The sequence below is a fragment of the Alosa alosa genome, chromosome 13 (assembly GCF_017589495.1).
Source record: "Alosa alosa isolate M-15738 ecotype Scorff River chromosome 13, AALO_Geno_1.1, whole genome shotgun sequence".
NCBI classification, from domain to species: Eukaryota; Metazoa; Chordata; class Actinopteri; order Clupeiformes; family Clupeidae; genus Alosa; species Alosa alosa.
Genome location: NC_063201.1, coordinates 31228442 through 31363768, shown reverse-complemented (window position 1 = coordinate 31363768; position 135327 = coordinate 31228442). Strand labels below are relative to the sequence as shown.

Genomic DNA, 135327 nt, shown 5'->3' with positions numbered 1-135327 from the left:
TGTGCACTCAGTGCAAGGTGTCAGAGCCATGTAATGAATCCTGAAGACACATCTGAGTGTAATGGCCCAGGTCCCTCAGAGAAGCCGCTCTATGTTTAGGTGTTCTTCCCTCTGCTACTGAGACCAGTTGACTGCTCTACTGGGGGGGGTACTAGGAGCAGATGTGGGGTGCAGGACGTCAACCATGGTGTCTTTATTCCAGCTTATTCAGTGTTCATGTGGTTTCTGTTAACTTTACTCACACCCTTACTGGTTTAAGATTGCTCTCTGTGAATGTGAGTCAATTGACTGTTTTGGAGAAAAATATTAGACCAATAAAGCAATGTATGCCAGTAACTGTACTGAATGTTGTCCAGTTTTTCCTGAATATAATTACATGATTTGTGCTCAAATTATACAGTAACCGCACAAAGTGTAAATGAAACTCATATTTCAGCAGCCACAGAGTGCATATATTATTTTTATTCAACCATACTAACAGTCTGTTCATTGAAACAGTCTGCAGAGTTAAATGAAGAGTGCAGGCTTTCATTACACAAATGATTCCTTGTCTGCGTTGCTTCTAAATGGCTAAAAGGTGGCTGTTCAACTCTACAAAAAAAGATAACTCATCGGGAGTTGACACAATTTGGATGGTTGAAAATAAGAGTGTTTCAGATACTGTAAAAGGTATTTACTCACAGAGAGATTGGATGTGTATTGCTTTGATGATAGTACCAACATCAACCATTTTCACAATATCACCTTCCATGACCTCTGTGCAGAGTAAAAACGCAACCTAAAATGCTTTGCCTTGTAACAGAGGTCAGGTTAGTTTTCCAAAGGGACAGTCATCTCAATCATGTCCATTGGCATACACTATGATGTGGAGAGTTGTGACAATAATTGACTATGAATGAAAAGAGTACATTTCTCTTTACTCTACAATTAAACATTTTAAAATTATTTCCTATACCAAAAAGGCAGCCTTTACATATGCCATCCAATATTCTGTTTTCTCTTCTGGGTGTTTTTTTTGGACTTTCTAAAGAATTATGGCTGGCGGTCCAAAACGGCTAGTCACTACATCTACTCCCACATTGGCTCCTGAGTCTGGAATTCAAACAGCATTTCACAGAATCCAGTGCTGCTTCGGCATGGTCCCCACATAGCGCTGATGAATGCACTATTTGTTTGTACATCTACATACAGTCGGAACGTTTCAAGGCCGACACTAAAGGGGATGAAGTGGATATATTACATTCCAGACCGTCTTGCTCTGTTAGCCATTCAAAATGCCTGTGTTGAAATCTGTGGGACTGCTACGAGTTTTGCAAGACTGCTTAAATGGGACATTCATTTTTGCGGTTGCTCTTGGACCACAGAATTGGACTCTTGAGGCACTTTCCACAATCACCCCTCAAGTCCCAGTTATGTCCAGGAGTGCAATTGGTCTTGTTTATATGCAAAATAATAACCATTTAAAGCAATTTTGTTGAACGTTGTAGATTTATTTTTCTTCTTGTCATCCTCTCTGCAGGAATCCAAAGAGGTTCTCTTTCAAAAACAACACCAAGCTTAGTGTTCTTGTCAGGAACCCTGACATAACGTGTGCTAATATATTTGACCACTTTGTCCCACATTAAGCAATTCAGAAATTGATTTTTTATCTTTATGTATAAATATTTTCCTTTTTTTGTTTTTAGAGATTAAACAAGCTTGTACTTGAATTTTACCTGACCTATTGTTGCCATTTGTGTGTGTGACTTGCTACTTTACGATGGCTAATATTTCAGACCTGGGAAGGCCAGGAAAATATTTGTTTGGCCTCCATTTGAGAATAAATAACAAGCCTTTATGTGGGGGTGGGTTTAGGCCAAGACAATAAAAGCAGATAGTAGTGCCAGGATGACTTTTTAAAACATCTGTCCCTGCAGGCTTCCCCTCTGTGTCCACATCATGCAGGTCTGGTTAGAGAGTGCAGGAGTTGGGCTGCTTTTTGCTCTTTTGTTGCTGGTGGCCAGTCTCTTCAAACAGAGAGGATATCAGAACAATGACCAGACTAACCACGAGCCCAAAGGTAAGCTTTTTGCATCGACCGTTGAAATCATTAGGCCCTTACCATATTCCAAGAATTTGTTTCAGATTGCTCCCCAGTGTTGTCCATACTTTCATTTATTTGATCTCATTAGTCTTGGAACTATCTGCAATGACAGTGTGCTGTTGCGTGAGCGTGTGTGTCAGCTGCCTAGCCTCCTTTAAAACTCAGACTTGTTCCGTAAGTTTATTGTAGCTCTAAAATCCATACAAAGCATTCATAATAATATCCTGTGTTACTATGATTGTATGGATAAAGTGGATGGATGGATAAATAAATTGTGTCACACTGTGTGTGTATGTCACTCTGCCGCTACTGAGCCGAGACCTCTCCTCTCTTTGTGCCCCAGGCTGTTTACAATCTCCCCCTCTATCTGCAACTCTACCTGGCCCTCCTTCTCTCCCTCTCCTTGGCAACATGTTGGAGCTCATGCAAGAGCACCTACCTAGTCATCTGACAACTTTGGCACGTCGCTATGGAAACATCTACCGTCTCAAATTTGGCAACAACAGTAAAGATTTAATCACTTTTATCTTTCTAAGCATATGATATATGACTCACTTCAGAATTGAGAGCAATCTTTGTTTTTGATGCAGCCATGGTGGTCCTAAGTGGAAGTGACATCATTAGAGAAGCTCTGGTAAAGAAATGGACAGACTTTGCTGGGAGACCACACTCTTTCACAGGTGTTGTGCTTCTTGTCAACATTCATTTGGTAATATATCAACATATGAGCACCGGCAAAAGTACCACAGTGGCTAATGGATGGTTCCTTTTTGACGAAGCACTTACCTGGTCTCTCCCTAACGTCCTCTCAGGTGACATTGTTTCTGGAGGAGGCTGCTCCATCTCCCTGGGCGACTACAGTGATGAGTGGAAGCTGCACCGGCGCCTGGTCCACAGTGCCCTGCAGCGCTGCACAGCTGAGTCTCTTCACTCCCTCATTCAGCAGCAGGCTCTCAAACTGAGAAAAGTACATCACACACAAAAATAACACAAAGACAGTATCCTAGAGGCTAACTGCCAGAGGCGATTCAATTATACACACAGCCTAGCGGGAGCTACAAAACCAGCCGAACAGGAGTTCAAGTCAAAGTCAAATGTAGTGAAAAAGTCGTTTTTTCTCATGAACTGTCTTCTTTGACATCCAGGTGCTGCTAGAATATAATGAAACTGCAGTTGATCTCTCTGAGGATTTCACTGTTGCTGCCAGTAATGTTATTACTACTCTTGCCTTTGGGAAACAGGTTAGTGCATGATACACCCTCACAGATACGACACAACACACTGAACAAAGTAAAAATATAGCCAGAATGTACATAAACATATGGACATAATAATTTGAGGTACATGTGTGTTGCACATTCTCAGTGCTGTTCTAATGCTGTTCTTTTATGCTAGTACAACAAGACTTCCCCCGAGCTGCAGTGCCTCCACGGCTGTCTGAATGAGATCGTGGCACTGTGGGGCTCTTCTTGGATCTCAGCACTGGATTCCTTTCCCATTCTTCGAGTCTGTAACTCACCCATTCCATCCTTATATCAGAGTCCATATTTTGCGTCACCGCTCTTCACTGACTGCATGCTCTCTTCTTATTCCATGTTGCTCTGTAGACTCAGTCATCCCATTTAGGAGGTAGCTTACTGTGGAGTTTTAGTATAAACACAGCAGGTTTGTCTGCTTGCTTCAGCATTATCATCTTTACCGTAATCATTTGATCTTTGTGGTCAATCAGAAACTGCCAAATCCTCCTTTCTCTCGTCTCCTGAAAGAAGTGTCAAGGAGAGATGACATCATTCGGACATACTTGAAAGAACTAAAGGTTGCAACAGAGAGATTGATTAACTGTACTATAACTATTTGTGTATAAAATGTGTCAGATACTAGTGTGTGTCTGTGTGTTTGTGTATATACATATGTGTGTGTGTGTGTGTGTGTGTGTGTGTGTGTGTGTTTGTGTGTGCATGTTTGTGTGCTATCAGGTGGAAGATGATGCCATAAAAGAAAGGGGTGCTCTTACAGCCTTTCTGAAGAAACAGGAGAAGACAGAGGGAGAGTCTCAGAGGTCGGTAAGTCGTCATGCCACCACTGGTGGAACTGTGGAACCAGCACTCCCCAGAAATGGGCACTTCTTCTCTAAAGTCTGTTGCTATTTAGATAAGTAAGCTCTAAATAGGTCTGTTGTGAGATTTAGGCCACACAATTATGGTCTAATGCTCTTACCATTAATGGGTTAGTGTCAGTGGCTTTGTTCATTTTCCACAGACACTGACGGACACTCATGTGCACATGACCACAGTGGATCTGTTAATTGGTGGGACGGAGACCACAGCGGCCTGGCTGAGCTGGACTGTGGCTTTCCTCCTCCACAGACCAGAGGTACTGCATGATTAACAGACAACACATCACCAATACATACAACACATCACCAATACATACAACACATCACCAATACATAATACATCACCAATACGTACAACACGTCACCAATACATACAACACATCACCATCACCAACCTACAATATACCAATTTAAAAAGAGTATGTGGTTCTATGATGTGCAGCTTACATATAGATATTACAGTTAATGGGCTAAACCAAAGCACAGAATTGTGGAGGCATCCTTTGTTTTATGGTTGTGTGGCCTATGGAGACAGGTCATTACCTTCACTATAGCTGGGGTGTGTCTGCCACCTTTTGCCAGATCCAACACAAAGTGCATGAGGAGATGTGCTCGGTGCTGGAGGCCCGCTACCCAGACTACAAGGACCGGCACCGGCTGCCTCACCTGTCTGCTCTCATCAGTGAGGTGCTCAGACTGAGACCTGTAGCCCCACTGGCTGTGCCTCACAGAGCCATCAGGAATAGCAGGTGAGTCTACGGTCACTCATCTCCCTGTATATAGGGCACTACAGGCAGAGGGGAATAGAAATAGAAAAAGATAGTTACAGATGCTACATTAATTATAGAGAGCCATAGAGGAACTGGGGAAAGATAAGGAACTTAACTTGCACATGTCTATATTGCCTTTCTGTGTGTACTATTCCACACTTGTTGCTGTTAGAATTAAGAGATGTGTCGTTATTATACAATGACCTCTGTATGTTTACAGCATTGCAGGGTATTTCATACCAAAAGACACAGTGATCATTCCTAACCTTTTTGGAGCCCACCATGATCCTACAGTATGGAGAGACCCTTACAGCTTCAAACCAGGTTTTATTACAAATTATGTGTGTAACTACCTAGATAAGCCTTTGGCACTTAGATACGCCTTTGGCAGTCATGGTAATAGCCTTCTCTGTTTCAGAGCGCTTTTTAAAAGCAGATGGAGCGTTGCTTCGTTCCCTTCTGCCGTTCAGTGGAGGAGCTCGGTTGTGTCTGGGAGAGTCTGTTGCAAAGATGGAGATTTTCCTGTTTACAGCTTACCTGCTGCGAGATTTTGAACTTCTTCATCCTGGCGATAAGGAATGTCTGCCCGATCTAAAAGGAGTGGCCAGTGTGGTGCTGAAGACCAAGCCATTCAAAGTTATTGTCCGCCCAAGGGCATAGAGTTCAATTTCCATTTATTTAAATATCACTGTATCCTTGGGTTATGGCAATAGTACATAACTGTTTTGGGGTGGGAGACAGATGTTATTTTCGATAGGTTTTTAAGTGAACACTACATCATGCATTTATGTCTTGGACTTAGTTGCTCCACAGTCATGTGCTGCTGGATCGAATGTGTCTGCATGACTACAATGAACAGAAACAGGTTGTAAATAAACTCTGACTGTAAGCTTATAGTATGTGCAGTTTTTTTCTCATTTTGACAATAATGGTCGATATAAATAATATCCTAATAAATAATGTCCTATAAGGAGAATGTAATGGGGTTATGTAAAAGTGTTTATGATTATGATATTTAATTATGATTAAATGTCCTTACATGAACAGAAGTTTCGCTGAATTTTCTATACATAGGCTACATTTTGAGGAATACTCTCTGTAGGCCTAGTACTTTTGTAATGTTTATAGCCAATAGCCTCTAGATGGCGCAAAACCTCCAAGATTCTTGATGCGAACCGTTATCAGAGACGTTGACGTTATCCAATTGCAGCTCAGAAGTCATACTACTTCTACCTGTATGTTGTAGTTGCGGGACAACGTTGTCTCTCCCCTCCTCCGCTTCACTTGTTTATGTGGACTTATTTTCATTTTTAAAGTTTTTTAGTTTGTGTCCTTAATAAGTAGGTCACAGACGACCAGCGTGTATGACGTATGCGTGTAATGTTTAAGGATAGGCTAACCAGAGAGGGTTAAAGCGGAGCGAGAGGCGCAAACGTTCGACAATTTCCGCGTTCGATTATTGCAAGGGGGAGGGGGGGAAATCCCCCTTTATGCAGACCAGAGTAAGCCCTCGCTGCACTAATGTCAATGGAGACTTGTGGAATTTTACCAATAAATTGGTCATTATGTCTTTCTGGATTTGTTGAGGGTTTTTTGGAATTTTTTGTCATAATCTGTAAGTGTTTGGGATCATTTCAAGCCTAAAAGTGTAATTTTTTAGCGTTCGGATTTTATCACGAAGTTATTCGTGATAAAATAACTTAATATCAGACCATGCTGCTGCCAGTTAGTGTCCGGTTGTTAGCATGCTAGCTATCCTCTTAGCTAAGGTAAAATTTTAAACGGAGAAGTGTAATTTCTTTGAAATGACAACTAGCTGAATAACATTACTTACATTAGTTAAAGTGGATAGTTTATACTCAAGTGAATTTGCAACAGTATATTAAGTTTAAGCGAAGTCCTTCAACTACTAGTCACTTGTTAGCGCATAGCTGTATTGCCATAGCTTCTCCCATCCACTTGTATAGCATTTTAAGCTAGCGTTAGCTAGCTAGCTAGCTCGGTTCACATGACTAATTAAATTATTCATATCATGTCCTAAAGAATGATTCATTGGTATCATACATGATTATAGACAATAATACTGTGAACACAATTAGGTTTATCTGTTCTTATTGCTTATTAAGAGAGAAAGTTTATTTAGTGACGTAAGGTGACACTCCCACTTATGCAGACCGGAACTGTCCAGTTTTGCTCCCATAGTAACGAATTACGTTGCTCTATCTTGCTAGTAATCAAGGATCTTTGGGCTAACTTCAGGTGTTCAGGACGTCAACGTTATAACATGTTGATTTTTATATGTAGGGACGTATTTTCGTTATGTTAAGATAGGATTTCCATACAAAGATAATGAATGACCACTTCATAACTGTTGGGAACATCGCCCTATGTCTCGTCGCCCTGCTCAACGCTCAAAGGCTATTTAAGGTAACTAGAAACTCTACAAACTTTAAACCGTTTGCAATGTTAGCTACTCCATAAAAACCAACTATCATCACTTTAATTCATCTTCTGTGCATTATCTAGTTGTGAACGATTTCCCCTTATCTCTGATTGACGCCACTTGGCAGCATTTGCTACCATCTATCATTTAGCTTCTCCTATGCTTAAGACTTTTTTGATAACATTCAGGGCAGGCCTATAGGCCTAGACCTACATGAGATCAAATAAGATATGAGATTTGCTCATGTATCACACATGTATGGTATTTCAAAACAAAATGACATTTCTGCAGGTTCACAGAGCTCCAGCTGTTGGATTTTTCCTTGTGGCCTGTTCAGCTGGACTGTCTGCACTTCCTAGCAGTCCACTGTTAGGGTCTGTGCGGGAGGACCTTCAGTGGGTTGCAGAGGTACTGGGCCCAGCCATGGTCTCCTTTGGCTTCCTCTGGCTAAGTGATGACCACTCCACAGCATACGTGCTTCTGACTGGCTTGGCACTTCTCTCCACACTCACTGACTGGCTCTCTCGAGATGGCTTGACTGTGATGTCCCGCTGCATGGCCCTGTCATCCCTCTCTTGCTCACTCACCGTGTGTCTCTTTGCGGGGAACATCTTAGGGGTGTTAGGAAGTGTGGCCTTAAGTTTGCCCGCCATTGTGGCTCTCAATAGCACCAGTCCTCTCGTACCTCCTGAAGCTGCTGGGGGCGTGCTGAAGTCTGTTTTGATTGGCACTACCGCTCTAGGCTGCTGGTCCATCAGGCAGTCACTAGAAAAATACTTTCAGGACCTGCAGGGCTGGGACAGAAATAACATACTTACTTGAATAACCCATTTGAAGTGCACGTGTTTACCAGTTACCAATTACCAGTGTAAAGTGAGAATGGATTGTTGGCTGATAATACCATTTTATTCATATTTATAATATGTAAAAATCTAACTTGACTCATAGGATGCACTGTTTTACCCCAGTAACTTCCTTTTTTTGCACATATCAATATGTATTATCTTTGTATGTAATGTCTATTTATAATGGCACTTAATAAAGCAGATTGAAGTTGTGAAAACAAACATCCTCACACAAAATGAGACAATGGCACGGTATCTTGTCATTGAATTTGCAATCGAAAAGTAGAGCAAAAGCCATTCATTCTTGTAGGGACCGGTATGGAACACATAACTTGCCTTTGTTTCTGGTAGTGGTACTATGACTATGTTTTGTCAGCCTTATTACACACAACACATTTGTTCTTCATTGCTGTAGTGTTAGTTCAAATTATTTAGATAACAGGCTCCTACAGTAAGCTTAAGCCTGTGTCTATTTCAGTAAAGTCCTGATATTAGCAACAGTGCTGCAATATTCAATTATTTTGTTATTGTTCATGTACGAAATTTCGATCTCTTTGTATGTCTTGACATGTGAATAAATTGACAATAAAGCAGACTTTGACTTTGACTTTGATATGAAACAATTATTTAAAAAAGGGATTATCTTAACTACAGTAATTATTGACAACACATATTTTGGAGAACTAATCTTTTGACAGGCTTTGTGTCACTGATGCACAAGTTCCAAATGTCAGTGTCTCTGACAACTTTTACAGGCTGTAGCAGTGTGCGTTGCTCCACCTCTAAATAGGGGAAATAAATAAATAAAGTGCAAATGTAGGCTACTGTAGCCTACATTGGAAGTAGCCTGGCTGTCCACTTCCCTAAACTACTAGCATGGCAGGTGCACCAGCAGCAGATGAAGTGTAACTGTCAAATGTCTTCACATAGAAATCGATCCTTGTAAATATTGTTGCCATTCACATCCGAACTCTGCTTTCCCTCCAAATTTTTAAATAGTAAAAATTTCCGTCTTGAAAGTCCTTTCATTCATAAACGGCATCCATAAAGATATCCTGCATGGACCCATTTCAATAGTTTATTTGTGAGTTTACTTGTAAACAACAAACACTTGTGTGACAGCGTTATAGTGTAGGTAGGCCACATATTCTAGGCTTGAGTAGGCTACCCTACCATCCATGTTACAAAGTTACTAACCTGTTGACCGTCTACGGCAACTCCAATTTGCAAGTTCTTAATTAGATATAATTATAGGCTACTCTTAGCCTACTGGATTAAGACGCGTTTTTGGGGAATGAACTGGAGAAATATACTCTTTTCAGTTGTGAGGAAGACATCTCAGAAAATGTGATGCCACTTGCATGAAGGGTCTCACTGATGTAGTGGGTATTACAGCTGTTAACAGGAAGGACAGAACGCACCTAGCACTGCAGGATAAAGGAAAGAAGCCACTGAGTTAATTTGATGAGAAATTCGATTCAGACATGACATTTTGTTAGAATGGTTGTAACATTGGCCATGTAGGCTATACCCGCACACCTAACCCCCATACACACACACACACAGGTACACCCCCTCCCCCACACACTCCATTAATCCCCCCCAACATATACACTAGGCTATCCCCCCTTTCCCCCAACACACACACCATTACACCCCACAGCACACACTCTCATTACACCATACACCCCAAACACAAACACCATCACCCCCCCACACACACACACACACACACAATTTCATCATCCCCCACACACAAACACACAACATACCCCCACCATTTCATCATCCCCCTCCCACACACCCTATTACCCAACACACACACACCAACCCCACACACACACACACACACGCACACACAATATACATTTTTAATTGCTACTTTTAATTTATTCTTTAAAGTTGAGCTGGCTCTTGAGCAAAATAATTGCATTACTTATAATTCCTTTTTGAGTAGACTGAGTACATGACAATAAACTACTTGAACTTGAACTAGGCCTAGCCTACTGTAGAAAACGCAACCATAGAGTGGCGTTTGATCGCTGGTTATGCTAGGCTAGTCTACTATAATTGACTGACACCAGATCACACCAGTTCTTCATAGCTGAAGCGGTGTGTTGTTGCAATGGCTCTTTAGTTGGATGGGATAATGCGGTGTGTTGTGGAAAGTCACAATCGAGATAAATTCTAGGATAGGCCTACAGCAGAAGATGTAAAGAAGAGAAAAGTGTTTACATTTGGTTCATAATATGTGTTTGTGAAAAGCCTGCAGCAGAACATTGCTGGCACTGCATTTCAAATAACGTGTCATTAATCTATTCAGGCCACAACAGTAGGCTAAATGTCATTGTTTTTGAATTAGAATTAAGCACTTACTCTTTCAAGAATTAATTATTACAAGGGAAGTTTGCAAAGCATATGGGATGTCCTCGATGTTGGTGTTGATTGATATGGAACCATAATTAGGCAGGCATCCCACCAGCTAAGCCATGGTCTGCTTTCATCATCTGGCCCACTGTGACCTAGTTCAACCCATGTGTCATGATGCCTCTCTTGAGAGCTAGCACTCAGCTGGGAGGCAGGAAGGTGTGAACCCAACCCGGGCTCATCAGCAGGGCAGGAAAGGGCTTAGGGAGGGAAGGGCTTCCTCCTACCTGTGGAGCTCACCGTGCTGTTCCGACCAGCCCATGGGACCAGCCCCCCATCCCTGAGCGTGGAGAAGAATGGAATGTCAGAAGAGTTGTTCTTGGCACAGGCTGTCGTAGGGAAACATCTGACGTAAGCGGCCACTGTGGGGCATGAGGGTGCCTTCCTCTGCTGCTCTTTAGCAACTCCCCCTTTTATGAGGAAAAAGTGAGCTGCACAGCGTGAGGCTCCACAATAAACACACAACGCTGGAAAAAGCAGCGAGCACGAGCGATTTTGGAAGATGCGGGGATGCCTGGAACCATAGCAAACACCTGGAGCTTAGTATGTAGCCTAGCCAGTGTAGCCTTGTTTTTTTTTTTCTACTTGCTAAACAATAGCCTATTTTTCCCAATGTGAATGTGTGCGCTCTGTGATGACTGGACAGCTTCAGAGATGATTGACAGTTTTCTTCTTAAGGTGTTGTGTTCATCATGAGAATACACTCTGTCTCCAACAGAGTTATGACGGGAAAACTCGTTTGGACCTCTCGGGTTACCTTGGCAAGTAATGTGTATTACTTAGCCTACTATTCATTTGAGACAAATGATTCTATCCATAACAGCATTATTTCCGAGACCCATAAGTAGAGTTGAATAGCCAACATTGTTTCTCAAAGGATTCCACTGTAGTTCCAGCAATTAAAACATACTGTGGAAACTGGGATCCCTCTTCTGTGGGATTTATGGGGAAGAGAATGGGAGGGATAAGCAGAGATGGGTCTTGTGTTGAAACCAAAGAAATGGTTGTGTTAGGATTACACTGGGAGCAGGCCCCCTGTTTTAAACTGACACTAAAATGCCTAATTGGATACAGACACCATTGCACATGGGTTTTCTCTGACTAAACCCCCTCCCCTCTCTTTTTCTCACTTGCACACATATGTCCGGCAGGAAGCACATTGTTTAAAAAGGGAAACTTTTTCTTGATGTGCGAATAGATTGCTGGCTCATTTGAACTGATGTGCTCCCTGAGGTAAGAGCTCTCTCTGGTCATGCATGCAGGTGTCTTTTATAATGACCCAAATCACAAATATCTGTAGCGTGTTTTGGGGTAACAATGTGTCAGCTAAGAAAGCTTGCCAGTATATTAAGTTAGCATAAGATGTTCAACTATGAAGTTATTTATGAATACAGCTTTTTCATTACTTTACACAAAATCCCTCTGGATTTATTGTGATTTGAAGTATGCTCTGGATGAGTGGGTTTGCAATTATGAAACTGATAGACAGAATTATTTGTACAGATATGTAAATAGCTCAAGAACTAACCAAACACCCTGGCTCTGTGCTTAAGGATTTTTTATTTTTTTATTATTGTAAAGACCAACACTGAGTTATGTATTGATTGATTGATTGATTTCTGGATCAAAGATCATAAAACAGTAATCCAAAGGATGACATGCTAAAGTAACATACTTATTTCCAGCATGGTCCTAGGCTAGGCTATATATCTGTGTAGGCATAAATGGTTACCACTAATGCTAGACTTCACAGTGCACTCTAAACTATGTATCCTGAAATTGACTGTGAAATAGTTTCTATATACGGTACATTTCAATCAGAAATGCATATGAATATGTATGAATATGCATATTCAATCAGAAATATACATTTCAATCTAAGATAACTGTGAAATGAGTGGTCACACTTCTCAGTAAGAGGTCAGATTGTCGTCCAATGCTTTCGAGCAGCTTGTGTGCAGCCCCTTAAACTTGCCATAAACTTAACCTAAAATCTACAGTGTATCAATGCTACTAATTACAGGCCCATCTCCGGTTCTCAGTCTTCTGGAGAAAATGTGTTGGAGCAGCTGTCTGGATCACGTTGGGCTTCCAGCAGCAGAATCATATTTAGTTATGGTGATTTTGATATAGTCCTAATTTCTGGCAGTGGGCTTTTCTATTTCTAGACAGTAGAACAGGCAGTGAGTTGTTTTTTTCTGAGATGGCATTGAAGGGATTTGTCACAGCTGTTTATACTGTTTTGCTGATTTCATGTAATCTCTAGCTTATGTGCGGTGTGCTTCAAGTCTCTATTCTTTGGCTATTTTTTACTGTATGTTCATTAACCCTCCTTCACAAAGTATGACACCTGGTTACAGTGCTCCCATCTCTCCACTGAGTCGTTGGGATTCATTGAGGACTCATGTTGAGTGCAGTCCACTGACCCCAGAACATCTCCTGGGAAGTCACTGGTACTCATTTTTTATTCTCACTCACTCACTCACTCACTCACTCACTCACTCACTCACTCTCTCTTTCTCTCTCTCTCTCTCTCTCTCTTTCTCTCTCTCTCTCACTCATATGCTGTACACACCTGCATATAATCACATCTCCCTCCCTCTCTCACGCATATGTGTGCAGGGATGGATCAAGTGGTCCGTTACATGTTTTTTTGAGTGTTTTTTTTTAGTGTAGACTTAGTGTGAAGTTTTTGCAAACTCCCTCTAGTTCAGTTATTTTATGAGGATGATCTGAAGTTCAACTAGAACTTGTAATGAATGAATGAAATGTAATTTCAAGTGATCAGGATAAAATAATTACTACATTAAGAATTCACAAAATAGTTATTAGTTGCTGTTCTGATGTGTAGTGTGATACATTGTGAACTGCAAGTGTAAACTGATCCCAGCCGAGATTATTTTAGCACATGGTTCACAGCAAGGGAATTCATATCACTCACTTTTTATGATTGTCAAGCTTGCTGTGGTCTCATCCAAGCCATGCACCTGCCACCTTCCTGTATGATTTTTCTGGTGGATGGTGTGCATAACTCTGGAAATACACACTACCGTCTTTGATTAAGTTAATTCCACCTAATCGTCTGTCCTTAAGCATACTTGGGAGAGCCCAGGATTGTGTGATTGTATGTCCTTAAACATACAGTACTCGGGAGAGCCCGGGATGGTGTGATCATCTGTCCTTAAGCATACTTGGGAGAGTCCGGGATGGTGTGACGAGAGGTAACGAGGTCAGAGGTGGAGGTGGAGAGATGGGAGAGGAAGAAGAGTGTTGCTGTGCTCTGGGACTTCCCCACACGCTGCAGCATGCAAAGCACAATTAAAGGAAGCCCTTGGGATGGGGGATTCCGTTGAGTTCCGCTGCCCAGCGCTTTAGTATGTGTTCACTCAGTTAAATTTTCATTTCCTAATTTGCTAATTGAGAGTTAAATATGGTGCAGGCGTCAGGTGTGGGATTAGGAAGAGCAATCCAGCTCATACAGGGGGAAGATGTGTTTGTCTTTGAGCGGTGAGGCTGGTTTCTCTCAAATGACTCAGAGGAAATGTCTTTGTCTAATGGAAGGTGGAAGTGTCTTTGTTAAGTGATTTTACAGCTGAGTTAGTCCTCACATACCCTACAGTGGCAGTGATGCTGAAGTATTTAGGAGAGTCTGTTCCCCAAAATAAGATCCACACTTGCAGCGCACTGCTCTTGATGTGCCCAAGTCATAAAACTGAATTCTGCCTTTATGAGAATAAAGGTGCAGGGTTGTCTGTTTATGGATGTTGGGTAGGGAAAGGGTTATTTATAGGGGAAAGGCTAGCTTACACTGGAGTACAATTTACACCTCATGAATGGCACTTGGCTTTAGACAACATACACTCAAGCAGATTGACCTTGACACACTGTTGCTAAATGCTCACTTTATGGGATGGATCACATCTAACCAGCTGCCAGTTACCTGGACACAAGAATGCGTTTGTGTCCTTTACAGTGTTGTTTGAAGTTTAATGTCTTCATCGTACTAATCATCATTACATTTGTTCTGATGAAACTGCTGTGAGTGTGCGTAAATTCGCTAATACTTCCATATTTGAGCTTTGGGCAGATGTGTCCCTACCTGGTGCCAAAAGTGAGCCAAGCGAAGCTGCTTCAGCTCTCTGGCCACCTTGTTCTGCTTTACAAGGCGAACGCAGCCAAGCTTGTGGCTTCTCCTTAGTTCAGCTCAATTAAGCAGCCTGTCGCACTCACTGCAGTCTCTGGCAGGCCTCCTGCTACATTCCATTTCTCCTCCATACATCTGGTCTCGTCTAATGAAAGCACAATGTGTAGGGGATCTCTCCCTCCTTCCAGTGACAAGATTATCAAATCCGATTCCTGAACACTGAACACACACACTGGACCTCTCACCATTATTTAGTTTACTCAGTATTCATCTCATGGCCAGATAAGATAACGCAGATTATCTTACCCACATTAGATTCAGCCAGACAGGAAACAATAGGATGCACAGGACTCGCTGGACCCAAACTCAATCTCTTGTAGTAATGGCAGCTATGACACAAATACTGTATTCATGCATACAAACAAACAAACACATTATGGACTACCTATGGCATGTGCACAGACATTTTAAAATGTAATCAAAGGAAGTTGTGATGGTCTGATTTTTATGGTCCATAAAAAAGATTTCATAAGTGTGTCCTGTAATTTCACCATAATAAACAGGATATGCACAAGATTCAAACTGATTCAAACTGTCACATGTGCTATTGTTTTTGTGGTTAAACTCTATGGAACTGTTCTCTCTTCCTGTTTTATGAGGGCCATTGGGATCGTTTGTGTGAACATTTTGTCTATGCCCCATTGTATGATGACATCATCTCAGAACCTGTCCAAGTTATGAAGGGTATGGATCAACTATGCAGCATGTGACTTGGTGGGGAAACGATGAGCTCATCTCTCTCGTGGAGCTTAGATTACTCATGTTCCTATTCGGCCAGATTAAAGTCAGGTCAAAGTGATGGGCAGGAAAGCGTGACCAGGAAGGTTGAGAAGATTCCCCTTTCCATTTGACCCTCACAGGTACTTTACAATTTAGAGATTGAGATTTTCTATGTTTTTGTGATCTTTTCTAGAGGATTGAGGTCTGGACCTATAGAATGGGTCTGATGAGGCAAAAAAAAAGCCTTGGACATATTTGGTCTTAAAGCACAACATTTATCTATATGGTCTGATTGGACTAGAGGAAGGTCAACTTCTCCCGCCCTATCTATTTCAGTTCGTCAGCAGCTGGTTTAATGGACAGCTGTCTACATCCCACCAGCAGGGGTCAGTAAAGAGCCATGATGCCAGTTTGACCAGGAAGTGTAGGCCTCTGTGTAGACACTGACTGTAGTTTGACTTTTCTTAAGTGGGTGACTCGGTTCACCATGAATCACATGTCTTGTGCTCACCATTTTGCTAGTGCAATACATAAGAATGTTTAAGATGTCATTCTCTAACCATTGCAGTAAAGGACAACATTTACATCTGATATCATACATTACTTGCTCATGCAAAAAAAAATGAAAGGGCAGCAGTCAGTAGTTTATTATATTATATTTTGTATTAACTTCATAAATTGTAGCATAACAAGGTGAATGGTAGTGCTGTATGATCAAGGCCTCTTCACTCCCTGCAGATCTATGATCCATGTCTTTGCTGTTGTGTAACATGTCTTCAAGTTATCAGATGCCTCTAGGGTTTCTCCTTCCACATTTCCATGTTTGTTTTTGTCCCTGTGACCTTCTTGCTGATCATAACACCTTGTGCATTCAGTGGCTGTCCTTATCAGTCATCTTTATGGGGTCAGTCTCTCCTTAGCGTTCTTTATATATTTATTTTTATATACTAATATACTTATTTTTATACATCTAATCAGTATGGTTGTTAAGAAAATTATGCTTGCAGATTTTTCTAAGAGGCATTATACCATATCAACTTAGTAACATGTAACAAATTGTGTTCTGTAGAACTTCCCAGCACTATTGATTAAAAAATCAGACCAATGAACTTTTCTTTTACTCCTCAGTTGAACTTGGAGAGGTAGCATGTATTAAAATGAAATGAAAAACAGGTATGAACCTTTTTACTGTCAGTCAGCAAAACATATCTGTGCACAAGTCTCTAATTAATGGCAAATTATCAGTTTGAAGTTTGAATGACCACACATCTCCATTGAAGAGCCTTTAGTATTTACTGCAGGTGAATTTTTGAACTTGTTCCAGTCATATATAGACAGCCAAATATCTTTTATATCAACCTCATGTCAGGGACCTGTTGCTAGAAAGTGTAGTTTATTCCATTAAATTCACTGAACATCAAAATTTTAGAGGATTAATATGAACATAATTTATTATACTCTGGCTGATTGCTTTTATCTTGTTTGTAGGAAGACATTCAATTCTGCGTGACTTTTACTTTTTAAGAGGGTCCTCCTCTAGTTTTAAAACAACTGCCCCCAGCTCAGCCTGTCCTCAGATCCTTGGAGGGTGGCGATGGCCCTCTGCATGGTAGCGCTAGCTAAATTTATTGCGTGGCAGCTGCAGCGGTTAAATATAGCTCACAGGTGGCCCTGAGAGGCCTGCCTCCCTGGCCGACGCACAGTCAAGTGGCACGAGTGCCAGGCCAAAACAATGCAGGCCAGACCAGCACAGCTCTGCAGACTTTAAATTCAGGTTCAACCTTGGGGGGCGGAACGGGGACACACAGACCGTTGTGCTTAGCAACCATTAATCTTTTTGATTTAGAGAAGGATAGGATGAAATGGAGAAATACTGATTTTCATATCTACCATTACATAAGTAAAGAGGATAAATTAAATGTTATCTTTTTTAGTATATGCAAATACAAATGTGAAGATGGGGGAGTGAATACAGGCTTGTATTCAGACTTGATATGTAATAGATTCAGGCTTGATCATTTTCAGGACTATTCCTCCTAAAAGTGTAATGAACTACTGTACTTCAGTTACTTCAGTGTTATGTACTTCATGAAGTTCAGATCTCAACAATCAGTCTTACTTTAGCAGGTGTAATCATATAACTTAACTTGCATTTATATTAAATACTTTACAAACACACTTCAGGAGAGATTGCAATTTGCAGTTGCCTCTTAATGGGGCTAGTATTTGAAAGCATGAATCATTTGGGATTGTTAGAAAGCAGTTCATCCATAACATTTGCATTGTGATTAGAGTGTGTTTACAGCAGGAACATTGCAGTTATCATTTCCACAGTGCCTCTCTCAACCTGCAACCTTCCGCTAAGCTACTATGTGGCGGTTTACTCCAGCAGCCCCTGGGCCCACCTCCTAAAAATGGATCTTCTTACTGGCTCTAGTACCTAAAGCCACGGGCCAGTGGCCTTCTTACCCACTTTCCCTTGAGAGCTCACCACCTGGCTGGTGCAAATTTGGGAAGCAGCTTGTTTTTGTTTGGGTTGTTGGCTCTTTGAGTAGTAGTGGACAGTGAACAGTGCAAGTGAAGATTACATTCAGTGACTATGTTTACATGCACTCTGTGTGGTTAAGCTTATTGTAAAAACAATCAAGAGGCCAATCAGCCAAGGTCATAGTATGTTGCTGTAAGCATGTGATGCCATTCGTGGGCTGGAGTGCCATTGCGTGATGTTTACAGGGCTCCCTCGTAAACATATTCCAGTCTCGTCTCTCGCTCACTCCCGCTGCCTGCTGCTCAGTGATGTCACCCTTTGTGTAATCTCCCAATTAAGACTCCTGTTTGATGGCAATGGCTGCGCGACTTTTCCAGGAATGCAGGCCCAGGCACGTTGTCTATTAACCTGGCAGCATCCATCCGTGGGTTCTTCAGATTGCTCAGGGATTCATTGAGGTGATTTACCTTTAAATACTGCTGCACAGATCAGATCTCTATAAATGTATTTTATTCAGTATCCACATTGTGACACTTCGTAATAATAATCAAAGGGGGATCATTTTGTATAATGTGGGTTTTAGATCAAAGCGCTATGACGGACACCTGAGAAACATGGGAATAAATTGTACAGCCCAAAAAAACCCCAGGTTGGGTCCCATTTAGAAGGCAGTGCCACTATATTTACAAGCTGGCAGAGGTTTAGTCACACATGGCTGACTCTCCTTTCACTTCACCAATGTGTAAAAGGATTACGCCACTCAGGAGAGGTGACCGCCAGCCAGAGGGGGAGGCCATTAGACTTGGGTGCAAGGCCTCAAGGTTTTAGCCGGCAGTTGTAGAGTTGTAGAGTGAAGCCGAATCTATTGGGTGTTGTTTTAACATCAACATCTTTGATGTTGCATTGTTTCTGGCTTAGTACTGCTCACTAATAATAGATAGATAGATAGATAGATAGATTAGATACTTTGTTGATCCCCAAGGGGAAATTCAAGGTCTCAGTAGCATACAGACATCACACACAACATGCACTTAGAGCAGAAAGGGTAAATATAAGTATATATAACAAAACTCCACTGTACAATAGAGACAGTAGAAGATAAGAAAAACTAACAAAACTAAATACTAAATATACTATATAAATTAAATTTAAAAAATTTAAAAAATCCACAGTGTGCTTGAGGGTGATCAAGCATGAGACGCTTGCAGTGACAGGGCCGGGGCTGGCCTGTAGTTCTGTGTGCATGGTAAGGTGCTCAAGAGAGTGAGTGTCATGTAATACATGCAGTGTTGTAATGTAACGGAGTACAAATACTTCGTTACTGTACTTAAGTAGAAATGTTACGTATCTGTACTTTACTTCGCTATTTAAATTTATGCAAACTTTCACTTTTACTCCAATACATTTCCTAGATAAAATGTATACTTTTACTCCGTTATATTTCCACTAAGCATCTTCGTTACTCGTTACTAATACATAAAATTAGAAGAAATGTGTTCGACTGCAATAAGGGAGGTTTGGCGAATCACTGCTCCTAGATTGCATTACCCACGCTCCGCACGCTGCGCGCTCTATTTCAGCACTTGTTTGTTGCTAAAGGAGGAGGACGCACAACTGAAACCGCCATTGAAGCACAAGCACCTACTGGAGGACCCGTTATCATAGACGACCACCCCGACGATAGTGGTGAACTCGGTGAACAGGGTAGTGGTGAAGATAACGTCATACACCCGTGGCCGTATTTGCAAGAAATGTTTCTGTACATTGGGAGCTTTATGGGCAGCTGTGGCCCACTGGTTAGCACTCTGGACTTGTAACCGGAGGGTTGCCGGTTTGAGCCCCGACCAGTGGGCCGCGGCTGAAGTGCCCTTGTGCAAGGCACCTAACCCCTCACTGCTCCCCGAGCGCTGCTGTTGTTGCAGGCAGCTCACTGCCCCGGGATTAGTGTGTGCTTCACCTCACTGTGTGTTCACTGTGTGCTGTTTGTGTTTCACTAATTCACCGATTGGGTTAAACGCAGAGACCAAATTTCCCTCACGGGATCAAAAAAGTATATATATATACTTCTGTGAAGCTGAACATTCTGCTACCTGCCTCAGCAGCCTGTGAAAGGCTATTTAGCATCTCAGGACTTGTCTTCAGTCCAAGAAGATTAAGACTGAATCAGGCCCGGGGTGGGCAATCGGGAGAATTCCCGGTGGGCCGCTTCACTTTTGGGCCAGTCGAGGGAAAAAATATTGACATTTGTCACGTTAGTCTATCTTTTCTTAAAGTAGGACACTCTGTGCATGACACCAATGCAATGCCTCTGCATGGGTTGTATGTGAGGGAGTTCTCCCCTCCCAAAAAGAGTTGGTTGGGTCCATATAGCCCGTCTTTTCCAAAAAGTTTTCTCAGATACGGATAGCCGAGCCGGCCCTACAGTAAACACAAGCGTAAGGAAGGATGGATGGTAGAAAGAGGCCAGGAGAGACTGAGCAGCAGATCAACCAGTCGACCACTGAAAATGATGAGCCTCATAGTGATGATGGTGAGATGATGAGCCTCATAGTGATGATGATGAGATGATGAGACTCATAGTGATGAGGAGGCCATGACTACAGGGACAAGTAAAGAGGATAAATTAAAGTTATTTAATGTAAGAAAGAGCAATTACCCTACATGATAAACCTATATGCCTTGTTTGCTCAGAAGAGGGTGTAGTAAAGGAGTAGCTAAATCACCAAACAACAATATAGCCTACCCATGCAAAAAACATGTAGCCTAAACATTAGTTCAATATGCCTCTTTGTGGAAGCGTGGGATAAGCTACATTTTAAAGGCTTTCTTTCTTTCTTTCTTTCTTTCTTTCTTTCTTTCTTTCTTTATGTTTTTGTTAACTTGTGGAATAGTGGAATATTCTTTGTGAACTTCTCAGTTGAAGTGAATTATTATATAACCTTTACACATTTGTTGAACCATGGTACTAATAAAAACTACAGGATAGTAAGAGCTGAAATGTTGCTTCATTTATCCAATTTCCACCACTATGGAAAACGTGGGCCGGTCTTGGGCCTGAAACTACCGGGCACTGAATTCTGGCAACTTTCTAAACCAGCTTCTTTTAAAGATGAACAGACACCTTTTCAGTTTCAACTAATGACTGGCATATTAGAAGCTGCTGGACATAGGTGGCCTGTGTGTGTGTGTGTGTGTGTGTGTGTGAGAGAGTGAGATAGTGACCTGGGGAGTAAGTAAGCCCTAGAAATGCTCATACCACATGACCATACTGTTCTCCCTACAAGCAGGTCATTTATTTTTTTGAAAGAAATAAGTTATTTATTTTTACCTGAAGTTCATACAAAAGTGACATTTCTGTTTCTGTTTTTTTCTTTGATGTCAGCTCTAAAAATATGCTGTTTGTTCTTTGAACTTAAGAGAATTGTGCCTGAAAAGTCCTAGAAAAGAATGTGATTTTGATTTGATGAGTGAGATTAAGAAGATATGGGAACCCTGAGTATGCTTTATGCTTTACTATAAGAAAGCCAAAATAAAGTTCACAATAAAAGTTCAAAATAAAACTGCTTGCTTTTTACTTTTACTTCAAATACTTAAGTACATTAAATATCAGAAAATTACTTTTGATACTTAAGTAGTATATGTCAGATACTTTAAGACTTTTACTTAAGTAATATTCTAAAAGGTAACTTTCACTTCTACCAAAGTCTTTTTCTAGTACGATACTTGTACTTTTACTCAAGTATTGCTTTCTAGTACTTTATACAACACTGAATACATGAGCATAAACAATATTTAGCTTAATTCTAGTTTTGATAGAATATGTGTTATTGTTGACGTCCTGAAATTTGTGATTTAGGGCAAATGATGAAGCTGTTCCTTGATGGGCAAGTGTTAGTTTTGTTAAAGCCTTTTCTTGACTTTGACTCACTGCTCTTTCTTGACTCAATGCTCAGGATTAAACTTGCATGACCTTAAATAACTATCACCTTGGTTGTATGTTTATGTGCATGGCAATGCTGGAGATTGCTATAGAACCAGGTTTAGCTCAAATGCTTCCAAGCGCTGATTAATACGCATTATTGATTCTTATTTGTGGCAATACTTTCCCCCTTCCAAAGTCATCCACACATGATGAGAATAGACTTGTTAGTATGACCTAGATTTTATGGATTATTAGGTAAGCATATTGATGAACTAGTAGAGCACTGGAAAGGAAAGTAATCTAATCCTTTCAGGTGACTGGTGAACCAACCAAAAGAGTTTTACTAACATTGCCTAGTGAGTATGTAAATAAATATTTGCCTGTTGGCAGCTTTTAATTTTGGTTTGAGGCTTTGATTAAATCTGTTTCAGATTACCAATAAATTACAGAGCCCGGGAGGTGACATTTTTGTACATTGACAGAATGTTACTCATTTGAGTAAATTTGTGCTCATTTTACTAAATTGTGGTCTCATTTTACTAGATTGTGTGCACAATTAAGTATATTGTGCTTGTTTCACTACATAGTGCCCTCGTTTTACTATATTGTGCGCACGACTGACTAAATCGTGCACACGTTTTACTAAATTGTGCGCTCATTTTACAAAAACTAAAATGAGAGCACAATTTAGTAAAATGATCGCACTATTTAGTAGGCTAACACGTGTGCACGTTTTAGTAAATTCAATTGTGCGCGAGATTTACTTAGTAAAATGAGCGCACTGTAGTAAAACACACAATTTAGTAAAATGAGTAGGCTACACAATTTAATCAAATGAGAGCACGTTTTCTGGATACTGTATACACCAAAAAATCTTGCAAGGACCCCTCTAGGGTTCTGTAAACAATGGCCAAGGGCTCTCTTTTTTGTGGGCAAATGACACATGATTGTATTATGAATGAAGCATGTTCATCTGGTACAACCCTCTCATGATATTTTGCCACAAAGATAAGATTACCTAAGTGACAAGCCATTAATACACCTGTCACTAGAGCACATTTTATGAAGAATGCATACTTTCCTTTTACTCTTATCCTTGTCATTTTGCATGCAAATGTCTTTAGAGTATTTGTGATAAACTGTATGTGGAAAGTCAAGGTTACACATAGGTCTAGCTGCATCCTTCCTCTGTGTGCAGGAGCCTATGGTATTAAACGTAAACTATTTATTCATCACATGACATTTACGTTCTGAATTAGAGTGGAGTACATTATTGGCGTTACCAAAGAATGACTTCTCTTCACGGTAGCTTACAACGTTACCTATTTGGCTCAGTTGCTGGTCTATTTTTATAGTGGGGCCGGGAGAGAGGGAGGGGCTGCTCTACTCGCAGCCTAAGAGCATTAAGTGTGCATTTGTTTGTGACATTAGCGGTTGAGTGCTGTCAGTGTCATATGGCAAGCCAAGGCAGCTTCAACTGGTTCAGAGCAGAGACAGTTATTAGTATTAACCATAGCGTCCGTTTACTGGGCGTTATTCCTTCTAGAGACTTGTGCGTAATACTGAACGGAGCTCAGCCCAACACCGAGGTAAGAGTCGCACGAGTTCGAGGAGCACTCAATGACCAGTGGTTGTTGGGAGGATTTGTGGATATTATGGTTCCGTTAGATATGTCGGTGCTCAGATAAATGTGCGGACATTTGACGCGGAGCACATTTAGCGTTTGGCAAGTGACTCGTTGGCTCGACTATGGAATATAAGTAGGCTATACGTCGCGGTTGAGTTCGTTTAGAACTTGATGTCACGCTGATTTTTTCCACCTGAGAACATGTGTCTGAGAAGTTTGCACAGGTGAGCGGTAGGTAGCCTACTCTCAGCTTGCGTTTAGGCTGCTTCGGGAACGTTTCATGTTATTGGAGACCTCTCATTACTGACTGATTCCAGGGGCGGACTGACACTGGACGTTCTGGAAAAGTCTGCTAGCTTTCATATGCCATTGTGCAGGCCAAATTTTAAAATGTCCAAATTTCAGTTGGTGGGCAGGAACTAGTAATACTGAACAATGAGTGACCCCATGTGAGGACTAATAGGCGTGATAACAGAAATTGTTGTATTTCAGTAATAAGGAGTTACATGTCATGGATTCAAGAGAAGTTGAATTTTCAGAATATGTGTGTTAAAATTTGTATCATCCCAAATGATTGTTGAACTTGTTTTTGTGATTGCTACTGCTACTGCTTGTCTAGGCTACTGATTATGTATGTCATAATAAATAATAGCAATCACACATTTTAGTTTTGTCCCAAGAGGCATCACACAAAATGTCATGTTCCTGCCTCTGAAATAAAGAAAGTAGTCCTTTTCCTTAACATATTGTCTTTAGTCACATATTAGTTAAAACATTAACGATACCACCATAGCCCAGACATACATAGTAGCTTATACAAAAATAAATAGCATATGTAAAAGATTGTTTAGGATTGGAATCTGTTGTATGCATACTCATCTCCAACTGGATTTTCTCTCTCTGCTTTTCACAGTATTGTATCCCAGCCTTGTTGATGGAGTTCTTGCAAAGGAGTGGAGATTACTGCCACGCCCAACATCTCATCGCTTAGGTCGCAGGGCAGTATGCCCATCTCTGCCCTTTGAATGCCCAAAGTGATCGCAGCCTGCCGTCCACACCGCTGTCTTTCTGACTGGCGATCACAAAGCAGACCAATGGGTTAAGGAGAGACGGGGGATCCAGGACAGTGTCACTCAACTGCAAGCACTCTACTCCCCACCGACCCTCCGCTCAGTCTCCCACGGCTGGACGCTGCACCACAGAGACCAGCCGAAGTCTGGTCCTACTCAGGCTGTTGACTGCTGGGGGGGTGATGGTCTGAGGGCTTTCTCTGTTGGCTCTCCGAGGCTGCTGACGGGAGAACATTGCATAGCGTGGAGGAGTACTCGGCTGTTTGCTTGCACACGGAGGGGTCTCGTTGGGTTCCGTGGAGGCTGGCCCGGCCTGGGTGTGCGTTTCTCCAGGAAGTGAGCTCCAGGGCATGGCCAGGATGAACCGGCCGGACCCCGTTGAGCTCTGCTACAAAAACATGCGCTTTCTCATCACGCACAACCCCACCAATGCCACTCTCAGCACGTTCATTGAGGTGAGATGCTCATTCACATGCATGCAGGCCAGCAATGTCAGTCCTAACCATATACTCAGAACTGATGTGTTGTGACTTTAATACTTTAATACTTTGTCATGACATGAAAAGCATGTTCACCATATTGTTGTAGTCATCTTAAAGTCTAACATTCACATGCAACATGACATGCATACACTACTTCTGGAACGGCTGAATGACCTTCAGTGACCTAAGAAAATCTGTTTACTTTCTGCTTTCTGTTTTGCAGGACTTGAAGAAGTATGGTGCAACGACAGTTGTGCGAGTGTGTGAGGTCACCTATGACAAAACACCCCTGGAGAAGGATGGGATTACAGTGATGGTAAAGGACTGCCCACCCACAAGCTCATCATACACATGATGTGTGTTTTTTGACTGGACACTTTTAACAGTTGCTAAGGTGTTGAGATCTGATCTGCTTTAGTAAAACTCTGGCGACCTCCTAAATATGGAGAGATTTGGAATTGAATTTGTTTTGGTTGATGATGTGACTTCTGTATCCCATCCTCTCTGCTCTGAGGAAGTGCATGCATGTGTTTGTGGCTGTCTCTCAAAACTGCACATAGACGGTTATTTCTTGGAAGCATGTGATAATAATTTTGCTGCATCTGAAATGGCCCTCCTGTTATTGTCCAGGGAACCTCATAGGTGGCTGCTTCACAAGCATGAGCACATTTCTCTATGATACGGGCTCTTTCATCAGAATGATGTCGTTTCCATGGTGAGGGATTGTGATTGCTCTTTGGTTTCCAGGATTTGTCTGCAACAATTGAAGCTCTGACATGGCGTCCCCTTTTGATGTCGATGAAGAAGCTGGCCCTCAGGAGTAAGCAGTGCTAGCGGGAGGACACTCAGGACATTCCCACCCCTTGTCCCCCTGTTTATTGTCAACCTGCTCCCGCTCTGTGTCCAGGAGTCACATGTGTTTTCAATTTGGCATGTCAACATTTCCCCGTTGCCATGGGGGCTGGAGTGTTTGACAAGGGGGCTTGACCACTCCCCTCCGTACTATAGGCTGTCTAACTCTCTGCCATCCAGTGTTAAGGTCATGTCAGAAGCTATTGGTCAAGGATAAGAGTTAGACATTTGGTTGATGGTTAAGAGAGAGGTAAGCAAGGTTTGTGTTGGTGTCCCACAGTATTGATTGGGCTCACTGATTAACATTAACACAAAATATTTGGCAGTAATCAGAAGTTCACATTTTGTAGTGGAGTGGAGAGGGTGACAGCCATCTCTTAAGACTTAGTCATGGTTTTAGTTGCCATGTTGTCAGTTGTCCATGGTTTCAGTGCCATGTTGACAACTAAGCTTACAGTTTCATTCATAGTCTTCCCTTAAATAAACAAAGACGTTGCCAGCTTGGCCTCTTTAATGCAGTTTACTTGGGCACCCAGTGTGTCACTTGTGGCTTTACCTGGCAGTGAAGACCATCACATAAGGACCATGTGACTCTTGGGGAAACTCCACTGATCTCTGAGTAGATGTGAACATTCTAGTTTGGCAGCTGTTATCTTTGGACACTGAGAATTGCTGGGCCATGCTGGTGAATAGTGTTCATAGTGAATAGTGTTGACTGCTGAGGTAATGTTTTTAATGTGTGCAGCCAGTCACACCGTCCATTGAACTCCTGCACAGATAGAACAAAAATAAGGTGTAAGTGATAGTAAGTGTTTGTTGACCGGAAACAGGTGCAGCCATCATCTGACCACCGTAGTGCTAAGTTGCCGGATGTACAGTAAATGCAAGTATGTATCTCAATGAATGTCTGCCGACATTAGACACATTTAGACCAAGGCAGTACTGCAGTCACCCAGCTGACGATAGTGCAGACTCCAAGGGACCTCTTGGAATTAATAGCTTACGGTGAACATTCCAGACAGGAGCAAGGCCTGTTAACCTCTTAGTGGATTTAAATGTTATATTTAACCTGCAGAGATTCTTGACTGCTTCAGCTGGAGGAGACGGCTCTTACGATGGTTGTTTGTGGTTCATCTTTGTCTGATTAAGGCAGAGGTTTAGCTTGTGTGGTTTCTGAATGGACAGGGTACTAGAATATTTACTAGATATGTTGTTGAAATACTTTGTGTAACCTCAATGATATTGCTGTGTGGAATTATCATTGTGAAATCACAGTGACAACCTATGTTAACAATCTACATACGTCTAAAGTAAACGGAGTCAAGTTTCTTGAAAGTAGCTGTCACTAAAGAGAAACTCCAACATTTCATTAAATCAGCATTTTATGACACCGTAGTTAACTCAGGGGCAGGACTGTCTTCATACGTCACATGGAAGTGCAAAATTGTGATGTTTGGTTGTAGTTGGGTTGCCATTTTATTATGTTGCACCACTACTTTGACATGCAGAGGAATTGGTGAGAATGCAGATGGTGACATAGTGTCCAAGCTAGGTCTGCTGGCGGTGTTGCCATGGTGATGGCCTGATGTTCTTGAGAAGCACACTATCTGTCTCAGGCGGTTTTCATTTGCACACCTGCATATTAACTCATATACTCATGCGTGTACTTATACCCAGTCAAAAACACATGCATGTGTGGATGCAATTCCTTTGAAATGGACAGAATCCATAAAATGTTATATCGATCATTTAATGGTAAATAAGTATATGTTAGTTGGTGAATTCAGATGACTATCAGAGACAAAGCAAATTTACCATTCATCATTAACAGGCTTAGGCTTGAGCCTCTTAAACTCTTTTCACTTTTGAGATTAGGCAGGTGGAAGCAGCTGTTCACTCTCTCTTTGTCTCCTTTGCAGGATTGGCCCTTTGATGATGGTGCTCCACCACCTACTAAGATAGTGGATGACTGGTTGTACTTGCTGAAGAACAAGTTCTGTGAGGATCCTGGCAGCTGTGTGGCTGTTCACTGTGTCGCTGGACTGGGTCGGTGAGTAGGATCTTGTCGCACTAAAACAGGGAAACATTGATATCCTTTTGAAAACTTGGCAGTACAGATGTGGCATCCTGAAGTAACGTTTCACTGTTTCTCAGCTGAATGGCACTGGTTGCCATGGGAAGGCAGATCTTATAGCTACCGTAGCGTTTGTAAGGCTGGTAAGCCCCCCCAGTCCTTAGCAGTCGGTGTATGCCCGTGAAAATGTGACCAGACGCTCAGTAAGTAGGAGCTTTAAGCTCTGATCAGGGTTTGCCCGTCCACTGGTAGTGTTAAGCTAAAGGCGTCCTTCCCACTGTGGCCCCTCAGCTGACCCCTGACCCAGGCTTCCCTCTGATGGGTGAGGCACCAGACTCTCTGACGTACTTCTGGGCCTCCCCAGGGAATGCTTGACAAGGTGCCAGTGTTTGTTTTAGCCAGTGCAGTTTGTTTTGGAATTTAAATGGAGATCATGCTGGCCCTCTGGTGTTCTCAAAAAAGCATTTCAAGTGGGGTATGAATGGCTGTCTTTGGAGGTCACATTCAATGAGCCACTTGCTGTGCTCACGTCCATGACGGTATATCCACAATACACAGTTTCTCCATGCACTCCTTTTTTTAATCCTTGGAGTTGAAGCTGAAGTTTGTTTGAGCCCTATGTCATCTTGTACTTCACTGCCCTGCCTATGTGCTGTTTCTTACATTTTGCATAAAATGTAGCATAAGCTTTTTGAATATAAGCCAAGTTAATAGCAGAAAGTAGTTTGCAGGGTAAAAACTGTATTTACATCAGATCATCTAGCACATCATCCATCAATCATCTCATATTGAGGACAAACTGCCCATCACTTTGAAGACTTGGAGATTATTTCATATAGAGTAGATGGATAAGATATGCAGGGTAGATGGATAGGGTAGATGGATAAGATATGCATATGCAATTTGGAGAAGAAATCTAGGACATGGCGCTTTTGAATCGTCTATTTGCTTTGATGACAGTAAGCAGGGGTCTCCTGACTAAAGATCACATGGATGACCGAGAACACTTGTATTAGTTTTCTTCCCATGTTGTGAGACAGACAAAGCTTAAACTAGGCAACACGGCTCACTTGACTGGTACTAGGAGACCGTTTTTCAACATCAATATTTTCATGAATACAGTATGTTGATGGTGGTAAACTTACATCATTGCAGTGTCTGCCATGGCTGCAGTGATTGGACTAATGTCTGTGAGTGCTGAAATATACACAGAAAAGATTAGTCCACATTAGATGTATGAGGCTTTTAGATGCATTCTGAGGCTTTTAGATGCATTTGAAGGGAGGGGAAAGACATTCTAAATCCATTCCCAAATGCTCACACTAGGTGGTACGCTTGTTCAGACGTCTTAAGTTATCCTGGAAAGCCTTTTCCTGGAAATGTTTTGCACAGGGGGAACATGGGCTGGTCTTTCTCAGAGCTTATTCTGTTCCCTGCAGAGCGCCTGTACTGGTTGCCTTGGCACTGATCGAGAGCGGGATGAAGTACGAGGATGCCATACAGTTCATCAGACAGTGAGTCAATCTTGAAACTGCACCCACAACACCACGCTCCCCACCCCCCATCACTTGCTTTGTTTATTTATTTCTACCCTTTTACGGGGCTGTAGAAAGTCACACTAAGACCATATTCATACACACTGAGCCCATAGAAAAATCAAGTGCATTTAAATTCATATACCGGTACTTGTAATTACATGGGTACTGTTCTTTGTTTATGCCCACAGGAAGCGCCGAGGAGCCATCAATAGCAAACAGCTGACGTATTTAGAGAAGTACAGGTCCAAGCAGAGACTGCGCTTCAAAGACCCACAAAACCACAAGAACAAATGCTCCATCATGTAATCCCAAGCCTTTCAATCAACACTGTGAAATGGACAGATGGCTAGGCCACAAAATCAATGCATTTAACTCATTAATCAAAGGACTGACTGACTTTTACTGTGGGATACCTGATTCACTGGGACTTCTCAATCTCAGGGCTGCTACAGACAAGCAACCATAATGTAGTAATATGAACTCAAGATTCTTTAATATAAAAAGGATTTACCCACCCTAATTGTTCCCTTTCAACTCCAGATCAATCACTGCACACTCTGATGGTTCACCCAGTCACCACTGTTGACTGCATTAACCTTATGAAAATCCTTTCATCATGAGTCATTTACTCAGAGGACACAGAATGGTTATTTATATGTTTGTCTCAAGGCTTGTTTATGAATCTGATTTAGTCAATGTATCTTAACATCAGTGCTTGTCAATTATGCTTTGTCCTCCTGTTTTTTTGTATGTAATTGTGTTGTTTCACATTGCATGTCACACCTTCAGCCTCCTTTCTTTAGCACCACTGAAACAATAATGGGGGGATCTACCACAAAGAGTGGCTCGTCCTTTAACAGAGCCATATTTTTGTACATTGTGATAATATAATACTCTGGGAACTGGGATGCCTCACCACTAGCTGCTTCTGGAAGAGATGTGGGGGTGAGTTGGGATGAGTTTGTGGTGATGGTGTTGATATTACAGTAGCTCTGTATTCAGATGGCTCCCCTTGTTTGTGTGTGTGCGTAAGAGAGAAGCGTCACAATGCTGTGAGGCTGGAATTGGACAACAACTCTTTCTCTGGGATTCTGCGTATCAGTCTGACTTCTGAAATAAAGGCCACAGTGAATGAAATTGACTCAATAAAGTGTTTAAGATGTGTTGCCATGTAGAATATGCACAAACATAACCCCTGAGAACAGCCTCGTCGTGTCACAGAAACGAAGCCATGAAAAGGATGCTGCTTTTTTTTGGATGTTTTTAAAACTGATGTTCTTGTTTGGAGGTACCGTAACCCTAAAAACAAAACACATTGTTGCCATAATGACCACAGACCTGTATGAGCCATATGAAGTGTACTGGTGTGAGTGTGACAATGGAATGTGTCATAGCTACAGTTTACAGTATGCTTTAGTTGTGACCTTAGTGTTGATTAACTGAAGTGAATACTGTGAAGCACTAAACACCTATGCATTAGATTGAGATTCTTTTGCAACTGAAGCTGGTTTCAATGCTGCAGACGGACTAATATGATATCACTGTGCTGTTTTGAAAAAGTGTACTTAACATGACTGAGACAACATTTTGACACTCTGGGCCTGTGGTGATGCTGCAGCTGCACATCTGCCCAGTGCCTATCAAAGATTAGTTAGGACCAACAGGTATTATAATGTTAGTCAAGGCGACTGCTACTGTTGCTTACTTTAATTCACACGTTTATACTGCAGCTGCAACTGAAATCTACCATCAATTTGGGTCCATAAGCCTCTGGTCAAACGAGGAGATCCCCGACTTTTTTTTTAGGCCAAATAGGCAATACCGGAAATGGTACCCCTTCCAGCAACAGGCTAGCCCTAGCTTATGGTATCGTCTACATCTGCGGGGTCCGCCATATTGTCAGCCGGGAGAGGCCGAGAGGTAATGTGGTTTAAAATCCTAAACCGTAAAACCTTTGAAAGCCCTCTTGGTTTTATTTTAATAGTTACAGACATCCCGAATCCATATTTACTAGTTGTGTGAGGTGAACGCCTTGGAATATCGTTTGACGAACTGGCCCACTAGCTAGCTAGCGATAGCTAACAAAATTCTAGACGGTGGAGCCATTGCTTGCTAGCTGTCTTATCCCGGCCAATTGTTAGTTAGCTATGGGTCATACAAAAGCCTTAAACCTTAACTCTAAATTTCGTTGTGCAAAGTGAGACTTTGTCATTGTGTTGATGTGCATTAATGCATTTTCTGAGCGACGCGTAGTTATTTTATGAGAATGTATGTTTCTTCATACTATTGCCTGCTAGGTATGCTTAGCTGGCTAACTCTTCCTTAACTAGCGGTAACGTTAGTGTGTCAGGCTTTCACCCGGCGTTGATGTAGTATGCAACACGACATTATGAGCATTTTAGTCGAATTGTAAAACTAACAAAAACAACATTTTTGTTTATTTAGGTTGTTTATTTTGTCAGAGAAGAAGAACATATACCGAACCAGTAATATCGCCGATATTTTATTCAAGGTATGGCTAAGGCGTGGCAGACCATTTTACCTACAGCTTGTGCGATGGCTTCACTAGAAACGTTATGCTATTTCGTTAGCTAACATCGGCTAGCACTAGCGAAACGGATTACTGATAGCTAGCTTGCCAAACGATAGCTAACGTTAACCAAGTGAAGTGAGGATTTCTTGCTAACTAACATAGCCGGTCCTTCGAAAAGACAAGTTCTGTTTTATTCTGTGGGTTCATTTACACGTGTTTTTATGACAATAGTGGGTTTAAAGGATTAACATGGCTTACCCTTAAATTCAGGCCAACGCCTCTGTGTCAACAATATTACGGTTAGCTTATCTTACGTTAGCTAGCCGGTTGCCGCACGTTATCTGTGCAACCTTGTTAACTTGCTTAAAAGACAGTCAAGTGACATTAGTCGATTAATTTGTAGTCAAAAGTGGTTTGGTTGGTAACGATGCTTTAAATGTATGTTTGTGAAACGCAACCATGTCATATAGAGGCACCTCCTCCGATCCTTGACGAGACCAATTTGATGGCTCTTCTTTCCGCAGTGCTGGATAATTCTAGTCAGCTCGCTAACGTTAGTATTCTAGTTGGGACCTATAGTTGGGACACTAGAAGCCATTGGTCCTGTCTCGGATAAAGATTGTGTTCTTATATTGTTATGATGACGTTGCTCATTGAATGTAGATGGAAAGTATTGTTGGACATAAGGTTACTAAGGTGCATGGCCCCTGACTTAATCGGCTATGGTGAATCTCTAATGGGCACCCATGCCCATAACCATAACACCGAAAATGGCTTACTAGCCAACTTAACATTTTGTTAAACATCCATGCATAGAATAGAAGGCTGTTAACATGTTGCACCGTGGGGGCATTATATTGCACAAATCAGACTATTTAAAACGAAGAACATGATTCTAAATATGAAATAAGCATGCATGGATTAGCCATATAGACATGTATTGGAATTAAAACGTTTTAAATGCGTGGTCAGGTCATTCACACTGGAACTGTAGGTCTAAATTGTGATCTACCACCTTGCAGAAGTTTCCCACAGGACATAATTAACACTGGGAAGAAGGGCAATTGTGTAATTTACGAGGAACTAAATGCATCAGTGAATCTACACATTTGGATGCTTCTAGGTGTAATTATCAAAGGGGAAGAAAAATGGAATCAAGTTGGCGTCAGTGGAAAAGTGTTGGTTAGAGGAGGCTGCTTGATCTGATGATGACAGATAACATTAGGTCCAGAGGATAGAAGATGCAATTAGCTCTGTCGTGTCCATACTTAACATTTGCCATTGCATATTTACATATTGATTAGCTGCATGCTGCCTGACCAGATAGCCAAGTACCTTTGACCTGACAGACACTGCTAAACCAGACCATACCTTTGCCAGTACCCCTAACATGACACCTTGTGCCCTGGATAATTAGCATGGTTTGAAAATTCACATCATGTGCTTCAGAGTAGCGAGAATCTGCATTTGAATTTGAATAAATAAATAATAATATAAAATAGAGTCTGTATACTGAGGTGTGATGGCTTGTTTCTGCATTGCTCCAGGTACTCAGGCATGAGAGAAGTGATGACCGTTTCAAGCACTAAGCCCTGCGCCTAGACTGTTTGGATGTCCTCTTTTGTATCAAACAAGATCAGGTGAGCATCTAAACTTGACCCCTACACAACATGTTTTAAACACATGACTGTGTAAGTGTGTATAGTAGGTATTTGATTGTAATATTGGACTTTCCCCCCCCAGTAGCCTATGCGACTCCATAAAGCCATCTCATCTCCTCCACCTGCCATCAGCTGTTCAGAGGAAATTGCTAAGGTAAAGCTGACTCAGCCTAAAGGCTTTGTTTATTGTTGCAGAAGTGACGGCTGGTGAAGAGACTTGAAAATATATTTTTGTGAAAAAATGTCTCCCCAGCCTTTAAATTCTATTAATTTAGATAGAGATGCACCAATACTGCATTTTGTTGTCTTTGTACTTGTACTCTGCATAATGACGATAAAGTTGAATCGAATCTAATTTAAATATAGAATTTTTAGGGTTGATATCGATAACCAATATTTATTGGTTTGTTGTGGCCGATACCGATACGATAACAATACGATACCGATACGATAATATTACTCTTGGAAAACAAATTGTGAAAAGTGAAGGGGACAGCATTTAATTGCAGTCATTTTACCTACCACCAACGACGGACAGAACTCATAGTCCTCAATGGTACAGCAGTGAACAACATATGTGGCTACCTTAAAGTGAACGTGACATCAGTGAGTTGCGAGTGAGTGGCCAGGGAGGGTGTCTGAACCGTTTTCATATCTATGGAGTAAACGCTCAATGCAGATAAACGGCTAGAAGCTGGGAAAAAGCTAGTGACCAAATCAGAGTTTGTGAAGGAAACTTATGCATAGTTTCAACTACTGGTAATTGAATAAAGCTGCAACTCCTCGGACTGTATCTTGAGTCTGTCTACTCTGTTGAGCACAACGTGCTGCAACAGAAGTGAAGGGGGTTAGTCCCGAAGGTTTTCATAACTTATATTGACCAGTCTGGAACTGAAGCAGGATTATGGTTAGCATATTTCTCGGTAATATTACAAAACCCAAGCCAACAAAATGCAAATATGATACTAAAATGATCTCTATCTCCTGATAGAGAAGACAAACCATTTTGTGGAATGATGCATCATCGTATGAAATTTGCAACGGTGTGACTCAAAAACAGCTTTTGGTAGCATAAGTGACATGTCGCTGTCTGCCACTCGTTGTCTAGCTGTATGGCATTCTGAGACGTCCTTAAATTCGAGACCATTAACCTATCCCTCGTTTCGATTTGAGACCTTGCAGTCAGATTTATCATTTGTTTATTCAAAGTCTCACGGCCAAAGTAGCCTGATTGGAAGTTTAGTTTGAATCTTGACCCGCGCTGTGCCCTGATTCAGTGCTGCCAAAACTCCGCTTACCCTCTCTGTCTGGGTTCCTGTGCGGTGCGCTGTGTGAGAGGGGGAGTGGCTACAGTCGAGCGGGGAAAGCCAATGTGTGCTTCTTTTACCGATATATTTAACGATACCTTTTGCATTACTTATCTAAACAACGTCATACTTGGCACTGCACTTACCCGTGCCCGTAGCAAGACACCTGTCAAGTTTAAAATCAATTGGACGAACGGTTCAAGAGATATGCGAATAACAGACACGCAGATAAACAGACAGACAGATGTTCCTGTCATTTATAGATAGATGACCAATTGGGAAGGTGGTTTCTTTCCTTATTAATTATATGATTTGGAGTGTTGCCCTATGTTAGATTTGAAAACTGAGCAAACTGGCAGTGTCATCATTGACCTTAGCTGTGTCTTGAACTGTGTAGCCTTCTCTCTCTCCCCTCTCCCCAGCCTGTGAAATCTCGACATGTCCGGCCCTGTGCCCAGCCGCTCCCGAGTTTACCCTGATGTAAATACACAGAGGCCCCGCGAGTACTGGGATTATGAGTCCCATGTGGTGGAATGGGGGTACGTAGCATCACTGCACCATTCATCTGCTTTTTAATTCAACTCACAGATCATGTTATGTTCTACATATTGCTGTTTCATGAGATTATATTTTTACTCTGCAGGAATCAAGATGACTACCAGCTGGTCCGGAAGCTTGGCCGTGGGAAATACAGTGAAGTGTTTGAGGCTATAAACATTACAAACAATGAGAAGGTTGTAGTCAAAATTCTCAAGGTAGGCCTCTACTCAAGGCATTTACTGTAGATGTGACTGTTCTACTGAGTGCAGCCTGTTTCTCTGTGGATCCATATTCCAGTTCATCATTGCTACTGTCCCTATGCCTTATAGTTTAACACTGTTTTGTCTGTCTTTTTCTCCTACAGCCAGTAAAAAAGAAGAAAATCAAGCGTGAGATTAAGATTCTTGAGAACCTGCGAGGAGGTCCCAACATAATCACACTTTTAGACATCGTCAAGGACCCTGTGGTGGGTATCTTTAGGATTCATGTGTTCCTCAGTCTGTAGTGATTTAGAATATGTAGGCTTTAAATACACACCACTACATTAACAGTTATACTAGCAGCTGTATTTCCACTCTGATAGCTTACATTTCTTCAAGGTACAATCTCATTCAACTTTCCTCTAGCAGAAATCTGGCCTTAAGCAAAAATGGTCCTCACATATTGTGCCTCAATGTATACGAAGTCCGCTCATGTGTCTCACGTCTTCTGAACCTGCCTTATTCTCCATTCTCTGGGTCTGGCTTTTTTCTTTCCTACTTTCCGCACCCTCCCTCAGTCCTTACTTTGGGACAGCACCTTGTAGACTTAACTTATTTATGTAGAACTTGTCAGTTAAATTTGTGTGGAATGCTCAGTAGATTCACTTGAGTATTGAGTTATGTGGTAGTGCATAGGGGCGGTGGTAGCATAGTGGTTAAGGAGCTGGGCTAGCATGCAAAAGTTGTGGGTTCAATTCCCAGCTTCCACCGTTGTGCCCTTGAGCAAGGCACTTAACCCCGGGGACAATGTAACAATGCCCTTGTAATATAATTGACCATGTAAGCTGCTTTGGAAAAAGCGTCTGTTCAATAAATAAATGTAAATGCATGTGATATGCAGTTTAGTATTTTAAAAGGAATCATTTAACCGTTTTTCCCCTTTATTCCCGAACCCTATAGTCCCGAACTCCAGCCCTGGTTTTTGAGCATGTGAACAACACAGACTTTAAGGTAAGAGTCCAGTACACGTTGAAGTCTGGATGATTACTGTATGTGTGCTTACTAAGGATGTGTTGATGCAGCTTGGGTCCCACTTTGGTCCCATTCACTACAGCGTATTTGGTCCCATTCTTTACAACTTTACATTCTTTACCACTTAGACTTAGGGACAAATATGTCGAAGCATAGAAGTTTTCTTTTTCTAGACAGAAAACTACTATTTAACTTCATGAGTAACCGCTAAATAATACATGAAAAATATGGTTCGAGTTGCGTTGTGATACACTTTGATCAGTTGTTATCAGTCGTTTATTATGTATGATAACACTGTTTACATTTCAAATGAAAGTATTTAAATGATAACTTCAAAACTATTGTGTAAACGAAGACAAAACTCATAGAAATAAGATAAGCAAGTTTTTATCATTATGCACAACATTTGAAAATGAGTCAAGAAAGCATTATTTCCTTTTGCAATGCCAGCATGTCCACCCTGCTCTACATGCAGACTAATCTCTTAACATGTTACCTTAGCTGTGCCTCAGGCAGTTACATTTTATTGATTTATTTTTTCTTTCCCTTGCAGCAATTGTATCAAACGTTATCAGACTATGACATTCGTTTCTACATGTATGAAATCTTAAAGGTAAGTCATGCTTGAATTGGCTTCAAACACTTTTATACTGGAGTCGAATTTTGAAGTTTAGTCATGTTTGTGTCTCGTAAAAAAGGGAGAAGATGCGATTTTCAGTTTCAGTTTCAGTTAGCTCATTTAATTTTATATCATGAGAAAATAAGTACATTTGTGGTTTCAGTATTGTTGTGATCATATGTGAGTTGTTATTGTTGTGATGTCTGAATGTACAGGCCCTGGACTACTGTCACAGTATGGGAATCATGCACAGAGATGTGAAGCCACACAATGTCATGATCGATCATGAGCACAGAAAGGTGAGCACCAAACTAGGGTGTTTAAGTTACCTTTTTAAGCTGCATCTATGTTAATTGGGGGTTTAATGCTGTATGTAGGGTGATTGTAGCCTGGTAAACCAGACCCTGGAATCTTTCAGATGAAGGGTCTGGCCACGAGTAATGAAAATGGCCCAATTCGAGGGGCGGCACCAAGCATGCATTTGAAACTCTCACTGCACGCAGTTGGATAACGCTACGACCAATCACAACAATTCATCAGTGTCAGTCATCAGTGTAGCTCGCCTTTGTCCCGCCTACACCGATTTGATTGGTCCCTCTCGCTCGAGAGATAGAAGAAATTTGGATCATTGCTCGTGGCCAGAGTATCTTGCGGGCACAATTCAAATTGTGCTCTCGCGAGAACTCTGGATTTCCAGGGTAGGGTGATTGTGGAGTGTTAAGATATTTTGTATTTATAGGATTCCATATGTTATTGCATGGATATAATAAATTCGGACCATCCTGTCGTTACTTTTTTTATTTACTGTGGTAATTATTACTCTTCAGCTTCGTCTGATTGACTGGGGCTTGGCGGAATTCTACCACCCAAACCAAGAGTACAACGTGCGGGTGGCATCTAGGTACTTCAAAGGTCCTGAGCTTCTGGTGGACTACCAGGTGAGGATGGTCTGGGGTGCTTGTGATCTATGTTTGACAAGTTAACATTACGGTGGCTTGTATTAGCTTCAGTGTTTTTCTGAGCTTATGTGTGAAACAGAACCATTCATTTTGTAATGTCATGTTTCAATGGGCATTTGTGATGAGGTTTTCTTTTCATTCATGTTCAGATGTACGACTACAGTCTGGACATGTGGAGTCTGGGGTGTATGCTGGCCAGTATGATTTTCCGCAAGGAGCCCTTTTTCCATGGCCATGACAATTATGATCAGGTATGACTTGTCCTGTTGTGCTACAGATGTTTTTGTTGTGAAAATGATATGTTTATTGAGCTTGTCTTGTTCTTTTTTATAATGCATGGACATTCTATTCTCAGCTGGTCCGCATTGCAAAGGTGCTGGGCACTGAGGACCTGTATGACTACATTGACAAATACAACATCGAGTTAGACCCACGGTTCAATGACATTCTGGGCAGGTACGAGTCGTCATGTTTGATATGGCATATGGGGTGTTTGTTTGCTTGCTCCTTATGTGAGTAAAGATGCTAGCAATTGGTTTCCTCAATATTTATATGTCTCAAGATAACATTCCTTCAGCTCTTTTGACTACAAAGTAAACATGGTTAGTTTACCCTGCAGCTCAGATATTTTGATGGTTTGTCGGTGGCAGGCATTCGCGCAAGAGATGGGAGCGCTTTGTGCACAGTGAGAACCAGCATCTGGTGAGCACTGAGGCCCTGGACTTCCTCGACAAGCTGCTACGCTACGATCACCAGGCGCGCCTCACAGCCAGAGAGGCCATGGATCATCCTTACTTTTGTAGGCCTCTCTTTCACACAGACAACATGACGCATTCTCACATTCTGTCAATTATACTGGATGTTAGAAGCATGAAATAGAAAAGAGAAGCTTCGTTAAGATGACTTGTGTATGCATAATGTTTATATTTGGACTAGACTGGCTGTGCAAGGCAAGGGGTTGTTCAAGGATGACCGCAACTGTTGCTGACCACTGTTTGTTTGCTTGACTGTTTGTTTGCAGACCCCATAGTGAAAGACCAGGGCCGGGGTGCTGCCACCACCAACATGGCTGCCAGCTCCACTCCAGTCAGCTCCTCCAGTATGATGGCCGGTAAGTGGGGTGACTGACCAGAGACTTTCTAATGAGGAGACACAGCACTCAAAAAATCCTCCATAGAAATGTATGGGGTTAGTTTGTAACGCCAATATGGCAGTTGTCTACACATCACACCCCTTCCGTGGCAAAACGTCGACATGTGAATACATTGAGCCAATCATGTGCTGTGTTGTGAAGACATCGTGCCAATCATGTGTTGTGATCTCGCTGCTGGAGCAAGATTGATGTTGTGAAGCCTTGCGCACCCACATTTCTGCTGAAATAGATGCCCGATAAGTGCCCAAAAAGCGTTGCAATATGGCCGCCGAGTGGAGGGACTTGCCTAAAAGGACTGACTTAGCAGATCTCTCTAATGTTACTGCCCAAGGTCATCATAAAGGATGTGCCAGTCGTGTGCTAGTGTAACCCTGTAATGTATGGAGCACTTGGTGCCTTTGTTTCTATGCTAAGCTGGACCTTCTCTTCTCTCAGGCATCACCTCTATGACCTCCACCACACAACCGATGGCCAACATCGCTGGCTCTCCCGTGATCTCCGCCCCCAACACGCTGGCCACGCAGGTCCCTGCTGCCACCGGAGCGCAGCCCTGAGGGACCCTCCCCACAGACAGACACCCACCCACCCATCCTCCCACCTGGCCATCTCTGTCTCTTAACCTCTGAACCCTCCCCTCCTAGGCACAGTGACTGGCCCATGCTCCTTCTTCTGATTATGTTGAGAATTTCCCCTGAATTAATGTTCCCTACAGTCACCTTGCCCTCCGTTCATTTTAACCAGGGTTGTGGACTCCAAAAGAAATATACTGCTGCACCTGCCTGGATGTGTTAGAGTTCCGGGCACTCACTCTCATAACGACTCTAGGAACGCAATTACAATGTAGACCTGACGAAGGATAATAAAATTTATTTTATATGTCCCAGACGTACATTCTTGTCTGCAACTAGGTGAATCCTCTCGTTTGTGCATTTGTTTATTTTTTTTTTATTATTATTATTTGTTTGTTTTGGCTTTTATTTTTCCTCTCCTGTAGTGTTTCTATCGGGCGTTTCTACACTGTGAACCTGGACATAAGCGCAGCAGCACACATACCACTGATCAGGACGTGTGCCCCCTCCCCAACTCCAGTGGTGTGCAGCGCTGCTGCAGTGCGCTGGGGGGAGTGGGAAGCTGGAGCTGTGTGCTGTACAAGCACACCTGGATATGGAGGCCTGGCCCACGCCCTCCACTTACTGTTCAAATGTGTTTGCCCAGTGCTGGGCTCACAGGGTCAATAATAATATGCCAATTTTTGCGTTCCTTTCACTCTTGGTGTGTATGTCAATGTGAGTGTAGGAGTGTGTGTGTTTTCTTTTTAAGGTTTTAAGCTGACATTTATAACCATGAAGAATTTTTTTTGTAACAATTTTTGTTCTTGAGAGGATGCAATCCAGTGCTAAACATTTTCTTTCGGTGTGAGAAATAAACCCTTAAAGAGGTGAAGCACCCTTTTACAATTTGCATGTGGTGTATTTACTGTAAACTGCACAGACTGACCGACTGAACGAACGACACAAGCAATTCTGTAGGTTTTATTTAACTCCAGTGCTACTACATGCTTAGACTTTCTATAGGTTATAATTCATTTAAATGGTTCATAAAATTGTACTTATTTTGGTCTTGTCATTTGTGAAATATTTGATGTGAAAGAGTAGTTCTAGAATGGACTGAACAAAGGTTCAAACCTGCCTGTGATCAGTGTGAGAATTTAAAAGCTAATGAAATAACTTAATGTATTGTAAATTAAATCATTTAAGGTTTGCAATAGATCTTTTGCAGTTAAAATATTTTCTTGTTTTATAAATCATTTCAATGAAAAAATATATTGTTTTAAGAAAAATAACTGTCTTGATTTTTCCACTGAATCCACCATAAATGTGTTTTTTTTTTTTTTTTGGTTTTATTTAAGTAGTCTTAAAGTTGGATAATCTCACTCGGTGAACATGGTGTTGGGAGCCATGCTTTCTCTCCTGATGCTAAAGGCCTGAATGTAATTAATTTAGTGGCTTAAAAGAAGCTTGGGGTTGTCCATCCTACAGTTAGGATAGCCAATACAATGATCCGATCGAGATGAAATGTGCAGTGCCAGTTACTCTACTGACATCTAGTGGTTCATTGAAGCCTCAGTATGTACAAGTAATCCAGACATGGCATCAATTGAAAAGTTTTAGGTTAAGGTTAAAACATTTTCAGTCTCATGGAAAGGTTCAAGATGATTCTGCCCATACGCTCTTGATCTAATATGAAAATAGAATATCGTGGCAGCATAGGGTTGGTGAAATGAGTTAATGGCTTGGGTTTTAATATTCAATAAGCGGTACAGTGCTCCCATTGATTTTTTTGTGCAAGTGGTTGCCAAGCTGTCCTAGTTTTTGACGTAACTGAAGCAATCTCTAAGAACCTCTTAAAATGAAATTGATTTTTCCTCACATTTTTGATTTTCACAAGCTCTATTCTGTACAATGGTCTACTTGTAAGTTGTTTCAAATGTATCAGGTTCTTCAGAGAAGAACACAGCTGTGTTGGCGAAGCAGGCCGGTACCAGCATTTTTTTACTTAACATTCTTAACAACCTGGGTCTCTTCTCAACTCTTAATTCCCTTCCCTGCACTCAGAGAAAGATGGATGACAAACCGGCTACTTCTGCCTTGTTTTGTGATCAACATAACATCAACACAGTAAAATAATTGGATTAGAGGCATGTAAGTTTTATGGTGAAACCATAAGGATCTGCTTCTGTATAAGATCAATTATAGATGAAGGATAAGTGGGAGTCGATATTCTACTATAACACTAGTTTGCTGAGAAAGTAAGCTCAGATCGTTTTGCATTTTGTTTCAGCAATTCAAATGGCAGCATCCCACCTGAGGGATTGCTATAGATCAGTGCACTGACGTGGGTTCCTGAACCACATGAAATAGTCCCACGGTTTCCTATCTGGGCAGAGGGCTGCTCTATGGATAGACAGACATAGATGTTCTATTGACCAGCCCGTCATGTGAACTACGTCTGTGCTGTGACATGCGACCAGTGAGCTCCTGTGGTCATGTTTCCTCAGGTCATTGTGCTCGGGAGGAGAACAGAAACCCCTTTTCTCCCAGCTGCTCCCAGACTGACCAGAGCGAGGGAGAGCTATAGAGAGCCAGAGGCATGGCCACTCATGCGTCTCCTGGTCTGGTAGCTGTGCCCCTGTAATTCAGGATGAATGGAGAGTGGGGTGCCTTGTTTCTGCCTGCTGCCTGCTTCCATGGATGTAGGGTTTCGTCTTACACAGTGGTAAGCATGGCAACTGCACACACAATAGTGATGCTGTGGAAACTGAAGCAACACTTGTTTGAATGGAGCTTTATGTGTTGAGTCGTGTATGCAAAAATATAGTGTCTTGTAACATTATGATCATCATAGAGGCAAGACCAGGACACAAGATCCAGAATTGTAGAATCTGCAGTATTGCGTCCTGAGGGTGCTGAAGCTGTATTACACCACAGACTATGCACTGTGAAAGAGCTTGATGTGCCCCAAAAGAACTGCTGCTGACTGCATAAACGCATCAGTGGATGGGTTGGCCCACTCATTGTGTGAGCGTAACCCTAGCAGCTCATCTGTGAGGCTATTGTCCTTTTCATCCCCATGTGCTTCTAAGTGACAGACTACAGGTATAAAACCTTCATAGACTCAGGACTCGCATGATCCTCTGCATGTTATATGCCTAAACCATCTGCACCCAACATGAAAAGGTAAGTGGCTGACTTATGCTATCCCCAAGATGTAATGATGTAATGTTGACAATATGCATATCCCCTGGTCTATGAATTACTTTTTGGCCAAAGTGGAAGAAGTCAGAATGGAAAAGCTTCAGCGAGCACTTCAATTAATTACAGTGTTTCTTTGTGTAGGATTTTGTTATTTCCGCTGCCATTTCTGCTTCTTGTGACAGTAGTCACCTCTGCAACAATTAAAGGTAACACATTTCCTGTTTTTAAATGTGTTCTAAAATATGGTCAAATATTCAACCCTGTACTGTGAATATTTAATAGAAAGTATGCATGTAAAATCCGTTCACTGTGTCCTCACAGCCTTTTCTACTTTCACAGACAGCGGTGATGAGTTTCTTAGCTTTTTAAATGGTAAAGTTTGTATTTTCCCCCTTTGCATACTTTTTTGTATTTTTGACTGCCTGTTGCCTGCCTTTTAAAATACATTTGGGCAGTATACAACCTCAATTTTAAGACATTCTAGTCTATATATGCTATTAACACTCTTTTACTTTACCAAATGCTTTACTACTATAGGTGCCTTTGATATGAATCATCCTTCTGTCCACAACCCAGAGGAATTCACAGGTGTTGATTTCCCCACTACCTTTACAAACATATATGCAGTTTAATTCTAGCACTTACCACCTGACTAGAACGGTCACTTGACTGTATGGAGGTGGAACTCACTGCTGCACTAACTTGTCCTTATCGTAGTTTACCATGATTGTTTCCCTCGTTGGGTGTCGCTTTGGGTTAAAAAGCGTCAGCCAAATGTAATGTAATGTCTTTGGAAAATGCAATTCTTTCTACTCTGAACACAGTGCTAAAGCTTTAGACTGAGCGTCCTAATAGCTGTGCATAGCTGTACAGGGTGAGGGGAGTGAGTTCCAAGTCTGCTCTCTGCTGGTTAGCTATAGTAATGTTTCCTCATCCATACATGCTGTTGTCCACATGCAACACCTTCCTCTGCCCTGTAGGTCCAGAAGACCCACCTGAACCCTCAGATGCACCTGCAGGTCAGTACAGGATTGCACAGCAACTGTTTTTAGCATGTTGTATGATTATGTGTAACACAGGATCCTTACGGGAAGCTATCATGTCAGAAACATTGCCTATCTTACTGTAGTACATGTTATTGTAGATATTGTCACAGAAGTGTGCACAACTCCAAGTCCAGTAGATGACTCCATTGGTATGTTTAACTACAATAATGATAACTTACATCATTTACATGTGAAAGTGTTGTGTGGAAATAGTAAAAATACAGAAAAAAGAATAAACATTGTTTGTACCAATTCACTTTTTTCAGAGATGTCTAATATCACTCCAGAAAAGACCGTTCTGCCAGGTCAGTGTAAAAAAGGATATCCTTTATGATCCTCTATACTGTGTATGTACAGTATGTATTGACTGACTGACTATATGCCTTTTGTCATGCAGACATTATTGATGCAATGTCCAAAGACAGCAGCAACTCAGTTGAGACAACAGGTAGGTGTTGAAGAATAACATGAGAAAGGGATCAATTAGTAATGATTATTTCCTTTATATTTGATATGGTCATTGATCATTGTTGTGTTTCTGTCTGCTCCCATAGATCCAAGAGAACTGGACATATCAGCAGAGAGCAGAGGTTTCTGTCCACTATCATTTCAGTAGTTAGGTTCCTGTCCACAATCATTTTAGTAGTTAGGTTTCTGTCCACTATCATTTCAGTAGTTAGGTTACTGTATGATGCGTGAACAGGGTGTTTTTTCAGTGCAAATCCCTGCTCTAAATGAATGAATCTGTGAACTCTGTTGTTCTTGTCTTGGTGTCTCTCTGCTAGAGGACAGTAGTTTCAGGAGACCAGGGAGAAGGAGCAGACCAAAAGGTAGGCAAACTTTATGATCTGATTTCAAAAGAATCTTCAGTCATTACCCTGTATGCAAAGTCTTTGACTCTATGCATAGTGTCTTTGGGTTGTGCCAAATGACGGTAAAGTACTGGTGTATGGCATCTGGAATGATACAACAACCATTTGTTTGTTATCAGATCCGCCATCACGCCAGGACAACAACTCAGCTGGTAAAAGACCTACGTTTCATCTCTAGAATTCCCCTTGGGGATCAATAAAGTATCTATCTATCTATCTATCTATCTAGAATATGATGACTATAGCATATTTTTATCTACTTTCTATATTTATTTTACATTACAACTTCTATTTGATTGTGGGACACATTGTGCTGTTGTGGCCTTTGTTGTGCGTTATTGAGTAGACAGTGCCGATAACAGTGCTGATGTGACTGATGTGCCAGAGAAGAGTGAAGTGGCTGAAGACAGGCGTCCTGCTACAAGGCCAGGTGTGTGTCCAGCTCAGGAACCATGGCAGCCTGCTGCTGACCTCGGACAAATAGCTTACTGCAATGGGGAAAAAGGAAACATATGACAGAAATGTAACATGATTCGTAGATAACTGTTGATTGTAGAAGTGTGCGTCTAAGATGTTATTCGTCTCGGAGTGGACAGTAGTTTTGGAGGGCAGTGTAACAGGAGAGGGTCAACCTCTTCTCATTTCCTCATCTATTTGTGTTTTAGCTCCAGTGATCGATCAAGATGTAAGTAGCCAGGAGCTGGACGTGCCAGTGGACAAGAAGGGAATGAGCATGGTGCCCAGAGACAGCGGCAGAGACAAGAAGCCAACAGACCACGCCGGACCTCAGAGACCAAACCCAAGAGTAGCCGTATTGCCACTCACCGGGCCCTGGGCCTCAGAGGTCGTAGACCTGGACAGTCCTGAGACTGTGGACGCTCCTGACCGCCCAGACCTGTACACAGACAGTGAGGAAGTCACCATGTCTCAGCGAAGACAGGCAGGGAGAGCCAGCATGCGCTCCAGCAGCCGCAGGGAGGCAGCAGGGGACCGAGACAGCCCCAAGGCTGTGGGTCACCCAGACAGACTGGACCCAGCCACTAGGGATGAGGAGCACCCAGGCACTCAGACAAGGAGAGCAGTGCACATGGACTTACCTGCGAGCAGGACGGTGGTGATGGACAGAGACAGCGCCGAAACCAGAGAGCTCCTGGACCCGCAGGCCCTGGACACAGGGAGCAGGGAGGTCAGCGTGGCTCAGGTCAGGAGTGAGAGAGTGAGAAGTCACCGGCTCTCGGCCACCACCAGCACTGCCAAGAGTGAGAATCAGGAGCGGACGAGTCCATGTGGACTGTGCAGGACAGGAGCGGTGACCAGAGGCGTCCCTGATGCAGGCGAGAGCACCACCACAGTCCGTCATCTGGACACTGAGGCTGAGAGTACAGAGGAGACCCCAGGACCCCAGCATCAGAGGAGTCCGGCTGGCCCAGTCATAAGCAGGACTACGGCAGGCACAACTGCAGATAAACTGGACAGTGTGGACAGCCTGAGGGCCAGCAGCAGTGAGAGATTTGAGCGCTATGGTCATACTTTCGGAAATACCTTGTAGGTTTGTCCAGCATTCACTGATTCCAATGTATTCCTTGTATTTCTGAATCATGGTAATAATTCTGAATTTGTGTTGTTTTTAGTGACATCAAATAAATCTTCCTTTATGTCCACACATATTTATCCTCTTTTGACAACAGCTGTTTTCTCTTCAGCACATGTGAAATCCAGTAAATAGCATTCAGGAGCACACTGCAAATGTAGAAATCACAACAAACACGCTGAATATGGCCTCCAAGCCACTGACAGTATTGCCTGCGTATTGACCAGTGATGGTATTTACCAGTAGTATGCTTCAGTGTGCAGTAGTTTTCTGAGGGGCCGTCCAGCAGAGTCCACTGCCAGAGGCTCCTCACTCCGCTGGCTCCAGATGTTCCCCAGTGGCTTGTAAATCAATCGGCCTCTCAGGCAGCTCCACCACCTCCACTCACAGCACAGGCTGCTTCTGGACACACTCACGCATGCATGCACGCACACACACACACACACACACACACACACACACACACACATAGATACACACACACACACACATAGATACACACACACAAACACACATACACACACACACACATACTGTACACACTCACACACACATAGATACACACACACTCACACACACACACACACACATGCACATACACACACACACACAAACCGCCACCAATATCAGCACTGCCATTAAGACACAGAATACATTTACTCTTTTGACTTTTGTTGAATTCTCAACAAAGTCAACTTCAAACTGACCACTCCCACCACTGAAATCCTGCAGCTCCATCTGCAGGTCTGTCTGAGTCCACAGTGTCTGAAATCCTGCAGCTCCATCTGCAGGTCTGTCTGAGTCCACAGTGATGGCCGGCGCTCAGTTTTCCATCAGGACCATGTGAACATGTTGGCCATGCTGGACCATCACTCCTCTCCTCCTCTGGCCAATCACCAGCTGAAGGTCAGAACATTCCTCCTCTCCTCCAGACATTGGGGAAGTCCTGTCCCGAGAAAGAGAGAGAGAGAGAAAGAGAGAGAGGGGTGACGTGAGGTGACTGCGTTGACATGATAGCTTTACGTGTGCCAGTGTCCATATGCTTCAGCCTCAGGTTTGTGAGGTTCCATAACAACTGCCTCTTAACTGGGAGGACATTTCTATAGGTGCTCTGGTAAACGTCCCATCTGCAATACACATCTTTTGTCAATCAGGGCCGCTAAATTTGGGGAGACTCCAGCTGACATGACAACTCCATTGATAAGTGTGCGAATGGCCCCCTGAACGCATGTGTTCTCAATCAGCTAGCTATACACAAGTGGAGTCTCTCTGACAAACCCTCTCCCTGCTACAGTTTCACTGATACATGATGGCATTCTTTATCTGTCTTTATGGAGCTCCTCACTGGGGCTCTGGAGCCCTGTAAAAGGCTGTGCTGCTCCAAGGGCAGCCTGCACAGGAAGGGCAGTGCGGTCTGGAGATCTGCACTGGCTCATGACCACTACAGGCCGGCAGCTCCCAGGCTCTGATCCTGACACCAGCGCGAAAGCCAGGTGCAGCTTTATGAAGGGAGATGAAGACATCGCTGGAACAGGCTGAATGGAGGTCACCAGATAAGGATGAGGAGTGTGTGTGTGTGTGTGTCTGTGTGTGTGTGTGTGTGTGTGTGTGTGTGCACGCTTGTGTGTGTGTGTGTGTGTGTGTGTCTGTGTGTGTGTGTGTGTGTGTGTGTGTGCATATGTTTTGTTCAGTTATAGCATCTTGTCTGTCATATATCATGAACAAATCAGTTAGTAAATAGGCAACTTTGAGAGTATTTGCCATTAGAAAATAACATCAAACTTTGATAGTCTCAGTATTTCTGTTCTCTGTGTATGGATGTACGTGTAGGTGTTGACTAACAGTCTCAGTTGCACATAAGACCAAGAAGGATGACATTTTATCCCACAAATCACTTCACCAAATGGAAACTTCCAATGAACAATTTGTTCTGTGATGGTTAGCTGTTTCTCCCTGATTGACCAATGTTGGTCACACTTCATTTTTCCTGGTGCTTGTGGTTGGTTTAGCTGGTCCCCGGCCCCCCTCTCAGTGCCTAGATCTCCATGGTGCCTGTGTCTCAGAATGTTTCTGTCTAGACTTCACAACTCACAACTGTTATGTTCTTCTGTCATTTCTGCATGATGTGCTCTTCTGTTAGTCGTTGTCGTGGACTCCTAGTCTTTCGTGTTTAGCAGTTCATTTCATGTGTGTGTGTAATGTATAGGCACCGGGGGAATGTGCATGCAGGCTCTTTCTCTGTACGTCTGCTCTGGTCTGGGATCTGCACCCTACAACTCTCAAAATCTGCTACTAGTCCCAGAGGCAGCCGGGGCAGTTTGCACACTTTCAATGCATGAGGCCCAGATTCTACCAAATCGATTTGACTTCTCAGCCTGAGCAGTATTGCCAATAGAGCCAACTCACATTTCAGCCGTCTCCCCCAATAAAATCTGACGTTTGAGAGGGTATTTCTGTTGCCCCAAACTACATCCAGCCTTCACAAAGACAGCATCCAAAATGATGTTCATTTTTAGACTGTTTTGAGTCATTGACTAAAATAAAAGTGGGTGCACACAGCTGCAGATTTCAAATAGAATAATGAGAAGATGAGTAATTTCCTGCTCCTTCATGCCATGTCTTATGAATACCCAGACAACAGTTACACTATATCCTTTTTTTCTCCTCAGCAACTAGCATCTTACTGCTTTTCCGTAGTGCTTGGCTGGGCTGTCAGTCAGGAGTGATGGGAGGGGATCTTCTCCTCAGTCTACTGCAGGCTGTCTGACGGGCTGGCTGGGGACGCTGAGATGAGTGAGCAATCTCTTGTTTACATTTTTTATTAGTGAGGTGAACAAACTGTCTGTGAGGTGTGGGTGACAGCGTTTGAATCCGGTCTTTCCTACCCAGAGGAAATCTGATTAAACACCTTCTGGAAGTGAGGGCTTTTCATTTTTCTTTTCGAACCAAAAAGTTTAATTTCATGAGTGGCTGGAGCTCCAGGCGGTTAGTTAATGTCCACCAGATGGGATTTGCCGCGATCCCAATTTTCCAGCCCGAAGCAGAGGGCAATAAAAGGCGGGATTTTCACAGTTCCACAGACACCCTCGCATTCCAGTTCTCCGAGGGGCAGGCGTAGCGAGCGAGACCGCAACGCTATACTCTGTTTTTATTAAAGGCCGTGATTGACAGCAGGGGGAGTTTTTCCAGCAGTAAACCCCCTGCGCCATCTGAGCAGGAGAGAGTGCACTGGACTCGGCTGTGCGGCTACTGGGCCATGGCTCTCTCTGCTCTCCTCCTCTCTCTTCTCTTCTCCTCTCCTCACGCTATCTCTACACTTCCTCCATCCCTCTCTCCTCTCCTCCTCTCTCCTCTCCTCCTCTCTCTTCTCTTCTCCTCTCCTCACGCTATCTCTACACTTCCTCCATCCCTCTCTGCTCTCCCTCCACTTTTCCTTTCCTACCCCTCTTTTTGTTGGCCTTGTCTTTGCTCTCAGGCTCTCTCAGGCTCTCTCCCAGTCTGCCTCTCTCGCTCTTTCTCTCTTTCTCTCTCTTTCTCTCTCTCTTTCCTCGTCATCTCCCTCTCCTCTTCCCCTGCTGAGGAGGCCTGTCCTCTGCGGTGAGCCACAGGGAGCGGACAGCTTGGCTCAGAGGATCCGCAGGCTTCTCGTCAGAGTCACCACTGGCCAACCCAGCCAGCCTAGTGGCGAGGGGAGCAGGAGCTGGAGTGTGTGTGTGTGTGTGTGTGTGTGTGTGTGTGTGTGTGTGTGTGTGTGTGTGTGTGTGTGTGTGTGTGTGTGTGTGTGTGTGTGTGTGTGTGTGTGTGTGTGTGAGTGTGTGTGTGTGTGTGTGTGTGAGTGTGTGTGTGTGTGTGTGAGTGCGACAGACGGGCTGTTTGGAGGGAGCTGCGCTCCTCCGGCACACATGCTGGAGCATTAAAGTGTGTGTATCGCTTCGGAGGCCCGTAAAACCTGAAGAGCCTCCTTCCTCCCCAGGGCCGTAAAGTGGGCCAGAGAGCCTGGCGGAGGCCTGAGTCCCTCCCACTGAGCGTGCGCTATCTCCTCCAGCCTGACGCGCCTCTCCTCGCCTCTCCTCGCCTCCTCGCCTCTCCTCGCCTCACCTCTAATGCGTCCCATCTGCACCGCACTGCAGCATCCGCACGGCCTCCAGCCTCTGCCCCGTGTATGCTGGGAGAAATGAACACCACTTTGAAACTGTTCAATCCATGAGCGAGACAGGAACTCCACTTACCTGCTCAGAACTAAAAGCATTAGACATGGGAAACTGCAAAAATAGAGATCTTCCCAAAACTGGATTCATACTCTGCCTCGGTTAATCTTCCATATCGACTTGAGAATAGTATAAATTATTCTACAGAAATTCACATAAAAATGCAGTAAACCCAGTAATGGATTTTACTGTATGTAATTTTCTTGCTGACGTAAGAATCCATTTCCCTTGACAGGGTATACTGAAAAAGTCATATATAATCATTTAACATCTACTGTGAATGTTCTTGGCTCATAACCATTTTCCTTCTAGATGGTATTTACCATTTGAACTGTTTTTTTCCTGCTTTAAGACACTGATGTTAATCATCCCCTCGCACTAATCTCATTTCTGCCCGCGCTGCCTGCAGCTCGTTACTGTGTGCCAGGTATGGGGGCCATAACTGACAAATACTGCTTCCCCAACAGAGCCTGCTGGCATTCGCCACCAGCTAAAACTTCCTTAATAGTAGTGGTTGTGGACACAGAGGTTGTATAACGTGCGACTGGCACAGTTCTCTCCAAGTGGTTTCTCGCGTATTCTGCGTAGCCTTCAAAGCTGTTAATTAAGTGTGAATGGCATTCCAGTGTTTGCCTCAGCTTGTTCTTCATCCAGTGCAAGGACACAGCCAAAGCCCATGTATGAGATGATAAAGTATGTACAAACCCATACAACCTGCCACTGATGTCAGTGAGAGAGTCTGGGTTTCCTATGAGCCAGATTCAGCAAGAGGAGGAAGTGCCATGATTTGTCTGTAGCAAACCTCCAGCTGTGATGCACAGCAATGTTGTGTTTTCAGGACAACAACACCAAGTGCTCTTCCTCATCCAATGTCCAGGATGTTATGTAGCTGAGGGTGGAGGGGGAGGAGGGAGAGAGTTCTTACACAGAGGGCAGTGGAAGCTCTGACATAGCCATTTACATGACTGACTGCTGGAGGAGACACATTTTCACAGGATTGGAGGAATGACGAAGCAAAAAAATACTCAGTCTAAAGTGCATCTGTATTTGAACAAATCTATATTCTGTTAAAGAAAACCACATTGTGGTTTACACTGACCTTGTCCAGTGAGAGAGAGGACAAATGGTCAGCCTCTAGTCTCAGGGCAGCTCCTCTGCTTCACTGTCCTGTGCTGTGTGTGCACATGAGTGAGTGCAACAAAAAAAACTGGAATCCACTTCCATGAGCCACATTCTTTGCAGTAAAAATGATGCTGATTGCTTCAGTGGTTTTGATCCCTCCACTCTGTACTGGTATAACTTGCATTGTATTGTATAGTACAGTACGTGAGTCTTGATGAGGTCCACGTTTCATATGTTTGGTCATGGCAGGAAGGTTTGGTGAAGGCAACTGCACTGAGGCATGAATGGACAGGGCAGCCAATAGCAGTTCTCTGTCAATAGCAGTTGGATAAACAGTCTGATAATGGCCCATAAATGTAAAGCAGACTTGTTTTCTTACTACTGGAATGTGGACAGTTGGCAGTGGCCTCGTCTAGAAACAGTAGCTCACTCTTGCACACAATCTCTCTCTCTCTCTCTCTCTCTCTCACACTCACACACACACACACACACACACACAGGTGTTATTGCAGCAGTGAGCATGGAGAGGTGTTTGGGGGGAAAGTAATGGGCCGTTCAGCCAAGTGGGCCACCTGTCACTCCATTGCCGTGGCGATTAGGACTTCCTTTCATGTGGCGTGTGAACGCTGGTGGTGTGGGGTGGACGCCTGGAGGCCAGACGCACAGGCGTGTGTGTAGGTGGGGTGGGGTGGACGCTGGGAGGCTGAGGCAGGGTGGAGTGGTCGTCGGTCTGCACGTATGCACGTCCCAGCGCAGACCACAGCTGTCTGGAGCACTTACCTCCCCATTAACACATGCAGCTCTGCTTCTTCCCAGCCAACGTCCAGCAAAACTGGGCCAAGTCGGGGAAGATAACTATGACAGATGATTGACACAGGATGGTTGTTTGTGTGTGTGTGTGTATGTGTGTGTGTGTGTGTGTGTGTGTGTGTGTGTGTGTCTGTGTCTGTGTGTCTGTGTGTGTCTACAGTATATGTTTATGTGTATCCTTCTGGCCCAACTTGCAACTCCATCAAGTCATCCCACTGCGTCAACTCGTAATTAAAATGATTTGGAAATTGATTTTGAAACCTGGCTGGACTGAGGCTGGATTTCTGTTCAAGGTTCCTTGGTTTCACTGTGCAGCTGCAGCAAATTGATAGTTTGACAAACTATTCAGAATTTGGATCCGGCTTACCTCATGCAATGTTTCCAACAGCTCCACTCCTAGTTAGGATCTGATTCCCCCTCGCCTCTGGCTAGAGCCCTCGCTGCCCTCGCTGCCGTGCCACAGTCGTGCGGGCGGGGTGGGGCGGGTCGGGTTTGGGCAGGCGGGCGCTGAAAGCAGATAACCCAGAGCGGGGTGTGGGGCTCGGGTTTGGGGGGGCACCTGCTGCCCTCTCTAAATGGCTTGTGACTTGTGCCTTTTTTGTGCTTCAGAAATAATGAGCGCTAGGATTTTTTTATGGCCTCGGGCGTCGCGGCGCAGCACATGCCTGTGTCACATGAAAGGGAGACGGGGGCCAGCTGCAGCTCACCAGGGGCGCCAGAACCACTCAGGGACCCAGGGATCGCCACACCACACCACGCCACGCCACGCCACGCCACGCCACGCCTCGCCTCGCCTCGCCTCGCTGCGGGGTTTACTCCCTGAAGGTGACACTCACCTGTGTATCCACTCTAAGTGATTGTGGTTTTTATAGTTCACTTATATTTTCTAACCATCCACTAAACCAGCTGATTCTAATTAAGCCAACTCTTCATCCTGGTACAGTAGATCAGCTAGTAAAGGTGGAACCTAAACACATGTAGGGTTTTTCCAACTCTGTTCGTTTCTAATAAAGTTGCCCTTCATTTTGCTCATTAACCTCGCAAAAAAAGACCCAACAGAACCGAAGTAAGAGTTCAGCTGTCGTACTGACGTCTATACACACCTTTGGATCCAACATCAATATGCAGTGTTTTGGTTTTGGTCTGAGGCATTTGTGATAAGTCCTACCTAAACATCAAGGATGGATTTTAAAAGTTTGTTGCGATGGTCTGGTGTTATTACACAAACACGCTACTTGATCCTCTACGAGGCACACAGAGCATGAGGTTAGAGTTCAGCCTGTGTAACATCTGAAGGAGCCCTGGCTATCGCCAAACCTCAGTCATATGAGACAGCTGTTTTCGAACCATTTGTGCAGAGAAGTCTCCCTCGCTGAGGCAGCCCTGACTACAATAACAGTCCTTAGCCCCTGAGAAGTTCATTGACCAACGATATTTAAATCAACAGGCCTTTGATGTGGATAAATATGCTCACTTACCTCAAAGTGGCTGCTGGCCTGGTCTGATTTTAATGTTGTTACTGTAAAGTCACCCTTCACCGACTGCACATCAACAAGATACCAGTACTCTCTCCGAGTTATGAATTCATAATTTAGGAGAGTTGTTGTGCTACCTAGAACTCCTGTCCTACTCGTCCATGGTTTAAAAACAGGTGGCTGTGCGTCCTGGCTGTTGAGGAGTGGGGCCTGTCTGTCACCCCTCTGGCTGCTCCTCCGGTGGTCTTTTAATGAGGATCCTCAGCCATGGCACACGGGGGATCTTTATTGGTTTTGGCAAATGGCCTCTTTGGAGGAGCAGGGCAAGCCTGGCTGCTGGCGTGTGTCTCCCCCAACTAGAGCAGCCTTTTCACCAGGCACAGCAGGGACGACAGAGCATGGGGTCTTTTTAATGAGGTCTTTTCAAACTGTTTCGTGGATTTACATTGAAGAATATATGCAGAGGCATTGAAGAATATATGCAGAGGCATTGAAGAATATATGCATAATAGCAAGCAGAGGGTTCAGATGAGGAGGGATGTTTATCTCAGAGTGTGTGTGTGTGTGTGTGTGTGTGTGTGTGAGTGAGAGAGAGAGAGAGAGAGAGAGAGAGAGAGAGAGAGAGGAAAAAGGAAGAGTCGGTGTGTTTATTTGACCGTGGGGCTGTGTGTGTGGTGGAGGTGAAGTTTCATTTGACCGTGGGGCTGTGTGTGTGGTGGAGGTGAAGTTTCAGACAGTCGTGGGACGGGCAGCGTGCCGCAGCTCTACCTGCAAAAGCCATCTCCTCCTCTCCTCTCTTCCTCTCCTCATGTAGCATGTAGCACGCGTCTGGGGGACAGACAGGCAGGCCGCTGCTTCCTGTTCTAGGGCTCTCTGCTTCCGCCCCCCCACCCTCCTCCACATACACCACTCCTCGGCCCCTCCGCTCCTAACGGATTTCACAGACTGCCCCTTCCATGCAGACCTACGCATGGAGCTGGGTTAGATAGTCACCAATGCATTCTGGGACACGCATTTCAGTATTTTATGTAATATACTATGTCTGCATTCTAGAACATTCCATCTTATCAAGACACACATGCTGCCTTCTCTCTGTAAATGAGAATGTGAGTGGTTGCATGGGAGATGGTTCAGCTCTGAATCTGTTCCAGTTAGGGTCAGTGATCCCTCTCTCTGTTTCTAATGTTCTATCTGCTCCTGAGACCATAAGCCAAATCAAATATGTGGTTAGACATGAATATACTGCAGCAATTGAAAATACAGACAAGTCATTTTAGAATAGTTTTAAATACATTTGTATATTTACAACAAAGAACATAGTATATACATTATAGAGATCTTTATACATTTGGCATTTGACATGACATTTTCAGTCCTCGGTATTAGTTCCTTATAGCTGATTTTCTGTCACGGTCCTTGTTCTGAAAGAGATAAATTATACAAAATAAATTAATTAGACCTGAATGTGTTTTCATCAAACTATATGTCTACACAACATCTCAACTGACAGCTTATAAACCCCTGTTTAACCAATAAAACCTGAAGTGCTCATCTCAACATGTTCAAATCAGTGAAAACAGGCAGAAGAAAATAAATGCACATTAAGTGCTCCATGTATGTCTATAGGTCTATTCATTTTTCATCAAAAAAAAAATCTACACAAAATCTTTCATTTTCTCTTACCAGGTGAATGGCTTTTATTCTGTGCAATTCATGCCACTGCTCTGGTTCTGTCAATTATATTAAATGCCAAAAAAGTAATCTCCATATAATCAACACATTGCCCCATCAGCATGAGAATTGTTCACTGGGTTTTAACAGGCAGGCTCAGAGCATAGCTGTTTGTTGGGGATGAGAAAACGTCAAATTTATTCCATCAGTCATTTTATATAAATGTACCTCTATTATGTATGGCTGAGTGGACCAGAATGTCTAGATGAGCTCTACAACTGATCCTTCTCCTGATAATGTAATCATTTAATGTCCATCACAGGTCCAACACATCTCTTATTATGGAGGGGATTAGGTGTCAAAGTGCTTCCATATGTGTGTGATTTGGCCCTGCTAAACACAGCTCTGTAGAGTAGAGTGTGAGCTCTGGGACTTCCTGTAAGAGTCCATCTTATCTGTCCTTGTCATCGTGGTATCGGCTCTCCTGAGTACACAGCACCACTCTGCACACGCTCAGAACACACCCCGCATCACAAATCTCTCCAGCGCCAACTGCAACATCTGTCCAGATGTCACATCCACCCCTCCATCAGCACGAAACACCTTACATCATCAGATCACTCCCATCGCCCCGTCTACCTTGACAAGCACAACTCCTCTGACAACACATCACTCCAACATGCCCTTAGATACAAGTTCCTCTGATGACATCACATTAGCCACAGCATCACCCTCTCTCCTGCCCTATCATGCAGCACCAGGCCAACATTTGTTTTGCTTTTGTTTTCCGGGTGGGTCTCAGCTTCCCCTCCTCTGTCGCTTTATGTTTGGGTTCATACAGTCTCTCCTAATGCCTGTGAGATATGTGGATTAGGTGTGTGAGATGTGTGTATGAGGTGTGTGGATCAGGTGTGTGTGTGTGTGTGTGGAGACTGCAGGAAGCACCATATGTGTCTCATTACCTTTACTGGGCAGCAGCTCTGAGTGCTGACCAGTAGCCTGGTCCTGGACCAGTAGCCTCTTACTGGAGCTGTGCAGAGGACTGGTCAGACATGCCACCTCTAATACAGTAATGACTTACAGAGACACCAAGCAGAGTGCGCTGCACATACTAATGTGTGCCAATCATCAGAGAACGACCCAAAGGCACACGTTTTGATCATGTGCTTTGATACAGTTTTGATGGGTGTTGTTAAATAAGAATGACACTGATTGGAGTCTGAAAATCATTCAAGAATTACTCAAGCATATCTTTTCCCCTCTTACGTGCCAAATGTGTAAGCCTATAGATCAGGATTTCAAATACATTTTTATAAAATTAGGTGATCCCCAGACCAACACAGTCAATTCTAGCTGGCATAAGTAAAATAAAGCACCGCAGCTGAAATCTGTTTGAAAAGCATATTCATCTTCTGAAACTCAAAACAAAACTCTCATTTTTCAGATCATGGTGACAGTTCATTGAAAACATTCCCATATGTTATTGTTACAGTTATAACATTTTGTATGAATGACTGTAAACTCAACTCAATGTAAGAAGTGCTTTCCTTTTATTACTAGGCGTTATTCTGAGCTAAGGAGAACTTATGCACATTTTTCTTTCAGGTAAGCAGTTCATGTGAGTGGTAAATCTAAGGCCAAAGGATCTGTGTGTGTGTCTGTCTGTCTGCTCCCCCAGGGTGCATGCCACAATTACAGTGCCACCGTTTATTTTTCCTGCTTTTTTATTCATGAAAAAACATTACTGCATTAACATTAATCCACTCGCAACTGCAAGTTGTATTCACAGCTCTTCGCTTCACTTAAAAGAAAATGTGATCATGAAATTTGCCCAGGTTTGTCCAAACGTTTGCATACCACTGTATATGAAATGTAAATTGCTGGCATGCATAATATTCATAAGTGGTTCTCCAGGAAAAATCCAATGTATATTTTGTATATTTAGTGTATATCACAGCTTTACTTGCAGAACATATGAACCACTGAAATGCATATAGTCCACAGTAATACTTGCTTTACTGGTCTGTAGAGAATATTTTTAAGGGTTGTAAAAACAATATATTTAACTCAAGAATTCATGTGCCTTTCTCAAAGTATTACTAATCGTAGGATATAAATTTTCAAGTAAATTGTTGGTAGAAATGTACTGGTTGTGGGATTAGAACAGATGTTTCCAGAATGCTGAACGTGTCTGGGACGTTCACTGGGGACTCGGGCCGTGCAGGCTTTGGCCTGGAGATTGTTTACACGCACGGTGTTCTACCCCTTCTGTTCCACACCATTCATATTTCAGTTTGTTTGCTTCTCAAACTCCCAATAATAGCCTCACCTCCAGCAGTATACTTTTCAAATGTTAATAAAATAAAATAGAATAGCACAGACTGGATCATTCCTCTAGTCTTTTTCCAAGCCATTGCCTTAGGAAGGATATTGGTTAGAAATACACTGCCTGTGCTCTTTCTATAAACCCATAAACAATAATACTTTTTTCCCCCACAAAACAAGCTGCTATTTGTGACAATTACAGAATTAATTTGCCCTAAAACATACTGAGCACTTTTGACACCAACCACAAAAAAGTAGTCTGAGGCAGTTGTCTAATTTCCTTTCATAATCAAATTATTCTATCTAATCAATTTTGCATGAAAAAACTAAATGTATAGGGAAACATACAATCATTATGTTGTCCTCAATTCATTTTGCCTGAAGGTGGTAAAAAGATATAAAACGAAAAATAGAATACAAATCCCCTTGTCACCTTCAAATAAAATGTTGACTTACTTCCACCCTCCCTCTGGCTTTACTCTAGGGTTCACGAGTAGTATTTTATGGGTGTATAGAGCTAAAGTTAGATGAAAGTACTGACATTATAATTAAAATCTGTATTGAGTACCGAGTATAGAATAAATAAAGATCACAAAATAAAAGAAGAAATAGATTTGAACCATATAAGCTAAAAAGTTTTTATCTGATCTGTCTTTGGTGGCAGATGAGCCATGAGACTGCTCTTGCTGAGTGTGATAACAAGCAGTAGCAGTGTGCCTGGGAGAGATACTCACCATTCTGCGCTGGTTGCTGAGACAGAAGGTGCAGATCTGTTTGGGCTGTGAGTTCTCAGTGTCGGGGCTGGGGGGGGCGTTGCGCGTGTGGCCCCGTGGGGTCCGGTGGAGGCCAGAGGGTGAGCGGTTGCAGGGCTGCCCGTCGGCGCTGGCCTCCCCCAGCAGCAACACGTTACCCAGGTGGGAGATGTAGCTGGACGCCAGGCGCAGAGTCTCGATCTTGGACAGCTTGCGGTCGGCCGGCTCGGTGGGGATGAGTGTCCGCAGCGCCGTGAAGGCCGTGTTCACGCTGTTGGTGCGGTCGCGCTCTCGGGCGTTCGCCGCGTTCCGCTGGCGGTACTCAGCCACAAATGCGCGTGCGTCGCCCGTCTGGGTCGGCCGACAGCCTAGCTTGCGCTTCCTGGATGTGGCCTTCAGGCCTCCCAGGCTGGCCGCGTCCAGACAGAAGGACTTGTGGTCAGAGTGTGAGTCCTCGCTGCTGTTCTCCTCGTCCCCTGACAGGGTGCCCAGCTCCGAGCACAGGAGGTGTCCGGCGCTTGGCCGCATCATGGCAAAAGACATCTCAGACCTCCTCTCTGCTAATCCACTCAGCAGCAGACGCGTGGCCTAGAGTCCCCCTCACTCCCCAGGCGGACAGGGTAGTCACCCACAACACAGTCTGTTTCTCATAGAGCTGATCAGGCCTGTGGTCCTGGCAGATGAGGCTTTTCCACAGCACAACTCCTCACCCAGCTTTGTAGAGGGAGAGCAAGATGCTCGTCGCTGACTGATTCATAGCTGTTGTCCAAGCACTCTTCAGGTCTGTGGATGTATTATGTGTGTGTGTGTGTGTTTCTGTAGCTAGGTGTCTGTGTGTGTTGTTGTGTAAGTCAGGATGTGTGTGTGTCGTTGTCTGACAGTCTCAGCTGCTCATCTGTCCAGCCCCAGGTCCACGTGTGCTGTGAGGCTGAGTGCTTCCGTATGCTGGGGCTTTATAGCCAGTGGGAGGGTCCTCTGGCCCACTCCCCCCTCCATGAAAGATCCAGAACTCAGTGAGTTACTGGGTGAGAGAGTTGAGTGAGAGTGTGAACGAGACAGAGGGAGAGTGAGCAAGACAACAAATGAATGAATGAAGAAATTCATCAAAGGGGGAGTCAAAGTGCTTTTGGTCATTGAGATAAATTGAGCTGAGTGTGAAAATGAGTTTGAGAGTGAGTTATACTGAAAAAGTGAGATCGTTAGAACAGAATTGGTAACCGGTGAAAGTGAGTGGATGTGGTGAGTGTGAAAGAGTGAGACTGAGTGAGTGGATGAGTGACTGTGAAGTGAGTATGAACAAAGTTAGTATAGAGGCTGCATTATTACATTATAAAGAGTACATTATTATACTCTGATGTGGAGTGTTTATGGAAACGATAAAATATTAAGAACTTTTTAAATGACTTAGAATGTACCTCAGCACAATGTAGCTCATTACAGTCTCATTACTATTACAAATATTACTCATTACTATTATTAATATATTATCGTTGTATATTTATATTCACATTAACCGTACAGTAACCTTTATTGGTAATATACTGGCTGTAAGATAATCAATTTAGAGCTGATGAAAATATAGTTTACAGATGAGTGACCTGCCTTCCATCTCCGTTTCCTGTGAAAAGAGCCAGAGCATAATGCTGTGTGTGTGTGAGGGAGCTGTGAGGAACAGCTTGCTGCTCGTGAGTGCGCTGATATCTCAGTCTAATATTTCAGTCAGCATGTCAATCCACATCATTCCCATCACTCCAAATATTTACTCAGCAGAGTGGATAATGGCCACTGGCCGTTGGTCAGCACACTTGTTGATTAAACAGGAAGTGCTCCAGGCTCTCGAGGACTCGGGAGGAAGTAGAGGGGGGCGTGCGGCCAGCCCATAGCCAGCCAGCCACTGAGGGAATGGCCGCCTGTCATTTCATTGACATGCAACGGCATGATTCCCCCCCCCCCCAACTTGTGGGAGAGTGTGGCATGCACAATGTTGGACTCCTTCTTCTTTAATGAAGTGCTTCAGGGTACAAAACACTTCTCTGAAATAATGAACTGACTCATCTGCCAACAAAACGTCCTCAGAATGTATAGCATTGCACAATATGGCTGAATTTGTGCTCCACTCCATGGTAACAAATCAGCAGGACACACAGTTTTATGAATTCATTATGTTTTCAATAACACATTCCCTGATAGTGAAATTCTCCTGCCACTGGCCAAAGGTTACATCATCACATCATATTTCCTCATATGCATTCTTGCTACATTAGGAAAGCCACAGACTGAGGACCAAATGTTCTCTTTTAATTGCAAAGCAATGATTTTTGCAAAAGAATAGATTTCATTCTGCAGATGCTCCATTTAGAAATGAGGTTTCATAACACGTGCCCAGCCACTGGAGGACACATGTCTGAAGGTCCAGCCTCTCTAAAGGTCACCTATAATTCGATTTGACAAGGTTATAATCCATGAAGCATAGTTACAATGACACAGCTATGGAAACACCACAATAGCAGTGAGCCATAACTAATATGGGACACTTAGAGTGTGGGTCTGCTTGGGAGCTTTTCCCACGGGCAGTGCAACACTGTCCCACGATGACCCACACTTGTTGAATAAGAAGTGACAATGCTCCTTATCTACTTCATTATGTACTGCCCACGCCAGCCTGTCTCCATGCAGGACACCCCAGTAGTGCTATCCGCCATCTGACCACAATTCTTCCCATTCTCCAACTTCCTCGCTTGCTTCGCACCTAAAGTATTATCCTCTCAGCTGATGAATAAAGACGCCCTTGACCATGAGGCACTTGAACCAATCCAGTGGAGGTCACAGACCTGTCAAAACTAGGAAATAATCCTGGAGAGCCGGGGCATGGGAGGCTCGGCGGGGTCATTAAGGAGTCTGCACCAGAGCACAATGCGGGACAGGGCTGTCTCCGTCTGGTCAGGCTGGGGAGCGGCCAGTGGCTCTCTAGCGCTCCGCTCCTGACAGGACAAAACATCCAGCAGCTGCACCAACGTCTGCTGCCAGAGGGATAGAGGAGAGAGAGACACAGAGAGAGAGAGAGAGAGAGAGAGAGAGAGAGGGAGAAAACAGCAAAATGGGACAGTAACAGAATAGGTAGGAAACAAAGTATAAAGTGACAGGTTATTTTATTTGTTCCTCCTAATTGAGAGCTGAGAGAGAGAGACTGAAAGAGAAGTGTTGTGTTATTTATTACTTTACGCTAAACGTGTGGGAAGAAGAGAAAGGGGGAAAACAAGCCTCCACTCGCTGAGCCCTTTGTGGAAACAACGCTGACTCTGACTTTTCCATTTGGTTACTATTTTTATAGTAGGTCTTATGAGTTACTTTACAGAACAATAAGCAAAAATAGCATTATAATAAAATCACTGTGATATTTTTATGGAACTTTATTTCCGTCAGGTAATTAAAACAGACAATGAACCTCCAAGCAGTCCTCAATAGTCTCTGGTTTCTGAATGTCATCAAAGCAAATAGAGCAGAACGAGTTGACATCATTAAATGTAATTACAGGGCAAAGGCATCAGGCAGAACCTTTCAATCACTGCTGATTTCTGACACAGTGTGATGTGATTTCCCACCTGTGACTGGTCCGGTATTTACTGCCATTCCTCTGACTCTCAGTCCAGAACTACAGCAGAGGAGAGAACAACAGGCCGTCTTAATGGAAACTCTCTAAACCATTGTTATCTCACAGTGATGGAGGACAAGCATGGTTCCCCTCTTGCTTTACGAGATTCAGGAGCGTCAGTGTAATTGAGGCAACACCAGAGAGAACAGTGTAGATGAGGTAAGGCTCAGTGGAAGGGCTTCAAATCATCTGGCCGCCGGGAGCCGGCTTATTCTAGATGCCCACTGGTGCTAGAATTTTTTGGGCTTCCTCTTGCTTCTGCCATCCAGAGGTTTATTTTTTCATTAGAGAAAATGAATCAGTGTGCTACACGTCCAAATTCCATGGCGTTATACTTCAGTCCCCTGGAAGCCGAGGTATCCGGCTTGTGAGGAGCTCAGTGCCACTGCTGTCCCCAATTCCATGTGGGCCAGAGCCAATATCTGGTCTACTGCACTCAACACCGCAAAAAACACCCAAGAGTGTCTGACTGAGAGACACCAATTACACTTATCATTCTAAGTTATTTTATTTAGACACTAATTAAATCATTGTAATTGGCTAAATTGTATGATGTCACTCCACTGACAGTTGTGGTGAACTGTTTCTGAGGTCATTGCAGTGGAGTATGAGATATACAATGTTATACCCTCTAACAGAGTATGTGTGTGTGTGTGTGTGCATGTGTGTTTGTGTGCATGCGTGTGTGTGTGTGTGTATGTGCGTATGTGTGTGTACATGCATGTGTGCATGTGTGTGTGCTTGTGCATGTGTGTGTGCATATGTTTGTGTGTGTATGTGCGTATGTGTGTGTACATGCATGTGTGCATGTGTGTGTGCTTGTGCATGTGTGTGTGCATATGTTTGTGTGCATGCATGCATGCATGTGTGTTGCTTGTGCATGTGTGTGTGCATATGTTTGTGTGCATGCATGTGTGAGTGTGTGTGTGTGTGTGTGTGTGTAGGCTACTCGTGTGTGCCCCTCTTTGGATGTGGGTGCTATAAAGCAGGTGAGGCTCAGTGGGGTTCTGAGGCCAGACCTCATAAAGCACATTGCAGAGGTGACCTCCCCACCGGGGCCTGTTCCCCCTGACTGCCCACACTGGGGCTCTGGAACCAGTCCGCAGCCACCCTCACACAGGTCAGCCCCCTGCGGACCCCCCTCTCCATCACCCACCAACCACAAGCACACCACTAAAACGCAAACAGCTGCACTGGGCCCGGGACTGTTTTAGTATGTTTTAGTGCTGTCAAACGATTAAAAATTTTAATCACGATTAATTGCTGAATTCCTATAGTTAATCACGATTAATCACATATTTTATCATATGATTAAAATTCTATTATTTTGCATTTCTGAACTTTCCAGGAGTCCATATTAACAATAAAGTAATTATGGTTTATCTTGATTGGGATTCAAATGAAAGCAAAGCAAGTTACTTTATTAACTGAACTTTAAGACGTAGGTCTATTTGATTATTTCAAATCAAATTTCAAAAGATGTGCAGCAGACCTGAGGCAACACAATATATTCTTCAGAAATATAGCTGATATAAACTGAAATAAATGCTACTGCAGAAGTGCATGCACAAAATGTAGGCCTACACACATTATAAAGGGCATAACAAACAGAAAATATTATATTCGTACTATATTCATTATCTTTGAGTTCAGTTGAAAATAAGGAACTTTTCAACATGAGTGCATTGCCATTTTATAGGCCTACAGTCTATGGTGCACTGTCACTTGCCACACACATCAACAACTGAAGTTTTTAACAGGCAAACACTGGATGAACAATGGATTTTATGGAGCAGCGACCAAATATAACTGAATCGTGATTTACACGGCTGCAAAGTGCGATGCTGGTGTGCGGAGTTGTATTGAAAAGAATGGAATCTAATGTAAATGAATGTCGAAAGCAGAGTGCATCGTAGCACTGTGACGGTGAAAAAATCTTTGGCAGCACACAACTAATGAGTCAGCCTAGGCTAGGCTACTATTTGGCCGGCTCGTTAGCCCAACCGAGTGTGTACAGCATGCCTTTACGTAGCCTACTAACGGCGCATCATCATAAAGATACATTTGATCTGCATCACGCCCCATTTTAGCGGAAAACATGTTAACATTATATCATTGAAAGACAGCTAGTTATTACACGTTGACGTTACATCTAGTTATTAATTCACAGGACATTCAATAATTTTACTAACAAGGCAGTTATCAAGAATTGTGTTTATGTAACTTACTCATGTCGAAACGATGTACATTACCAACCTAATTCGTTTGCAATAACCCATGTATTATACAAATTTAGCATGTACACTTACCATAATATCCCATGCAAAACGGTTAGCTTGCTAGCTAGCTAACTGTGGAACTTCAGTATAACATGGCCAATTATCTCACCTAGTTGTAGGAAATAGGCTACGTTCATATTACAAGTGATAGAATGAATGTGTGACTTATGTTTAGTTGATGTTATGACATGTAAAGTTAAGCTTGCTGTCAGCCACGGGCAGTTTGACTGTGCCTATTGATACATTCGTGACACTCCTGTTAGTAAATTGGAGAGAGCAAAAAATAGGAACATGGTCACATTAATCCCATAAACACACAGACAACTCTTACACCAACCTTATTTTGTGCCTTTTATTCATGTTTGTTTCAAGATTTAGTAAGTTTACTATAAGCACGTCTCGCTCTCCACTTTGATGCAGCATAGATTTTCATTATATCAGTCATCTTCCCCCTAAAAGGGGGCGTTTATGCAGCACATACAACGTTCCATTCCATTCGTCAGTGCGTATTGTTTAGTTTCCGTTCTGGCTAGATCGGTGTGGAGTAGTTGTTCTAACGTTACTAGTTGTTGCAACAGCATGTGAAAAACTACAAAGTTTGTTACACCAAAATGAACGTTAATCTCGCGATAAAAAATATTGACGCCGTTAAAGGTAATAGGTTTCCGTTAACGCCGTTAATAACGCGTTTAACTGACAGCACTAGTATGTTTGCATGAGACAATAGCATGACATTGTGTTAATAGTTGTGAATTACATTTGGAACATCAAGTTTAGAGTTTAAGATTTTTTTTCTCCAAGGAAAACTGCCTATTGGCAAAGGTGTGATCTTTTGGTGTTTTTATGATGATCCCCTGACCCTAAACTTGATTTGGGGAAAGGACTGAGTTTTCAACGTTCATCACTGAGGCTTCAGTGCATGTAATGGGCACTTCAGAAAACTATTCCACTGCATGACCTGAGAGAGGGGGGGGAAGAAAAATCACATATTTAAATACACATTTCCTTTACGGAAAATGGCCTACGAGACAGGAAATTTCAAATTTGCAATGATTTGTTTTCATTAACCATGATTAAGAGACTCCGTTAGCTCTTCTGTGAATGGGAAAGGGGCAGGGGGTCGAGCTCTATATTCATCACAAGGCGAGGACATTAAGTCAATCAATTACAACTGTTCCATATGAATACTAATGTGCTCGATGGGTCAGCTGTTAAACGATGTGGAGGAGAGTGGGGTCGTAACCCAGCATATAGATCATCTACTGCATACAGTGAAACACCCTCTCCTCTGAACATGCATTATTGATTTCAGATGTGGAGTCAACTTAGATTAATCAAATGAAATAAACTAAACACTCTATTAAAGTAAGCCAATTTTGAACTAAAACTTTAGAAACTAAAGCAATGTTTTAGCTTACCTGCTATGTTGTTGAATCCATTTGTCAAGATTTAGTCACTACATGTCATTGTTAGACTTAGACATTCTTAGACTATACTTCATAAATGATGAATGCAATGATTCATTTCCATGATGGATGGCAACTTTAAGATTTTTTTAAATGGAAATGTTTCATGAATAAGATGTAGGCTACTATCATTGCCATCAGTTGCTGAAATATTTTATCAGCATTCTTCCACAGAATCCATAGGCTACTAGCCATAGCTGATCTATGGTCAGTCCCACAATCTAATGGAACTTAATTAATAAAAAGAGGAATTCTGGCCACTCAAAAAGTAGCCAGCACAACATTTGGATGGTGATAATCACTGAAGAGAGACACTTACATTTCCTAGAACTTGTTCCTCAATATTTCATTACACAGTCTAACTAATCACGTGCTTATCTAACATGTCCTCCTAGTGCCATAGTGTCCTGGGGGCGAGTGATTCACTTCCTCCCGCTGCGAGTGGGCCAAGCTCCAGCTCCATTTCATCTCCTTGGGCTCCCTGCTCCTCAGACGGCTGCTTGCGGTCATTCGTAGGCCTAATGTAAGCAGTAGCTAACTAGCTGCTTATATCATTCCCCACTGTATGCACTATGAAGTCATGCCTCTGGCTCTTGGTTGCAGTTAGCGCCGATTACAGCCCAAAATCACTCATCCGTTTTTGGGTGTGGGTGAGTACATGCAGATGGATTTGAGGTACAAATATTTGCTGGCTCTCTGTGTTGTAAAGTAAAGCAAAGCCTTAACTGAAAAGTGTATTAGCTGTAATACTCCACCGTGTCAGTTCCAACCCCCATGCTTTGCACTACCTCCTCTCTCTCTCTCTCTCTCTCCCACTCTATCCAGCTTTATGGCATTTGGCAGTCTGCTCACAGCCATATGCCAGATGAGGAAATAATATGAAAATGCTTAATGCAGATCGTAAATGTTCCAATAGTTTATAGCATATAGCCCCTGTGAATTTTGCTTTAGGAATTAAATATCAGTTGTCAAAAAAGCAACTGACACATTTGGATATAAGATTGCATTTACTCATAGTGTGTTTTAAAATGATGTTTAGATTACACTGGACACAGCTGAATGTTTTGCAGTCTCCCTGAGCGATCAATAGTGTGATGCTTTTAAAATGACAGTATAAGGCCTAACAACTAGATGACCTAACTTTGTCAAGCAAATGGTCACACCATGCTGACCAGAAGCCACATGGCCTTGCCGATGTTAAGGTTGGAAGTGGAGTGCAGTGCACTAGCTGGAAAAGTAAAACCTGCATCAGTATGAGACATTTACTTGCTTAGGAAAACATCCTGTCTGACTGCAGGTTTTGTAATCCAGCTTGAATGCTATGAATCTCTGTGAACCCTGGGTTTTCAGGATTGTTTTTCACTGAAAAGAGAGAATGACCTATGGCTATTCATCATTGATACTGTAACTGTAGCGTCGGTGGATGTTCATGTCTAACGTTGAATGAGTGTCTCCCAGAATGCAGTGCGAGTGAATGCTATAAGGTGTAATGTCGGTTATAATTTGTAGTTGCGTTTACCATGTTGTGTAGTTGTTAGCGTGTTAGTCTCTTTGGTTGTACCCCATGTGTTTATCCTCGTGTTGATGTGTGTGGTAAACCCTTGTGTGTTGCATGTGCGGCTGAGACTACCCCTGTGTTGCCCTATGTAGTTGTCTGTGTACAAATGAGTCTTTCTGTTCCAATAAATAGGAGTCCTGGCCAAAGGTGAATCTTGTCTGAGGATGAGATCGCTACAATACTATTATGAATTACAGCATCAATATTTAGTGAAAAAATCTTCAAACCTCTTGCATATTTCATAACCATTTCAGATCTATTTTCACCAAACAAATTCTGGACTCCCATCCGACATGTGTATGTGTCTGGTCCCACTGTCATACCCTGTGGTGTCCTGACTTGTTTGCAGGTCATATAATACCATGGCCCTCACCCAGACTACATCAGGGGCAGTTTTTAGAGGCTGGTAAATCACACAAGCAGAGCATATAGAGATGGTGTACAGAGAGAGAAATCAACATTGGGGAGAGACGCTTATGATTCAAATCTGCTGCATGCTTGATGAAACACCATAAATTACCACAAAGACCCATTACAATAGAGTTTTTATTGTGCCTAAGAATTCAAACTTTTTCCAGTCCTCCAGTGAGGAAACTCTAGATTTATGATGGAGAGCCGTTTTGGCTGATTGTGAGTGGAGAGGATGAGTCTCTGCTGATTTGAGCGAACGCTATGATACAGTAATTTCTCCGGCTCAGAGGGCGTGCGGCTCCAAATCCCTGTCCCTTTCTCGCTCTCTGTGCCCAGTGTATGGCATGACGCCGCACAGCCTTCTGTAGCTCAGCTGTTAGTGAGTCCAACACAGAACCACAGAGCCACTGAGAGAGGCTAGCAGACCTCTGACATCTGCCGTAAGCCAGTGAGGACTTTAGGTGGTATTCACCTATATTACAATACAATAAAACAAATGGAGCAACATTTCCTCTTGGGGAAACAAGATGGATTTCATGACTGACACTTTCAGGCTTCTATTACTCTGACAGGAATATACATGTGTGTGATCGGGCCATGTACAGTGCACATTCTCACAGCTCGCGCTAGTAAAACAAAGTACCAGGGCTATAAAGATCAGTGTGTGTCACAACAGCGCCAGCTCAGCGGTCTGGGAGGCCCCCCCTGGTTCAGGAAGAAGGTCATGAGAAAGCGAACCTGAATGCTCTCAGGGTAACAAAACGCACCCAGCGCTCAATGAGCCGCAGTTTCATTTAGTCAAATGCTGCATATGAAACCGTTGGGCCATTATAGCCGTCAGCGGGGAGGGTGAGGCCATCTGCCATTTTAAGTATGCAGATCAGCACAGCGAGCCGAGGTCCGAGGCCTATTTCCTGCCATCAGGTTCACTCAGAAGTCACGAACTAAGTGGTCTCTGAGCCTCGGCGAGACCCTGAGCGCGCTAGAGGCCATGCTCAGTTTCACACCGTAGCGCAGCTCCGGACTTGACAGGGGAGGCCCTTCCAACAGATGAAATGTGCTACTGCCACTTTTGTCTCGCGAGCTCATAAAACGCAACCACACATGCATGGACCATGAGACTCCTCGTGAAAGTTAGATCTTCGTGGAGGATCTTGCCAATGGAAACAGCGGTTGACAGAAAAACAGAAGTGGGCCTGAAGGACATTCTTCTCTTTATGGCAGATCCATCATCTTTAGGTCACCGCATGGTTTATGTCAGTGGTATTATTCCACAAATGATAATATTTTGAATTTGTGGAGTGTGTTTAACCTTTTCCCCCTCCTCAATGCAACCTGGGACCTGGACTCATGGCTGTGTAAGACGGAGCGCGGGTGTTACGAGAGCTGTTGAGAGCTCCCAGACCTGGGGCATTGTGGTTGCCTGAGGCTGCGGCGTTGTGTCTTTTGTGCAGGAATATTGTCTGTCAGACACCGTTCTAAATTACTCTAGATCATCCTGTATCCAGAAGAGGGAACTGAGGTCCCTTTGGTGGCTGATAGAAAGTGACAGCATTGCTAAATGACCACAACTCAGCCTAGTCAGGTGCTTCAATAAAGTTTGTGCCATAGAAGGACTTATTTTTGCCTCATTTTATTTTCAAAAAATGAGAAAAAGGAAAACTAGCTACTTGTTAAAAACACATATCAGGTACCATTAGGATACAGCCAACACTTTGAAGCATAAAAACAAATTGAATGTGGAAAGAAATGATAAATAGAACATGGTCATGGTATTTGTCGAGATTTGATCTGCTATATTTTCAGCATGAGTGGCCCTAAATATCACTAAAGGCTACAAAAGGAGCATGTCAGGGTATTTGGCTGCTTATGGTACTAGAGTGGCACAAGTCTGGTGGACCACAATTCTGTACCTCAGTAATGTCAGTCTCTGCAAAGTTAGTCATGTTATTATGCCTCTACCCACTATGCCATACTTGACAAAATGACTGACGATACTATACTGCACATTATACTGTGCATTACTCATTGCTTGTGTGATATCTCCTAGATATGTTTAGGTATTTTGATCCACATTCACACATTGTTTACCCATTATAGACGCTCCAAGCTGTGATTAGGTGTTCAAGGTCAAGGTTATGAGGTCAAAGGTCAAGTTTGAATTCTGTACAGGGCATGTACACGATTATAGCAGAGCAACAACGGATTGTGTGCAGTTAATGTAACATTGTCATACAACTGAGAGCTATGTGAATGTTTTGTGATGGCTAAATTTGTCTTATTTGCCCTGTAAATTGCAATCCTTTCATGTGGAGGCCTTTTATCTTTACATTTTTGTCACTTTTAACATTAACCTTTCAAGGTAGAATTAGGGAGCTCTGATTCCATACAACACATTAAGAAGTTCTGCTCTCCCTTCCAAACATCTGATGGAGAACAGTAGAAAACACCAAGTCCCTATGCGGTGTGGTGTCTCCTATTAATCGCATTGTGACACGAGACGGTATAGACAAGGCCAGTGTGTTTGCTATTGTAGAATCATGGATAATGTCCTCCAGCTCTCATTAAGGTAAACAAACGGAACTCAGCTTGGCTCTGCACTGATGGATGGTGGGAGTTCAGTGCTCTTTCTCTATAAGCACAGCAGTGATGAACTATTGATGATGAGCTGATTATTTTCAAACCACAGACAAAAATTAAATCCCGCAGCATCAATCATTCAGGTCATGTGTGATTGCTTGCTCCAGAGCGTTGACATTTGGACGTCTGAGCCTTTCCTCTCATTACTCTCACATATGACTGGGCCAACTGATGGCTTTGTGTGTAATTATGCTCTACTATCTTAGTGTCTTATCATTAGAACATTAGTTTAATTCACTGTTGGCAAACAGCACCCAGGCCATTATTGATGTCTGAGTCTCACTTGAGTATTATTGTGGAAGTGGTTGAGGGAATACCGAATCAGACATGTTATGACTTTCATTTCCAATATAAATCTACTTAAGTAACAATTTAAACAATGCTGGATTTTTGAGGAATACACATGGCTTTCAGTGTTGGTTTAAACCCACAATGTAACAACACTATATGCTACAGTAGTATTTGAGAATTCTTCAAAGCACTCAAAGTGCAACCACATTTGAGTAGCATAAACTTGTGGTGAATGTAATTTATAACCAGATTGAAAAAAAACAGACATTAAAATACTGTCTTCTTTTCACTAAAGAAAATATGATTGAATCAGTACTGCAATGATGGAGTAAAGAAAACCTATTGTATTCTACATGTCATCCTGAACAGCACAGATAAGTATTACTAAAGTTTCCCTGGACATTTCAATGGAAAAATCTTGACATACTTCATCCATGTGCACATTTTCCCTGTTTCCCTTTCTTGAAAAATCTTTTTGACACTAATATCGGAATTTTGGTATTAAAATGCTTCCTTGATGATGCATTTGAAAATAATCAGTCTTCTAGGTCTGCCTAATGTGAAGGCTTTTTTTGTAAAGAACAGAGGAGACGTCCATGTTTTGTCTCAAACTGAAGCAAAGGAATACAATAGGGTCAAGTACAAAAGTCATGGAAAGCTAGAGGTACAGGAGGTCAGAGCCATTGCCTCAGAATACTTTCCTCTGCTCATCACTCTTATAGAATCTCTTTATTTATCACATTTACTTCATCTGATCATCACTCTTATATAATCTCTTTATTCATCACATTTACTTCATCTGCTCATCACTGTTATAGAATCTCTTTCTTCATCAGATTTACTTTATCTGATCATCACTCTTATAGAATATCTTTGTTCATCACATTTAGTTCATGTGTTCATCACTCTTATAGAATCTCTTTATTTATCACATTTACTTCATCCAGTGTTTCCCACAGAATTTAATTCCATTTTTGGTGGTTAGTTTGCAGAATTACAGAATTACTTGAATACAACAGTTTTTAACAAATTAGCACAGCATGGTTATGATGCTGACCAGATTTAAGCACAATTTAGTACAACCTGGAAAATCATTGTGTGATGGTCAATGTTGATATTGTGGTGGGCCGCCACAAATAAGTAAATGTATGGGAAACACTGTCATCTGCTCATCACTCTTATATAATCTCTTTATTCATCACATTTACTTCATTTACATGTATTCATTTGGCAGACGTTTTTATCCAAATCGACCAAATCGATTCCAGCTACAGTGCAGAGGCAACCTTTGCTAGTAATTATTACTGCATCTGACAATACTAGTACTAGAGGATAAAAGTGGCGACATTATAAGTAGCCTACTAGCCAGAGTGTGATAGAAGGTGGTAGACTGAGATAGAGGATGGTAGAGAGGGAAGTGCGTGGGAAGTGCAAATGTCAGCAAACGGGGGGAGCTGTGGCGTAAGCGGCTGTCTGTACCACACACACACACACACACACACACACACACACACACACACACACACACACACACACACACACACACACACACACACATACACGAAATTCAAAATGAAAGCCCAAATTCCCATAGAGACCCGGGTTCAAATCCAAGCGGTGGGCATTTCCCTGATGATCCAAAAGACTGATGATTTTGCTTTAAATATATGCTCCGACTCAATGCAAAATTACTATTTTTATTTATAGTGATATGACTGGCATGTATGGACAGTTGTTAGGGAGAGTTGTGCAGATTTCTCCCTGGTGGCTGTTGAAGCTATAGAAACCCCTTCTCCCATCTCTGGAGACACATGTAAATGTTATGATAAGAATATGAGCGCAATGTAATTTATGCATGCAAAGTCAAGCCACTAACTCCAGAGTGGAATGTGGGATCCCATTTTCCAGCGCTGCTGCTCCTGCCCTACCTGTTGCCTCCAGACTAGCGTTAGCCCTCAAGTTCCTATTTCTGTTGCCCCTGAATTTTCTGCTGTGTCCCTCCTGTCATTTGAGCTGGCCTTTTGTTTCTATTGGCCATAGAGCTGTTATCATAGACCTTACCTCACACAGTCCAGGCCTACAGCTGAACTAACTCAAGACCTCCGTCATACATGAGTGGTGTCATTTAGAGTTGGCTTACAAAGGGCTACTAGGTCAGCTGTTATGAAGAGAGGGCATTTATTCATGTCAAAACCATTATACTTTTTGCATCATAAATCACAAATAATCATGGTTTTATGTTTTTATTCAGTAAATTGACAACAGTATTTTTCAGTTAGTGGACAGAAGATATATGTGGATGAAGGAAACTCACACTTTAGTGTCAAACAAAAGGTGTGTGTGTGTGTGTGTGTGTGTGTGTGTGTGTGTGTGTGTGTGTGTGTGTGTGTGTGTGTGTGTGTGTGTGTGTGTGTGTGTGTGTGTGTGTGTGTGTGTGTGTGTGTGTGTGTGTGTGTGTGTGTGTGTGTGTGTGTGTGTGTGTGTGTGTGTGTGTGTGTGTGTGTGTGTGTGTGTGTGTGTGTGTGTGTGTGTGTGTGTGTGTGTGTGTGTGTGTGTGTGTGTGTGTGTGTGTGTGTGTGTGTGTGTGTGTGTGTGTGTGTGTGTGTGTGTGTGTGTGTGTGTGTGTGTGTGTGTGTGTGTGTGTGTGTGTGTGTGTGTGTGTGTGTGTGTGTGTGTGTGTGTGTGTGTGTGTGTGTGTGTGTGTGTGTGTGTGTGTGTGTGTGTGTGTGTGTGTGTGTGTGTGTGTGTGTGTGTGTGTGTGTGTGTGTGTGTGTGTGTGTGTGTGTGTGTGTGTGTGTGTGTGTGTGTGTGTGTGTGTGTGTGTGTGTGTGTGTGTGTGTGTGTGTGTGTGTGTGTGTGCTCTAATGTTCTATTATTTTTATTATTCTCCATAGTCCATGTCAATTGTTATTATTATTACTATTAATTGCTAATTTTCTGATGTAACTACTGCTTTGGCAACATTGTAACACTTACAGTCATGCCAATAAAGCTCATCAAATTGAATTGAATTGAAATTTAATTGAGAGAGAGAGGTAGTAGCCCTCATTGCCCTGTAGTTTGCATTTCTTTAACTGAATGATAAATAATGATCAATCTATATTACATGTATTAGTACATATGAGGGTCACTGATGTGTAACGTCCAGAGCTTCTTATTTTTGTCCACAGTATGACTCCACATGCTTACCTGTACTACATGTGTCTTTGACATTTAGCAACACTAATATACTGGAAAACATGTTGCCTACTGTTTTGCTTTGATGCCAGTTAAGACTGAGTAGTGAAACCACAAGTCAATCACTGTGGTTAAATAAATATATTAAAAAAACATTAGTCCAATGTTCATAAGCTGAAATTGCTCAGCCTTGTTGTTTAGCTGTCTAGGAGATGCGATCCTGAAGCAAACGTTCCTCTGGATGCTGGCTAAGCTTTCCACAACAGGCCAGTTTCCACAGCAGTGCGTTGATATTACATCCCTTTAGCAGTCTGTGGGGGAATATGTAATGGCATGCACAACATCCAAACAAAACATGAGAAACATGAGAGTGCTCTGTCTCTCTGTATCAAACCAGGATCTGCAGAGCCAAAACATATTTTCACCTTCAGTAAATGTCATACGAGTGCATTCTTTTTTTTCCAAACAAGGATAGGGAACTATGATTTATGGAGTTTGGAAATTAAACTGGCAATTAAGGGATCCGCTATCCAAACATTATCGTATGTCGACCCCTATATCCATGTCAGCGCGACAGGGTCAGCCCAACACAAACACATGAGCTCAGGGGCGGGCAGCGAGGACGAGAGGGAGCCAGGGTGGCCCGCTGCTGCGACTCGAGTCAAACTTTATGTGCACAGATTTACGGATGTACAACCTGGCAGAGGTCAGCTGGAGAAGTGTGAAAAAAGTCAAGTGTGCTCATATTTTGCAAGTGTTGAGAGCCCTCAGGAAAATTCAAATTCTAGTTAACAGCTGTTCAAACACCCAACTATAGTTAGTTAGAGAGAGAGCCCACTTGGGTTGTAAAACTCCATAAAAGTGCCTTGTCTACTTAGAGGGGAGCATGGCAGAGATATCCCCATTTTCCTTAGTGTCAGAAAATGTGTTGCACAAAGTGATATGGTCAGGTAAGCAGTGAATGTTGTCTGATAACTTACACAGTATGAGCACATCAAGGTTATTATATCAAGAGTTTTTAGATTGTCTTTTCCTCTTAGAGGTCATTGTTTACATTTTAAAAGAACAACGACAAGTGTTTGTTATGATCTTTCAGTGCAACCCTCTTTCTGTGGACTGTAAGTGCTAAAGCGTTCACCGTCCAAGTAACTAACTACTTGTTTTTTACCATTAGGGGGCAGTTCTGATTGGCTGTCATGACTCACTCCACTCATGATGGCCCTTCTAAATTTAACTGTAAAATACAACCAGACCTTTCAAACAGGGAAAACCCTAACAATGTTTGCCTCAAGGTTTTCCTAGAATTCCACTAAAGAGATACCGTAAGTCCTCACATTTAATAAGTTGTGGATTTTGTCTTAAATTAACTAAATAGGCCTACCTTTCTTCATTCATTCATGTTGCATTTTGTGATTTGGGTCATTTTCCACATTTTGCAGGTTACTTTTACCTTGCATGTGTTTTCAGACTAAATTAGCATTCCCACATGGCTTTTGATCATTTTACCCTCTCCTTTAATTGTCTTTAAACCAAGTTTCACCTTGTGAGCTTCTGTCAGCTACGGCTGTTATGAGGGTTTGATGATGATGGTTATGGTTACTACACAGATGCTCTATTCAAAGCGACTTCTAAATGTATAGTTGAGTGGGATCTGGATTAGCTCTGAAATACATTTGTAAATACTGTATTCTCTTTGAAGATAGCATCACACTATCAGAACATAATTACCTGACCAAGTCACATATAACCTCAGAAACACAACAGACCACTAGAGGAGATACTAAGCTCTGCCAATTCTCTAATTAGCATTACAAATGTAGCCAAAAGCTCATTCTCCATATCTGCTTCATCTGATGTTAGGGTTGGCCCTGGTCCTCAACATATTTACTATATGAGAGCACATAGCCATAAAACATGTAATTAACCCCATGGCATTCTCTCTTTCACTAACAGCGGTGGGTGTGCATGAAGCTAAATCAACATCTCCTGAATCCGGACCATTCCGTGTCCTTGCCTATCCTGCAGGCTGTTTTCGCCAGACACAGCATCACCTGCTATAATCCAACTGATTAGTTCCCTCTAATTGGATCAGAATGCGAAAAAATGACTCCATCAATGCCAGAGTTGAGCAGCCATCCGCGCATCATGAGTGCCATGTGTGGCCGATAACTTTCTCTCTTCCATGGTTTCTTTCAGATTGAATGCATGCTCTTCATAATGAGCTGCGTGTGATCCACCGTGAACCACTGTAAACACAAATCCCCTCTGTTGGATGACACGGGTTCACTTCACACTGCAACGTCTAAGGTTTCTCTTCTGAGCTTAAGGGTGATTATTCCACATTAAAATAGAAAACACTGCAAAGCTATATTAAATGTCATTGTAATAACAAAGGTGGAGGTGATAGATTAGCCATTTGATCCACGTGGACATGCACACATAAACACACAGCAGACATGACAGACACTCATTTATTTGACTATTTCTCTCCTTCAGGTCATATATGATCTTGGATTTACACAGTGCCAAACCTACGGCAGGTAGATTGATTGAACTCTTACTGTATTTGCCTTTGGAGCGCTCAGCTGAGGTTACATTTCTGAAGCAACAGTGCCTCAGACTACAGCCATGTATCTTGGGCAAATATTTGGAGCACATCCTCATTACAAATTCAGGAACCAATAGGCTTTGACCTGCCAGCATAACGAGCCAATGGTAGCTGTGTACATCATCTGTCCCACAGAAATCCTCTTCTCCATCTGTTCAGCACCACTTAAACTGCCAATCTCGGCGACATGACTTATGTCAAATGGAATGGAATGATTTTTTTCCAGCAAACTGCAGATAAAAATGAGTGGCTCCATCTGGTCCCCCTGGACAGAGGTGTTTGGGTTTAGTGTGGGACCACGAGCCCTCAGCTGAGCAAACACACCTGCTTTCCCCGTCTTCATCGGCGCTGGACAGTCTTAACAACTCTGCTGTGAGCCTCAGACCCGGCTATTATTGCAGATTACACTGGGCTCATTTTTGTCTGTTTAGAAGTCTCAACAATGACAAAAAACTTGCCAAAGAGGCAAGTATCATTTGTATAATTTCCTTCAGTTCCACCGTGCCAAAACCCTTGTTTACTGCTAATTTTGTAACTGAATAGCTATTGTCAGTAACATAGCAGCTGTACTCTACATAGCATTTGATGTAACATGTTAAATGTTTCAACACCAATATAATTTAATGAAAAAGAAGAGAGCAGACTAGGCTAGTGTAAAAACCCTTAGCAATAGGGCCAGTACTTCTCAGACTTTAGTGAGTTGTGTTTCCTGCCATCCAGTCTTTAACCTCGCATTTTACCATGATCTCTCAACAGGACAAAAACTGATGTCCTGATGGCACTTGTCCATTCAACCCTCCATCCACCCACCCACCCAGACACACACACACACACACACACACACACACATAGTCCTGGATCTAAGCATAATCTGTTCTTTGACACAGTCTCTGTGGCCTCATCATTTGGTGTGTTATTAGTGTAGTGTCATTTAATGAGACAGCAGTGATGCGCTCTGTCTGGTCTAGCTCTGTAAAGCTGTCAGTGGTCCGTCAGAGCTCGGAGTTCCAGAGAACACAGAGGGAAGTCAGGCTGGCCCAGACCACTCTGCGGAGAGACAGAGAGTAGAACGGCCAGATTTGCAAATCACGTTTTTAATTAGGGGGAATATAACTTGGATATGAATCAGTCTGGCATCCGGTGAACTGGATTTTATGTTCATTTAATGGTCAATTAGGTAATACATCAGTATTCTGCATAAGTCACCAAATCATCTGGTAATTCATAAAAAATCCGAGAGGAATGTAGAATGAGTGAGAGAGAGTATGTGTGCACCCGCCCATTAGTCTACTTTTACACATACGCACCGTGCGCGCGCACACACACACACACACAATCAACATAAAATGTTTAATGAATATTTTAATGTGTTAGGCTACTTACAGTATCACTATTGAGCCGAGGCTGGTGCGGATCATGCTTTACTGAAACCTATCTGTGCATTCTGCACTCGTCTATTATTACTCAAGGCCTTTCGCTATAGGCCTAGGTTTTTCTTGTGGCTAATGATTTTTAGAGGGTGTAAGATAGCGATTTTTGTCAGCAGCAGCACATGCAAGTTAACGTCAGTGCATAGTCTTTTAACAAGGAAGTGCAGTAAGCTAACCTATCCTTTCTTCCGACCATGGAACTATAGTAGCTTGCAGACCACACCTTCTGCCACACCCCTGGTATAAGGCTAAATAAAAGTGAGCGCATGGCGCAAAATTCGTCACTGACTGACTGACTTAGATAAGAATAAGCTTTGCTTGCTGTTTGTTTCTGATAGTCAAAATAGAGCCCTCTGAGTTGCAAACTGATAAAATGTAGCCTACTTGTGAACAAATACTGCCTCTACTGGCAGTTGGATGGACGAGGGGAATGGTGGAACTTTGAAGGGCCCATTCATCTCCTATCTAAGTGGATGGAGTGATGGATGCACTCCTGTGAGATTCTTTGAATGATTAGGCTTATGCTTGGCCTCTGCTAGTTCCTTCTACTGCAAATAATGTGCCCATGCAGAGCAGGCCTAGTTGACGAAGGCGAAATTAAAAATGTCATGGATTTGGATTTTGTTTTGATTGGCATAGCCTAAAGTTCTCAAAAGAAGGTTATGTGATTGTGACAATCATCACAATTCAGTGGTAAACTGATAAACTGTTGATGCAGGACTTCTCGACCCATCAGAGTAGACTCTCCCTAACAGTCTGTATACCTACACTAAGTATCTTCCTGGTTGATGTTTGGAGGACTGGTCTGTCTGGCACGCCCACTCGGCTATGATACGCTCTCGCTGAGTAGAAGCACATGATTAGGCGTGTTTACCTGCACTGTTTTGTGCAGTCATACACTACATGACAGCGGTTTCACCATAACGATTGAGAAATAGCATTACTGTACAGAAACATTAATGACACTCCCGTAACCTTCTGAATGTTGCCGTCTTCATCATTTTGCCTTTGAGACTGACTGGCCTGCAGGGATCGGATTAACTTCGTGTAGCACCTTCTAGGAGAGGAGAGCTAGCTACACACTAAAACGGTAAATTTAACCAGACAAGCTTATCTTGGGTTGAATATGTTATAGGTCCTGCATTCGTTGAATCGTATAGGTTGTAAGGAGAGTGTCGTGTTCTTAAAGCTAGGGAAAATAGGCTAAGTTAGCTGCTAACAGTTAACAGACACCAAAGCTTGACGGCTGTTTAGCTAGAGCTAGCAGTTGTCAGCAGCAGCACATGCAAGTTAACGTCAGTGCATAGTCTTTTAACAAGGAAGTGCAGTAAGCTAACCTATCCTTTCTTCCGACCAGGGAGCTATAGTAGCTTGCAGACAGTGATAACACAGCCGGGTATCCAATAGTCTCTCATTTATATTCTTGTTAGATGTAATTTATGAAATGCGTCGCAGTTATCATGCAAATGTTGCCTGATAGTGTTTTGGGTGATAAGAAACTCGATATGTCAAGGTGGCTGAAAGTGAAATGCACGCATACCCCGTGACAAACACCGCACCTGGACGTTCTTATTTACACAGGGAGGTTAACAGAAGAGGGGACGGTTCTGGAACGTCATTCCTCGATGCATTCCTAATTCGCCACCGTTAGCCTTTCATCAGGCCAAATGGAGGACTTGGATGTGGACCGTGAGTAGACCTATGATGTTACAGTGCTTCTCTGACAGGAACCCATTGTGCATGTAACAGCACGAAATTATATGTTCCTGAGTCATAGGTCTTGTGTGTAAAGTATGTCACCTTCAGAAGTTATCATCCACAGATGACACACCCCTTGTTTATAGTACCATTGCATTTTAACATTAGGGTTGAGAACAAAGTGAAGTTAAACTACAGGTAGCCTACAGGTGAAGGCTGGTTGAAGCTCTAACTTTTCTGTCTGTGTTTGTCTTGCCCAGAGGTGACCCTGGCATTGCTGGACGCCGCTAATGACAAAGACTCATTAGTGCAGGAGCAGGTGCGGAAGTCCATACTAACTCTGGGCAGCCAGCAGCCAGAGAGGGTCCTCTCCATGTGCCAGGACTACCTAGTGAAGCATCCTAAGGTCAGTCACTGCTACCAGTGGTTAGAAAGGAATGCTGTTTTCTTGTTGACAGGAATTCTTATAAGGACCTGTACATGATTGTACAATGTGTGTAGCCCATATGTGCAGAGTTTATGTGGAGCCCATTGTATGATTGACATCTTTATCATATCATAAGACCTGTAGACACTGCTGTGTAAGCACTGGTCCTCTCCTATACACGTATAGAATTGAATTTCCCCTGGGGATCAATAAAGTATCTATCTATCTATCTGTATAGACAAGCTGTGTCTTCTGTAATTGATTGATCCCAGTGTGATAAACTGTTGGCAGGGGAGATACCTTACCCTGTTCTCTCTTGTCATGGTGATCTTGTGGTTTTCATGATGATGTCACATGGCATCATGTGAGCGCTGGCGTGTATCAGTTCAAAACAGGAAATCAGGCAGCGGGAGGACCAGCTTCCAGTGATATTGCTGTCACGCTGTTGCTCTGATGATGAAAACCTCAGATTATCTGCTTTTTTCTGTGGTATTGCATAGGGGTGTAAAGGTAAACATATTCCATTTAGGTCCAGGACATTAGGTCAATACAGATATGTACCAAATCAAATGTTTAAACTGTTAATCAACAGCAGGCATTTTTGCGTGTGGACCATGTACCAAATTTGAGTTTCCACACAAACATATTAAGCGGCAGACCATATGTCAGTTTAGTTCATTAAAGCCAAAAAAACATTTGACACCTTTTCAAAATACTATTCCTGATTAAATGTGTTGAGCATCAGCAATATTGTTAGTGAATGTTAGGGGTAGTACTAGACTTACTACCCCAAAAATTACTGTTACACTTCTAGTATTGCACAGTGCTGCTCTGGAGGAAGTGGTAGGCCTAACTTATGATGCTAACAAGACTAAGCATGTAATAAAGCTGTGTGACTAATGTTTGAATCCCAGTGTTTTTGACTTTGCAAACCCTTCAGAGTGACGCAAGATCCCAAAGCCAGTTTCACCTGAATGACACGATTTGCTCCCTTCTCCCTTTTCCCTTTGCAGCTGATTGTTGGACATAGAGTTGTCATACTGCAGACTATTGAGCTTGTGGTGAAAAGCAAGATCGATGAGATCAGTTACCCTAAAATCAAGAGCGTAATTTCTCTGGCCTCAGATGAAATGACAAGGTCAAAGGTGAGGCAACCCCACTATGAAAGCTTTTGGTGGTTGTGAATAACAGATTTGCTTATGGAATGATCTATGCAAAACAAGGCCTCTGAACATTAATTGTCATAATATCATACTATTCTAATTATACATTACATTATACAGTAAGAAGGTTAAGATGTTTTTCTGAACTGTGCAATATTTCCTTTTTTCAGGAGGTGGTTCCAGATTGGCAGCAGGCAGCTAGCAACATACTGGTTGCAGTTGGTAACAAACACATTAATGACATAATGGAGGAGATCCTAAGCAAGTTCCAGCCAGGGGTCCTACCGCATTTCTTTGTGGTCCAAACATTAGCCAGTCTCTCTGATTCTAATGGTGAGATATGCAACACGTCTTTTGTAATAGTTTGCTTTCAAAAGCAGGGTAACACAATAAACATGTTTTTGTAACCTATTTTGTTGACACGGTGCTCTGAAAAATGTATTTACTTTAGGTGTCATGCTCAGTGTTGAGTAAATGTTGCATAAATAATTAACTGCATCCACTCCCATATATAGAATATAAAGAATCCCTTATATGTTTATATATATCTTAGTTATATGTCTTAGTTTTTAGTAGTTAGAGCTGTAAGAATCTAAAAAGAGCTACAGTGTGCACTATGTGAGATCTGTTTAAAACAGAATGCTTAAAATGTATATTTAATGTGCACTAAAATATAAATATATATTTGTTTGTAGTTTATGGAATGGTTCCCTTCCTCAATGCCATTCTGGGGACTATGCTGCCAATGCTGGGCATGGCTAAACAAGACAATATGAAGTGGGTGTTCTCCTCTGGTGAGTGAACTTGATAATATTTATTTCAAGGTTGCTAGGGCCACCATGAGTTTATTCAGTTATTGGTTGGTGTTGCCTTTGTTTTTCTAAAAAAGAATAAAAAAAAATTGTGTCTTTGGCCATGTTAGGACAGTGTTGCGTTGTGCACTGTGACTCACTGTGGTGAATCTGTTCCTTCTCTCCCTCTGCCGCAGCACTCTCGCACTTCAGTGAGAGCATTCTGGAATACCTCGCCAACTTGGACAAGGCCCCGGATCCCACAGTGCGCAAGGACACCTTCTCCAGCGAGATCTACGCCTCCTATGACATCCTCTTCTCCAACTGGCTCCAGAGCCGCGATTCCAAGGTACACTTAACCAGGGAGAGCACAGCACCAATTAGAGCTAATCCAGTTTGTGCTCAAGGGCTGTTCTTTTGTTCAAATAGAAGTCACGGAATGCCGTCTGGCCCCTGATCTCCCTCTCTGAAGAAGTCTCTCTGCAGTGTCTAGAATTAGCTCCGACTGCTTCATATTAAAGATCCTCCTGGAGTTTTAGACTGAATTTAAAATAGAGGAATAATGATAGCATGGGAGTATTCACTTTCAATTAGATCACCCTTAAAACTGTGTACATGTTGTACATCGATGAGTAACCAGAGTTGCATCATTCAAGCATTGTAGAGGAAGAGAACTAGAAGCAGACGACTGCTTTGTTTACCCACTCATATTCTGCCAACCCTACTCTACCTCGAATTAGGCCTCAATTCACAAATGCTCTGGACACTCTTAGTCCACTTTCAATTTCCAAGGGATGTAACCAGTGGTGAAATTAAATGTAAGTTATACAGTAAGTTCCTACTGAATCCTTTTGGAAGTACAGCAAACATATTGTTCTTGTAAACAGAAGAACAACAGATTTTAATGCAGTTGTTTACTCAATTTGAATGAAAATACACATCTGTGTCGTTTAATATGGACACCATCAACACAGCCATTGGTTATGTACATTGGTTAAGTGGTGTCCACTGTCCTGCTCTGTCCATGCTGGATAAAGCTGCTAAGATTTGACTGGTCTCCATTCATTATCATCTCACTCCTGACCAATTAATCAGCAAAGGGAATGAGTACCACCCAGTTGTGGACAGTTTTATCTTTCCACACAATGTTCTCATCTTTTTAGTTATATTTCCGGGCCTTTTAGATTTTATATCATAGGACAGTGAAGAGATGAGAATGAATGAATAAGGGAGGAAGATGGGGAGTGGGTTAGGCCCAGACTCAAACTGGTATGGAACTCTCCACGCACTCTCACCTTTTTTACCCGTTACCTGTTTGCATCCCTGTTTAACATAGTGTTAGGAGTGGGAGTGGCCCCCTTGTTTCGTGCATAACTCAAAGCCACAGTGTGGCCAGAGCAACACTCTAGATTATTGAGGATGTGAAGTATGTTGCATCAGCCTCACAGATAAGCCCAGTTTAACTGATTTTGTGTTACTAAGTGGAGACCTGACTGTGTTGTGTGTCGTGCTGTGCACCCCAGCTGCGTCTGACTGTGGCGGAAGCTCTGGGGCCTATGAGCCACCTGATGGCACATGATAAGCTGGAGGAGCAGTTGCCCAAACTCCTACCCACAATCCTCTCTCTCTACAAGAAGAACCCCGAGCATTACATCATCAGCAAGGTAGGCCTCATGAGGCTTCACATGGATGCTTTCATTTTGTGAAACTCTGTAATCTTATATAGTAGTTTCATTTCAGTTCACAGTGCATGAGAAGTGCAGTGTTAATGATGTACGTTATGCACACGCTGCATTTGCTTCAAACACTTCAGTCTGTTCATATTTGGTCTGGAACAGGACAGATTACTTTAAGTTGTAGCTGCCCCTTGCTGACGTATAGACTTGTTGGTTAATGTGTTAATGTTTGAAAACTTTGGTTAAATGCTCACTAAGGCACATTTGTTGCTGTTGTATCCTGCTGTGCAGGATCCATGGTTGGGGAGTTATGTTGTTGTGTTTAGCAGTTCTGGGCTACAGACAGGGCATGTTGTACTGTGCAAGAGGGCCTGTCACGGATACAACATGAGGCACGTCTTGCGTCTGTCCCCTGCCCTGGTGTGCATTGTTGTTGTATCCTACACCATGTGGTGTTATATTGATAAAACAAGGCTGTTGATTGACCGCTGTGTCCTCAACCAGTAGCACAAGGAATAAAACATTTCCTGTGTGTAGCTAAAAACCTGAAATGGGGTGTATTGTGTCCTTTCAGAGTCTGTGCCAGATTCTAGATGCTTCTGTGAGCATGGGGAGCCGGGTGTTGGAGACTCAGCTGGACAGTCTGCTTCAGGCTCTGCACCAGCAGGTAGAGTATACATCACCAATGCTATCACACTCCACCTGGTAGAGCCTCACCGCCCCACCACCTCAGTGGATATCACTGCAGTGTCCCCTTACTTTTAAACTGCACTTGTCTGTCAGTCAAACTGTTATGCATTGTTCTGTTGTACTGATGAGACCATTCTATATGTGCAACACCTCAGTATTTATCAATTATGTCATATAATTTACTGGAATTAGATATGTATTGAATATTGCTAAAAATGTATATTGTACTGCATATTGACATAGTGAAAGTGGACTGTTGAAAAGCTGCATTGATATAAGCCTGTATACCTGTGTAGGCCATCAACTGGGCAGAGAGGTTCCTGTTAGAGTTTAGAGCCTTCCCTTTAGAGGTGTATCTGATGGGCTAAAGGGCTCAGAACATACAATAGGTGGAGAACAGCCATGCCAGACTTCTGTAGAAGTCATGAAGGGGTTCCAACTTATCCTCTTGTACAGTTTATGAATGAAAGCATCTCGGTCCCCTAATTCTGCACTAATCTCTCCCATTCTAGATTTGTGCACCCATGGACTACAGCAACCCTCCTACTGTGAAGAACCACAACGAGATCTTACGATGCTTCAGTATTCTAGGTAGGCACTGACCCGGGGACACATGTCTTCATCTTCACGTCTCTGTTTAGCACCTTTTGGATGAGGCCCTCCAGTGTTCTCAATCACAATCATTTGACCGGGCCAGTAATCCGGCCGTCATGTGATGGGGATTGAGTTAGGCCTCGGTAGTCTGGACACACAGTCAGCCGCCCGTGGCCCACTGGAGTAATGCATGTTTACTCTCAGGTGACACAGACTTCACGTGCCTTCAGTAAAAAACAGTCCACTTCCAGCTGGCAGCTCTGGTTCGCTAACACATTTACACCCAAGTGTTTTTGGTGCTGTGGTTCTAACCCAGAGCTACTGTACTGTTTGATGTTGTGAAATTTAGTTCTAGTCGGTGAGAAAAATGAATGTTCCGGACTTGCAACAGTGATGTAACTCTTGACTGCAGGATGAAAGCAGGATTTTCACTCTTTCTTTTTTCTTTGCCTCTGGCCCTGTGAAAAGTTGAACAAATATCAGAAACACCTGAGGCAAGATGGAGAGAAAGCATAGAAATATTGAGAAGTGTCGCATTCTTCTTTGGATTTAAAAGTCTGCTGTATGACAAAAACATCACAAATGACTTGATGGATAGCTTGTAGAGGACATGCTATGTGAGATGTCCCATTCCCAACATGTCTGATGTCTCTGATTTCCTCTTTCCTCTTCCTTGTATTCCAGCCAACACCTTCCCTGACAGGCTGCTGGTGTTTGTTCTGCAGAAACTGGAGAACAGCAACGAGAGGAACCGTGTGGGTTCTCTGGCGGTCCTCAGACACCTCATCAACTCCTCCAGTAAGAGCCACAGGCACCACAACGCTGCCATCTCCTCACTGCCACGGCTGAGGCCTTCCTGCTCCATCTGCTGAGTCATTCGGACATGGGCTCATATCCTCCATATTTAGACTTTTTAGTATTTTAGATGTGTTTGAAGTCCACTGTCTCTCTTTGTAGGTCAGCTTTAGATTCAGTTTGTGTGTGTCTGTGTCTGTGTCTATGATGATGCACGTTGTCAGTGGTGATTTACCTTCTTCCCGCAGCATCCATCATGGAAAGCAAGAAGCTGCTCATCCTGGCAAGCATCCGCCAGCCCCTGGCTGACCACAGCAATAAGGTAATGCAAGTCCAGGTCCAGTTCTGCACACTGTCTTACATCAGTTTAGCCACAGTGATGCTGGACATTAATTGTTTTATTTGTCGTAGTCTTCCAGCAACAGCTGCTTATTATGCCTTTCTGCTTTTCATTACTAAGAAATCAGGTATTGTTATTTGTGTCTTTGAAGACTTTTCTTTTCTGAATAGCTTCTTCTAGTTCCACTGCTCTAGCATAATGCAGAACCTAATCTAATGTTGTGGGTGAACAGAATTGTAAAGACCATTGATATTGACCAAGACCAGTGATATGATGGCTTCGTCCCTTGAGAGGGATGTTCCTTTGTTTTGTTCCTTTGTACAAGTCACAAAGCACCTTGTTTATATGTGTGGAGTGTTGGTGTAAGATTGCAATGTAGTACTTTATGTTTAGTAACTTAAGATGTGTATCGGAACTCCCCCTATTACCGTCGGTCCCGTATTTCCACCGTCTTGCGTGTATGTGTCACTTAATATCCATTTCTATACAAACCACTCCTACTCCTAAAGAAACGCAACCACCCACACCATAGGTGTATCTAAATTAGCTATGTACCAAAAATGACATTTTACCGTGACTCAAAGAGCTGTAAACAGTGTTGTAAGGCTGCGTGTACACAACTGCTTGGAGCTCCAGTGGAATTTTAATTTCATGACGAGAATTCTCGGTCTAACCGTTCATGTGCTGTTGAAACGGTATAAATAGGCGACCCATCAGGCCAGCACTATAACTCTGAGCGTGGTAAACAAAATCGGATGTTTCAGGCAGTAAATGCTCCCGTTAAGAACCAAACCAGATTTTGTTCAAATCTACACATCTATGGCTACTGAAAAATGTAAGGTTCATTTAGTAAATGTTATTCTGAAGTGTTAAAAAACATCGTTGTTCTAGAATTTCTGAACAAAAGTGGTGATAAATGGGGGTGTTACGATACACGTGTTGGTTTACAGTATGTCTTTATGGATAGGAGAAAGTTCAACTATGTGTTTATAATTCTTGTGTGTGTGTGTGTGTGTGTGTGTGTGTGTGTGTGTGTGTGTGTGTGTGTGTGTGTGTTAATCCCGTCTTAGGTGAAGAAGATGGTTGTCCAAGTGATCAGTGCCATGGCTCACCATGGCTACCTGGAGCTGGACGGGGGAGATCTGCTAGTGCGCTTCATCGTCCAGCACTGCGCTCTCCCAGACACGTACTATGTGAGTCTGTTTCCCCCTCACCTGGGAGAATTCCAGCCATAATCAGGAATGTGTCTGTTTGACCTCTGACCTCCTTTCGTCTGTAGCGTGGACAGCGTCCCACAGACCCCGAGGAGGTGACCAATGAGGCCTTGCGAAGCATGTGTGACAACACTCTGCACCTGTTCACCACCACAGTGGGACGCCTGACTGATGTAAGTCATCCTCTCTCCACACTCCTACACACACACACACACACACAAACACACACACACAGAAATCCTATTTTTCAGCTTCAAAAGTGGTAGAAGTTGCCATAGCTCTACTACTTGAGGAATGGACCCACAATCCTAATTTCACAGATCAAAGCCAGTTCCTAAACGGAAATGTCTGATTTTCATGGCTTGTTAAAGCAGTGTAAGAGCAGTGCAGAGGTTTGGTAGGCCTACAGTATATGGGTTTAAGCCACCAAATGAATGTGCTTGAACATGCAAAACCAATGGAACTGGCATATTTGCATGTGACTTCCTTCCCTGCCAATCTGTCTCTAAGTCGCTGACACTGCTGTAGGAGCCTGTGTGCTTTTGCACTGCACTCTGGAGATCACGGCTTCAGTCTGAGGAGCGTGAAACAAAAGCAGCATCTGAAGACGGATCCGTTGTAAATCGGCCACTATGGCCAGATGTCCTCATCTCTCCCCCGTGGGTCGGCCTCCCGTCACGCCGGCCGGGGAAGACGGCTCAGCTTTCCCACAGCTCCGGCGCAGGCTCAGAGCAGGCTCAGCGCAGGCTCAGCGCTCGCTTGCTCACGCCGTAATGGATGAGCTCAGGAAGCCCTGGGCACACGGCGCCGCGGTGGCCAAGTACAGCAGCAGTCAGGAGATATGAGCCCTTTTTCCAGCCGCTCTCCCAACACCAACACATACCGCGCCGCTGTTGCCAAGATGTCTCCTCACACGTTTTACAAGCTGCTAAAATATCCCATGTTTGTTGCACTCTCTCTAGCAGAGAATGATGGTAGCAGTTCATTTTATAGGGTGTGTTATTGGATTCTTTTTTTTCAAGGAGATGAGAGAAACTTTAAGATAAAACCCTCATAAATTCTGTTCCTCATGCACTCCTATATGGTGGGAATGCAGAGTTTGTCATGTAATTTGTTCACAAAAACTACTTATTTCCAGATGATTAACCTTTGCCATTTTATTGTTTTTTTATGGGTCTCTGTAGGTGTTATGGCCAATGCTGGTTGGCTACTTGACTCCAGGACTGTATTCCAACGCCACCACGCCCCTCTGCAAGAGCCTCATCCTGCTAGCCAATAAGAAGCGAGCTGCCCAGGATCCCAACTTCACCATCGACTTCAGCGCCCCAGGTAGCCATGGCGGCGGTGATTTCATAATGAGCGTGCGTTGCCGTGACGAGGGCTTTTCCACTCCCGTGGGCTGCTGGCCAGGCCTCTGCCCAGTGTCGGGGGTGTAAACTGTAAACAGGCTGAGCGTGCGCGGCAGTCTCGACACGTCAGCTCTTCTCCGAGTGGCCAGGCGCTCTTTTTCCACCCAGCCGCTGGAAGTGCCTCGCAGCCGCAGACATTTTGTTTTCATTAAAGTCCCGTTCGGCGGGCCAGACGTGTCTGCTTTTAATTAGTCGAATGAAAAGCCATATTTATCACTGAAATAATGTGCGCGGGGTCCTGAACTGTAAGCCATAATCGTTTCTTTGGTGGAGACGATGATTAAGCGAGGCCCGTGTGTGAGTGCCGTGCAGTTGGTAATCATTTACTCGTTAATTGTAATGCTTGTAGATTGGTGTGTCCCGGGAGAGTGTTCCCCTGAGTTTGCCCCCTGCTCTGTCTCCTCCCACAGGCACCAACCTTCCGTCGCCATACGTCCTGATGATCCGGCTCCTGGTAAGGCAGCCGGCAGACCTCTCCACAGACTTGAGCAGTCCTAGGGACATGAGTGTTTCTCAGACACACACACACACACGCACACACACTGTTTTCTGTATTTGAACAGACAGTGCTGCTGTGTCCCATAAGCGCTGGCTTTGAGCCAGAGTTCTGTCCTCAGTTCTGCTGAGTACAGGCTGCGTGTTCTCTCCATGGTGGAAGCACAGGAAATGTTCAGAACAGCAAACCTGACAGTGTTAGATGATGTCCTTCCAAAACAGCATGCTATACTTCACTTTACTTTGTGGAATGAATGTTGCATTGTTTGCCAGTATTCCAAATGGTTGCTGCTGCTGTGGTTTGTAAATGACCAATCCTTTTGGCCTGATCTGTCCCAGGTGAACGCTGCCTTCCCGTTCCGCTATCGCGGGCATGGCGCCCCCTCCCTCAATCTGCTCAACCTTCTCTCCCCCAACATCCACCCCAACGCCGAGGAGGTGTGGGAGAAGGCCATCCCGCCGCTCCTGGCTCAGCTGGACGGTGAGTCTCCTCTGAGCGCATGGGTCACCTGTGGCGCTGTGCCCGCTTCTACTTTTGCTGCAAGACTGACTGGGCATAGTGGAGTCTGAAGCCAGCTTTTATGGCCCACTCATTCTTCCATTTACCCCAATACCGACTCGCAAAGCTTTTTTTCACGTCGGATTTATTTCATGAAGGTTCATAGTTTGGAGGTATTGCTGTGCTTGTCATAAAAATGGATTTTTGGTAAATGAATGGGGCTCTTTTTTTTTCTCAACCACAACACCTCTGCTAATGGGATGTTATAAGAAACGGCATTTTACAAGTCCACCACGGAATATTTCTTTAGAGGAAAAACTTATCTCACTTTTTGGCTAAGTTCTAATCCCCTTGTGAAATTGTGCATCTTGCCCTCGAACATTCCACTAAATATAATCGCTTGTTCGGAGTTTTGTTGACTTTTATGCTGTGGTGGACCACACAAAGTGCTTTTTATGCAGCTGGTTATTCTCAGTTTGCAATCTGTACGATCAATTTTATCAGGCTGTCTGGTACTCATGTTCATGTTTGTCTCTGTCTTTCGTAGAATCCTCGTCTGACACTATAGACAAGTACATCTGGGAAGATGGTATACTGCAGGTAGGTTGGTGCAGTAGATCTATCAGATGCATTCCTGAGCTCTCTGCTATCACTACTTCTTTGCCAATCTTGTGCTTGTGTTGAATTGTAAGAGCTGTGCCTTTTCTCTATCATACAGGCTACAGGCTATTAAGGGACTGGTGACCGTTTACTTTTATGTATGTGATTGCCCTGAACATAGACTTGACTTTTTTCTGCTTCCAGCTCTTGTCCAAAACTCTGGTGGCCATAGCTGATGACAAGTGGAGCTGTCAGCTGGCCACTGAAGCGACGCGTTATCTGTCTACCTACAACCACTCCCTGGAGGAGAAGGTCAGTTCAGAGGGGGATGTGTAGGGCCACAATGTACTGTGTGCTAGCGCCATCACTTTAATCTGTCAATGTCTACACAGTGGAAGACTGTTTTACACCGTGTGATCCCTCTCATAACTCTCTCTCACACACACACACACACACACACACACAATTGCACAATTGCAACAGAAATTCCTTGTATTGTATGTATGTATGTATTGTAGAGTCATCCAAACAAAAGCTGTTACCAGTTAGTTGAGCTGCTTTAGTTTCATGTAGTTAAAGGTCATGGTAGTGATGGAGCTCTCTTTGTCCAGAGTTTCCTGTACAGGTGTATAGGGATGACCCTTCAGCAGTGCTACAACAGAGACCTGGTGAAGAAGCAGCTCCAGGAGGTGCTCATCAGTGTGCGTCACCATGACGCCATCGAGAGAGAGGTACGAGCCCTCACCGACCGCCTGTACTGCCCACTGTGTAGTGTACCCCTGGACAACGCTGCAGCCATGATCTGTATGAAGCTAACATCTGTCTGTGGTGTGGTATATGGAGCAATCTCCTGTCACCACAATCTCTGAATGGCATCTCCCTTCTGATGGGCTTCCTTAGACCCAGTTGCCCAAGATGTCTTGTGACAGCGAGTACACTTAATTGGCAGTGAATTTTCAAACGAAGCCTTGACTATTTTTCAGAGCTATCATTTGCTGTATGTGTGGAGTTAATCCCTAGTTTCAGCGCAGCTTTATCAGAATGGAGCGTAATCACCTTGCTCTGGGCTGTGTGAGTAATGAGCGTGTGGTTGTTGTTGGAGGCTGAGGCTGACACTTGAGCTCCTGTATTATGTTGTAATTGCTCTCACAGGGAGTTGCGATGGGAGTCGGGCTTTGTGCCAGCAACCATCTTGATGCCACTCTGGCGAAGCTGGAGGAGTTTGGGAAATCGGATGCCTTCAAAAAATCCTCGGGGATCTTCGCTCTGCTCAAAGTACGCAACACATTGATTTGGCCAATATATGGACGAGGATCAAATAAACAAATAGAGACATAAGCCCTTGTCTGTTTTTTTCCCCAATTACATTTACTTTAACAAATAACATCATATTTTCTTCTCCCGGGGTGTTGTTGACGAGATATGAACAAGTCCTTTTTAGACTTTTGAAAACAGCAAGGCATTAGTTAACATTCCTGCTTGCTAAGTTGATCATTTGTAATTAGATCAGCCTTGGGACTAATCGTTTGGGTTGTTGTGGTGTTGTAGGACAAGAACGAGGTGGACACAGAGAAGATGAAGAGCACCCTAATCCTGTGCTACGGCTACGTGGCCCTGAACGCCCCCGAGGACCAGATCCTCAGCCACATCGACGGTCAGATCCTCAAGAGCATCAGCAAGCACTTCAACACTAAGGTATGGCCGTCCGAGAGGACTGCATATCCCACAGAGCACTGGGGTGGGCTCTCTAAAGGCCCAGGTCCCTCTCGGAATGCCACGGCTTAATTAGCCATAGCAAGTATTTCTAAACAGTGCAATCACACTCCATTAAATGTGCCATTCTAGCGAAGGCAGGTTGTTTATTGAGCCTGACACAAACAGTCTCTGGGAGGGGACTCCCCCTCTCTGACCACCGCGGAGCGCTGTGCTTTTTCGCCGTGAGCCGTAATAGTTTCCTAATGGTCGGTGAGAACAGTCCAGATAGTTGTGGCTGAGCCCGTTGGCCGGCGAGCCGTTGCCTTTCCACTGCCCGCCCCGGAGCAGCGGGCACAGGCCGAGTCTGCGAGCTGGCGTCCGCAGGGATGACCTCACGTCACAGGGGCTCACAACACTCGGCACGGCCCTGACGGAGTGGCCCACAGGCGACACGTGTGGCAGAGTTCCCCCAGTGGTCTGCCTGTGCCCGTTTAACCCCTTACCCATAGACCACCGCCGACAGGCCACAATTGGCAGATTGGCAAGACTATACAGTCATGCAAGAGTGACACAGCGTCTCCAGTAAAAAGCTTTTTTGGACCCACTTTCTAATGAGTGTGGCATAAGCCTTGAAAGGTCATTGAATTCTTTGTTTTCCATTTTTGACGATGAACTTTCGCTGACTTAGACTGACGCGCTCCCGTCTCATTTTCTGACCTCTCTAAGTGAGTGTGTGTGTGTGTTTATGCGCCTGTGGTCATGGAAAACTGCTGGCTGTGGTTTTCATTGTTACAATCATGCTCCTGGCAGTGGCCTCTAAAGCTGAACTTATTGCAGGGCTCAGTTTAGATTGACCACTGTGTCCTCACATCTGCTTGGAGCTTCTCACTTTCACACAAATATGAGAGCACTGGGCCAACTTTGGGCATGTGACATGAAAGTTAGTTAATAACAGTTAGTAGCTGAATTGATTCATGCATTGCAGGGCTATTGGTGTTGAACTCCAACAACAATTAGCTTTAGCCAGATAGCATCGACTATTTTGGGGTCAAGATATTTTTTCCATTGGGCAAGTTTTACACCTGCCTAAAGCATTTGGCACATAGGAGCCAACATGAGTGCTCCGGCACTTTCTGTCAGTTGCCCACACACACCAGCACCCAAATGTGTAACTGAGAAGCTTACAACAACAATGGATTTGATTGAGTGGCGTTGACAAAAATAGAACCGGATCGTAATCGACAAGATGGCGACAGCAGAGTTCAAGGCTAATGTGCAGGGCTGTATTGAAAACAATGGAATGGAGTGGAATTAAACATGGAAGGCGGAGTGGGCCGCAAGGGCCGTGTGCGGAGGCCTTGAGTGTGGTCAGTCAGTGTAGGACTGAGCCACATGTCACACACCTAGTGAAGCTGTGATTTTCTTGCTTCTTCTTAAAGCAACACCAAAGAGTTTTTTTGTACCTTAAAATAATGTTTCCAAAATCGTTTTAGTGGTTCATCAACTCGTAACAGGGTGAACGGCAATTATGCATTTGCGTCATGCAAAATATTCTACCTTGTCTGTGGACATCGTTATTTGCAAAGCCGGTGCTGGATAAACAAATAGCGTGCGTGCTACAGAGGGAAAGTTATTTGGTGTTGCTTTAATGAATGGAAACTTGCCTCTTCTCTGGTCTATGTAATGCCTTCATTGACCCGTAGCATAGTTTCATACATCATGCTGCAGTAAAATGCATTAATTCATGTGGGTATGCTCTAGAACTAAACACTCGCTTGGCTGTCAGACTGGCACATGTACTCTGGTTGCAATTTTTCAGATGCTCTACTTAAAAGAAAACTGGGCAATGTATCAATTTGTCAATATGTTTTTAATGAATTGATTTCAAAGTATTCATATACCATACAAGTAAACATCATTATCACTGAATTGCTGGCTTACTAACAACCACTAATACTGGTATAAACAACTGGTCAGTGGTGTTTGCTCTTTAGGAGGAGAAGATATCTTGTGATGAGAGACATTTTCAACGGTGCCTTAAACTCCTTCTTAATTTTATGTTGTGCAGGTTCTGGGGATAAAAGTAGAGACCAAGGTACCGTGAGAGGAAACCCCACAGGAGGAGAAGCCCTCTGCCCCCTCTCCCTCCCCCCGCCCCCCATCTTCCTCCTCCTCCTCTTCCTCCTCCTCCTCCTCCTCCTCAGTCAGACTCTTACTAATGCCCTTCACTGTCTCTGGGGCACTGGCAGCAGACCCAGCTTTCTGAACTTCTACAGCAAACTTGAGAGCTGATTTGGCCTGGTGCTAATTGGCATGGGACTCCAATTGAGCGTCATTAGCTGGTAATGACTGGCGTTTTGGAGTGAGCATTTGTTGATGAGCTGTTAAGCCGCTGGTTTGGGCTCCATCCAATGGCGCTCTGTGTTCGAGACAAATACGTTGTTGTCTGCCAGAGTTTCTTTTTTTTTATCGTCCTCTCAGAAGTTCAGAAAGTGTTTTTTTTTTTTTTCGCCCAGGTCCCGCGTACTAACGCAATCGTATTTTTCTTCTTCACTAATCACTCTGCAATGATGTTTTCTGAGCTCATGAGCTCTTTTTTTCTCCATGCTGGGTTTCAGATCCTCGTCATATCTGATTCATTCAATTACACTTGGCACTGTGTGAATTCCCTCTTGATTGCAGGGATCTTCTCAACTTCCTCTTGGCCTGCCTCTCACCCAATCACAACCCGCGATGCAGATTGTGATTCCTTTTTTCTAATCTGTTTATATGTGCTGCTGGTTTAAAATAAGCTCATTTAAGGTGTGTACGGCTCAGTGGGCATGCTGTAACCCGTGTGTGATGTGTAATCGGAGTTTAACGATTACACTTGGGCCAACCTTTCACTCTGCTTTGGTTGATTTGCTCTTGGGCTATTCTTAGAGTCACTGTGACATTTCCACAGTCTTAGTGTGTGTGTGTGTGTGTGTGTGTGTGTGTGTGTGTGTGTGTGTGTGTGTGTGTGTGTGTGTGTGTGTGTGTGTGTGTGTGTGTGTGTGTGTGTGTGTGTGTGTGTGTGTGTGTGTGTGTGTGTGTGTGTGTGTGTGTGTGTGCGTGTGTGTGTGTGTGTGTGTGTGTGCTGGTGTGTGTGTTTTGCGCTCCACTCCTGAGCAGGACATGACCATGAAGATGAGTCTGATCCAGAGTGTGGGTCTCATAGCGAAGGCCATCAGTGGGTGTGTGCGCCGACAGAGCTACCTGTTCGCACGCAAGCAGGAGCTGATTGGAGTGATGATGGTCAGTTAGTGTCCAGTGTGCTCCCCACTCACCTTAACACCCCATCGCACCACAATTACTCAGCAATCTACACTGTAATCAACTCAAGCAATGTTTATAACGTCAATAGCAACATAGCAGGTTGTTTTAGATTGTACTTGTATCATAGGGTTATCATTAATACCAGTACTGATATTGCAGCATTGATTATTATCAGCAGTCAGCATCTATTAAAAGTGAGATGCAACATTAAACTTGCACCCAAGCTTGTTGAACTGTCATTGCAGGACTTTATAAAAGCAGAATCCACAGAAGTGATGAGAACTCCTGTGCGCCACCTCGTCATGACCACGTGTGCCAACCTTGTGTATCCTTTAAACAGCGCTGCTCTCACCTGACTGGTCAACTCCTTTAAACAGCGCTGCTCTCACCTGACTGGTCAACTCCTTTAAACAGCGCTGCTCTCACCTGACTGGTCAACTAGGGGACAGAAAGAGATGGAGCGCTCAGATTTGTGTTGCTGTTTAGGTTTAAATGACGTTTGAACGTTTTTTTTTGGTTGGCAGCATTTATCTCCAGGCCATTGTGTTGTCTGGCTTGTGCAATGACGTTGTTCTCTGTTACCTGGTTGGTCCTTGACACAGCTGTCAGTAACTTGGACCCTGTGCTGACGGAGGTTGATAACTTTGACATTCTGCGGACCTGCATGAACAGCGTGTACTGCCTGCCTCCGCTGGACACGCCGGACAAGGGCAAAGAGGACGAGGCCCTGGACCCTCAGCAGCGGGAGGTGAGAGACTGTGGCTACTATAGAACCCTGTGGCCTCGAGCGCTGTTCTTGTATGGTTCTGTTCTTATAGGGATACTATAGGGATAAGACACTGTTACGGCACTGGTCAGTCCTTTGTGTCTTTGAGATGGCTACCTCAGAGTGTATGCAGAATCCTCTGCGATGCTGTTTTTCCTGCTGCTACACATCTCTGTGGATGTGTTCACGGCCTTGTGAAGCTGCAGGCTGGGCTCCTGATGCTCCATGCGCTGCAGCACTGAGCCAGGCTTCTCCTCCTCCTCCACCTCCTCCTCCTCCTCCTCCTCCTCCTCCTCCACGCCCTGCTGCACGCTGCTTAGCTCCCAATCACCACACGGATGGCAGCCCTGGCAGCTGCAGCCACTCACATTATCATGATTCATTCTGGCCTGTGAAAATATGAATGTAGAGAGTGGAGATCAAATGTTTTCTGTTGATATTGGATCACAATCGACTCTTTTTATGGACAGCTGGGAAAGTAGGCTGTGCAAAAAGGCTATTCCTCTGACGCTGCACCGCACAACATCATGTTTGTCTTGCAGGTCTTGTACTCCGAGACGTTCAAAGCTCTGAGTGACCTGTTGCGGAGTGTGTTGGCGCGTGACCTGAGTCCAGATGGACTTCAGACCGTCTTTAAGGTATGGAGCACTCCACTGTCTGTACATTACTATTACATGGCATTCTCCTCCAGAGTTTCTCCTGGTGTTTGACCTCTCTACTCCACCCCTGTATGGGTTGTATTGGTATGTTCAGCACATAGAGGGATGGTTGAGTTCCGGACAGGACCATGAGCGAGAGAGGGCGATCCTGACCACACTGGAGATCCTGCAGTTCTACTTGGATAGTCTCAATGTGAAGGTAAGATAGAGAGACTCCGGCTATGTTTTGTCTTAGTTTATCTTAATAGGGCCCCTATAATAAAGCATATCTAATGTTATTTTCATGCCATTACCTTCATAAACTGTATTAGCTTGTTTTAGAACTTGCTTCACTATATTTGCTATGACATACCATGAGTCTATAGGTGTGTATGTGGTGCATCTCATAAAGTGTCTGTGCTTTAAGATGTGCAGATGGTCTGTCTATAACCTTGTGTCTATGAATGCTGCTCCTCTGTGTGTGTGTCTGCTGTGGCCTGCATGGCTGGCTGTAGAACATGGTGACGTTCCACAACCTGGGCGCTCTGCTGGGCCGGCTGGCCCCCCGCTGCACTGACCCCGTCCCTCTGGTGCGCCGGGCGGCCGTGGACTGCATCTACACCCTGCTGCACATCCAGCTGCGCTACGAGGGTGAGGCGCGCCGCCAGCACACGCTTAACACAGCTTAATGCAGCGCTCCACCCACACGTAATGTGCAATAACACTGTCATAGCTGCACACTCTTAATGCAGCGCTCCACCCACACGTAATGTGCAATAACACTGTCATATAGCTGCACACTCTTAATGCAGCGCTCCACCCACACATAATGTATAATAACACTGTCAAATAGCTGCACACTCTTAACACAGCGCTCCACCCACACGTAATGTGCAATAGCACTGTCATATAGCTGTCAGCCTTTGGCAGGGCGCTCTTGACACGAAATAAAAACAGGTTTTGTTATCCTGGTGATCACAGTTAAACCAGTTAAAGACTTTTTTTGTGAATCTGGAACATGTAACTTCCTCAGTGAGAAGTCTCATCTTACCTCTCGCCCCGGTCTCTGGTTGACATTCCTATTTCATGTTACTGTGAGGGCCTCGTCCTGCCAAGTCTCTGAGGTCCCTCCCTCCCTCCCGCCTGTGATGAAAAGTGTGTGTTGTTTTTCTGCTCGGCAGGGTTCTCCCTGGACTACCGGGATGATTCAGTGGAGGGCCTGATCAGCCTGCGGGAGCGGCTGGACAACCCTGACCACGCAGTGCTCTATAAAACCTGCTCTGAGCTCACCAAGGTGAGAAAGGACTCTGACTCATACCAGTCCACTGAGATCACAGTCTATGCTCGACTAACTCAACTGTGATGAATGAGTGAATTAAGATTGCGGTAATCTGAGTAACAGGCATTAATCACACATTAATCATCTCACTCTGTACTTAGCAGTTAGCAGTGCAGATGTGATTGAGATTAGAGTCTTCTGTCTTTTACTTAATTAAATAAGCAATAAGTGGGAAGTCTCTCTTCTTGTCGTGTGTTAAGGGCCGTTCACACCATGCACGAGGACTATAACCATAACAATAAAAGCGTCCACACTAACCAACGATAAACTCAGTCTCTCCTTGTGTTAATGAATGTGATGGCTGTTAGCTTTTTATCATTTTTAAAATCGCTCTAAAAGTGATCCCCAACGATATCGTTCTTCATGTCGTTATCGTTATAGTTTATGTGTGAACATCGTCATTCATATTAACGAGAAAGATATTTTTTTTGTTGAACGTTTGCCTTCATATGTTGTGAACGGCCCTTTAGATCATCAGAAAGTGCCTGTGCTCTATCGTGTGTGTTAGATCATCAGTAAGCGCCTGTGCTCTCTCCTGCGTGTGTTAGATCATCAGTAAGCGCCTGTGCTCTCTCCTGCGTGTGTTAGATCATCAGTAAGCGCCTGTGCTCTCTCCTGTGTGTGTTACAGTAGATCATCAGTAAGCGCCTGTGCTCTCTCCTGTGTGTGTTAGATCATCAGTAAGCGCCTGTGCTCTCTCCTGTGTGTGTTAGATCATCAGTAAGCGCCTGTGCTCTCTCCTTTGTTAGATCATCAGTAAGCATCTGTGCTCTCTCCTGTGTGTGTTAGATCATCAGTAAGCGCCTGCCGCAGCAGCAACTGAGCACGCTGCTCTTCCTGCTGTTCGAAGGGCTGGTGGACTCCCAGTCCAACTGCTCAAGGGCCTCCAGTGTCATCCTCAACACACTGATGAAGAACCGAGGGGCCAGCCTGCAGGACCTGGTACAGCAGCAATGCCACAACTGTCCACTCTCTGGCTAGTCCTCCCCACTGTTCCACTGATCTCATAACACCATTGCTTTAGTGCTCCCCACTCTGTTCTACAGTACAATTGACACACCCAGTACTTGAGTTGGCTCTGTGTGTGTGTGTGTGTGTGTGTGTGTGTGTGTGTGTGTGTGTGTGTGTGTGTGTGTGTGTGTGTGTGTGTGTGTGTGTGTGTGTGTGTGGTAGGTCCCCGAGGTTCTGGAGGTGCTTCACACGAGGATGCAGGTGATCTCTGAGGAGCAGGTGAAGGTGGCCGTGGCCCAGTCCATCCTCATCCTCGCCACGCAGCACCTGCAGACTGTGGTCAGCACGCTCATCTCCTACCCACTGCCCTTCGACAGGTGAGCACTGCCTCCCCCAATCTAGCGAGCCTGAGTATTTCAGGAACCCTTACGGACTCCTGCACACTGACAAGTTGTTGTCCGGTCAAAACTGAGCCAGACACCAGAGGGACATGATGCATGCCAGCTATGGAATCATTCTGGAACACTTGTCCAGAATGAGGTCCAGATCCTCGAGATGGGATTCTAGTTTATGAGGTGTCGTGTTCTGAGTGTGTTTTCCGTTGTCCAGCTGGAGCTGTGAGATGTGGATCGCTCTCGGAGCGGACAGCACCATTGCCTCGCGGATCATGGAGATGATGATCGAGAAGCTGAACGTTATGGCTCCTTATGTGGACAAGAAGGAGTCCATGATGAGGCCCGGCCTTACGAAAGTAGCCACCAGTCAGCCGCTAGCTGTGAGTACAGCTGCTTCAGAGACTCATCAACACATGCATTTCATATTGAGGTGTTTGTGTTTGTGTATGTTTTGTCATGCTTTATGTGTTTGTTTGTGCGTGCACATATGTGTGTGTGTATGTCCAGATGACGTGTGCGCTGAGAGAGTTGATGCTGAACGGTCAGACGGTGGAGGCGGTGGCGTCTCTGTTCCCGCAGCTGTTCAGCGCTCTGCTGCTGCGCGTGGGCTCCAGCGTTGCCGTGCAGCTGCCCAAGGACATCAACAGCAACAGCATCGGCCCCGACAGGAAGGGCCCCTCCAAGAGCACCATCGCAACCTTCCATGTGTGTGGGTGAGTGGAGCAGGAGAGGGATCTGGGGGCCCCTGATGTGTTAGCACTGCAGTCATAGAACACTGTTGGAACCCTCGTACAAAAATGCTACTCCTCACAGATAACCTATCCATAGGAATAAACCTGTGTGTTCATGTGCATCAGGGAAATGGAAGAGACGTTGAGCATGTGTTTCCTAGCTTTGTTATTTTAAAACACTTTGGTGTTTGGAGGTGGAGGACCAGGGATGTCAGACAGCTGGTCAGCCTTTTTTTGACTGCAGAAGCCACTCGGGCTATAAAAGACTACTGTCTGCTGCCGCTAATCAATCTGAAACGTACTTAATGCATTGTGCTCCTGTGCTGCTTTAAGGATTGCAGGGTTGCACATTTTAGTTTGCAGCCAAGTCATTACTTTTTCTGTAGCTGAAAGCAGTTGTGTTGGTGCCCTTTAGTAGAGTCTGGGTCCAGCCTTAGACAAATGAGGGTGGAGGGTTATTGGCAGTCCTGAAGAGAGTTTGTTTTCCATTTTTGACGATGAACTTTTGCTGACTTAGACTGACGCGCTCCTGTCTCATTTTCTGACCTCTCTAAGTGTGTGTGTGTGTGTGTGTGTGTGTGTGTGTGTGTGTGTGTACACAGGGTGGCTGTGGAGGCGCTGCGGATCCTGCTGGCTCGTGCCCAGCTGGAGGAGGTGGTCAAGCCTCTGGACCAGGACGGCGCCTGGGACAAGATGAAGGACCCCCAGCAGCACATAGAGGGCATCACTCTCCTGTCCAGGTGAGTCTGCCTGATACTGCTGATCATGAAAGTTTGCCTTCAGAGCACTTGGGTATTTCACTGTGCAGTTTTCTGTGTGTGTGCGCGCACACGTGTGTGTGTGTGTGTGTGTGTAGCTTCAGCTGTATGGCAGGAAATGTGCAGGTCTGAGTTTTGCATTTTGTGCAGAGAGGCCCCTTGTGATTTGTGCCCAAGCTATTTATGCGGTGTTATTATTTCACATAAGTGAAGTGCTTGTGTGACATTTTTTCTGTAGTACAAAAATGACTTTGCCGTTGTTGAGGCGTGTGTGGTGTACTGTATATGTGTGAGTGATTGCTTCCTACTCCCTGCAGAGCCATGGCCAAGCATGCAGGGCCCCGTCTCCCTGCCATCGTGGAGGCCTTGTGTCCCTCCCTCAACAACATCTACGAGTGCCAGAGAATCGTCGTCACTGCCTTCTTTGCTGAGGTGAGACCCAAGTCCTAACCGCTCCCTTCACTTCCAAATGTTCTAGTCCTTCAACAGCAACATCCGAACTCTAAATCAGCTATTCATTCCCACCTGTAGAAGTTCCTCCAGTGACTTAACCAGTCTTACAGCTGCAGTTTGTCTTAAGCATGTGCAGCAGGATATCACTAACGGCTTCCACACACAGTTGCGTTCCGTCAACGCATGATTGGCTGGTGGCATCTGTTGTTCGTTCGTAATTTGATTGGCTGGTGCCGTCCGTCGGTGCAGCAAAAGTTTAACTTCTCATCTTGAACGACAGGAGCAACGCGACGGACCCACAATTCAGTTGGGCAACGGATGACGTAAGCCCGTGTAAAGTGAACGGGATGCGTCTCCAGCACTGCATCGCATGCAACTGTGTGTTGGAGCCGTTAGTGACTCACTCACTTCAGATTTTGCATTATTTAGCCAATGGCACATTGGTGGAGCACAGTCTTCAGGCTCTTGCCCTTGTTGACGCTTAAACACGTCTCTGTTTGGGATTTGTAGCTGCTTAAACACGTCTCTGTTTGGGTGGTGTAGCTGCTGAACCACCATGTGGTGACGGAGCTGATGATGATGGACCTGCTGATGAACAACATGATGGAGCGCATCTCGGAGCCCTGCTGCACCGTGCGCATGCTGGCCCTGCGTGGCCTGGGGAACATCGCCGTGGGCTCCCCCGAGAAGGTGCTCAATCCCACACCTCTTCAGTTTTAGCTTATAATCTCTACACAGGTTACAGCTCCTCTCAAACATATTTTCTTAGATGCTTTTGTAAAGTCTGCAAGGATGTTCTAGCTATGCTCTGAAAACTCAGCTGGAAAATCAGCCTATTGGTTTTCATTTCAATGTTAAATTGTACATGTATTGGCTTAGGTCTAATAGGTCTTTAGGCATCTCCCAGGTGAATTTCTAGATTCCTAGCAGGAGCATAATAAATGAGTGCAGTTGTGATGTAGAAGTGATACACTTTTCTAATTGGTCCTTTCTATGGCCATCACAGGCAGGGAAGGGACATTTGAAAAGCCTACCTTAAGGCTTACCTTAAATCATATAGCGTATATTTTGCTGTGGTCATTATATAATGACTTCTGTCAATGGCAATGGGTCTTGTGCTTCTGTCTCATGTCTTTCATATCATTCTGTGAGTAGTTCACTTATCTCATTGGAACTTCATTAAAGGTGAAAGTCAGCGAGTAATAGCCAACGTTGCCACGCAACACCTGAAACTTTCAAGTTCTATTTGCGTGGCAAACTATTTGTCTTCTCAGCAGAAGCCAAACAATGGTAACAAATTAATTTTAGAAGACCCATTGTGTGAAGTTTCTTTACTCGTTTTGGCAAGTAGCCCTATAATAAGCAGGATAATGTATTGTCCACCGTTCGTTATCAGAAAATAAGTCCCAACAGGGCGAACAGGACCCTGACGCTAAGTGGACCGGCGGACAATACATTATCCCTTACATAACAATATGTCCTCTCTATATAGTTGAGATTGATGGGTCCACAGGATATTTATTAGCAGAATAATTGCAGTTTGCTTATTATAGCAAAAGGAAGCACTGTTACAAAGGAAGTACTAGCCAGTCTAAAAGTGTGTGTGTGTGCGTGTGTGTGCCTGCGTGCCTGCCTGGTCAGACTGAGCTGGGTAGTGTTGGCTAATGGCTGATGTGGGCTGTCCTGTGTGTGTGCTCAGGTGAATAAATATGCCAAGGAGCTGTTGGCAGCCATGAGTGCTGGGATGGAGGAGAAGGACGACCCCGGGAAGCACATCACGCTGGAGGCCATGTCCGGCCTCTCCAAAGTGCTGCTCTACCTGGACCAGAAGAACGTGCACTTACTGGTGGTCTACATCTTCATGAAGATCAAGCCCTTCCTGGAAAACGTGAGAGTGCCTGCACTTGTGCTCTGGATCTTGTCACTTGTGCACTCTACTAAATGTGCATCTTTCCATATGACATATTTTAATGGCCCACGCATCATTAGCTTCATACAGCACTGACACCCCCGCACAGGCATGCAATCTATTGATAAGTCCTCCATTCACTCCATCCATGCACTTCCCTTGTGCTCCCTGCTCCAGGAGAGTGATGAAATCCGCTGTGCTGCCATCATGCTCCTTGGGAACCTGTCCAAGTTTGGCTCAGGAGAACCCGTCTTCAAAGACCAGATCCACAACGTACTGGTCAGCATGCTGCTGCACCTTTGTGACCCGAACCAGCAGGTGGTCAAGGTAAGGCACCATCACTTCCACACGGTCAAGAAGGAGTCAAGAAGGACTCATCACAATTGCATTCTACCTCCTTCATTAGACTGACTGGCTTCAGAATGTGATGCCACTGCTCTGTGTCAGTAGATGTCTAAGCTCCAAGTGAAAACGCATACAGTAATTTCCTGTTTATTAGCCACATTGTGTATAAGCCGCAGGATAGTGTTTTATGCAAGTTAAAAGAAACAAAACCATATTAACTGCCCCCATGTATTAACCTCATAGCTGAAGAAATTTTGCAAAGTCAATGTATAAGCCGCGGCTAATAGTTGGGAAAATAGGGTAATATTCTCCAAAGTATATTAGAAAAGGCTGCTGGCTCCTTAGTGCTTTTGTGCTTGTTAAGCGAGTGTGTTTGTCTGAGCTGCTGTCCTGTTGGCTGCTGGCAGGCCTGTAAGTACTCCATGAGGGTGTGTGCTCCCCTGGTGGGCTCCACGCAGATCACCACCATGTTCCAGAAGCATCTGCACGAGGACAAAGGCTTGCACTACGGCGAGTTCGTCAACGATCTCACCAAATACCTAGTGAGTAACACACAAGCTCATTTACTCTCCAGGCCCCATCGCACGGCTCCCTTTGGCCCAATAAATATGTGTCAGTGTCCTCCGGCAACAGCATATGAATATTTGTCTGGGAATAAATACTAAAATGTAGTTAGTATTCACAGTGTGCTAAGTAAACGCAGGCACTTCATTTTGAAGTGGGCATCCGGTTGTTGTTGACGTGTTAGACTTGTACACAGTAATTCATTAGCATTGAAATGGAAACAATATTCTCCTCTTTCAGCGGTTCAGTACTTCTTACATCATTTGTGCGTGTGACTCTCCTGCGGGAGCCAGATGAAAGTTCTGATGACTCTTTTGATCCTCCTGCAGATCCAGGACTTCCCAAACATGCTGAACTTCTACCACAACACCGTCGTTCAGTTCTTCAAAAGCAACTGGGCCGATATCCGTGCTGGCGCTGCCATGTTTATCGGTGAGACGAGAAGCGGGAGCATATTTGAGGGCACTTTGTTGCTGTTGTTGAATAAAAATACATCAATGTACACACACACACACTCACCCGCACATATTTTGATATTATTTTCTATAGCGAAGTGACAAATTGCTATTATGGTTCATTTGATTGATGATTTAGCTAGATTTTAAATACACTTTCTTTCTGCCATATTTCAAAAACTGAATACACATTGTATCATGTGGTATGGTATGCATGCAGAAGGTAGGGATGAATGATATTGAATGAAATGCTGCTGTTGTGGGAGAGTAGTCTCATGTTATGCTCAGCCTATCTTTAGTGGCTACTGAAAATTCATACTTCTGAAAGAACTTGATATGTCAGTTGAATTTAGCTTTTGCTGACAGGCAGTGAGACAGATATCACACCCACTCTGTCAGTCGTGTTTTCAAGTGCGAATGTGTGATTGTTCTACACTTTCCTCCAATAGGCTTTCTCTTGGGGAATCTTCCAGAGAACCTCTTCATCCACATGAACATGGCAAACGTCACTAGAGGTGAGGAATCCTTATATATTTGAGTGTGTGTGTGTATGTGTGTGTGGGGCGGGGTGTTATCTGTATGAGGTCCTTTACAAATTAATTTTGTAACTCATTTGTAACTCTCTCTCTCTCTCTCTCTGTCACTCTCTCTTTGTCTCTAGGCCTGGTGATGCTGTTGCAGGACCCTGACCCTATGGTGCGAGCCAAGGCAGCAGAAGCCATGGGCCATTTCCACTGACCACCCTGCCCCTGCCATGTAGAATTAGCACTGTTTCTTTCCCTTTAGAGAAGCCCAGAACGTTGGTGGTGTGGGGGTGGGGTGGTGTTGCGTGACTTAATAATAAGCCCTTGAAGGATTTTAGTGACCAAAGAGTGTGTACCAATTCCGTTCAGACACCCGTATCCCCATCATTCCATGACCTTGGAGTTCTGTTAATGAACTAGTTGCCAAATTGTTTCTGTTTACAGCACATTAGCAAGAGGAGATTAGAGTGGTTCGAAGAGTATGGGGGCATGCTAGTGTGAGAGATTAGAGTGGTTAGAAGAGTATGGGGGCATGCTAGTGTGAGAGATTAGAGTGGTTAGAAGAGTATGGGGGCATGCTAGTGTGAGAGATTAGAGTGGTTATAAGAGTATGGGGGCATGCTAGTGTGAGAGATTAGAGTGGTTAGAAGAGTATGGGGGCATGCTAGTGTGAGAGGAGTGTGGGGGTGTGGAGACATTACCATCAGAGGCCATCTAGTGGTTCGAATGGTCATTTTCAACCAATGAGCCAAGTTCAACATTAACCGGTTGGGAAGCAGCATGCAGATTAGTCCCATTCTCCAACCTGAGCGCTGGAGTCTGCTCCATGTGGCCATTCTTCAGAATGCACCCAAAGTAGCTGCAGCAGGGCAGGCCATCCTCAGAGCTCAGTGCAGTGACTCACATCTGATTCAGGCCTCAGCAGATTGAGTGACTGAGCGCATGAGCGCCTCCTGCTGGAGCTGGCTGCACTGCCCAGCGTGGGCTCTCCCCTCTCAGCCCAGCCCTCGGGACACCCTGACCACTGGGGTGGCCTTTGACTGTACATCAGCACTTAATCTTAAAAGTCTTAATGGACAGGGTAGCTTTAGATGCCTTGTGGCTGTTCTTCAGGCAGTGGTTATTGGAGAGCCCTCAGCACCTCCATGTTGCATGGCCTCCATGTTTGCACTTGTATAACGAGGTGCTGGTCAGAATGTTCGGTGGCTCCACGAGAGTCAGTCATTCCCCTTCAAGAGCAAAATGTAACACTGTTGAAGACTTTTCCACGGTTGTAGCATGGAGCCAAAATGCTGTGTTGAGGGTCTTGACTGATGGTCAGTGATGTGGACCCCGAGTAGGACTTGATGGCTTTCCCTAAAGATGTGTAGCTGACGGTGGATGTTAGATTACAGACTGACCGCTTATGCTGCCTTCAAAACTAAAGAGTAGATCCTGAGACCAGTCCAGCCTGTTGAGAGAGCTGCCATTGATCCAGTGCCAAATATTTCATATCCATAGAGAAGAAAATAAGTTACCCTGAGAGTGATGCAATAACGTTTGTCATTTTCATACTCTGCCTTTAGTGACCTGTCTGCCATTTTAGATTTTGTATCGTCCAGGTTTCCCCACCCCATTCCGCCCATCGTCCGTCTGCTGCACTACGTTGTGTGTGGAGTGTGAGTCGGGGTAGAGGAGGCTGCTCCTACTGCAGTCGCTCCCACTGAGCCACTGAACAGTACATTGCACTTGTCAGCCACCCTGCCCTGTCTGCACACACACACACACACACACACACACCCCTGAAACCCCACAAATAGAGAGTGTGTGTGTGTGTGTGTGTTTGATTTTAGTGGTGGGAGCACTTTTCCATGTACAGGAGAATGTAGTGTCCTCCTCTTGTGGATAGCATGTGTGTGGGTGTTTGAGTTGGTAGAGATGCTTTAGTATGTAGAGTAGAGTAGCATTGGGTGAAGTGGAACTGGGAAGAGTGTTGTGTCCATCCTTGTGTTCTGTCATGTTGTTTTCTATAATAATAACGGTACGTATTATGAAGATGTTACTGCTACTCCCCATGTGATGGGATCAGACTACTGAGAGTGATGGCAATCGACTCCTTTTAACAAGTATCATTAAAGAGATCATTCCTGACAACCTCGCAGCACATCTCCTCCTTCTTCCATGAGACATCCTGTCACAAGTTCACAAAGTCCCTCTTACAGTGGTATTTACAACAGTGATCGTGAATTGATCTTCCTGAATAAACAATGTGAATCGTCTGAAGTGAAATTAAACTATTCATATATAGTTTACAATATGGGTGTAGTGTTGACCTTTTTAACTGGGCGCTTTAGGCATATTATTAAGCGGAACATTAGTTGATCTTATCTTATTTCAGTGTTGTGTCAGAGCTACCCGTGTGAGGACTACAGGCATCGGCTAGGTGTGCCTCTCTAAGGCTCACTGCTCACGACTGGAACTTAATTTATTTTATTATGCTTCTTCAGCTAAAAAAAAACTGAATTCCTTGCTTATCTCCCGCATTACATATGCATTGTAAAAGCATTTTGCAGATTTGCAAACTATAATAGCCTGTCGAGTTGCCTTCTACCAGCGCAGACAGATCTGATGCCAGCAAACTGAGGTCTCTAGTGGCCCATTAATCACTCTGATTGCCCAAAATGCCTGTCAATCAAAAGACGCCCGGACCAAAGTCAATTTTTGTCACTGTGTTAAAACAGATGGGTTTGTTGTGTTAAATTGGCTAACAGCTCCCATTTCTCGGAGGGAGTGCACTCGGCGTCGGCCTGAGGTGACGAGGAGGCGAGATGAATACCCCAGGCTTGGAGCAATCAAATTAGAGGAGCCTGATAGCAGCCGTGAATTGAATTGCACTCCCGCATCTGAATGACAACCTGCTCTCAGCAGGTCGGCGCGGCGAGATGCGATTCGTTCACCCTGAGTGACCTGTAAGTGTTTACATTGAGATGCAGGTAATTTCAGACATCTGCTGATCCTCCCCAGCTGGTGACATTGAGGCTGATGTTTCATTACAGCTGAGCGGGACAGCAGAAATGGCAGCTTTGGTATGCAGAGCAGAGCAGGCGGGAGTGAGCAGCGAGGCGGCTGTGTAGAGGGCAGTGGCGGCCTCCTCATGTCTGACCCTTACACAGGAGTCCTGCAGGGACAAGTACATCCATTTCATGTCCATGCATGCACCAAATGTACGTTTTGATCTAGGTGAGATTAGGCATTATTTTATTTGAAAAAGGTCAGACAATTATTGGATACCTTACTACAGTGTAGAGTGGTAACATGTTTAATGGGTGAATCTCAAGAGATGCTTTGCCCATGTGTTAGATTGTGTTGTTTCTCCTGCACACTTCCCTTCTTCCCTCCTCTTCAGCAGTGAATTCTCTGGCCCTGCATATCTTTACAGCAACCTCAGTTGAGGTCAGTGTAGGGATGTAAGGCAGCCACTTGAGGGCGCTGAAGCTCATGTTTAGTACAGTGTCCCGGATTCTCCTCGCTGCATCCACGATGACTAGAGGAGAGGCATGCATTAACACAGGGGAAGCACAGAGTCCAGCATACTTATCCATTCCAAGGAAAAGGCCCAGTTCAAAGGGTCACTCTTATTGTGATTAGATTTTTTATTTTCCATCCATTAAGGCTGACAAACTAATAGGGCTACGTTTACAGAGCAAACTTTATCTAAACGAGGCTATTTGCTAGATTAGAGTTGAGGTGGAGCGGCTGGGGGACTGTGGGGATGGTGATGAAGGGTGCGGGGGAGGCTAATTGGTGGAGCTGGCACACTGAACTGTCCTCCACTGTAATCAAGCTCATCTCCCACTTGCATCCTATCGACTTTTCTGTCTCCGCTGGCCTTTCAGAAAGGATTAGAGTTCAATTGTAGCGTTTTGATAACTCGTTTTATTACCCTACTTAATGCAGCAGCTAACATGATTGAGTGGACGGAGCGACTGACTGCCGTTTAATGACATGGCTGCAGAGTTCAGTGTGAATCTGCTCCACTGTGCCTTTCACGCCTGCCTGGCTGCTTAAGTGAGAGATTAGCATGGTGAGATATTGTGGTGAGGTCAAGGTAGAGGTGGCGGTGTGTGGCGGCGAGCGCGGAGGTATTTATGCTGTTGCCGGCGCCAGACCTCTCTCTCATCACTGGCAGCTTTATCAGCCGCAAGCAAACAAATTCCTCCCGGGACGCCGCCCCACCAAGCGGCCATCATTTACTCACGGTCCCTTTCTGCTGGAGCGGCCGTGCCAGTCTGCACCACTCACTGTCAGCCGCACTCCCATATCTCACTGGAGCCCAACCACCTGGACTTACAGGGAGCGCTCCCATTAAAATAGGGGAGGTGTCATTTAGGCAAGGACTTTCACGCCATCTCTCCCTTTGCATGCTAATACTATCACTCTCTTCTCTCTCTCTCTCTCTCTCTCTCTCTCTCTCTCTCTTCCTCTCTCTCTTCCTCTATCAAACTCTCTCTTTCTCTGAAATTACAGTCATTCATTCCCTGCTGGCAGCTGAGCAGGGAGACAGAGGCTCTGTATCAGACTCTGACCTGACTGTGGGGACATATGGATCTAATCTTTGGCCGGATTGCTTTTGGCTCACATGTGATAGTTGCCATCAATTTATACCGCCGCGATGCAATGAAAGAAAATCCTTGTTGCGTTCCAAGGGCCATTATATTTTAGTTCCAGCTCTAATCTTGATGGCAGTTGAGGGGCAGGGTGATTGTCTATAGGTGTGAGCAGCCAAGGGAGTCCATTGCTATGCTCTGAGCGCTGCTGCAACTATATGCTTTCAGCACGATGAACTTGAGTGAACTTCACCTCTTATCAAAGACATTACAGTTCCTCACGTCCACCTGCTTCCTTAATATGCAGCTCCTCTGTGCCTACTGTTAGTATCATAGACAAACTGCATCTCCTTATCAGAAGGACACGCTCAGAATATTTTAACCCAGGAAAGTGGAGGGGGGATTATACAAGGAACTGCGATCAAACTGCACAAAAACACACTTAATGTATGTGGAAGCCCACTTCTTAATGTTAGAAATGTTTATAGGAGCCATTACACCCCTTTATACAGAACTCTCATCATTATCATTGCCTTCTTAATTGTCTTCTATGTCTGCATCGAAAACTGCACTGTAAATCTCTCTTTCAGTTTTTCATTCAATACGTTCCCCGGAGTGTTGCAAAATTGTATCGGAAGATTTATGACTCTTTATAACTCTGCAGAGGAAAATCCGTTAGACTGACATAGACTATGATATTGCTATCCAAATCATTTCAGCAGATGATGAACGTCATAATCAAATCTACTCAGCCCCCGCTGATTGATCTTCTGTGTAGTGCCGGGGAGGGTGATGTCACTGTCACCAGTGTGGAGTGTCACAGGGGACGGCAGGATGACACGTCTGTCAGGTTTGCTCCCACATCTGCTGCTCTGAGCGGAGACACTTCCTCTTCCTTCACAGCTCTTCTTAAAGGTCTCCAGGAAAAGACGAAGACTGAAGAGGAGCCAACAGTCTCCACATGTGTCAGGTGCTAAACGGAGCCCTGAAGCTCATGGTAATTACCACGGGGTGGTACTGAGAAAGGAACAAATGCTTCTCATCAGACAACTGTTTGGATTCAGAGTGTGGGGAGGGTCATGGCCAACCATGCTGGCGTTCCTGAGAGCCAAGGCCTTGGGGTGGATGTGCTGAATGTTCCAGCCACATTTAGACCATATTCCCATTTGATCATCCTCTTTCCTACGTCGCTTGGAATAATATTTGTCTGGCTATGCAAGAATTAACCAGAGCTGAAAGAGACCAATACATATGCAACGATTTTAACTTTGCAATTACATAACTATAATATTCAGTAGCATTTTATTTTTGACCTGTTTTAATAGCTATTTAGACCCCTCATGAGAACTGACATGTATACCCAAATAAATATAGCAATGGCATTGCCTACCCTCTGCAGCCATTATATTTCTGGACCATCAGATGGACATCAGACTGCATTGTGAAACACCCCCAATTAGTGCCCTGCAAAGGCAGCTTCCAAACATGTCACCAGAAATACACCTAGCCAATAATGTCAGGTGCCACACAGTGCTAAGTCATTTCAACTAATAAAGTATCATAACACCTTATACCTGACACCTTGCTCTCGCAATATACAGATTGTAACCATAGCGATACACATAGCAGAACCCTAAAGACAAAGTCTACCCTGTATTTTAGCCACATCAATGTAGGAGCTCCAAGGTTTTACTATAACACCAATAAATGAAATCCATGCATCTTCTTTGGTTATTTAGGTGGCACTACTAATGAGGAATCACCCCACTCTAGTGCACTCTTAATTAACTAGAAATCACTCACTTCCTCAAACTCATTAAATGACACTTGGAGCATTAAATCGGCGGAGCTATTAAAGTGTTTTTAGTGGATTAAGTCAGTGGCTACCCCTGGAGAGAAGATGAAGTGTTTATCCAAAGGGCTCTCACTGACTGGGTGTTCTTCTCAACATTAGGTTGTACTATTGATGAGCGGAGAATTGATTTTGAAGGATGACCTCAGCATCAAAGTCTAATGTTTTTAATCAGTCCATGCACCTCCTCCAATTCAATTCAAGGATCTGTTAGAGGAAATTTAGCAGTGAACACATTGAACAAGCTAGACAGACCCACACACCTAAGTGAATCCTTACCAATCTTGTCGTGAACATAATTGGTTTGATTTAAGGGATTTATTCAGGGCTGAACTATCTGGCCTGCCGAGTTGCGTCCATCCTGGGGCCCCACGTTACAGCTCACTTCTGACCCACATGTGCTCAGCGTGCAGCCCAGACCTCGCTGCTGCAGCCCTGCTGCTGATGTGTGTGTGTGTGTGTGTGTGTGTGTGTTTTCCTGACAGGAGGGCACGTGTCTGCTACAAGAGCACAGAACACAGCGAGCGAGAAGGAGGAGAATGAGAGAGAGAGCACAAGGCACACAGACAGGGGGAGGGAGGGAGAAAAGGAGACGGAGGGAGAGAGAGATGGAGATAGATAGAGAGATGGATGGAGAGAGAGAGGAATGGAGAGCGAGCCCTGGCCGGTGCCAGCGGCCCCGTGTGTCCCTGGCCAGGCTGCTCGTTAGTGTGCCAAGCCCTCTGCTGCACCTCGCTGGCCCTCTCTGCCCGGGCAGAGCCAGAGGTTACACACAGCCAATTTAGAGTGATGTACATTCAACGTGTCAGCTCCCAGTCTCCAAACAGGAAATAATTACTCACACAAGCATCTGCTTTCCCCCTCCAAGTGACTGTACCGTAACAGCGCTCCCACTAAGCCACAGACTGAAGCCTAAAACTCTTCAGCTTTCTCTTCGAGTGTTCTTTCAATCTTTTACTCATTTTTCTTAATTTCTGTCTTTTTTCTCTCCTTTTTTTGTGTTCATTTTGGAATCAAGGCTGGTGAGGCAGTTAAACTATTGCAATCATACCAATAATGGGGCTTTATGTGGGAGAGGTGGTGTGATGAAGCCAATTAAGTACTCTGGTTTTATACTGATGATATGGTCCGACTGCACTTTGAACAAAATGTGATCCAAGTCTTTGACTTTCCCCCTTCCTTCCTGTCTGTCCATCCGTCAAACTCTGTGCCCCTCACCGGTCAGTCTCTCCCCGCTCTCCCTCTGTCTTTCGGCTGTGATTCATGGGCCACCTGGTGCAGACCTCCCTCAGAGACAGTTGTAAAGGCCTAATCACCTCACCTTGCTCCTAATTAGAATAATGCCCGTGTTGTGCTGTGTGCTGGAGAGAGCCTGGAGAGGAGATGCTTCACACATATGGCTCATCTGTCTCCACTCCCGTTTATGGAACAGCAAGCTCATCATTCAGCACCAACCAGAGGTGTAGTGGTAAAATAAGAGGTGGGTACGGTGATCACGGTAAGATGGACGACGCCATGTGGTATCAGATGGCGCACAAGGCATTCAGAACATGTTTAATGATGGTGGAGGTTATTGCCCAATGTTAATAACAATACCAGTGGTATTAAATTATTTCTAGAGTGTTGATGAGTTTACATATTGTGAATGTGGATAATACAATGTTCTCCAGCCACGGCTGCTCTGTGTCTGATGTCTTTCCCAGGTCTCCAGCCAAAGTTGCTCTGTCTCTGATGTCTCTGTCCCAGGTCTCCAGCCACGGCTGCTCTGTGTCTGATGTCTTTCCCAGGTCTCCAGCCAAAGTTGCTCTGTCTCTGATGTCTCTGTCCCAGGTCTCCAGCCAAAGTTGCTCTGTCTCTGATGTCTCTGTCCCAGGTCTCCAGCCACGGCTGCTCTGTGTCTGATGTCTTTCCCAGGTCTCCAGCCAAAGTTGCTCTGTCTCTGATGTCTCTGTCCCAGGTCTCCAGCCAAAGTTGCTCTGTCTCTGATGTCTCTGTCCCAGGTCTCCAGCCACGGCTGCTCTGTGTCTGATGTCTTTCCCAGGTCTCCAGCCACGGCTGCTCTGTGTCTGATGTCTTTCCCAGGTCTCCAGCCAAAGTTGCTCTGTCTCTGATGTCTCTGTCCCAGGTCTCCAGCCACGGCTGCTCTGTGTCTGATGTCTTTCCCAGGTCTCCAGCCAAAGTTGCTCTGTCTCTGATGTCTCTGTCCCAGGTCTCCAGCCACGGCTGCTCTGTGTCTGATGTCTTTCCCAGGTCTCCAGCCAAAGTTGCTCTGTCTCTGATGTCTCTGTCCCAGGTCTCCAGCCAAAGTTGCTCTGTCTCTGATGTCTCTGTCCCAGGTCTCCAGCCAAAGTTGCTCTGTCTCTGATGTCTCTGTCCCAGGTCTCCAGCCACGGCTGCTCTGTGTCTGATGTCTTTCCCAGGTCTCCAGCCACGGCTGCTCTGTGTCTGATGTCTTTCCCAGGTCTCCAGCCACGGCTGCTCTGTGTCTGATGTCTCTGTCCCAGGTCTCCAGCCAAAGTTGCTCTGTCTCTGATGTCTCTGTCCCAGGTCTCCAGCCAAAGTTGCTCTGTCTCTGATGTCTCTGTCCCAGGTCTCCAGCCACGGCTGCTCTGTGTCTGATGTCTTTCCCAGGTCTCCAGCCAAAGTTGCTCTGTCTCTGATGTCTCTGTCCCAGGTCTCCAGCCACGGCTGCTCTGTGTCTGATGTCTTTCCCAGGTCTCCAGCCAAAGTTGCTCTGTCTCTGATGTCTCTGTCCCAGGTCTCCAGCCAAAGTTGCTCTGTCTCTGATGTCTCTGTCCCAGGTCTCCAGCCACGGCTGCTCTGTGTCTGATGTCTTTCCCAGGTCTCCAGCCAAAGTTGCTCTGTCTCTGATGTCTCTGTCCCAGGTCTCCAGCCACGGCTGCTCTGTGTCTGATGTCTTTCCCAGGTCTCCAGCCAAAGTTGCTCTGTCTCTGATGTCTCTGTCCCAGGTCTCCAGCCAAAGTTGCTCTGTCTCTGATGTCTCTGTCCCAGGTCTCCAGCCACGGCTGCTCTGTGTCTGATGTCTTTCCCAGGTCTCCAGCCACGGCTGCTCTGTGTCTGATGTCTTTCCCAGGTCTCCAGCCAAAGTTGCTCTGTCTCTGATGTCTCTGTCCCAGGTCTCCAGCCAAAGTTGCTCTGTCTCTGATGTCTCTGTCCCAGGTCTCCAGCCACGGCTGCTCTGTGTCTGATGTCTTTCCCAGGTCTCCAGCCACGGCTGCTCTGTGTCTGATGTCTTTCCCAGGTCTCCAGCCAAAGTTGCTCTGTCTCTGATGTCTCTGTCCCAGGTCTCCAGCCAAAGTTGCTCTGTCTCTGATGTCTCTGTCCCAGGTCTCCAGCCAAAGTTGCTCTGTCTCTGATGTCTCTGTCCCAGGTCTCCAGCCAAAGTTGCTCTGTCTCTGATGTCTCTGTCCCAGGTCTCCAGCCAAAGTTGCTCTGTCTCTGATGTCTCTGTCCCAGGTCTCCAGCCAAAGTTGCTCTGTCTCTGATGTCTCTGTCCCAGGTCTCCAGCCAAAGTTGCTCTGTCTCTGATGTCTCTGTCCCAGGTCTCCAGCCAAAGTTGCTCTGTCTCTGATGTCTCTGTCCCAGGTCTCCAGCCAAAGTTGCTCTGTCTCTGATGTCTCTGTCCCAGGTCTCCACCAGCCACGGCTGCTCTGTGTCTGATGTCTCTGTCCCAGGTCTCCAGCCACGGCTGCTCTGTGTCTGATGTCTTTCCCAGGTCTCCAGCCAAAGTTGCTCTGTCTCTGATGTCTCTGTCCCAGGTCTCCGTCTCCTCCAGTCTCATGCTCATACACACACTGATACACATACACTCACAGCCTGCAGCAAAGCTTTTACGTGTCATGCACACACCAGTAAAGATATCTGATAGAAACCAGTGGAATTGTTTGTTATAGAGTAATAAATATCTTTGACAGAGACGTGGGTGGAAGTCGTTGATAAAGAAGGATAGGGGTGGCCAGGGGTCAGCGTAGGCCTGTATGGTCCGGTGTTCAGTACCACTGAAAGATTCAGTGGCGATACGCAGTACAGGAATAAGAGGAGAGCAGCTGCCACATCCCCACACTGCTGCACTTTCACAAGGAAACACACCTAATGTCATATCATCTGAAACAACACCTTATCTCCTTAGCAACTGCTTCTAAGTGGTTTGAAATTGCTTCCGAAGTGTCCGTGCAGTGTTCTGATCTGTGCTGGACGGGGCCCAGCTGCCTTTCATTACTGCTAGTTAGCGTTAGCGTTAGCGCAAGCTTCAGCCAGCGTGCTGCTGCAGCCGACTGGTTTCCAGCTGTGAGGATTTCACATTCTCACTGTAACCAGTAAAACAAATCTTTTGTTATACACAATGCCAAGTGTTTCTAATTTCTGTGTACTCCATGCAGGTATTAACTCATTGAATGCCAAGCTGTTTTCGGGAGCTTTGTCCTAGAGTGCCAGCAATCTAGACCATTGATGATTTTTGTACAGCCACAGCATATTCTGTGTTATAGCTATGAACACAGGTGAGACTTTAAGCTCTCGGTGGGTGCAAACCGTGTATTTCTACACGCCTCTGTTCCTGAGAAATTCCAAGCTAAACAGCGGCTAGTTTTCATCAAAATCGCTGTTTTTTTCTAGAAATGGAGATATAACGTCTGTGAAGTGTTGAAGTGTTGCCTGTTACTTACTTGTGTGAACTTTCCGGGAAGTGATCAGCGAGACCTGGCGAGACTGCCACCTAGTGATAGGCCCACGAAAATGGCCTGGTTTTGACCTGACGTGCATGCGTCACTGATTCGACCCAAAGCGGCAACCGAGTTATGATAAAATGTCCAGATAAAATGTCCAGATTGTGCGTTTTCATGAGTTTCACGATCATCATATATTTCATTTCCATTCATCACAGAGTTCCCAAAATCACATATAAGGTGTGTTAGAGTGTCTAGTTTCGTAATTTAAAAAAAAAAGCTAAAAACGTAATATTACGTTTTTGGCACTCAATGAGTTAAAATATTTAATTATTATTTATTTTTTGAAGGATGCATGAAGCTGAGGAGAGGTGAACAATATGAAGCGATGAAGGTTGTGGTAGAAGTACCAGCAACAAAGAAATTAAAACTATACAGCTCTGTGTGGGTGTGTTGGGTGAGTGCGGTGGTGCAGAAAGTGGAGCTCTATCAAAGACTTCTCTTCTTCTCCTCAGTGTTTCAAACCAGACCAGGGGTTTGACAGAGGTCAGTGTAGATATTTGATAGAAGTCCCTCACCCATCGTCACCTTTTGTGGGGTAAAATCTGTGACCTCCAAAATGGCCTCCATAGTCTGTGGAAAAACATGGCAGCTCAAGAAAACCATAATGATCCTTCCATCTTGATTTTTTTAGGTTTTGCTTCTGGCCTGCTGTTGCTGGAATCCACATGCTCTGAAAGACCCATTGAAGAAATCAACAGCATTACCTTCATGAAGGCCTGTCCACACTGCCAATGGTAACTATTACAGTAACTTTAAAGACTTTAGTTTGAAGTATCCATCTAGCTCATAAGAATGGCAGCATCCACACTTGATAATAACAGTGACATGGTGGGAAATACACAGTGATTGTGTGAAAGAAACACTTACAGAGCCCATGGAATTTTAGGTATCACATTAATTAAGATGAAGGATATTAATGAGAGGCTTTGGTCAGTATGGATGCTCATTTCATTATATGTACAGTTCTCTTTATGTCAGTGTCACTCTCCCCTAAAAGTGAGGGAGGATTATGCCTAAGCTGTTGATTTTTGAGCAGTTGATCTTGAGCTGTCTGCTTGTGGATCAAAGGTAAATGACATCCTTAGGAAGAAGTGAGACAAACAAGGAAAGTCAAAATGCCATCGGGACATTCTTCTCCAGTTGTTTCATCTTAAGCTGACCTTACGCCACTCTGATAGCCATCACTTCAGTCCAGCAGTTCATTTACCCTTGAGTTGTTCTCCAAAATATATTTCTTGATCAAACTGACACCGACAGCACGCCTTCCCCCACAGATTTATCAGTTCCGCCTTTCTCCTGCTGCAGTGCCGAGTCTGTCAGGACAGACATAAGATTTGGGATGGAGCGACAGCTGGGCTGAAAATAGGGAGATGTAATCACAGTCCAGATGTGGAGCCTGTGGCGGGTTTATTAATGTACACGCTGATGCTGCCGCTGCCACCGCGCTGCCGCTCCGCGCCAACCACGTCGGCAACAAAGACTAATGAAAACAGCCGTTAGTGCGCGGCACATCCGGGGAGGTGGGGGGGAGAGCCGGCGCCGAGGCCAGGCGTCGCTGGAGAGAAACCAATCTGCCTCTGACGAACTAACGAACGCGCGACTGAACGAGGTGACGCTTCTCACCTCTGTGCCCTTTGCTGCCTCTCAGATGGCACCCAGCCATGCCCAGTCCCAGCCTGCCCGCCCCGTGGCCCCGCAGAGGTGGCTGTGGGCCTGCTGGAGGTGAGGTGAACCCCCCCACACACACACACACACACACAGGCACATGTGATCACTTCTTCCTCCTGTGGTACCATCACTAATCCTGCAAGGTGAACCTTTCATAGAGGCTTCAAAAGAAAGTCATGTTTACATTCATTTTGGAACCTGCTGAGGATATTGTGATGATGACACAGTAGGCGGCATTCTCAGAGGAGCTCTTTCCCCTTCACATGGAGAGACAATTCATTTAGTGGCGTCGGGATATGAGGCCCGCCATCTACCAGAACCATAAAAACACTCCATGCTCTCACGTACCCTTGATCCAGTTCTTTTTTCTTTCAAAGGCGGTCGTACCTTAAAGGAAAAGTAGTCGCCCCACTAACATAAATGCACTAACATATATGTGCCCTTCATATCTCACTATGCCATCTTTGCCCACGTTGTGTCCGAACTTCCTATTGAGCAGTACATCCATTGCCATACATTGAGATAGCAGAGTTCTATCGAGATGACTGGCATCATATGTTATGGGCCATCTTAAAGTTAGAAACGTTTATTTAGGATTTTGGTGGCTTGAAACATTTCTCTAATACGCCTCTCCTATCTGGAGTTAGGAGAACACTGACTTAGGAGCAGCTGTTCTGTAATGACTTTCTAAATGGTTCATGGTTACCAAACAGATAAGATAGGATAGTGTTTTGGTTTTAGCATTTTAGACAGTAAATAATCAGATAATGCATTGGGTTCAAATAAAGAAAGTACTATCATGATATATTATGACAATTATGACATTCTGTGCTGAGAATGGCCATTCCATCTCAAAATATATCAGCATACGATATGGGAATCAATAGGTTTTCATAGTACAGCTTTCAAAAGTTTCCTTGGCAGTGGGAGGCATGTTGAGCATGTGGATGTGTTGCACTGATGTCAGGTACTTTCTCTCATCTAGTCAATGCTTACAAACATACAGCTGACCCCTTGAACAACCACCCACATGTATTTGACAAACATTGAATTGTTTTAAAGATTATAATAGAATACCTATGTGAGAATAGACATTGAATACACATGCCAAGTGGTCCTAATAACCACTACCAAACCTGCATTACATTTCAAATGCATGAAATAGCTCTTTGCTTATACTATGGTTCTGCCTTTGATTTTACTGCTATTTGGTTTTGGTACCCATAAACATGTTGCATACTGCAACACAAAAAAAATAGACTTCATGCTTGATTTTACATCTCTATAGCCGAGGTGGCTGCCTGGCTGTTCCTGCAGGGCCTGTTTTAATTAGAGCACTCCTCAGAGTGACTTTCCAGGTGGGGGAGAGCCGGCCCGCTGCAGATCCAGAGAGGGGGAGGCGATTGCTGGCTGTGACACCCAGGTCTTTATGTGCGAGGACTTCTCATTCATCACTGTCTCTGGGGACAAAGGGAACCTGTGGCGCATGCTAAGAGCCGCTGCCCCTGAACGGCGCTGGGAATACATTAGAGCCCCCCCCTCCACATCCCATAATGATCCCTCCTTCCCCAGCCCTGTCACCGCTCTCCCAGCCACCAGCGTGCCCTGGCACTGCAGACAGTGGAGAGGGGAGCCTCCATTACACATTACTACTGACAACAGTTGCTCCCCATGTTGTTCTTTTATATGAGAATGCTAGTGTTTCTCTCTCTCTCTCTCTCTCTCTCTCTCCAGCTCACTCAGGGCAGTGTGCTCAAAGGCTGCATGGCACTGTGTGGTTTACCATATCAGCTGTGTCCCACACCATCATTCCAGACTGTATTTACCTCTCATAACAAAGCTTTTTGCGTGTATGTGTGTGTGTTTGTGTGTGTGTGTGTGTGTGATGGGGATGAGAGTGCTTGTGTCTGTGTACGTGTGTGTGTGAGAGAGGGAGAGAGGGAGAGAGAGAGCAGGTGGGGGGCACTAATCAGGCTTAGCTGGGAGCAGGGGTCTTATCAGGCTCCGTCAGACCTTGGGGGGGCGCCGGCATGTTCAGGACTGATAGGGAACTCAGCAACAAAATTAAATCTAGATTTCCCACAAAAACGGTGCAAATAATTGCCCCAGTTAGGGCAGAGAAACAATACTATCCTAGAGTTGATGTGCCCTCTCTCCCATGCCAAGACCTCACTGCATACTCATTACACTCAGGGCAGCCCCCACCCACCCTCACAAGCTCCACTCCATCCACCTGTTTGTTTTTCTCCATTTGGCAGAGTGGTCACAGGTAAAATGGCTTCCAGTGCGAGTGATGAATGGTCTGTTTGTTCCTGAGGGGCTCTGCTCTTCTTTTAGAATCCGAAGCGGCCTCTGTTCTATTTGCAGGCACGCAGCCGGCCCGCTCTATTGTGGCCGGGCTCTTACAGGACATTAAGAAGGTGGATGCACTCTTCAGAGACACTGAGAGCTCTTCAGAGGGGCTGGAGTGGCCGCCAGACGGCCGAATAACAGGAATGAATCACGCAGGGGGGCGGGCCAAATGGAAGGGTAAGTAAGCAGGAAATGAGTGTGTGAGAGGCATTAGGGAGAAGCACTCGCACTCGCAGAGAAGCATTCTTTGGTTTTAACGCTGAAAAAAAGAAAAGAGGCAACACTTCAGCATGAATAAGGACAGGAGGGGAAAGTGTCGGTTGTCATCCTGAAAGGCTGTGTTGATTGTGCTAATGGCCTTTATTTAATCTTTCCTGATGTTCCTGTCTGAAATGACACATTCAAATGATCATCGCAGTAGATTTGGAAACGAATTAGGTTTGAGTTCTCGTGTTCAACTGAGGATGAAAATACCAATAATAATCGAGTGGCCGGTAATAAGGGATAATAATGAAGGAGCTGGACTTTCTGGTGTCTTTGTCCAGTTTGTGCTGCATGTGTCTTCACACTCCCAAATTACTGAATATGCAAAACGTTTAGAGGAGCAGCTTTCGGTGCATGTGTGTGTGTGTGTGTGTGTGTGTGTGTGTGTGTGTGTGTGTGTGTGTGTGTGTCTGTGCCAGTGTGATTGTTTGTGTGCGCATTTCATCACACTGAAGTCTTACTTGAGGAGTAATCCACTGGGGATCAGACTGCTGCAGCGCACACTGTACATCTGTAAGGTGTCTAGGAAAGCTCCGCTGTTCTCTTCTGCTTCATCTCAGGATAATAAGGAAACCTTGAGCATGATGTGTGTGTGTGTGTGTGTGTGTGTGGTGCTGAGGCTGCCTAAAGTGCCTGTAAGTCGGGAGGAGTGGACAAACTGAGATAAGCTGACCGAGGCTGCCCAAACAACAGCAGGTGGCCGGAATCGGAGGCAGCAGGCCCTCTTGCCCTCGCTGGGGCTCGGGGGGTTGGATCCACGGGCCTCTGGCTAGGGGCACAAGGGGCAGAGGATTGTGCCTGTTGCAACCTAACCCCCTTCAACAGTGCTGCCAAGTCCTCAAATGGCTTCCAACGACAAACCAGCTCCATTGGACTGTAATGGATTCCTTTGCACTGAGGGCAATTCACCTTTTTCTGTCATTTTAATGCCATTGTATCACAGTTTATCAAATCAAGTGGAAACGGCCCCCTCCTCCACTCAGGGAAAAAGCCTGCAAGTTTTGTTCCGTTCCTCTGCTCTGCTTTTGGAGGGACGGGAGAAACCAATCCAGGCCCCAGAAGTGGGTGATATTGGCCTGAGCCGCCTGTGGGGAATTATTCAGTCTTGCGAGACATGGGCGAGCTCCTCCACCCAGCTCATTTCTCCCCCTTTCTCTTCTGATTATGCGTCTCTTTCATCCTGCCAGCTTGTCAAGCCGCCACCCCAGAGATTGAAAAAGGAGCGGCAGATAAAGAGCAATCTCCTCTCGGGGGCCCGCCGCTGCCACACAGATGGTGACACACAACCTGATACCCCCATGCTCAGGGAAATCAGCTTTGGAGGCCCATCAGCCGCGCTCAACACTGACTCCCAGTCAGATGAAGATGTTTGCGGGTTCCTGGAGGACAAGCCTCCCCCCCCGATGCACTGATGAGTGAAAATCAAGCCTCAGGGGCCAGACATTAGGAATCTGTGACTGGAAATCAGACCCGTTAAGGCCACAGCAGCACACACAGATTTGTATGTGATCAGCAGTGTCTGTAGAACTGCAGCAGGGCCAGTGCATTAGTGTTTAGAATGCCTTCGTGCAATCAGCTGGAGCCGCGGATACTCCTACATTAGTTGTCCCTCGCCTCTGATACTTAGTAGTTTATGTGCGATTCTGAGGATACCCTGCACTTTAATTGAGCTGTATGATCGGCCCCAACTTCCAGACTTCGATCTCTGCTATCAGTAGCTCTCCCAGACTGACAGGAGTTGAAGGAATCAAAGTAGAGAGAGAAAGGGTAAGTCAAGGGCAGTGTGCAGGTAATGCACACAGAATGGGGTGGCAAGTGAAACAGACCCACAACGCATTCACTTCTTACAAAACAATGCAGCATTGTAATGTCTTTTGTCCACGAGAAACACAAGGGGAGAAGCACTTTCAGCCTTTTGTTTACAGCAGTCAATTTAGCGCACAACATAAATCATCTATTTTGTTTTGTGCACACAAAAGGATGTGCTCTTCTCCATATTTTATGGACATAATTTTAACGTTTTCATGGACAAAACCATTACAATGTTACATGTATTTGATAGCGCAGAATCTGTTGTGTCTACATAATAAGGTCTGTCACACTTGTGGGGTGTACTACGAACCTCGATTAGTAGGTTAGCGAGGTATGTTGTGCTCAAAGCCTGGGTTAGCTGTCACACGAAAGTCGCTCTCTTTTAGTGTCGCTATATTACCATGATCTTATGCTGGCAACCAAACCTGGTCGGGAGGAGGTGCGGAGGTGAGGAAGTTAAATCTCAAATCGTGCTGCTGACTAATCAATTATCTTGGAAAAACAAAAGTTATATCACGTGTAAGATTCTGTCATATATGTTACAGGGGACGCTCCGCCTATCCAAACTTTTTCAATCTCGCAGGTGCATTTAACACCTTTGCGCATGCAAATATTCCATAATATGAACGTTCATACCATAAAACATGTCATTACCACCGATTTGTTTGGTGTTGAAAGCTAGTCACTAAAAATGAACACCCTAGATTACGCTGTCGTCCTTTAATGCGGAAGTAATCGTTTTTATTATAGGCGGTCTTGTGCGTCTCCACGTTTCACGATTGGCCAACATAATCAGAACACCGAGAACGCGCACAAAATCTGAGCTGAAAGCCTAGTTTGACAAATATACACATAACTGCGTTTGTAGTATCACCTAACTTCTAGCCCCAGTTAAGGCTTTGTGAATCCTCCATATGTCTAGATAGCCTGGCTATGTTCAGCTTGCTGCGTAGTATACCCCACCGCTGCCCATGATACAAAGGGGAGACACAGTAAACACATCATTATTTGGCTATTTATATTGACCTATTTCCTATTTTTTGTCCTCTGAGTGAAATGTGTATTTTCACCTTGTAATGAAATATATACAAGTGTGTTCACCTTCAGTCATTTTTACACAGCAGGTTTATAGTTTCATCTAATTGTAGAATCGTATTGTCTGAGCTTACTGTCTGTTTTTCTTCCCTGTGAGATAACAAGTAGCTTCATTGTCACTTTTTTCCCCTACATAACAATGCTCCCAAGCCTGCTCATAATGACACAGTCATTTGCACTGAATACTGTTGTTCTCCCAGGCCACTGACAGCAGGTAATAGACACAGCTGACAACAAAATGAATAACAGGTGTTGAAATTAGATCTTCCTAAACTAATTGATGTAGGGCTCTGTGATCCTATCCCCACATTGGCATGGCCTCCAATGCCTCCGCGTGAGGAGAGTAATATAACACCTCCCTGCACTAATCGCATCTGATTTGTTACCCCTCAGGTGGAACATGCATGATGCCTGTAACTCGGCCATAACTCATATAGACTTAATCCTCATCACCTCGCTGAGCTTTGCATAATCAGCAGAAATCAGGTGGCTTTAACCCCATACCCAGTGCTGGCCCGCCGGGCCGCGTGCTTCCCCCATTAATATGGGTGACGCCTTGCGGCTCGTAGGTGCACTGCTAATGCGTCGCTGTGACAGGAATTCTGATAATTAGCTCCAGCATGAGTGATCAAGGCCGTTGCCATCGATGCAAATCGTTGCAAGGTGACTTCATGGAGATTCTCTCGGTGTCCTCTCCAATACAGACGTCTGCCGTAACACGCCTGCTCCTCCGGTCAGGGGAGTGTAGTCGGAGACGGCTGATACTGATCAGCTCATTTCACGTATCACAGCCATCCCAGGAAACTTTCTTTCCACGGCAGCGAGCGAGCGGCGAGAGTGAAACGGCATCAATCAGATGTGCACACTGGTGATGTCAGGGCCAGATTATGCACAATGCTGCCAATAAAACTAGCCGTGCCAAAATTACAGTCTTAAGGCTCTTGATGGATTAAGGTCCTTTTCCTAAGCCCAACATTTGAATGCATTAGGAGTCATTCTGAAGGTGACATGGTGGGCCACGTTGGGGAGCCACGCTGCATAGACCACTCAGCACATAGCCTCAGCACATAGCCTATAGCTAATGACGCATGACGCATGACAACCACCTGTCAATTCATATTTTCCACCTGTGGTGTGACAAAAACATTATGCCCCACAGTTGGAAGCAGGGCGAATTAACCTGAATGGCAAAACCACTGAGGCTTGAAAAGCCTTAAAGTGCAGTGGAGGAATACAGAACATCTCTTCAGGCAGCGGAGCAAAGTGGTGCAGGAAGAACAACAAGGAGCTGTTGATTCCAGTCAAAGTGAGCTCTTCACCACTGCTCAGAACATAATGAGCTTGAAGGAGCTAAAGGTGGTGTCTAGTGGTGTGAGTGTGTGTGTGTGAGAGAGAGAGAGGGTGAGACGGAGAGAGTGTGTGTGTGTGTGAGAGTGAGAGAAAGAAAGAGAGAGAATATGTGTGTGTGTGTGTGCACGCTTCGATTGCTCTCAGTCTGGACTTAAAGAGCAGAAGGAGACTGAAGAGAAAATGTAGCATGAGGGTCAAATGAAAGAGGGAGCAGGTGGAAATGCTTTTCATTCAGTGAAGAGTGCTCCTTCCTCTCCCTCCTCTTCTCTCTGCCCTCCACTTATTCTGCACCTCTCATCTTCCTTCCTCCTCTGTCCTGTCCCTTCTCTAACTCTCTCTCTCTCTCTCTCTCTCTCTCTCTCTCTCTCTCTGGAGGACGTATCTAAAGCCCTGCATCCAACCCCACATGAGAGTCCTACAGTATTCCTGGACAAACTGTTCATCTTGAGTTTTGAATAAGAAAAAACATTGAGTGTGCTTATGCCCTGTTGTACCTCCTCAAGTAGAAATGACATTCATTTGATTAGAAACTCAGTTCTGCTCTCCGGACCTCCTCCCACCCTATAAATCATCATCAGCAAAAATAAATTACAACCAACACCTTGCTAGCGCAGCCTTTCTTTTCATAAATACCTCTACGAAAATGCATTTATTCAGGTGGAATATTGCTTGGGAGTAAATCCCTGTCTTTTCATTTTCATTTTCATAGACTACAAGTCTGTTTCAAGAGATGAAGAAGCATATCCAGATGCGCTCTTGATCCAGTGTTGATTTCAATGGATTCAGCCCAGCCTAGTAGATCTACGCCTTTTTTAAATCCCCCCAGTGACTAAAAGGGGGCACAGAAAGGGATGTTTGTCTTCTATTGGCATCGCTGTAAACAGCCACACACATCTCAGAGGCCTGCAGTGGATCTGTGCTGTGAGCTGGGGACAGAGCTGCGGAACACAAGCTGTCATCTCCAGACCCCCAGGAGACGGCAGGCAGAGCCGGGGCACTGACTTGCTGTGTCGACTTTGTGACAGTGGAGTGACCAGGGAGAGGAGTCGCTCTGACACCGCAAGACGGATTAGAATTTCATATCTGCTTTGAAAACAGGAGGCTCCACTAACAGAGACAGAGAGGGCTCTTGAGTGACTCCCCTCTGGGACCGGCCGGCTCTCTCCCTGGTCAGATCACACATGGACAAGCACACAGCAACACAAGCTCAACTCTTCACTGTTTGCCGTCTCATTTCACTTGCAAGAGGGACAATGAACAAGATGCTCATACACTCCATTTAAATGTCACCTCACTGTCTTCAGATCACATGCAGTCTCCTCTCTCTGTCCTCAGTGGACATTGATAGCTCCTAAATACAGTAGTGTTTTTTGACACTTCGCAGAGACTCTTCAGTGTCTCCAGTTTCATTGTGGTGTATAGAGAAGGCTGCTGGTGTCTCTGCAGTGTGTGTGTGTGCATTTTGTCAGGTTGTTGAGCATTTGTCCCACACACTGGAGGTGTGATGGCCTGTCTCACACACAGAGGGGTGTGTCTCGGGGGTGCATCTGATAGACTGACACCTAGCTCACATTGTGTGCCAGTCATCACTGGGCCTCTCAGGCTGGCTGCTGGGACTCAGCGGGAGGCCATGGCGCCGGGCGACTCCATCGCAGCGTAGCGTGTCCGAGGCTGCTGCTGGCCCGGTTGACAGAAATGGCAGGTGCTCTTGCCCAAATCAACACGTCCCTGGCGGTGTGAACATCATGTGACAACTCTTTCTATTGTGCCGCCCCTGCGGTGTGTGGAGGGGTTCAAGGAGAGTGGCTGGAACGACCCTGAACCTGAGCCGGCTGCTCGCCTGCTGGAGACGCCATTCATCATGCCTCCCTCAAGTCAAAGCCACCCGTCTGAACATCAGCATCAAGTTAACAAGGAGCACCATATGAGTTAATAAACCATAATGGGACTCAAATGTTTAGATTGAAATTGTGCTGAATTCATTTAAAGCAGAAAGGAATGAGCCATACCAAATTAACTTTTGTGCCCTGTGATGTCTAAAACACAAAAATCAGTCTTCTGTAAAAACTTATATTTAAATATAACTATATTCTACATACCCAATTGCTGTCAGATTGTACTTGATGATACATGACAATTATGGAATTCCATTTGCACAGCTACTTTACTTAAAGTTTTTACTTTACTATTTTACGTAATATACTATCAGTTGTAAGCACACAAGTACCTGGGCAGTGACAGTGCAAGGTTGCCCATGCAGTCCCTTAATCACACTACTTTACAATGTTCTTAATAATGCTGTATCATCTAACAAGGTCAGTGCACAGTACATGAGCACTTACAGAGTGCGATCAAGTAAATTACAATTAATTAGTCAGTAATTAGGATATCTAATAAACACATTAATTCATTTTAGACAATTAGTCAGCTAGATCACTTCCAGCTAACACAGTGTCAAGCCCAGAAATGGTCATACAGTGTAAGTATCAAATGGGTCAATTCTTTTTTTGGCTTCTTCTGTCTACTGTTCAATTAACATGTAAGCCTCCATAGATAAATAGCAGTACCAATGACCTGTTATTCTGATTTGTGCACCAGTACCACACAAGACACCAGTGAAGGCTATTTGTCTGATTTCCACACACCTAATAAATCACACATGATCTGAGGGCACAAATTAGCTGAACATTTGTGCATTAGCATATTATTATTGTAGCTATCGGCATGCCACCAACACCACTGGGCTTTCCCCCCACTCACCCCACTCCTGTTCCAGCTGTCTCCAAACAACTTCAGGCGTGCCGAGGCTTGTGCAGTCGCCGCAAAAACAAAGCACTTCAAAAAAGCCAGGTCATTCATTAGGAGCAGAGTACTGTAATGGCGTCTCATTCTGTGTCAGTCTGGAGTAATTAATCAAAAGCTGTCAACGCACAGAAAATTATTCCATTTTAGTTTTCTGCATTACATATACATTTGGTACTCTGTGCGTGTGTCTGTGTGTGTGTGCATTGTGTTTGCAGACAGCCTGTGTCACCTGGGCCATCTGGAGTGAGGTGAGTATGTGAGCATGTTGCTGCCCAGCGGGGCTCTCTCAGGCTGCCTCTGCCGTGAGGACGCACACTTGTCAGTGCAGGATGTGCAGTCATGTTCAGCTGTAGCACCAGAACCACCCTCACATCCTCAAACACATGTGCTATGCTTCCATATGCAATACCTGCAGGCAGTTGTCTGCACACAACGCATACCCAAACACACACACCATACTTTACATGCAACACACAAACCTTTAACCCACATATTGTCTCCTCACAACTTCTCCTAATGCAAAATATGACACATCCTTTAAACTGTAATGTAATGCTAATCGGATTGGATCATAAACAGCTCAGCACCAAGGAATTTGTGGTATTTTGTTGTTGGTTGTTGTTACCAAAATAATGTGTTGGTATTTGTTGGTGCCCTCATCAAGCGTTTGCAGTTTATCTGGTTATGTTGCTGATTGAATCATAAATGGCCACAGCAACAAAGAGGAACGACTGAAGAATTTGCTGGTACTTGTTGGTATTTGTTGGTGCCCTCATCAAGGGTTTGCATCTTTTGGTTATGTTGCTGATCTAATCATAAATGGCCACAGCCACAAAGAGGGATGACTGAAGAATGTGTTGGGTTTTGTTGATAGAGAACCCATCATGAGGAGTGTGGAGGGGGCGAGTCTGGGATGTCAGGCCCGACTGTTGAGCCTTCTTGAAGTGTTGCTTTTAACACCATCCAACCCCTCAGACTGGGAGACAAGCTCTTGCAGATGGGTGTGGACGCTCACCTGGTAACTTGGATTACAGATTACCTGACCGAGCGACCACAGTTCGTCAGACCTGAAGAACTGTCTCTGTGACACTGTGATCAGCAGCACCGGAGCGCCACAGGAAACTGTGCTCTCTCCAGTCCTGTTCACCCTGTACACATCTGCAATTGTGGGGTGTATCAGGGACGAGCAAGAGGAGGAGTACAGGAGCCTGGTGGATGACTTTGTGCATTGGTGCAAACTCAATCACCTTTAACTCAACACTTCAAAGACCAAGGAGATGGTGGTGTATTTCCGCAGGTCTAAGCCCACTCTGCTACCAGTCTCCATTGATGGGGTCAATGTGGAGGTGGTAAGCACCTACAAGTATCTGGGTCTCCACCTGGACAATAAACTGGACTGGTCAGCCAACACTGACGCACTCTACAAGAAAGGACAGAGCAGGCTGTACTTCCTGAGGAGGCTGCGGTCCTTCAATGTGTGCAGCAAGCTCCTCAGGATGTTCTACCAGTCTGTTGTGGCCAGCGTCCTCTTCTATGCAGTGGTATGCTGGGGAGGAAGCACAAAGAAGAAGGATGCTGGGCGACTTGACAGGCTGGTAAGGAAGGCTGGCTCTGTAGTGGGAGCTGAACTGGAGTGCATCACTTCAATATCTGACAAAAGGACCCTAAACAAACTGATCAACATCTTGGACAATGAATGTCATCCACTCTACAGCACTATTAAAAAGCAAAAGAGCTTGATCAGCTGGAGACTTCGCTCACTGCCATGCACAACTGAAAGGCTGAGGAAGTCATTTGTCCCCAGGGCCATTGAACTGTTCAATGCCTCACTAAAGGGAAGAGGAGAGATAGACTTCTCTGTTTAGTCTGTCTGCCTCTCCACCCTCTCCATGTTTGAGTACTGACTGCCCACTACTGCTTTACTAATGTTTCACTACTGTTTTACTAATGTCGACAGCCTAATGTTTTCACTACTGTTTTACAGCTACACTGTTTTTCATGCTATATTAGCACACATGATCAATGGCTGCGGTCAGGCTTCTGCTACAATACTGAATGGCTATAACCCTATTGCCTCAACCTGTTCTTGCACTGACATAGTTTTTTATATTACCTTGTCTACATTATACTTTACTCTCCTATTTGTCCATATTATTTATGCTGGTCTCTAGACCTTATTCTTGCACTGTTGCACTGTTGCACTAATGTCGGACTACCTTTTGCACCTTCACCATGACACTCACTCTCTTGAGCACCGCCCTGTCACTACAAGCGTCTTATGCTTGATCACCCTCAAGCACATTGGACTTTTTACATTTAATTGATATAGTATATTTAGTATTTAGTTTTGTTAGTTTTCTTATCTTCTACTGTCTTTATTGTACAGTGGAGTTTAGTTATATGTTTATACTTATACTTATGTTTACCATTTCTGCTGTAAGTGCATGTTGTGTGTGATGTCTGTATGCTACTGAAACCCTTGAATTTCCCCTTGGGGATCAATAAAGTATCTATCTATCTATCTATCTATCTATCTATCTATCTATCTATCTGTGGGCTTCAATGGAACATCGATAAAGGAAGGTGCCTGCTTGATAACCCCAGTGGAATGCTCACAAAGCCTGCTCTGTTGGTGATGGAGGTTTTTGCCCCCATAGGTTGCTGTGTTGGTATTGTTTTGATGGTAAATAGGCTGCCTTGTTGATTGGCCGCTGTGGGAAATCCCCTTCCTATAGCACAAGGAATTGAACACCTCTCCTGTGTACATCTGAAATGAACTCTCCCAACGCTTCCTCAAAAGCAAACTCATTTATACACAAATCTGACAAATGTATACCCTTTAGTAGTTTCAGTTTGTGCAACAAAAAAAAAAAATATGTATTGTGTTCCTCTAATTGGTCTATATTGAAAAAATACAATACTATGGAGCCTCTATAGTGTACTGCTACTGCGATCAATGGCAATCAAGAGCAACTGCATCTCTGTCTGCCACCGGTAATGCAAACTTGGGCTCCCCCGCGGCTTGTTTCATTTCACATTTCTGTTGTGGGGACTCTCAGAAATCCCCTCTGCAGCGCGCCGAGCCGAGGGTTCTGCATGAATGTGCACTTTTGGACATTAAAGGATGAGTGGGAAATTCAGCTGCTCCAGTGATTAATGTCACCGTGCCGACACACACCAGGCGCTGCATGTTTAAAGCATGTTTTCACTGTTTATGGAGACCATCACATCCAGCGCATAATCAGGCCTATCACTCATCCTGAAAACCACACAGAGACAAGCACAATGGCTCCACCACCGGATGAACTGCGGGACAATGCACTCATGACTGCTCATAGCCCAAATGGAAAATAATGAACTGCTGGAGGGAATGGCTCTGGCACAGCAGCGTTGGAACAATAACAGATGTCCTAAAACCAAATGTAAAACAATACAGTTATCTGCAGCACAGCTCTATGGACATATCTCAAGTTGCATAGGAACATAGGAAGGTCACAGGTAAGAAACGCACACCAGACAAAACAAAGCTGCTGATTCTACTCTTTGAAGTTGTCGCTCACCACATGCAACCGGACTGAACACCGACACCGTCAATTCATAGAGGGTTTGTATGAGTGTGGGCGCTGCCTTGATTGGCTGTATAAACACATCAGGGGTCAGCCTCCATGTGTTGATGTGCTCTTATGAGATAGACATCAGCAGGCCAGTCTGAACAGATAAGCTATCAGCTCCGTCCCACTCTTCCTCTTAGGCAGGGGCTATCTTTATTACAGTCCACTGCCACCTCATTCTTCTCCATCGCAGGCCTGGAACCTGACATTGATAGACTCTATCAGCCACTTAATGGATAATGAGATTGTTGTTGCCCCTCACCAGCGCTGCTGAGCGGTGAGCCGGAGCGGGGGCTTCTGAAAGGCAGGTCCCCCGTCTGACGGAGGCCACAGACAAACAGCCCGGAGGAGTCCTCTAAAGTTAGTTTATAGGCCACAGGAGACATGAGCCTGCTCTGGGAAACTTATGTATGTACGGAGTATGAAGCGTGTAGTATGGAGTTTGGATTCTACATTGTTGTACAACAATGAAGAGAAACCTGGACATGCACATACCGGCAGATGAATGATTTAAATAGATAGAAAATAGATGCAGCTTTTAGTAGATTGGATTGTTGAATCATTGTGTGGGAGGGTCTGCAGAAAAGACTGGACAGATAGATAGCACCCTCTCATGCTGGCTCTGCTCTACTCTGTGAGTCCCTATAGAGGAGCTCTATGTGGGCGGATGCCACCAATGGCACAGGCTGTGTGTCTCAGGTATTAAGTGCATCTGCATGTGAATGCTGATTGTTCAGGGCACTCTTGTAGCCCAGCTCCCTCTTACCACTGAAGCAGAACACTGAATAAGCTGAGCTATGGAGCTTGTGTGTGTGAGAGAGAGAGAGAGAGAGAAGGAGGGAGGGAGGGAGGGGGGGGGCTTCATTATAAAAATGCTAATCTGGTCAATTCCCCAGCTTGTGCAGGCTTTGTCAACAAGGTGAGGCTTCCCTGCCGCGTGTGTTTCTTCTCTGTGTCCTGTCAGCCATTTCTTTTCTCCTCATTGTGTTCATCTCATTTAACACCATGTTCTCCGTGTCTTTACGCCGCCATCACACGCCCTGACGGAGGACGAGCGCCGGCCCCTGGGACGTCATCTCAGGTCGGCTGACAACTCACTGGTCCAGGGATGGTGGAGCAGTGTGTGGGTGGATGATAGCTTGGTGTGTGTGTGTGTGTGTGTGTGTGTGTGTCATAGGTCTTGTTGTATTGGTGTCACAGAGGGGATGCCAAGCCTTTGGGATTTCCAGTAATCTGTGAAAGGGTGGACCACACCGAAATTTGCCTGGTGTTCAGTGTTTTGACTTTCATGAAGAGATGTATGGCTGAGGTGAGTTTTATGTTTCTGTGAGACTTTCAGCCATAACCTCTCTGCCGTAGGACCTGTTGGGGTCACCTGACTCACTGGTCTGATTAAAGTTTTATGTCTTCAGCCTGATCCTGAATCAGCAGTAATGGAGAAGTGCTCTCCAAAGAGACACCTTCATGACCATCCTTGTCTTACCAATAGATTTTTTTTCCGACCATAAACACACACACAAATTGAGCTTAAAAAAGCAAGCCTATGCGTTCCTTATTTTTCCCTTGCCTGTCTATTTCTCCTTATTCACACAGAGTCAGATATATTCCTCCCAAACTCTCACGACTGGTCTAACCTCGTCAGCCAGTTCTGCCATAATCAATCATGAAAAAATCAAGTTGTTTCTCATGGATTCTTTATGGCGTTCATCTATCTTGGAAGTGAACAGCACACCAGGCACCAGTGGAGAAGGGCTTCCCTCTGGGGCCGTGGGAGCTCTACAGCTTTATTACTCACTTCTGACACACACACAAACCCACTCAGCTCAGCTCACTTCTCAATGGGATTCATCCGCCAATTGTGTGTGAGCTTTCTTCTCTGCGTCTAGGCATGTTCAGATGAACATTTGGGCAGTTAGCTGGGCCGTGACAGCATGGAGCTGTTGTCTGATTGCTGGAGCTGGAGATTTTGCTTTTAAATAGGCTTCGGTGTGGAAGCGCGTCGCTGTGGGAGATCAGAGGGAGTCATCTGCTTCACACTCAGCAAGAAGCAGACGGCAAACATGTGGCGCGCAGTGTTGCTGCCCGGTGCCTTTTTTTATCTTGTCTCAGGGTTTCAGGGACAATGTGTGAGAAGAGGCAGAATGAGAGAGAGAGAGAGAGAGAGAGAGAGAGAGAGAGGGGGGGGAGGGAGGGAGGAGAGGGGAAAAAAGGACGACAGAGTGGGACGGATAAAAATGGACCACAATCAAACAACATTTGCATAATGTGGCTTTTGTCCCCGTTTCAGCCTCCTTAACTCGCATCTCATTTGGCTGGCTGACTGTCACGGTGCGATAAAGGGGGGTCCGCCGAGTCCCAGGCTGCCTGCCGGGTCCCTGGGGAGCGCTCGCCGCGGGGGAGATTAATGCCGGCCCCCCTCGTCCTCTGAGCTGGGAGTGGGGCTCCAGACGATGGGGAGATAGGTGACTTTCACCAGCAGCCCCCCCCCCCCCTCCACCTGCCCCAGATCAACCCACCCCCTCCAGCCCATGATCAAACACGCCAGGGGGAGATGACAAGGTCAGGGGCAGGTGCCCTGAGCCCGGTCTGTGTTTACATGCAGAAAGCCCGGCGCTGACCTCCAGATAGCAGGCGGCTGACTCTGGACCAGGTCCGAGGCGCTGGACACGCGCCAAGTCGGAGCCAGATCCTTTTCTGGAATCAGCTGCTCCGTGCGCCTCCACACCTGCTCCTGGGGTAGAGGTGGGGCCCTACGGCTTAGCACTCACTTTCCACAGCCATCTCCACCATCCACAAGCAACACTACTGCTTTAATTATAAATCTCATTCCAAATACATATATTCCATATTTCTATATTCCATGTTGTATTTTCTCTTCTTCTTGAGGGAAAACTGCGCAGCCCGATCTCTTTGATTGGCTGCTGAAGGGGACGGGAGGCACGCTGCCTGTTTCCCAGAGTGCCGCAGGTTTATCTCCCCTCAGCTCTTCTTATCTTTATTTTGAGGGACGCCGCGCGACGAAGAGGAGCTCACTCCCCCAATCTATTCACCAGCATGAAATATTGGAGGAAATATTGTCCACATCAGTGTTCACTTTTTTGTTCTGTCACTCAGGAGAGGGAGGAGGGCTGGAGAGGGGTTGGCACAGGCAGAGAGAGCCAAGCTGGCA

At 44.5% G+C, this 135327-nt stretch overlaps 7 protein-coding genes and 2 long non-coding RNA genes across 14 annotated transcripts in view; 6 read left to right on the top strand and 3 right to left on the bottom strand.

Annotated features, from left to right (window-relative positions):
• tnxba (tenascin XBa) overlaps positions 1 to 336 on the top strand; it is a 10741-nt gene extending 10405 nt beyond the window's left edge. Inside the window, 1 exon segment of the mRNA XM_048261446.1 lies at positions 1 to 336. This exon segment is cut by the window's left edge and continues 485 nt beyond it. The gene's annotated coding sequence lies outside the window, so the exon portion shown is untranslated.
• Positions 337 to 1916: 1580 nt separating this feature from the next.
• On the bottom strand, positions 1917 to 2961 carry LOC125306219. Its single transcript, XR_007195519.1, has 4 exons — positions 2870 to 2961; positions 2639 to 2714; positions 2102 to 2183; positions 1917 to 2006 (listed from the first exon to the last, which is right to left on the bottom strand). It is a non-coding gene; the product is annotated as an uncharacterized LOC125306219 (long non-coding RNA).
• Positions 1938 to 5876, top strand: LOC125306218 (steroid 21-hydroxylase). The gene is made up of 12 exons (XM_048261447.1): positions 1938 to 2059; positions 2427 to 2588; positions 2674 to 2763; positions 2896 to 3050; positions 3229 to 3324; positions 3479 to 3589; positions 3813 to 3899; positions 4060 to 4146; positions 4343 to 4456; positions 4782 to 4948; positions 5190 to 5293; positions 5388 to 5876. The coding sequence occupies exons 1-12, from the start codon at positions 1939 to 1941 to the stop codon at positions 5627 to 5629; spliced, it is 1536 nt and encodes a 511-aa protein (XP_048117404.1). The 5' UTR covers position 1938; the 3' UTR covers positions 5630 to 5876.
• LOC125306220 lies at positions 4376 to 6272 on the bottom strand. 2 transcript variants are annotated; one of them, XR_007195521.1, is made up of 4 exons: positions 6203 to 6272; positions 5507 to 5584; positions 4866 to 4986; positions 4376 to 4459 (listed from the first exon to the last, which is right to left on the bottom strand). It is a non-coding gene; the product is annotated as an uncharacterized LOC125306220 (long non-coding RNA). The 2 variants fall into 2 exon arrangements; XR_007195520.1 differs by having other exon boundaries at positions 6009 to 6253.
• A 17169-nt stretch (positions 6273 to 23441) lies between these two features.
• LOC125306364 (protein tyrosine phosphatase type IVA 3-like) lies at positions 23442 to 30798 on the top strand. Of its 2 annotated transcripts, none has more exons than XM_048261686.1 (6): positions 23442 to 23607; positions 24559 to 25170; positions 25421 to 25513; positions 27969 to 28099; positions 29563 to 29637; positions 29850 to 30798. In XM_048261686.1, exons 2-6 carry the CDS (start codon positions 25066 to 25068, stop codon positions 29965 to 29967), a joined length of 522 nt encoding a protein of 173 aa, XP_048117643.1. In that variant the 5' UTR covers positions 23442 to 23607; positions 24559 to 25065; the 3' UTR covers positions 29968 to 30798. The 2 variants fall into 2 exon arrangements, with proteins under 2 accessions (XP_048117643.1, XP_048117644.1); XM_048261687.1 differs by lacking the exon at positions 23442 to 23607 and adding an exon at positions 23656 to 23869.
• Positions 30799 to 31478: 680 nt separating this feature from the next.
• csnk2a1 (casein kinase 2, alpha 1 polypeptide) lies at positions 31479 to 41283 on the top strand. Of its 3 annotated transcripts, none has more exons than XM_048261672.1 (15): positions 31479 to 31581; positions 33742 to 33834; positions 33941 to 34009; positions 35585 to 35701; positions 35806 to 35917; positions 36067 to 36168; positions 36863 to 36913; positions 37488 to 37547; positions 37769 to 37852; positions 38381 to 38491; positions 38662 to 38763; positions 38868 to 38968; positions 39163 to 39311; positions 39534 to 39623; positions 40101 to 41283. In XM_048261672.1, the coding sequence occupies exons 4-15, from the start codon at positions 35601 to 35603 to the stop codon at positions 40217 to 40219; spliced, it is 1182 nt and encodes a 393-aa protein (XP_048117629.1). In that variant the 5' UTR covers positions 31479 to 31581; positions 33742 to 33834; positions 33941 to 34009; positions 35585 to 35600; the 3' UTR covers positions 40220 to 41283. The 3 variants fall into 3 exon arrangements, with proteins under 3 accessions (XP_048117629.1, XP_048117626.1, XP_048117628.1); XM_048261669.1 differs by having other exon boundaries at positions 33938 to 34009; XM_048261671.1 differs by lacking the exon at positions 31479 to 31581 and adding an exon at positions 32101 to 32173 and having other exon boundaries at positions 33938 to 34009.
• Positions 41284 to 43594: 2311 nt separating this feature from the next.
• LOC125306173 lies at positions 43595 to 47001 on the top strand. The gene is made up of 12 exons (XM_048261382.1): positions 43595 to 43626; positions 43760 to 43792; positions 43958 to 44008; positions 44401 to 44439; positions 44565 to 44615; positions 44733 to 44771; positions 44864 to 44914; positions 45021 to 45056; positions 45252 to 45296; positions 45458 to 45490; positions 45685 to 45768; positions 46004 to 47001. Exons 3-12 carry the CDS (start codon positions 43969 to 43971, stop codon positions 46885 to 46887), a joined length of 1302 nt encoding a protein of 433 aa, XP_048117339.1. The 5' UTR covers positions 43595 to 43626; positions 43760 to 43792; positions 43958 to 43968; the 3' UTR covers positions 46888 to 47001.
• Positions 47002 to 55878: 8877 nt separating this feature from the next.
• Positions 55879 to 60193, bottom strand: LOC125306195 (basic helix-loop-helix transcription factor scleraxis-like). The gene is made up of 2 exons (XM_048261410.1): positions 59275 to 60193; positions 55879 to 55965 (listed from the first exon to the last, which is right to left on the bottom strand). The coding sequence occupies exons 1-2, from the start codon at positions 59833 to 59835 to the stop codon at positions 55927 to 55929; spliced, it is 600 nt and encodes a 199-aa protein (XP_048117367.1). The 5' UTR covers positions 59836 to 60193; the 3' UTR covers positions 55879 to 55926.
• Positions 60194 to 79668: 19475 nt separating this feature from the next.
• On the top strand, positions 79669 to 108148 carry mroh1 (maestro heat-like repeat family member 1). 2 transcript variants are annotated; one of them, XM_048260849.1, is made up of 43 exons: positions 79669 to 79894; positions 80386 to 80493; positions 80763 to 80908; positions 81943 to 82074; positions 82263 to 82425; positions 82788 to 82886; positions 83081 to 83232; positions 84407 to 84547; positions 85134 to 85226; positions 85762 to 85840; positions 86528 to 86641; positions 86887 to 86960; positions 88049 to 88171; positions 88258 to 88365; positions 89377 to 89521; positions 90012 to 90055; positions 90436 to 90577; positions 91143 to 91195; positions 91400 to 91507; positions 91807 to 91926; positions 92348 to 92470; positions 92744 to 92890; positions 94959 to 94985; positions 96044 to 96166; positions 96433 to 96512; positions 96797 to 96935; positions 97496 to 97591; positions 97707 to 97811; positions 98107 to 98242; positions 98773 to 98885; positions 99720 to 99872; positions 100104 to 100258; positions 100491 to 100656; positions 100784 to 100989; positions 101610 to 101747; positions 102083 to 102197; positions 102762 to 102908; positions 103918 to 104106; positions 104305 to 104454; positions 104880 to 105014; positions 105366 to 105468; positions 105941 to 106006; positions 106153 to 108148. In XM_048260849.1, exons 2-43 carry the CDS (start codon positions 80472 to 80474, stop codon positions 106227 to 106229), a joined length of 4947 nt encoding a protein of 1648 aa, XP_048116806.1. In that variant the 5' UTR covers positions 79669 to 79894; positions 80386 to 80471; the 3' UTR covers positions 106230 to 108148. The 2 variants fall into 2 exon arrangements, with proteins under 2 accessions (XP_048116806.1, XP_048116807.1); XM_048260850.1 differs by lacking the exon at positions 94959 to 94985.
• The last annotated feature ends 27179 nt before the right edge of the window (positions 108149 to 135327 follow it).

Excerpts from the sequence above, each read along its gene's own strand:
- LOC125306218 (XM_048261447.1), top strand. The coding sequence starts at position 1,939 with ATGCAGGTCTGGTTAGAGAGTGCAGGAGTTGGGCTGCTTTTTGCTCTT. Across the intron at positions 3,325-3,478 it reads CTCTTGCCTTTGGGAAACAG|TACAACAAGACTTCCCCCGA; the intron begins GTTAGTGCATGA and ends CTTTTATGCTAG. Across the intron at positions 4,147-4,342 it reads AGGGAGAGTCTCAGAGGTCG|ACACTGACGGACACTCATGT; the intron begins GTAAGTCGTCAT and ends CATTTTCCACAG.
- LOC125306364 (XM_048261686.1), top strand. The coding sequence starts at position 25,066 with ATGGCCAGGATGAACCGGCCGGACCCCGTTGAGCTCTGCTACAAAAAC. Across the intron at positions 25,514-27,968 it reads AGGATGGGATTACAGTGATG|GATTGGCCCTTTGATGATGG; the intron begins GTAAAGGACTGC and ends TCTCCTTTGCAG. Across the intron at positions 29,638-29,849 it reads GCCATACAGTTCATCAGACA|GAAGCGCCGAGGAGCCATCA; the intron begins GTGAGTCAATCT and ends TTATGCCCACAG.
- csnk2a1 (XM_048261672.1), top strand. The coding sequence starts at position 35,601 with ATGTCCGGCCCTGTGCCCAGCCGCTCCCGAGTTTACCCTGATGTAAAT. Across the intron at positions 35,702-35,805 it reads TCCCATGTGGTGGAATGGGG|GAATCAAGATGACTACCAGC; the intron begins GTACGTAGCATC and ends TTTACTCTGCAG. Across the intron at positions 38,764-38,867 it reads GCCATGACAATTATGATCAG|CTGGTCCGCATTGCAAAGGT; the intron begins GTATGACTTGTC and ends TTCTATTCTCAG.
- LOC125306173 (XM_048261382.1), top strand. The coding sequence starts at position 43,969 with ATGAATCATCCTTCTGTCCACAACCCAGAGGAATTCACAG. Across the intron at positions 44,772-44,863 it reads AGAAAAGACCGTTCTGCCAG|ACATTATTGATGCAATGTCC; the intron begins GTCAGTGTAAAA and ends TTTGTCATGCAG. Across the intron at positions 45,491-45,684 it reads CCAGGACAACAACTCAGCTG|ACAGTGCCGATAACAGTGCT; the intron begins GTAAAAGACCTA and ends GTTATTGAGTAG.
- LOC125306195 (XM_048261410.1), bottom strand. The coding sequence starts at position 59,835 with ATGTCTTTTGCCATGATGCGGCCAAGCGCCGGACACCTCCTGTGCTCG. Across the intron at positions 55,966-59,274 it reads TCAGCAACCAGCGCAGAATG|AACAAGGACCGTGACAGAAA; the intron begins GTGAGTATCTCT and ends TATCTCTTTCAG.
- mroh1 (XM_048260849.1), top strand. The coding sequence starts at position 80,472 with ATGGAGGACTTGGATGTGGACC. Across the intron at positions 96,513-96,796 it reads ACCACGTGTGCCAACCTTGT|TAACTTGGACCCTGTGCTGA; the intron begins GTATCCTTTAAA and ends CACAGCTGTCAG. Across the intron at positions 99,873-100,103 it reads GGGCCAGCCTGCAGGACCTG|GTCCCCGAGGTTCTGGAGGT; the intron begins GTACAGCAGCAA and ends TGTGTGTGGTAG.